The sequence below is a fragment of the Aotus nancymaae genome, unplaced genomic scaffold (genome assembly GCF_030222135.1).
Source record: "Aotus nancymaae isolate 86718 unplaced genomic scaffold, 86718_ANA_hifiasm-v0.15.2.pri h1tg000016l, whole genome shotgun sequence".
In the NCBI taxonomy this organism is placed as follows: domain Eukaryota; kingdom Metazoa; phylum Chordata; class Mammalia; order Primates; family Aotidae; genus Aotus; species Aotus nancymaae.
Window position 1 is genome coordinate 13,160,421 of NW_026988428.1, and position 129,254 is coordinate 13,289,674.

Below are 129,254 nucleotides of genomic sequence, written 5' to 3' on the forward strand. Positions count from 1 at the left end.
AGACAGAAGAAAGGAAGAGAAGAAGGGAAAAGAGGAGGAAGGGAAAAAAGGAAGAAGGAGAAAAGGAGAAAGGGAAAGAAGGAGGAGGAGAGAAGGGCAAGAAATAAGAGCAAGAAAGGAAGAGAGGGAGGGAAAGAGGGATGGAGAGAAGGAAAAAAGGAGAGAGGGAGGGAGGGGGAGGGAGGGACAGAAGGAAGGAAGGAAGGCAGGCAGGCTGGAGGGAAGGAAGGAAGGCTGGCTTTAATGATCCAAGTAAAAAAGACTAAGTGGAAAAAAATTCATCAGTACTTTAAAGTCCTGGTCAAAACTCTGTGTCTAGAGGAGACAGGGAAACGTGGTTGAAAGGAGGAACAATATGTAACTGATTACGCAGATGAATAAAGTAAGGGGAAAATGGGGACCTTTCAGTGAGTGTGGATAATGTGTTAGTAGTTATGGTACTTTGTAAGCACATGAGCATAATTTGCCTTAATGGTTTTTTAGTCTACTTAGTCTATTGTCCTTCAAGATTTCAGGTCAATAGATTATTGTGTCCTAATATCCCTCTAAAATGGTATAAGCAAATATTTATATCCTTCTCTATTCCAAAGAGGAAGTGAGACAGTAATTTTTTACACATAATGACTTTTTTCCCATCCTTCTGCAGACTCTAAAGTTTGATTAGTTTTGCTTCAACACTGCTCTTTCTTCCTTTGCGCCTTATTTCTTTTCTTGTTTTATTTCTTGCATCCTCTCTGTTCCCTGACAAAAGGAACATTATCGTTCCTGACTCAAGCACTCATGATCTGTTGGCCCCAACAGCTACACCTGATTTAAGTAGGGACTTGGACAGCAATGTCTGTCGGAGGCACAGATACCAAAGCTGCAGCCTAGCCCTTGAGAGGAAAACCAGATTTGAACTGGGGCAAACTGGGCTGCTCCCTTTTCTACCCTATGCAGTTCATCGCTGCCAGCATGATTTCAACAAGGGCATCAAGAGAACAATATGCCTTGGAGTGTCCCTGCTTCCTCTGGCTTTATGCTTTCATTTTCAAAAACTGTAGAAGCCCCCAGCTACATCAGAGCTTCTGTGGACCCTTGTAAACTGAAATAAATTGCTTTTGCTCTCTACAAAATGTCTCTGATGAAAGGTTATGCTTTGTTTATTTTCACTTCTGAAGACTCCTACTGCTAGCATCAGTGAGTTAGAAATAAATGTACCCGAACAAAATGTTTGTGAATGCTTTTTAGATTCGTGCTCTATTCCTGTGATAGTGCTGACCTCTAGTGTTCAGCACACGGATAGCTTCTCTTATTTATTTATTTATTTATTTCCAGTAAACAGAAATTAGCACAAAACCAGACACAGAAATTAATGGAACAGAATAGAGATCCCAGAAATAAATCCACACATTTATGGTCAACTAGTCTTTGACAAAGGTGCCAAGATCATACAATGGGGAAAGGACAGCTTCTTTAATAAATGGTGCTGGGAATACTGAATATCCATGCAGAAGAACAAAATTGCAATCATATTTCACCCCACATACAAAAATGAATTCAAAATCGATTAAGGACTTAAATGTAAGACTGAAACCATAAGCTTCTGGAAGAAAACATAGGGAACAAGCTTCTTGACATTGGTCTTGGCAAAGAGTTTTTAGATATAACCCAAGAGACACAAGCAACAAAAGCAAAAATACACATTATTTTGTCTATTTTTTTGTCTAGATGTTGCATTAAACCAAAAAGCTTCCACACAGCAAAATAAATAATAAACAGAGAGAAGAGACTGTGTGGAGGGAGAACATATTTGCACATCATATATTCAGTGAGGGGCTAATATCTGTCTAAAGTAGAGAAGGAACTCAACTCATTAGCAAGAAAACATATAATCTGATTAAAAAATTGGCAAAGGACCTAAATAGACATTTCTCAAAATAAGGCATGTGAAAGGCTAACAGGTATGCCAAAAGGGGCTCTACATTACTAATCGTGAAGAAATGCAAGTTGAAGCCACAATGAGACATCATTAGGCTCTGGTAAGAATGACTTTTATCAGAAAGGCGAACAATAACAAATTTTATAGTAAGGATGTGATAAAGAGGGAACTTCTGAACACTTTTATAGGGGTGCAAATTAGTATAGCCATTGTAGAAAACAGTATGGAGATAACTAAAAAACTTGAAACTAGATCTGCCATGTGATCCAGCAATTCTATTTCTGGGTATATATCCAAAAGAAATAAAATCAGTATGTCAAAAAGACAGCCTTTCTTACATATAGCAGCGTTATTCACAACAGCCAAGATATGGAATCAACCTAAGTGTTCACCAATGGATAAAAGGATAAAGAAAATGTGGCATGAATATACATGGAATATTATTTAGCCTTTAAAAAGCAGGAAATCCGGCTTTTATGACAACATAAATGAATCATTTGTGACAACACATATGAATCTAGAGGCTACTACCCTGTGTAGAATAATCCAGCCATAGAAAGATAAATACTGTATTGATCTCACTTCTATGTGGACTCTGAACAAATTCAACTCACATAAGCATTGAGCAGAATGGTGGTTACTAGGACGGGCGTTTTGGGGTGCAGGGAATGGGGGAGATATTGGCTAAAAGGTACAAGCACACAGTTAGATAGGAGGAATAAATTCTGGAGGTTTACTGTACAGCATGGTGACTACAGTTAATAATAATGTATACTTGAAAATTGCTAAGAGTGGATTTGAAACATCCTCATCTCATGAAAGTAATAAGGATGTGAGGTAATGGACATGTCAGTTGGCTTTATTTAATCACTCCACAGTGCAAACCAATGTGATCAAAACATTACATTGTATAGCATAAATGTATTCAGTTTTAATTTGGCAATAAAAAAGTAAACTTAGAAAATATCAGAGATGTAGCAGTGAACAAAACAGGAAAAAAATATCTTCCCTCATGGACCATTTATTGAACAGGGGAGGAGACAACCAGACATTTAATTATAATAAGTTTAGACAGTGATAAATTCAGAGGCACTATGAAAATTCAAGGGGAGGATGAAGCAGCTTAGCTAGATAGCAAGAGAGGGTGTATTAATCCATTCTCACACTGCTATAAAGAACTGTCTGAGACTGGGAAATTATAAAAGAAAGAGGTTTAATTGCCTCATAGTTCTGCATGACTGGCGGGGTGGCGAGGCTTCAGGAAAATTACAATCATGGCAGAAGGCACCTCTTCACAGGGTGGCAGGAGAGAATGAGTGCCAGTAGGGAAATTGCATGACACTCATAAAACCATCAGATCTCATGAGAACCCACCCACTATCATGAGAACAGCATGGGGGAAACTGCCCCATCATCCAATCACTTCCCACAGGGTTCCTCCTAGGACCTGTGGGATTATGAGAACTACAGTTCAAGATGAGATTTGGGTGGGGACACGGCCAAACCATATCAGAGGGGGCGGAGTAGAGTTTGCTGTTTTGTGATGGGTAAGGGAGCTCATTTACAACATTTTGGAAGAAGTCCTGTGAAGGAAGTGGGGAAGCAAGTTATATTACCTAGTAATATACCTAGGTATAGTATTCCTAGGGATACCTAGGGTTAACACATTCTGAGCAAGAGGGAACAGAAGGACGGGTATGGTGGCTCACCCCTGTAATCCCAGCACTTTGGGAGGCCGAGGTGGGTGGATCATGTGAGGTCAGGAGTTTGAGACCAGCCTGGCCAACATGGTGAAACCCCATCTCTACTAAAAATACAAAAATTAGCTGGGTGTGGTGGCATGCATCTGTAATCCCAGCTACTAGGGAGACTGAGAAGGGAGAATTGGTTGAAACCCGAATGTGGAGGTTACAGTGAGCTGAGAACACGCCACTGCACTCCAGCCTGGGTGACAGAGTGCGACTCCATCTCAAAAAAAATAAATAAATAAAAGAATAAGAATAAGAAAAAAGGAAACAGTAAATACCCAGGTGGAATTATTGGCATTGTCAAAGAAACACTGCATCAGGCAAATTTAAGTAGGCAAGAAAGACTGTATTTAAGACCATTGCAGTAGGAGAGAGAGATTGAACTCAGTTCTACAAAGGGTTAGAGATTTTTAAGAGCTGAGCTGGGGTAGTGGAGAATCACAGGCCACCTGTGTCTGTTAATTGGCCTTACCCAAAAGGAAAGTAAATTCTCTTGTATCTTCATGACAGGAGGCAATGTCATAGCTGAGAACAAGAAAGTTAGGCTCCCACCTCCCATAGAAACTGGGAGATAGGGGCTGTCATAGTCTTTGATGATTATATTTCAAAGGGATGGCTTTCAGGTCCTTGAGAAAGATAGTCTTGGATTATAAAACCTCAACAAGAAGCTTTTAAAAAGGTTTACATCTCAAAGGGACAGAGAAAACATTGACAATGGCATGTGTTCTAAAGTAAATGCCCTAAGGAAAGAGAGGTCAGGAGCCCAGAGGCAGGAAAACATCTGTTCAAAATTTAGTCAAACTGAGGGGAACTTTAAGAACTTCTTGGTCACTGTCTCCAAGAGGCCATTGTGTCTGGATGAGAAAGAGAGAGAGAGTGACTGGGCACAGTGGCTCACACCTGTAATCCTAGCAGTTTGGGAGGCCAAGGTGGGCAGATCACCTGAGGTCAGGAGTTTGAGACCAACCTGGCCAATATGCCAAAACCCCATTTCTACTAAAAATACAAAAATTAGCCAGGTGTGGTGGCCAGCACCTGTAGTCCCAGCTACTTTGGGAGGCTGAGGTGGGAGAATTGCTTGAACCCGGAAGGTGGAGACTGCAGTGAGCCAAGATTGTGCCACTGCACTCCAGTCTGGGCAATAGAGTGAGACTCTGGCTCAAAAATAAATAAATAAAATAATATAAAATAAGTACAAATTTAAAAAACCCAACAAACAAAATATCTAAACTAAGAGAGAGGGTGTATGCGTTGTAAAAGATGAGATCAGAGCAATGGCTTGTGGAGGCAGGTCAGATAGGGATTTGTAAGCCAGTAACAGACTTTCAGCCTTTTCTCTGAGGGCTGTGGGAAGCCATTTGACAGTTTTGAGCTGAGTCATGCCACAATCTACTTTCCATTTCTAACTACAGTAGCTGCTGACGCTTAGAGACTCCATGTGGGAGGGGAGCTGTGGCCTTAGGGAGACCAGTGAGAAGGTTGTCACCCTAACTCTAGTGAGAGAACGCATGTCTTGGTCAAGGTAGTGGTGGCAAGGCTGTATTCCAGTATATCCAGTAAGAGAACCCACAAGTTTTCTCATGGATTTGTAGGGTGAGAGAAAGAAAGAGGTCAAGATTAACTCAAGCCTTTTAGTTGGAACAGATGGAAGACTGGAGACTAGGAGTATGGAGTCTGGTTTTGACCTGTGTCCAGTTTGAGATGCTTCAAAAGTTATTCCTATGATGACAACTGAAAATGCTTATATCTATTTTAAGTATTCATATCTTTAAAAGTTTCTAATCCTTAATTATTATATTCAGTTCTTTAATTAAAATACAACTATTTATTATGCTGAGCATAGACGTCTTATCAAATTTCACTAATAGAAGAGGCAAATCTCTGAAAAAATTTTGATGATAAGATATAAATAAATAAATAAATAAATAAATAAATAAATAAATAAATAAATAAATAAATAAATGAGAGAAGCTATCCGTGTGCTGAACACTAGAGGTCAGCACTATCACAGGAATAGAGCACGGATCTAAAAAGCATTCACAAACATTTTGTTCGGGTACATTTATTTCTAAGTCACTGATGCTAGCAGTAGGAGTCTTCAGAAGTGAAAATAAACAAAGCATAACCTTTCATCAGAGACATTTTGTAGAGAGCAAAAGCAATTTATTTCAGTTTACAAGGGTCCACAGAAGCTCTGATGTAGCTGGGGGCTTCTACAGTTTTAGAAAATGAAAGCATAAAGCCAGAGGAAGCAGGGACACTCCAAGGCATATTGTTCTCTTGATGCCCTTGTTGAAATCATGCTGGCAGCGATGAGCTGCATAGGGTAGAAAAGGGAGCAGCCCAGTTTGCCCCAGTTCAAATCTGGTCTTCCTCTCAAGGGCTAGGCTGCAGCTTTGGTATCTGTGCCTCCGACATTGTTGTCCAAGTCCCTACTTAAATCAAGTGTAGCTGTTGGGGCCAACAGATCATGAGTGCTTGAGTCAGGAATGATAATGTTCCTTTTGTCAGGGAACAGAGAGGAAGCAAGAAATAAAACAAGAAAAGAAATAAGGCACAAAGGAAGAAAGAGCAGAGTTGAAGCAAAACTAATCAAACTTTAGAGTCTGCAGAAGGATGGGAAAAAAGTTTACATATCTGAATATGAGTGAAAGAGACACACAGAGTTGGGTAAAACTGGTGATATATTGATCTTTGTTAAAAAAAATAGGTAGCAGCTGACATGGATAAATAAACTATCAGGAGCTAACAAACTAGTTTTAAATTTGAGATGAGGAGGATTACGTACTGGAGAAATGTAGTTATTTTAGCAAATTGAAAAGGGGTGTGTGCGTGTGTGTCTGTGTGTGTGTAGGTGTGAAAGAGAGAGAGAGAGTGGCAGAGAGAGAAACTATTTCCCCAAGTACTGCTTCAGCTTCATCCTCTTTTAAACTGTTATATAGAGCTAGAAATATATTCAATCAAGGTATATTTCTTGACAATGGTACTTACAAATAGAGTGCTAATAGGATGATGTCATTATGTGTAAAAAATTACTGTCTCACTTCCTCTTTGGAATAGAGAACGATATAAATATTTGTTTATACCATTTTAGAGGGATATTAGGACACAATAATCTATTGACCTGAAATCTTGAAGGACAATAGACTAAGTAGACTAAAAAACCATTAAGGCAAATTATGCTCATGTGCTTACAAAGTACCATAAGTACTAACACATTATCCGCACTCACTGAAAGGTCCCCATTTTCCCCTTACTTTATTCATCTGTGTAATCAGTTACATGTTGTTCCTCCTTTCAACCACGTTTCCTTGTCTCCTCTAGACACAGAGTTTTGACCAGGACTTTAAAGTACTGATGAAGTTTTTTCCACTTATTCTTTTTTACTTGGATCATTAAAGCCAGCCTTCCTTCCTTCCCTCCAGTCTGCCTGCCTTCTGCCTTCCTTCCTTCCTTCCTTCTGTCCCTCCATCCCCCCTCCTTTTTTCCCTCTTTCCCTCCCTCCTTCCTTTCTTTCCTTGCTCCCTCTCTTCCTTTCTTGATTTTATTTCTTGCCCTTCTTCCTCCTTCTTTCCCTTTCTCCTTTTCTTCTTCTTCCTTTTTTCCCTTCCTCCCCTTTTCCCTTCTTCTCTTCCTTTCTTCTGTCTTCTTGTATTCAGTGAATACTTATTAAGCTCACTAAGCACAGTACAACGCAGACACTATGCAAGATGGAAGGATTCCAGAACTGAAGAAAACGCAAGAACTCTTCCTCCAAGAAACTCAAGGTAGTGTAGGTAGGCTGATATGAGAATAAATAATTACAATGCCATTAATAAGTGCCGTATTAAAGGACTTCGCATTTTCTCAAGTTTAACACTCATAAACCAAGAAGGTAGAACTTCTCACTATACATATATGATAAAAGTATTAGGGAAGTCAAATAATACACATAAAAACATTCATAACAAATTCATAATTTTCAAACAAATAGTGAATGGGCTTCACAAAGTTATTTCTCCTGCGGTTTTCAAAATTAACTTACTGCTACCTCAGCCTCACTTCTCATTATGACTTCTTTCATGTTTTCATAGGAAGCTTACCTCACTTCTTTTCCTTGTGACCCTTATTCAATTTCTTTTTCCTTTGCGTTGCCTTCATTGCTAGATTTCTTTCTTAACCGTTTTGTTTTTTACCTCTACAGCTAATGTACCATGTTTCTTTTTGTCGTAAAGTATTGAGTTACTGTCCTTCTCTGCCTATTTTCTAACTATTCAACCTGATATAGTTTGCTTTAAGTGGTACAAATTTGTTTATTAGATAAGTTTATGTCCCTTTGAAAATTAGCAAGATTTTAGTTCTTGAAAGATGAGATATGGTTTATATTATTTTGTAATTAATAAACTTTAATTTTTAGAGCAGTATTAGGTTTACAGCAAAATTTAGCAGAAAGCATATAAAGTCCTACACATCCCCTGTCTCTGCACGCACCTTCCCCCTCTATGGACATCCCACACCGGAATGGTACGCTTGTTACAATGATGAACCTACACTGACACATCATTAACACTCAGAATCCATAGTTTATATTAGGGCTTATCCTTGGTGTTACATATTCTATGAGGTTCCGGCAAATGTATAAAGATATGTATCTACTACTGTACTATATGGTTTCATTGTCCTAAAAATTGTCTATGCTCTGTCTGTTCAACTCTCCCTTCCTACTAGCTCATAGAAACCGTTTATACTTTAACTGCTTTTGTAGGTTTTCCTTTTCCAGAAGGTCATATGTTGGAATCACATAGCACATAGCATTTTCAGATTGGCTTTTGTTTTTACTTAGTAATATGCATTTAATGGTCCTTCATGTCTTTTCTTGGCTTGACAACTCATTTCTTTATAGCACTCAATAATATTCTATTATATGGCTGTACCACAGTTGGTTATCCATCCATATACTGAAGGGCATCTTGGTTGGTTACAAGTTTTGGCAATTATGAATAAAACTGCTCTAAATATCCAGGAACAGATTTTTGTGTGAACATAAGTTCTCAACCCCTTTATGTAAATACCAAGGAGTGGAATTGCTGGATGGTATGGCAAAGGTATGTTTAGTAAGAAACTACCAAACTGAATTCCAAAGTGGCTGTACTGTTTTGCATTCCCACCAGCAATGAATGAGAATCCATTTTGCTCCACATCCTTGTTAGCATTTGATGTTGTCTGTATTCTGGATTTTGGCCACTCTACTAAGTGTGAAGTTATATCTCACTGTTGTTTTAATTTGTAGTTCCCTAATGAAATACAATGTTGAACATTTTTTTTATGATTAAGTGCCATCTATATACTTTGTGAGGTATATATCTTTGGTAAAGTGTCTGTTCAGGTCCTTGGTCCATTTTTAATCATGTTTCATTTTCATATGTTGTTTTATGATTTTTAAAATATTGTGGATAGCAGTCCTTTATCAGATATGTTTTTTGCAAGTATTTTCTCTCAGTCTGTAACTTGTCTTCTCAATCTCCTTATGGTACCTTTTCACAGAACAGAAGCTTTAAATTTTAATGTGAGGCCCATTTTATCTATTATTTCTTTCATGTCTTTGGTGTTGTATCTACAAAGTAATTGTCATGACCAAGTTTATCTAAGTTTTTGTCTCTGTTATCTTCTAGGATTTTTATAGTTTTGCATATTACATTTGGGTTATGATCCATTTTGAGTTCATTTTTGTGAATAATGTAAGATCTGTATAGCCATGTATTCATCTTTTTGCATGTGGATGTCCTGCTGTTCTTGCACATTTGTTAAAAAGACTCTTCTCAAAAGAAGACATTTATGCAGCCAACAAACATATGAAAAAATGCTCATCATCACTGGCCATTAGAGAAATGCAGTTCAAAATCACATTGAGATACCATCTCACGCCAGTTAGAATGGTGATCATTAAAAAATCAGGAGACAACAAATGCTGGCAAGGAAGCGGAGAAATAGGAACATTTTTACACTGTTCGTGGGAGTGTAAGTTAGTTCAACCATTGTGGAAGACAGTGTGGCGATTTCTCAAGGATCTAGAAATAGAAATACCATTTGACCCAGCAATCACATTACTGGATATATACCCAAAGGATTATAAATCATTCTATTATAAAGACACATGCACATGTATGTTTATTGTGGCACTGTTCACAATAGCAAAGACTTGAAACCAACCCAAATGTCCATCAATAATAGACTGGATAAAGAAAATGTGACACATAAACCCCATGGAATATTATGCAGCCATAGAAAAGGATGAGTTCATGTCCTTTGCAGGGACATGGATAAAGCGGGAAACCATCATTCTCAGCCAACTGACCTAAGAACAGAAAACCAAACACCACATGTTCTCACTCATAATGGGTGTTGAACAATGAGAACACATGGACACAGGGAGAGGAACATCACACACCAGGGCTTGTTGGGGGTGGAGGGCTAGGGGTGGGATACCACAGGATGGGAGGTTAGGGGAGGGATAGCATTAGGAGAAATACCTAATGTAGGTGATAGGGTGATGGTTGCAGCAAACCACCATGGCATGCATCTATCTATGCAACAAACCTGCACGTTCTGCACAGGTATCCCAGAACTTAAACTATAATAAATAAAAAATTTAAAAAAAGACTTTTCTTCTCCATTGTATTGCCTTTACTTCTTTGTCAAAGTTCAGTTAACTATATTTATGTGGGTCTATTTCTGTATATTCTGTTCCATTGATCTATTGTCTATTTTTTTTCACCAAGGCTACACTGTCTTGGTTACTGTAGCTTTATCATAAGCCTTGAAGTGCAGTAGAGTCAGTCATCTAACTTTCTTCTCCTTCAATATTGAGTCAGCTATCTGGGTCTTCTGTCTCTGCATATAAATCTTAAAATCAGTTTGTTGGTATCAACAAAATAACTTGCTGAAATGATTATGAGATTGCATTGAACCTACAGATACATTTGAGAACGGACAACTTGATGACATTTAGCCTTCCTACCCAGGAACATGGAATATTTCTCCATTTATTTCATTATTCCTTGCTAACTTTTATTAAGGTTTTGTAGTTTCCTTATATAACCCTTACATATATTTTGTTAGGTTTACACTCATGTCTTTATATTTTGAGTGATAATGTAAATAAATGGCCATGTGTTTTAATTTCAAATCCCACTTGTTCATTGCTGGTTTATATAAAAAAACATGACTTTAGTATATTAACCTCGAATCCTGCAGCCTTGCTATAATCCCTTATTAGTTCTAAGAGGATTATTTTATGTTGTTGAATTTTTCAATTTTGTATATAGATAATTATGTCATCAGTGAATAAAATCAGTGATTTTATTTCTTCCTTCCCAATCTGTATACCTTTTATATCTTTTTCTTGTTTTATTGCATTAGCTAGAACTTCCAGTCTGATATTGAAAAGCAGTGGTGAGAGGGACCACCTATCTTTTCCTTGATTTTAGCAGGACATCTTCAAGTCATACCATTAAATATGATGTTAGCTGTGAGTATTTTTGTAGGTTTCCTTTATCAAGTTGAGGCAATTCCTCTCCCTTTCTAGTTTGTTGACAGTTTTTATCATGAATGGGTGCTGGATTTTGTCAAATGTTTTTTTCTATATCTATTGATAGAGTTAAGTGATTTTTCTTCTTTACCCTGTTGATGATATTAATTATGTTAGCTGATTTTCAACTGTTAAACTAGCCTTGAATACCTGAGATAAATCATATTTGGTTGCAGTTCCATGTGAGCTTGAGAAGAATATGTAATCTCCTATTATTGGGTGAAATAGTTTATAGATCTCAATAATATTCAATTGATTGATGGTGCTGTTGAGTTCAACTTTGACCTTACTGATTTTCTACCTGGTGGAACTGTTCATTTGTGATAGAAGGCTGTTAAAAATCTCCAATTATGAGAGTGTATTTTTCTATTTCTTCTTGCAATTATATCAGTTTTTGCCTCACTTAATCTGAAGCTCTAGTTAGGTACACACCCATTGAGGATTGTTATGTCTTCTTGGGATATCGACTTCTTTGTTATAACATAATATGCTTCTGAATTCCTGATAGTTTTCCTTGTTCTGATCTCTGCTGTGACTGAAATTAATACGGTTAGTCTCATTTTCCTTTGTTAAGTGTTAACATGATGTATCTTTCTACCCACACATTCATAAGGCTAAGGATACATAATGAAATACATTGTTGCTCTTATAATTTGAACAAGTGCTTTTCTATTAGATCAATTTAGAATTAGAAAAATAATAGGTTTTTTTATTTTTACTTATTCTTTTTCTGTTTTCTCCCTTTGTTTATGCAGATGTGAGTTGCTGATCTATATCATTTGTCTTCTCTCTACATAACTTGTTTTAGCATTTCTTGTGAGGCAGTTCTATGGGCAACAAATTCCCTTGGTTTTTGTTTGTCTAAGACAATCTCTATTTCTGCTTTACTTTCGAAGCATAATTTCACAGGGTACAAAATTTACTTCAGTTTTCTTCCTTGCATAGGTTGCAAGAAGAATTCCGATGCAATTCTTATTGCTACTTCTCTACAGGGAAGGCGTTTTTCCCTTTGGCTTCTTTCAATTTTTTTTTTTTTGACAATCTGAAGTTTGAATATAATACGCTGATATGGTTTGGCTCTGTCTCCCCGCCCAAATCTCATCTGGAATTGTAATCCCCATGTGCAGAGGGAGGGACCTGGCGGCAGGTGACTAGATCACGGAGGTGGTTTCCCCCACGCTGTTCTCATGATAATGCATGAGTTCTCATGAGATCTGATGGTTGAAAAGTGTGTGGGTCTTTCCCCCTTGTACTCTCTCTCCTGTTGCCATGTGAGGTATGTCTTGCTTACCCCTCACCTTCCGCCATGATCATAAGTTTTCTGAGGCCTCCCCAGCCATGTGGAACTGTGAGTTGATTAAACTTTTCTTTATAGATTACCCAGTCTCAAGTAGTTCTTCATAGCAGTGTGAAAACAAACTAATACATATGCCTACGTGTATGTGTTTTGGTATTTATCCTGCTTGCTATTCTCTAGATCCTTGTTTTGTTAAATTTATGCAGCTATTTACTTGTTGTCAGAATGGAGTGGTGACTTTTGAGTTCCTTACGTGCCAGACCAGAACCTGAAAGCTGATTTGTATTAATTTTAACAATGATGGAACAGAGAAGAAGAATGGTAATAATGGTAATAGGAAAAGGATAGTTAGGGATAGTTAAAAATAATGAAATTATTGTATACTAGAATCACATTCTTGGCTATGATGATCTTGGTTTCCCATCAGACAGTGAGCGTATTAGTACATTTTCATTAATTTGCTATTTTTTAATCTTTTGAAATATTTAATCTTTGTAAATTTCCATGTCAAGTGATTATCAAAATTGCTGCTTATATTTAAATCTTCAAATATATTCAAAAGTATGGAAAATGTGTTTCCAAGGTGAAAAAATGATCTTGAAAATTATAATATCAAAAAAGTTTGTTGTCAAATTATTTTAGATTTTCCACATATGAATGCCATCTCTTAGAGCTGCAAATTTCACTGTAATCCCTCTCAGACTCTGAGAAGCTGTAAAGTGAAGAAAATTGTTTAGCTTTGTTTTTCCCAAAATGAAATAAAACTTAGTTAACTACTGACCCTTCCATTTTCCTGAATAGCATGTGTTCATGTCTTGTGCAAATACAGTCCTCAGAACATCTTTTGAGAGCCTCTAGATAGTTCTTTCACAGGTCCAGTAATTCAATAATTATTTATTGAGCAAACCCAGCTTGTTAAAGAGTAAAAGAGACATGAATTCAGGCCAGAGCGCCTTTCAAGAATTTTCCTCTTGCACACATTTATGCTTCCATCTAGAAAGAAGGCTTTGTCACCACTTTCTCATAGAGAGAAGGTCTCACTCGTGAACATTTATAATAAATTGGAAAGAAGTAGGCAGTGCTGAACTTTAGAGCTATTGTCTGTTGTTGAGCATTCTTCAGCTAGACTTCACATCAGATGCCAGCAGGAGTGGTAACTGTCATAAACTTAAAGTTTGATGGTGTCTTTTTCTGATTTTGTGAAAGAAAATATTAATTATATAAATTGGTATACGCTGGGTGCGGTGGCTCACGTCTGTAATCTCAGCACTTTTGGAGGCTGAGGTGGGCAGATCATTTGAGGTCAGGACCAGCCTGATCAACATGATGAAACCTGTCTACTAAAATACAAAAATTAGCTGGGAGTAGGGGTGGACACCTGTAATCTCAGCTACTCAGGAAGCTGAGGCACAAGAATTGCTTGAACCTGGGAGTTGGAGGTTGCAGTGAGCTGAGATCGCGCCATTCCACTCCACTCCACCTTGGGTGACAGAGGGAGACTCCTTCTCAAAAAAAAAAAAAAAAAGTGGTATAAACTTCCCCAGATGTGTTTGTTCTTAACCAGAAACAATTTTGCTCCCCTAGGGAATATTTGACAATGTTTGGAAACATTTTCATTGCCTCAATTAGTGGAGTGTTACTGGCATCTGGTGGCTAAATGTTGCTGTTAAACATCTTACAATGCATAGGAGAGTCCCCCTCCTCCACAACAGAGTTATCCAGTCTCAAATGTCAATACTACTAAAGTTTGAAAAACCCTGTCACAAAATGTTATTAAAGCAATAAAATATCTATAATGTAAGTATAATTAGGCCTGGGACGACCACATTTTTACAAACACTGAGCCTGGTAAACAAACCACAGGAGAGAGGAGACCTTCCCAGTGTTCCCCTTTTGGAGTGGTTCTTGGTTTCAGAATTTTGTTTTCACTCTTTATACTTAGGCGTTAATACTTATGGACACAGTCATATGTCCTTTCTTTGTCGAAAGTTTCTTGTGCCAGTTTTCTACAATGCGTCTCTGGCCTTAGGTTTTTAGAGAGAATGTCAGGTAGGTTGATCCTCACTCCTCAGGATTGAAGTTAAGAAAGAACCTACACTACAGCTTGAAATCACTTTTCTCAATGTGAATACAATTTATGAAATGCGGCCATTAGTCTTTTATATAATGTGCTACATGGTAGAAGAGGGGCTACTCAACCAATAAGATGAGATTAAAAACAAGAAGAACAAAGAAGAGAGTGGATAGAGGATGTATCCAGAGTAATCAAGACTAACTTTCAAACCTCTCCAACTCTGTACCTTTCTATTTGAGTGACCTTGGGCAAGTGACCCAGGCTATCTCATCACCTAAATAAAGGGGATAATGAGGCATCTGTCTTATTGTTCAGCTATATGTGAACTGCTCATCACAGTGTCTGATACGTAGGAAAGTTTCAATAATGTTTTTATTCATGCTGTATTAACTTTAATTAAGTACTAGGATCTTTCTAACATGTCTGGAGACCATTTCACCCACAGCTTTGTTTGGCCATCTGTCTTGTCTCTCTTCAGCAATGGTGTGGTGGACAACCTTTCGCTGGGGAGGAGAAATCCATGGTTTGTTGCCTTTGTCAAAAAAGAAAATATTTGAGAGCTGGGTGGCAAAGCTGTTGCCACTGGCTTCTTTCACATTAACCACATCAAAAGATCCAGAATGTCTCTTTCTGTTCGTAATCACACCAATTCTTCCCAAGGTAGCGTCCACAGTCACAGGATACCAGTGTTGACAGGTTACCAGTGTTGAACTTGATGAAATCCGTAATCTTGCCAGTCTCCAAATCAATTTGAATGGTGTCATTTACCTTGATGAGTGGATCTGAGTAGCAGATGGTGTGAGCATCCTGAATCAACAGATGAAGGGTTCCTTTTGTGACCACAAATATTTTTCTCATTTTGCACAACTTGTGCTTGGTCTCCTCAGGTGTAATACAACGAACAGCAAAATGACCCTTGGTGTCATACAACAGACAAAAATTATCTTCAGTCTTGTCAATGCTGATGACATTCATCAGTCTAGCAGGATAGGTTATATGAGTTCAGACCTCGCCATTGATCTTAATGAACCACTGCATGTAAATCTTCTTTACTTTGTCTCCTGTCAGGACATACATAAGGCTCTTCCTTAGGAAAAATGATGATGGGGAGAGACTCTTTCAGCTTATAGGGACCAGTAGATGGACAGGGAACAAACATACCAGTCAGTTTATCCACAATCCAATGCTTAAGCTGCAACCCACGTGAGATGCTTCTTGGGACCATAACCCACGGTTGCCGTAGGCACAGAAAGAGTCAATAAATGTTAACTGTTACTGTCATTTTTTTTGCCATTTATTTATTTACCAACTATTATTGGGTTTCTATTACATGCCAAGTCCTGTGCTAGAAACTGAGGATTAAATGGTAAGCCGAAACAATGCTCTTATGAAGCTTATTTTTGAGAAGGAGTGAAAGACATGAATTAAATAACCAAAAAGAAAAAAAAATCATATGCTTCTGGTTGTAATAAAGAAAGCTACATGGAGCTATAACATATAACTGAGAGATGTGATCCCTTCTGGATCCCAAGGGGTCCTTGGAAGATCCTACTCATGCGCTGAGAAGCCTTTTGGATCTTTACCTTGTGATAGCTCTTCCTTCTCCTTCAACATTAAAAATAGCCACCATGGGCGACATGTCAATGTGGTGACAAGTCACTGTGGGTTCCAACCGTTACATCTTAAGAAATAACTTGTACATGTTACAACAAAAGGATAAAATAGGAATGAGTCACCTTCTGTTAAATTTCTGTGTCTCTCTCTGGTTAGAATTTATCTTTGCTACTTTCTAGTTATATATTTTTCCATTAGAGAATATAAACTATGCCACTGCCTTGAGTATAAAAAAGAGGTTGTTCTTGGATTTTATTGAGGTAGAGGATAGACAGGACTTATTTCTTGGTTCCAACAGGATGAAGTGAAGAAACTGGCAGGAACCAGCAGATGGCAATACAAAATATCCCTAGCTGCCCTTATTGTCCATTAGCATAAGACACTCTCACCCAGTGCTTTGTCAGTTTACAAATGCCATGGCAACAACAAGGAAGTTACCACCCTTTTCAATGGACCCCGAAGTTACTTCCCCTTCCCTAAAAATTTCTGAATAACCCACCCATCAATTTACATTATCTTGCCCCTTAATTTGCATGTAACTGAAAGTAGGTATAAGTGGGAATAAATATAGTTGCCGACAGCCCATATGTTGCCAACTCTGGGTGCACTGCCTATGAACTAGCCCCACCCTGCAAAGGACGGTAACATTCAAAATAGATTGCTGATTAACAGCACTGGCTTGCCCTTGAATTCTTTCCTGGTGAAAGCCAAGAATCCTCCTGAGTTAAGTCCCACTTTTGAGACTTGCTTCTCCTGTATCATTATCCCCACTCATCAACCTGTTTATAAGAGACAGAGTCAGGTATTAGAAGAACTGAGGATATATTTTTTATTTGACTGCAGCTGCCACGTAGTATCTGTAGAAAATGGCTATTTCTGTATCTCTCATTTTTCTAAGATGAATGGGGTTGGGGAGACGTTTGCACTCCTCCGCCATTTAAACAAATGAAAAAAAACTCATTAGCAGAGGGCTAAGAAAAGAATGAAGTAAATATATGACTGTTATTTAATATTACCTTTGATATAAAGTAGAGACTTGTCAAGAAATTCTTGGCCTGACCTCTCTTAAGGGTCTGATTATTTGTTTTATAACTTCAGAAAAGAATCAGTCCCTTCTTGGGCCTGTGGCAGGGACGGTTAGCTGTCCTCTGAAATCGATTTCCCCTTTCTTTCTTAGAATAAAGCTAGACTACATTTAATAGCCTCTTTTGCAGTTAGGTGAAGCCATGTGACTAAGCTTGAGGCCAAGCAAGTGACCAGAGTGATGGATGCACTTCTAGGCTTGGCACGTAAAATACCTCAAATTGCTCCTCCGTGCTCTCTCTCCTTTCTGGCTGAACAGGATCACAAGCCCCAGGGTGAATCTGGAAGCCACATATTTTGAAGATGGCAGAGCCTCTGTAAGTCTGAGTCTTGAAATAAGCATATGGAGTAGACCTCACCTCCCTATTCCAACAGGAAACACCTCTCTGAGACTCTTATGAGAAAAGGAAATGTATTTCCTGTTCCTGAAACTATTAAATTTGGGGACTTCTTTGTTAACTATAGCACAATTGCACTACTTAATATGGAGCATGATGAAAACAAAGGACACATTCATCATTATGAGTATTATGTCAAAATACTTGTGAAGTCAGTCTCCCCTCCAAGGAAATGATGATTGAGTTCTTTATGATCGCTATTATTGCTACTGATACGGTAGTTCTGAAATATTTATGCACTCATACAGAGTACTGCATTGCCAAATTGGATTCAATGGACTCAGAGATCTTACCTGGTATCAATATCTGCTACACAATTATGAGGATGAAGGACCTGAAAAGGCTCAGAGAAAGCGGAGGGAGGTTTGGAACATCAAGTATGTTTCTCAGAATCCTTCCTTTCAACATTGGACATGTCCCCTGGCCCAGAACAGATGAGGTCTTTAAGTGTGGTTACCTGTCTCCTCACACGAGAGTGCTGCAATTAAAAAACATCTTTACCCTCTACCCCAGGGAATTGCATAGCTTACATGACATGCCTCAGGCAGTTATGCCTCCTAGATCCTGGGTCCTATTTACTGTAGATAATCTTTATCCAGTGATATCAGGGATATTTGTGAAGTATAAGGGCATTTCAGAGATAAAATCTCTTCTTCCTAATATGTATTAATGGTCTATTTACCCAGAGGTTCACTTGACAAGAGGTTTAAACTGACTGTGTCCCCTGCTTCTTCGTTTTTCCTCAGGGGAATTTCCTCATGAAGAAGGTAAATGTATCCCATCCCAGCTTTTAAAATTTATTCTTTACTATTTTATAACTCTATTATGAGGAAAATGGATAGATTAAAGGTATTTTATATGCATCGCCAATGAGTGATCTGGATAAGGATAAAAGAAAATGCATTTCAGCAGCCTTGTATTTATTAAGCACTCCACTTTGCACTAAGGAAATTAGGGGGCCACTGGACTGGATCAGGACACAGTCTTGTGACTCTGCGTCCAAAATTATTTTGTTTAACTCTGTCTCCCTAATCCATGAGTACAGTCCTGTGGCTACACGTTGACTGTACTTGTCTGAGAGTCATCTACTTCTGTTGATCATATGTTTGTAACAGTAAGTGGTGTGGTGATAAGTAAAGCAAACAGAAAGTTATTTTAATTCCTTCTTGAGATTTCAGTCTTAAATTTTGGTGTGGTGGTCTCTAAATTTGGCTTTGGGGGAAAATAAAGGAAAGGCTAAAGAAAGAATTTTTGAAAGAGTTAAAAAATTAGGGTAGAGGTCAGGCACAGTGGCTCACACCTGAAATCCCAGCACTTTCAGAGGCCTAGGTGGGTGAATCATTTGAGGTCAGGAGTTTGAGACCAGCTTGACCAACATGGTGAAACCCTGTCTCTACTTAAAATACAAAAATGAGAACGGTGTGGTGGTGGGAGCCTGTAATCTCAGTTACTTGGGAGGCTGAGGCAGGAGAATCACTCGAACCCAGGAGGCAGATGTTGTTGTGATCCAAGGTCATGCCACTGCTCTCCAGCCTGGGTGACAGAGTGAGACTCCCTCTCAAAAATAAAAAAATAAAAATAAAAATAAAAACTAGAGTAGAAGGAATTGGGAAATTTACTCTATTCAACTCACTCCAACTTCAACTCAATACTTTCCGAACTCACTACCTTCTCGTTTAACGAATGATGTCCATAAGAGCCGAAACTGAACAGCAAATTAAAGCAACAGAGCCTACATTCATTGATCTGTCTTCCAATATTAACAATCAAAAACAATAGGAGTGTGTATGTGTGTGTGTGTGTTACAACATCCAAGTAAATTTTTAACATTTATGAAAAACAAGAGTAATTATAATAAGATAATATTACATGAAGATTAAAGGTATATACCATCTTAGATTAAGGTAGCACAAGTATGCATGACATTGTCTCCAAATTCTCTACACTGTGAAATTTTTTAGGTCAAGGGTCTGACTTACTTATTTTTATATCCCTAATGGGTAGCACAATCCCCAGCTTTTAATGATTTTTTTGTGCTAATGCAATCTTCTAGCACTTGGCGTATATTCATGTAGTTTGTCTCTTACAGGAGCAGATAAAAATTAGCCAACAGCCTACTGTGTTCATTCACAGTGGAAGTGAAGAGGCACTGACTCTGTAAGCTTTTAAATCACTTACTTAGCTGGAAGTTTTGTTCATTTTTCTTTAATGTTCTTCGTATAAATGAGCACTTTGAGTTTCTGAAAATATTACCTTATATGCCTTTTTAAATCTAATAATAAAATCAATGAAATTTCTTATATTTGTATAGTATATTACATTATAAAAAGGTTTTATCATGCAATTTCTCATTTAATTTTGACAACCAATTGAATTAGGGTTATCATTCTTATTTTAGATGCTAGCAAAACATGGTTTGGGTATGTCAGTTGAGTACTGACATCTAAATCCTGTGGTTATAAATCTACTGCATGAAGTTCTGGCACTGATGTACAAGCTTTATCCATTCTTTTAAATAAGATACACATAAAGGTGATTTGATTGTTAAAGTTAATGCTAAGAGTTACACTTGCTTATTGTAATAGAAATTATGAACATATATAAAGAAGATAATTAGCTATTCATAGTCAGATTAGAGATAATGATTGTTTACATGTTTATGTATTTCCTTCCAGTATGATTTCTATGCATGTGTATAAGTTTTTGCAGTAGAGATCCTACAATATATTCAATTTTGTCTTCAATCTTTTCATTTCTGTGTCAGCCTGGTTTGGCACATTTGACTAGAGCTTTCTAAGCAATTAGGTTTTATTCCTATGGGGACTAGAATATCTAAGTTGTTATAGGCAACTGATGGGCAGAAAGGTTTTGCATTTCAGAATTAATTGCTATAACTATATAGTGTAGTTTACTACATGTCAGTCATTATTCCAAGAGTTTTACAAAATTAATTCATTAATTCATCGATTCTATAAGGTAGTTACTAAAACAATTAACCATTTTCCACATGCAAAAACAGGCACAGAGATATTACAGCTTTCCAAAGTCACACAATTAGTAAGTAAAAGGGTTGGAAATTGAATTTGAGCTCTCTGAATCTTGAGTTCATGTTACTATGACACCCAACTACCTCTCAGATACCTAACTCTTCTCTAGGTGGGTGTTTTGAGGAAGCAAATGCTGTAATGATGTGGATGCTTAAACATCTTAGCACTACAAAGCTTTTGGTCCTTAAGAGAGGGCCACCTGTGGCTCAGCCCAAAATGTAGAGAGTGGAGTTACCTGCAGACAGGCTTTTCTTTAAAGGATTATGATTAGTGAGTTCAGCAAGAGAGACTTAGACGGACCTAGGAAGAGACTTCACTGTGGCATGTGTCAGCAGGGCTGGAGTAAAATATTCTGCAAAACTCACCTGTGTGGTGGGGAGAACAAATGGCAGGGATGACAGTTGCAGACTGGTATACACCTGATTTCTTTCTAGTCTGGGAAAGGATGTCTGAATTTCCTTTCTTTTGTACTTCATAAAGCACTATGGATCTTAGATGAAGGGTAAAGGGCCTGGATGATGGGAAGGGAGGAGCCCCAAAAATTCAATAATAAACATTTGCCAACATGTTATATGGGGGCTCAGGTCAATTTTAATATAATTTAAGTTATAAATAAGTACTGTGGACACAAAAATATCCACCTCACTTAAGAAAACATTGCCCCATCATTGAACATTTAGTATATTATCATAGCTAATGCTCTACTAAACATGTCTGAAATTGCACGTTTTAGAATATGAGTTCTATAAAATGATGTAATTCCTCTGTCATAGTGTTGAGCAACAGAAACATCATACAACATATTAGAAATTGCCCAACTCCATTTATGTGATGTTCAAAAAGAAACAATAATTATTCACATGGATAAAGTAAAACTAGGCATTATTTTTGTATGTAATTGATCCTTAAGGGGAACAAGAGGGTGTTTTGGCAGTATTGGAAGTGTTCTGTCTTGATCTGGTCGGTATTTACAGGGGCATATACATATGTACAAATGTATCATTTAAGATTTATGCCCTTAATGGTTGGACTATTATACCTGAAATATAAAAAGATGAATAATCAAATGGAGGTCAGATATCTTGGACCTCTTATTTATATATTTATTTATTTTCTAATTGACAAATAAACATTGTATATATTTATCTTGTACATGATATTTTGAAATATGTATACATTAAGAAATGGCCAAATTGAGCAAATTAACATATGCATTACCTCACATACTGTATTAGTCTGTTCTCATGCCACTGTGAAGAAATATCCAAGACTGAGCAATTTATGAAGAAAAGAAGTTTAATTGACTCACAGTTCTGCATGGCTGGGGAGACCTCAGGAAACTTACAACAATGGTGGAAGGCACCTCTTCACAGGCTGGCTGGAGAGAGAATGGGTGCCAGTAGGGGAAATGGCAGAGACTTATAAAACCATCAGATCTTGTCAGCATTCACTCACTATCATGAGAACAGCATAAGAAAACCACCCCCATGATTTAATTACCTTACATCTGGTCCCTCTTATGACACATGAGGATTATGGGGATTACAATTCAAGATGAAATTTGGTTGGGACATGGCCAAACCCTGTCATTCTGCCTGTTGTCCCACCCAAATCTCATGTCCTCACATTTAAAACACAATCATGCCCTTCCAACAGTCCCCCAAAGTCTTAACTCATTCTTGAATTGTAGCTCCCATAATTCCCATACATCATAGGAGGGACCTGATAGGACATAACTGAATCATGGTAGGGCTGGTCTTTCCTGTGCTGTTCTTGTGATAGTGAATAAGTCTCATCAGATCTGATGGTTTTATAAAAGGGAGTTTCCCTGCACATGCTCTCTCTTGCCTGTCATCATGTAAGACATGACTTTGCTCTTTCTTTGCCTTCCACCATGATTGTGAGGCCTCCTCAGCCACGTGGAACTGTGAGTCCATCAAACCTCTTTTTCTTTATAAATTACCCAGTCTCAGACATGTCTTTATTAGTAGTGTGAGAACAGACGAATACACCCATTTACTGTATTAGTCCATTCTCATACTGCAGTCAAGAATTACCTGAGACTGGGTAACTTATAAAGCAAAGATGTTCAATTGACTAGCAGTTCTGCATGGCTGGAAAGGCCTGAGGAAACTTACAATCACAGCAGAAGTTACCACTTCACAGCGTGGCAGGACAGAGACTGAGTTTCATTAACGGAAATGCTAGACTCTTATAAAACCATCAGATCTCATGAGACTCACTTGCTATCACGAGAACAGCATGGCAGAAACCATCATCATGATTCAATTACCTCCCACCAGGTACCTTGTATGACACATGGGGATTATGGGAATTACAATTCAAGGTGGGATTTGGGTGGAGATACAGCCAAACTATATCACATACTTAACACTTTTTTTGTAGTGAGAACCCTTAAAGTCTACTCTCTAAGTGGTTTTCAAAATGCATTGATATTAACTATGGTCACCATTTTGCATAATCAATCTCTTGAACTTATTCATCTTGCATAACTGAAATTTTATATCTTTTGACCAACATCTTTGTGACCCCCTACTTCCCAACCCAACCCCATTAGAGAGTAGATACTATTCTACTCTCTAAGTTCCACTTTTTTGGATTTCACATTTAAGTGAGATTATGTGCGATTGGTGTTTCTGTGTCTGGCTTATTTCACTTAACATAATGTTTACTGGTTCATTCATGTTGTCACAAATGATAGGATTTTTTTCTTTTAATGCTGAATAGTATTTTGTTGTGTGTATGTGTATATATACATGTGTGTGTGTATATATATATAGTATTTATTTTTTACTCATTTATCCATGATGGACACTCATGTTGATTCCATATCTTGGCTACTGTGAATAATTCTGCAATGAACACGGGAGTGCAGATATCTCTTTAACATACTGAACATACTGATTTCATTTCCTTTGGATATATACTCGGTAGTGGAATTGCTGAATCATATGTTAGTTCTGTTTTTAATTTTTTGAGGTGTCTCCATGCTGTTTCCATACTGGCAGACATCTTTTGAGTTTCATATTAAAGTTTTCTTTCTGTTTTTTTTTCTCCTTCTCACGGGTGGACAGTCTAGATCATTGGTGGCCAAATCAAAACCCATTGGCCAAATCTAGCTCACTGCCTGTATTTGTAAATCAAATTTTATTGGAACCTCACCATGCTCCATATATCGTATACACTCTTTCAAGCTACAATGGTAAAGTTGAATAGCATGACAGATACCGTGACACACAAAGCCTAAAATATTAACTGGCTCTTTACAGAAAAAGCTTGCTGTTTTCTTATATAGATGACCTTTTTATCCCCTTCCAATATTGAGATTTTATGATCTTATAAATCTGAAGTCCAGGACACTTTCCTCCGGAGACTTCTCCAGAACTAATGACAATCCTTCCTTAAGATTTATGATTGATAAAGAGAAATTAAAAATGCCATAACTTCTTTTGTCTTGATTTTGAGTCTCTGTTTTATACTTCTATTAATTAAAAAAAAAGGAACAGAAGTGTCTTGAATGTAAACACTTCCAAAATACTTACATTGATTTGGACTAAAACTTAGGCCATGACTCATATGCGAACTGTTCTCTTCTTCACAGGAAGGGTAACAATGACATCCACAGAGGAAAGATATGGTACCAAAATTTTATTCTTATCAAGTTTGAAGACGTGAAGGTAAAGAAAGGAAAAAAAATGGGAGAGAAACCACCCTGAGAAATCTCCAGCTCTGCCTCTGCAATGTCTCAAGTCCGAAAGTTGGTTAATACTTAACACTTTTTACTTTGAGGCTGTAGCTACCTGCTGTTTGATTTAAGGCACTAGAAAAGTGATCTTCTTGCTCTGTGATGAAATTGCTGCAGGATTAATAGCCTCATGAGGTTAGGACTTCTGTGATTTCATTGTATTATTCATCCCTTCAGTTTTCCTCCATTCTTTGGTGGCTTCATAGGGTTTCACAGCATCTATTCCAAGCCTATTATATTAATGACGCCAATAGGCAGGCCCTAGAGAGTGCTGTTTTAAGAAGGCTGTACTATAGCAATCTTAGTAGAACTCTCCTGAGTTTCTTGTTTTTTAAAAAATTTTGTTTGGTTCTTTTTTCCTTTTGCCTGATAGAGGTGCAATTTGCCATTTCTTGTTGCTATACATTTTTTTTCCACTGCTGGCACTGTAAATTAAGGTTGTTATTAAGTTACCATTCTATTCCTGTGGGACAATCCTATCTCTCTATACACTTTAGGTAGAGCCTTTCTGGCAACCTGCTGTTCATGACACACAAATCGGGAAATAGAGCAGAAGCCATACTATACCTTTGTTGTTGTCGTTTCAGACATATTAAGTGCTGTCAATGTACTGAGCATAGAAGACAGAAGTACCCTACGCTCTACAAGCTTACAGTATTGATCTTTGAAGATATAGAAGCTCTTAGGAAAAAAAGCAGTTAAAATTAGTGAAGGAAGCAATATAACAGGCTCTAAAATAGAGTCTAAAAATGCTCAACTAAGGGCATGTGAAACACTAATTATCCAGCTCTAAAGCTATGACCCGCATCTCCCATCTGCTCTATTAGAACACTCCACAAAAGCTTGAAGTTCCTTAGAGCTATGGAGAGAGTCTGATAACTTGTCATTCAATCATATTTCTCATGACCCTTGGCAAGATATGATCTGACATGCCACACCTCTCTGAAGAAAGGGTGCTACTCAGCTGGTGCTCCCATCTCTGAGCTCAGAAGAGGATCCAATGGGGCTGCAACCCAGACTTTTGGGGAGGGGCTGCCAGTCAGACGGTGCTGGTATTAATGAAGCTGGTTCTGTGCTGGTAAAACTGAGAACCGGATTCAGTTGCTAATATGGGAAGGAATTGCCTCTGTCAGGATTGAGGTGTTTTGCTGAACTGACGTTCCCCCAAAATTAAAGCAGACAGGAATCCCACAAGAAGCGCAAAGGGGACCCATGGAAGGGAGCATGTCTCCTTTTCTATCTCTAGCTTCTCAGTCTTCTATCTTTCTAAGAGAAAGATTTGCCTCTGCCAGGGTGAAGAATCCCTGTTTTTATTATGTTGCCAAGAACCATAGTACTCAGTAAGCCCATCAGGAGCCAAAAGAGAACCAAGAAAGAGCGTCTTTTTCTCCTCCTCTACATAGCAGTTTCCTTTTTAGCACTCTGCATTGTCAGACTAAGCATGGCAGTAGATTGTGTATAGAAAATGGTTTTCAGAGCCCCACCACAAAGCAAAGCTGGAGAGGCGGGTTTGGAGGTGAGAGACAATAACTTAATAAGTGGCATCATCATTTTATTTGTGAAGCTCTGTTCTTCTTTCACTAACTGTATTGAAATGATAATGGGGGCAGTATTTCCCAACTATATGGTAGACCATTAGATTATCTAAGAGTGAAGAAAAGAAAAGGAAAAGAAGGGGAGAGGTCTTTGGAGGGAGATGGAGCTATGTGGTAGGTATTGACTTCACTTTCAACTTGAGACAATATTGCAGGTTATTTAGCCATGTTCTCAGTCTGTAGGGAATGAGCACAAAATCATAAAAAGAGAGAAGAAAGAGAGGCAATCATTTCACAGAGCAAGTTGTCCTCACTTCCCCAACATCATACACGTTCTCTGTATTTACCCTGTGCCTCACACTCACTGTAATGCACTGGGTGGAACGTAATAAAATACCTAGAATAATCTGAGCACCTGTGATTAAGAAAGACATGGTGAGCATATGCTTGCAATTCTCCTGCATGCATGGAAGGCTCAATGTGCTTTCTGTTTTTTTACTCGCCTGAATGTTTTGCAGTTGACTGTCATCTGGTATGTCAGTGGGTGTAGCAAGCAAATGACTTCTCTTTCTCATATCCCATAGGCAGTATTTATAATGGCATGATTATGTGTCCAGAATTCAACCTAAGAAAAAAAGGAAAAAGAAAAACATCGGTGGAGTGCTGCAAGCTAAGACTTTATTGAGATTAGGAGGTATCAGTTCCAACAGTAAGTGCTCTTTTCCGCAGATATTAATAAAGAGACCATTGTGCACTGTGTACTAGGAGTGAAAACAAAGAATGGCACGGTGAAATCAACCCAATAGATGACACTTATTTTCAAACCCTGGGAAATATATCATCTCAGACATTTAAAGGAAATAATACACCATAGAAAAATAAAAAGAATGAATAACCAAACTAGTTCCAGGACACCAGATCCATTTGTTCATGATACAGAATGGGAAATGGCACTCTTTTTTAAATTGTGATTTCTAGTACATTAATGCCATATTTTTGTGACGACACAGAATTAGGAATAATAAGAACTGATTCTTAAATATTTTTTTCCGTCTAAATCATTCTTTTATTTTAACCGGCAGTTTATTCAGATTGTTATGGGTTTTTTTCCCCCACACCCTTAGAATAAAATTGTCCATATATGTATCTTTTAAAACTTCAAGGAACCTCAAAGATGATACAATTGAATGTGCATTCTGCCTCTGACAGGAATGAGATCCTTTGGATAAAATACTTGAAAAGGGTTAAGCTTCAGTTTCGTTTCTGAAATGTGGATAAGGAGAAGTTTAGAGTGGCTAACTACCTCAACACTCTGACTTGTCCATATGTACCATCAAAACATAAGCTATTATTATTTTTAGCTATATTATTATAACAATTATAATTATTATATTGATCATTATTTGTATTATGATTAATGACATTGTTATAATTATTTGGCTGGCTGTATTTATTGTTACTTTATAATCTGATTTACTTTTGGAGACTAAAAGCATGTCTTGCTTTCCTTGCCCATGTGTCTTGCCTGAAGGAGCAAAAAGCTGGAGAAAATAAAACTCTAATAAGAGACATGAGCACAAAGCTCTTTGGCAGCTGCTCCATACAGTACCAACATGCCAGTGGGCAGCATTCTGTCTTCAGTTTAAACTCACCTGCTGAGGTGGTGCTCCTGTGAGCCAATTCAGTTTACTTGTCTGATGAAACACATTGGTGATCAAGAATGCATTTAAAATTGAAATTTACATCATCCAGCAATGCCAATACCCTGAAATAACCATTTGTATTCTTATATAGTAACAATAATACGGGATTTTAGTTTAAAATAATACTTCACCTGTGTGACTGTCAAGGAATATTTTGCAATCTATTGTCAGATCAACACTTGAGAATTTGAACTTTTAGCACTGAATGTACATGAAAGAGTATTAATTTAGTCCTATTAACTACCCAGGATACTGCTGGAGCTTATGGGATTTCTCTGAATGATTTGAACAGGCTTTGGAGCTCTCTGAATAACACACCTGGGAAGTATAGAGGATAAGTAGAAATTGGAGACACGTGACAATGCTACAAGGTGGAAATAATTTGAAAAAAATTCCTAAGGTTTTGGCTAAATTACTTAATCTAATTGGTAATCTTTCTCCTGAAATGTCAAATAAGAGTGACATGTTGAAATGACGTGCTTGGTTTCAACTACTTGCAAGTGAAGTTTCAGGGCTTTAGCGTCTGCTCATGTGCCAAGACTCTGACTAATACCTGCTGTTACTGCTGCTAGGAAAGGATGTCATTCTTTGGGTATTTTTTCTTGGTAATTAAATAACATCTTCAGACTCACTGTCCATAGGGTGGAATTTTCCTCCCAAGACTATTTCTCTACTTAGAGCAAACACCTAATTTATAATCATTGCATGGTAGTGAAGACAATTATTCTATATAATACCAGAACTTGCAGAGCAAATTATTTCCCCAAAGGCAAAGTTTTGATGTTTTTATTTTTCAGTTTAGTAAATATGATGCAGATTCTTAAGTGACCCAATTGTAGTGGTAATTGATGCAAACAATGTAATATTATCCAAGACCATCTAGTATAGCTAAAAATCATCAACTTCTTTCCATCCCTACTGGCCTTTTCTTAACTCAGGTGTGGTGGGCACATCTGCAGGTGCTCCTGTCACCCTAGCTACGTTGGGGAACTCCACATAGCAAGGAAATGCTGGTAGCTTCTGGGAGGGTGGCCTCTGGCCAAAAGTCAGCAAAAATTGAAGCTCTTGGCTCTACAACCACAAGGAACTAAAGGCTACCAACAACCATGGCAGTGGGAAAGCAAATCCTTCCCTCTGTAGCCTCCAAGTGACAACACAGCCCAAATTAATATGTGATTGCAACGATATAAGACTAAGCCAGCTAAGCAATGTTCAGACTCCTAACCCACAGAAATAGGTATGTGTTATTTAAAGCCACTACATCTGTGGCAATATTAGGTAGCAAAAGAAAGTGAATGCAACAGTTATCTATCATCAAGGTCAACATTACTGCTCTGGCTTCCTAAATGACCTCTGACTACTCTCATCCTCCCCTTTATAGTCACTGTTCCTTCTAGAACGAAAATCTCATTATGTCACTGCCTTACTTAACTCTCTTTAGTGACTCTGCATACTCCTTGTGAAGAGCCTTTATCACCTGTTTTCCATGTACCTCTCCTGCCTACTGCTCACTACTTTGCCCACATCTCACATGATGCTTTACCCAACGGTACAACTTCTTCAGTTTTTGTACATGCTTCATATATTCCCAGCTGACTTTCAATTCTCAATTTAGGCCTGGCTTCGTAAATTTAGATTAAAAGCTTGTTCTATTTGTTACTGTAATAACGTTTACTTAACATTGTATTCATCAAAGGGTATTGTAATTGACTGTTGACTTCTGTATTTCTTCTATAGACTAAACACTTCTGGGGAGAGCAGCCACAATTTGTTCATTATTAAATATCCACACATAACACAATGGCTAGCATGTAGTTAATAGTCAATAAATATCTCATAAATGGAAGTTGTATATGTTTCTAAACTGAAAGGAGCAATGCACATTAAACTGATTTATGTTGTATCCTCCATTTTATAGTTATGACCACGATTTTTCTGTGATTTGATTTGTCTAAAATCAGTGATTCCTAAATTGCCAGTTTTCAAGATTCATTATTATGGAGGTTTGTTTAAAATTCAAATGTTTGTATCTATCTGATACTCACTGTGTCAAGCTCTACAAAGGGAGACCTAGGAATCTGTTATTTTAACCAATACTTCTTGCAAGATTCTTGATTCAATAAGTCTGGAAACAGTGGTTTAAAATGATTACACAGGATTGACTTCAGCAGCTGTGAATCCTACCGCCTGGCTTTAGTCTGCCTGTAAAGCCAATTAAATCAAACTACATTAATGACACTGTTGCTAGAATTGCCCACAAGTAGCTCTGATGCTTTATTTACAGCTTTGCAGTCTGTTTTCTGTTTTCTCACAGCCCGGTTTCCAGAACCCTTTCATGTATTCACATGGTGACTCCTTGGATTCACCACACCACCATTTTGGAGCTGACCACTGCTTTGTGTTGATTTGTTTTTTCTCCCGTGTTACTAACACTCCAAAATTAAACCTCAACTCAATGAAGCCCCTCACTTCCCAGGATGCAGCTTTTTAATTTGCTTAATGTCCAGGTGTTCCTGAGTCACAAAACAGCAATTCGTGTGGGAGCATAGATGCTGGAACTATATAAAAGCATCTATTGCATTTTAAGTAAATGTAAGATTTTTCTCACTTTCAATTATAGTCTCCTCTCAGGGAATTTAAATGCATAAGAGAAATAGAGAGCTAAATATTTCCCCATCGTTCTACATAACATCATGATAAGTTCCTTGAGAGACAGAAAATTTATATTCATATAATTACTGTCATTTTCTTCATATTGCAATACTATTTTATTCTTGGTATAGGGTCATGTTGAGTGGACAGTAGGAAGCTCCGTAACCAATATAGATACCATGTCTTCAGGCAATTTCGGATTCCAGTTCTATCCCTTCCTAACTGGCCACCTCAGTAGTCACTTAACTGCTCAACACCTTGTAAAAACTGGTTCTAATAATAGATTTCTTTTGTGGAAAAAAATAGGACTTGACATTAAAAAATTATTTGGGACAGTGATATGGTTTGGGTGTGTCTCCTTCCAAATCTCATCTTGAATTGTAGCTCCCACAATTCCCACGTGTCATGGGAGGGACCCGGTGGGAGGTAATTGAATCATGGGGGCAGGTCTCTCTCAGGCTGTTTTCAAGATAGTGAATAAGTCTCACGAGATCTGATGGTTTTATAAAGGGGAGTTTCCTGCACAAGTTTTCTTTTTTTGTCTGCTGCTATGTGAGATGTCTTTCACCTTTCACCATGATTATGAAGCCTCCGCAGCCACATGGAACTGTGAATGCATTAAACCTCTTTTCCTTACGAATTATCCGGTCTCAGGTATGTCCTCATCAGCAGCATGAAAACGAACTAATACAGGCAGTATCTGGTGCACAGTAACTGCTCAGTTAATACTGAATTTAAAATGGAAGTAAAATGATGCTAAACCAATTGTGCTGGCAATTTTAAATCAGCTCACAGTAGCGGAAAAAACAAAATAGAGTTTATTAACTTGTATCTCGGAATTTGAAAGTGGAGTCGAGTTGGTATCATTCAGTTTGTTCAGGGATCTGGCTCCTTTTCTCTCTTCTCTCGTGGTCTTACTGTTTTGTTTTGTATGTTGATTTGTCTTTAGGATGGTTCCCATCATGACTGAAAAACGACTACCAGCAAAAGCAAAAGAACATTTTCCCAAACTCATTTAAGAAGAGGGAGAATGGTAATCCCTCTCTTTGATTTCAGAAATAATATAGAATTTTTTTCCCGAAAACTGTAACATTCCTCTTTTGTGAAATGCATACTGGCCTACTCCAAAAGAATCTCTGATGGGAGGAGTGATTTTCCCTTAAGAAATCAGATTCTGCTTTTCACGTGAGGTCAATTACAAAAACTACACTCTGTTTCTCATCAGGGGAGAGGCTGTTAGGACGTTGACCACGTTGACCACAGTATTCACTACATAATTTACTTTCAATTATAAAATGAGGATGGATTAAATGATTGGTATCATTTTTTCTAGTTCTAACATCCTGCGGTTTTCTCTCAGAGAGCAGAGATTATTAACCATTTTCAGCAACTCTCTGGAAGTCTGGTAGCTTATGGACACCTCAAATAATTACAAAGTAAAAAGGGCTTCTCAGCATGTAGTTACTGAAACACCAAAATATTATGTATAGTAACTTTTTTGGTTTTTAGTAACACATCTTATAAAAATACTCTGTGAAGTAGTGATAAGAATAAACAACAGTTTGAGACCTCTATTTATTATTTCGGACATTGCTAATGATACTGTGGATTTTTGCCTGCATTAATAATTGCAGTAAATTACAAGTATCAGCTAGAAATTAATAAAAATAAGGATGTAATTATTTTCTCCATCTTAGTCCATGAATCTACTGATTTCCATCCACAGACCTCTTGGGATTCTCTGGACTCCAGATTAAAAAATCACTGTCATCGAATACTGTTTTAGGAAATCAATGAAAATGTATGACATGAAGGATTACAAGCTCAGAGATTCAGTTGCAATTCTCTTAAAGCACTTACTGAAGTTTTTCTATAATCTGAGTATGAAACTCTGTTATACACTTTGATAAACAGATTGTAAGCTTCTTAAAGGAGAGAACCATGTCATCTATATCTCTGGCTTACTCTGAGAGAAAAAAAAGAAGAAAAAAAAAAAGCAACCCTGGCTCTGCAAGAAGATCATTTTGGGACATTTTTTAAATGCCAATGCTCCCCACTTAGAGTAGAACTTCTGAATCAGAAGGTCCTCATGAAGACCTGGGAATCTGTATTTCTAAAGGCTTCCAAAATTATTTGGATGCAGTTAACTTTTACCAAGTTGATGATTCATATTGGGATGCTACTCTCATTTAGCACCTAGCATAAGGCCTTGCACAAATTACATCCTCAGTAAGTGGTTAAAGATTTAAATGAGAGAAACTAGTACATATAAAAGTAGTTTACATTTAGAAGTATCACCAAAAACATCTTAGTCATATATGACATACAAACGTCCACAGGAAAAAGGTTTCATTGCCTTTAGGATAAATTTTTAATAACAAAATTGTTGTTGAGGACACATTCTGTGGCTTTTACATAACAATTCTTGATAAAAATTGTTCCTAGAATTTAGTGCCAGGGAAATTCAACTGCTCAGATGAATAATTGTGATTCTTTTTATTATTATCTGAAACTCAGGCAGCTTTGACCTGATTGAATAGAATTCACTGCAAGTAGTGAGAGACATGAGGTGGCACTACTGTATAGTATCGCCTGCCAGGTTCATTACAAATGTCACTGTAACAGGAGAGCTGGAAGAGTCAATCAAACATAATTATTCTGATCTTGGCACCAAACCACGACTAGCTGGCCTTTTGGATACAAATCTTAGGTATATGCAATCTCGATACACTGTGGTTTTTAAACTTGAAGCTCTGGAACATAAGGGAATACATTTGTTAAGAAGAGTCTGAAACAAAACTATGGGCTATGTGCAGATTTATTTAAAAACCAGTCTATACCCATATGTTACACATTAACTGTAGCTAAATATGTCTTTGTATACATACTCTTTCTGCCATTTGAATAATAAAAATGCTCCTGATTCATCATGAATCCTCCTTCAAAAATGGATTAAAAAGCTCTTCTGATGATGGCTACAGTCAGTGACTTAGGTTTCATCTTTGCCTTTTTATTCTACACCATTTGTTTTGTCTGTTAGTTATGAGATATTCTGTTACTCTTTGAGTGCCACAGATCTCTGAATTCATTTGCATTTTCTCACAGTTTGTCATAGTTCCAAATTATTCCGTAACAATTTCACTATTCCTGATGCCTTTTCTTTTCTTGAACTCTGTATATATTGCATTTCTTTACTCTGTATAGGGCCTTGTTTCCCTTTGCTCCTTTCTGTTTGCTTAAATTCACGAAGTTACAAGCTCACACTCTTCTACCTATCTTCTACACTTCAAACCAATCTTAGGCATATCTGCCCTTTAATCAGCCCCATCTTGAAAGATAGATAAATATTTGATAAATACCTAATATTCAATAAAAAGGTATCAACCAAGTTGTCACCTTCATCAGAGAGCCTTCCTTTACATCCAAAGCATGAGTTAGGATTCCTTGGTCATGAAGAAGAACACCTACATTTGCCTAATTTAAGCACTACAGAGGTTATGGGATGACTATCAAGGTTCTCAGAATTTACCAATAGGAAAGAAGTGTTGGAGGCTAAGAAAGCAGGAAGCTCAGCAAATATAACAGGACCCATTTGTTTTGGCTGCTACATGGGGATGAATAATGAATTCCAACTGCTTCTTCTATATTTGTGATAGTCACTCAAGATGTATGCTCTGGGAGAGAGCAGCTGATTAGCTGAGCTAAGCTAAACTAATATATCCATACCATGAATTAATTGGGCTGTGGGAAAAAAGAACTCAAACTTTTTCATTTATGTAGTATGAGTCAGGTGTCTGAATTTACAATTCTACCAATATTCGGTGGAAAAATAATTCTCTAAAAAAATCCAGAAGCTTTAGGAAGGGGAAATAAAGTAAGAGTCTTCACAATTATAAATGTCCACAGTACTGTACCTTCTAATTGTTCCATGGTACTCTAAGCTTTCCCCATCTTGGCACTTAACATGTTACCTTGCCTAATCTGTAAATACTTCACTGGGTTCTGAATTCTGGAAGGGTAAAGACCACATTTGTCTTGTTTATCATATCATGCATCCTCTGGACATAGCACAGGTTTTTGGCACATGTAAATACATGCTGAGTAAAGAGATATTTTTTGAAAAATTTAATTGAAGTTATTGTGTTGCCAGTTTCTTACTACACTTCTGTGGCCATAGCAGAAAACCTACCTGAAACGCACTTAAAAATGGAAATTTGTCGATTCATATAACTAAAAAGTCCAGAGGTAGAGCAGGTTTTAGGTGTCACTGAGAATCAGTTTCTCTCCCTTTCTCTCAGTCCAGCCTTCTGGATAGTCAACACCTCCCTAGTGATGGTTCTCCCACAGTCTTGAAATGATTTTTGAATAGCTACCAGGACTATGGATAAACTTCTTTTATGTCCAGTGGACAAAAGGGGCGGGTTTGGATCTAGAAATTCTTGAAACAAGCTTGAGAAGAATCACTGTTTTATACACTGGCTTTGGTCACATGCTTGATTGTGAACTAAATCCTTTGCCCAGCAGGAGGCAACGAGCTTAAGTGAGGATTGAAGTCCATTTTCCTGCTTCTACTTTACTTTGTAGAATTATTTGGGAAGTGGTAGGACAGGAAGATTTCTAGGGAGGCCACCAACGAACGTCTAAATCATCAGTTTAGCTTTATGGCAAATAATAGTCATATATGGACTTTTTCTTTTTTTTTAAATAGGACCCAGTCCCATAGCTTGTGTTACCTGTTGTTCTATTTAGTTTGCTGTTCTTCTTTCTTAGAATCCTAGAAAAGCTTTTTAATTTTGTCTCTGTAGTTGACTCGGGAAAAATGAAACAAAACCAGAAACATTCTGTAAATAATAGTCATATATGTACTTTTTTTTTTAATAGGACCCAGTCCCATTGCTTGTGTTAGCTGTTGTTCTATTTAGTTTGCTATTCTTCTTTCTTAGAATCCTAGAAAAGCTTTTTAATTTTGTCTCTGTAGTTGAATTGGGAAAAATGAAACAAAACCAGAAATATTTCTGTATAAGGAAGATTTTTACCCTGGAACAACAGATCTTTTCTATAACAGTTTCCTATTTTCCCATTTCCTTCTTCTTTGCATGTCTAGCTGATGAAGATGGCAGGAAACCTCTGCTCCCAGCAAATGTTGTCCAGAGACACAGAAAAGTCTCAGTCTTAGTCTCTTAGTCCTTTGTGAAAATCTATACTCATCTTCCTTAATTTCTACAACTACAATTTGGTTTTGCTGACACAATTATGGGGAATGATGTACTGAGCCAGGAAAAGAGACAGCTGAAATAGCTTTTTGCTGAATCTTCAGAAGCTTTTATGTATTACTCTTCAAGTAAGAAAAAAAGAATCCAAGAGAAGCGTTCTAGAGGCTGTTCCAATAGCCACATTTATTAAAACACCATAAAATGTACCAGTCTTTGAAGGATTGTTAATGGAGTGTAGCATTTAACCAGTTCACCATTTTATTCTTCACTTTTTAGAATCTGTCTATTATCCATTATTATTAAGAACCTGTGTATTTTCAAAACACTAAGCTAGGCACTTTCCCACACTGCTATTATAAGAGACTATCTAGTATGTAGAGTAATTTTTTATCCAATAAGGGCTATGTGTGAAAGAATTTATCACACCATGTGTGAAAGACTTATGATAATAGTATAAATTACCCTAATTAAATATAATGTACTTGAGAACTCAAGTCATGGCTAAAGTAAGGGATTGTAAATACTTTAGTGCCTGAGTATGAGTGAAATGCCATCTCCAAAATGTCCTCTAGTTCTTAAAATTCTGCAGTGATGCAGAATGAAAATTTGGGGGAAGATAAATTATTTCTTTTACTTCCTTTCTCTCTGCCAGACACAGTATACATCCTGTCATAGCACTAAAGATGCTTTTAACTGGTGACCATTGTTAATGGACTTTTAAAGTTGTTTTACCCTTGAATTGATGTCTTACCAAATCTGAATTCAGTTCCAGAGGTTGAAGAGTGAATTTTACCCTGTTATTTGTTCAGACATTTTTTTTAATGTCTAAGTAAAGATCAAAATCATGTCAGAACTTTAAAATAGTCAATAAAATTCAGACTGTAACCCATGCCAAGCAGAATGCTGGGTTTCGTTCTGTGAGAAACTAAGAGTGCACCAAAAGCCAGTAACATTTTAGCCTCGAGAGGTTAATCATCTGAGTGAAAACATGTATTTTTTTTTACATGCAAACAATGTTTTACATGCAAAACAATGTTCCACATCTGTTTTCAGGCTTTAATTTTCCTTCCCCTTCTTGTTTTCTTTTTGGTTTTTCACCTAATAATCAATGATCTCTAAGGATTTTTCAATGGAATTCTCTCTTCCCTTCGGCAAGGAGCCCTTAATCATTTTCTCATGCTCACTCTATCTGCTCTAGAGATAGCAAGATTTCTGCAACAATTGTCAGTTGGCAAGTATAGATTGTGCTTATATGCAAAGTGTCTGTGAACACTCTCAGAAATGAGAAAGCTTCATGTTGAATAGCACCTGATGAATGATTACAAGCTGGAGATTAAAGGGAGATACTGCTTGAGGTAATAAAATGTCATTTCAATGTGTATATTTCATTACATATTGTTTCTTTCTAAATGTATTAGAACACTGATGGCATTTGAGTGAAAATATGCTGTGAATTCCTAAAGGATGCTTCCAGCTTGAGAAGGGCTCATGGGGAACCTTCCCAAGTGTTTACTTATTTATAGCTTAACACTAATAAGGGAGGTATAACTTCAGAAGATGTTCTCCAGAAATGGAAAGAGATGGGGACTTTGGGAACTGACCGTTATAGTTCACTTTCTGCCAAAGATTGTTTTATTTTCTCTCAGTTTCTTTTACCTGTTATTATTTAGATATTATATTTTATGGGACTTTTTGGTACACTCCATCATAACACTGCTCTTTTGTGGCTACCTGTGGAGGGTGGGGGATCAATCCTTCCCATTCAAAATTTCTTTCCAAGTGGAGACTGAGGATGCCACACATGTACCAAGACAATATGAAATGGATTATTTCTCACAAAATGAGACTTTCTGGGGAGAACAGGGTGGACAACCAAGCCAGTTTGGAACGGCTCGAGCCAAGGGATGATAATAGCTTTGTTTTTTAATGTGGTTAGAGAGTGGGGATGCTGTGAGCATTTCTGTGCAATCCCAGCCCAATTTGTTTTGAACTTCCCCACTGGCACCAGGAGATGGAGTTGCTGGGCCTTCTTATTGGCTTGCTCAGATGCGTGGTAAGAGGGGAAAGATCAAGGGTGGGATCTAAAAGCTTTCAGGGTTCAAACCCTGAAAAATGGAGTAAAATTCTTCATGACAATTGTTCTAAATGAAAGGCTGTTTTCATAAATTAAGGAAAAAAAATATTTAAGAAGTTAAAACAAACACCATGTGTGACTTTGCTTGGATATTTTGTTAGCAGTTTTATATAATTTCAGATCATTTATCGAACGGCTGATGAACTGGAAGTCCAGGCTTTGTTTCACATCTTTCTTCCCTCCAGGAGTGTTTAGTGGAAGTTGTACGTAAGAATCAGAGCTGGTATTTTCTTCTCTGACAGTTTTCTCTCTAGTGTTTGCCTCTTCAGCTCCTGTTGCACTGACAGATGCTCCTTCCCCTCGTAGGGTGGCTGCCTGCATCGTTATCCCAGTATGGCCAATTTCCTCCTGACCTCTATGGGTTTTGGCCCTCTGTTTCTTGAGACTTGCTCAGTTTAAGCAAAGGGTTTCCTCATGGGCAGACTTTTGAAACTCTAGGTACACTTTCCCTCACCCTTATTCCTGAGCTCTCTCTTCTTTCTTGCTGTGGTTGTAGGGTGTGTGCAGTGTTACAGGAGGGTGCTGCTGGGTTAGGTCACAGGTAGCACCCCATATTAAACCTGGGATCACTATTCTCTCTACATTTCATTCCTTGCCACATTTTGCCAGACTTCTTCATTTTTGGGATAATATATATATATAATATTCTGAGCTCCTTTTTCCCTTCTTCATCTAAATCAGCTTCCATTAGGGTTCCTAGTTCACTAGATAGGTCTCTGTGTACCGACATGTTATTTATGAGCTGTGTTCAAGTTTCTTGCCCACAGGACTTCTGGGCCCCAGGCAAGTCAAGGATGTGACCGAACATTTATTTTCACATCGCTGAACATTCTGGGACATGAAATGGGGAAACTGTCAAAATAGATTAAGAAATGGGAGGATAACCCAGACGGTGATATCGAAGTGAAGTGAAAATGAGTTCAAAAAGAGGTGTTGAACAAGTATTGATAATAGATTGGATAAAATGAAGCCATAGAATTGATAAAACTTGGAAAAGTAGAAGTCATTGCTGACCTTGCATATTAGCATTTTCAGTAAATTCTGGGAATAAAATCTTTACAGATGGAAGAACAGCACTTCTAAGGAATTTGGCGGAGAGAGAGAGCGAGGGGGAGAGAGAGAGAGAGAGAGAGAGAGAGAGAGAGAGAGAGAGAGGGAGAGAGGGAGAGAGGTATCATTGCATTGCTAAGGAAATGGCTTTGAGTGGTAAAAAAAGAATATGATTCATGACACAGGTGGAGGGGATGGCCTAGAGAGCAGCATGAATCATTCATCCATTGTAACAGGAGGGAAGGCAGAAGAAATAAGAAAACAGGGACAGATGGCAGTTTTGTGGTAAGCACTAGAGGAATTCTCTTCTGATTACTTCCATTGTCACAGTGAAATTAAAAGCAAGTCATTAGTGTATGCTTATGCCTATGTGGAAGTTATACAACTTATGCCATCATTAGGGTTAAAGTCTTCTCAGTTTTTCCCGTTTAAGGTCAGAATTCTTAGTTTAAGAAACTATTTCCCATAATATGAGGAAGATATATTTGAATCAGAGATTGCAAATTAGAGACTCAACATCTGAAATCATCCTATAGTTTAAACATTTTTATTACTTAAACATTAGAGAATTTTATGTTAAAATTTCATACTTTTCTTGAAACTTTTTACTTTTAAGTTTTTTTGAGACAGTGTCTCTCTCTAGAGTCACCCAGGTAGGAGTCAGTGGCTCGATAACAGCTCATTGCAGCCATGAATCAACCTCCTAAGTAGCTAGGACGACAGGCACACGTGACTACGCCCTTTTTTTTTTTAATTTTTAATTTTGTAGAGATGCAGTCTCACTACATTGCCTAGGCTGGACTCAAATTCCTGACCTCAATTCTCCTACCTCAGCCTCCCAAAGTGTTGGAGTTACAGGCATGAGCTACCACACCTAGTCCTATTCTTCTCTTTTTAAAAATGAGTTGCCTAGTAGCACTGAACCATATTTCTGCATGACCATAGTAGGAAGTAGTAGGAAGGAGTGAAATAACACTGTCTCTTTGGATAGGACATTCCAATTTTATCCAGGCTCCACTCCCATTATTACTCTATCATTAGCTTGATTAATTCCTTTAGATTATCTTATTAGCTCCAGTAAAGAATTGGAAATTGAAGCACACACTTTGAATGCTACCACTCCAGGAAGCATCATATCTACCATAGCCTCTGTGAATGGTGTCCCCTTACAGTTTTTCCCTGGGGAGATCTATGGCCCGACAAATATTTTCAGTTCTTTTCTTGATGATCACATTGAGTTAAATGGCCGAAGAAAAAGAATACTCACAGAATAGTTCTCATACTTAAGTTTATTTCTATTTGGCATGGCACAGCTTTCTTAAGAAAAAGCTTTGAGATGTTACTTTCCTTCAGAGCCTGTAATGGTTTGAATTGTATTCCCCCAAAAGATGTGTTCAAATTCTAACCCTGTAACTGTGACTGCAATTTCATTTGGAAATGGGGTCTTTGCAGATATAATTAAGATGTGAGTTCAGATGAAGTCATACTGGATTTGAGTGGACCCTAAATCCAATCGCTGGCATCCTTGTAAGAAAAGACATGGAAACACAGAGAAACAGAGACAGATACACTTATGGGACAAAAAGCCATGAGACTAATTGAGGCAGAGACTGGAGGGATGCAGCCACAGATTGATGGCAACCATTGGAAACTAGCAGGAGGAGAGGAAGGATTCTCGCCTATGGTTTTCAGAGGGACTGTGAACTGATGACGTGTTTATTGATTTCAGATTTCTAGCTTCCAGAACTGTGAACATAAATTTCTGTTTTTCAAGCCACTCAATCTGTGGTAATTTGTTATGGCAACCTTAGGAAAATAATACGACTCATATATCTAAATCTTTCTTCCTTAGTTTTTCCTTAAGATGCTTTGGAAGACTTTTGCCATTCAGTATTTATACTTTCCTTTATCTTCTCATTTGAAAGAGCTTTCATTTTCAGGCTTGATGAAGAATCCTGCATTTGAATTATGCTTATTGCCTTTTATCAATACTGAAGTAATTTAAGCTCCCTAGGCAATCCACAGTCACTTGCTTTTCTCCAGTGAAATTGGTACATGTCTTTAGGTCTCACATTATATGCTCATAGATTTCTAAAAATATAAGGTACCCTGCTGTGTTCTCTAACTTTGAACCATGAAGTATATAATTATGCCATCCAATGATTAAGAGTAGTGATTTATTGTTTTAGTATATTTAGAAAAGACTGGGAGCAATTGTATTTAAGTACTATTTTTAGTGGATAAAGGTCTGAACCATCAAAATTAGTTGTTTGGTAAAAACAAAAACAAACAAGAAAATATTGTCTAAAGGCACTTTATCAGATGTAGAATTTTGTTCTAACTTAGAAGAAGGAAATTAAAAGACATTCATAAAATATTTTTTAAAAACCTTTATGTGCCAATTTTTTTTCTCCAAATGTTGGAAGTACCAGGTAGTAGCAACACTTTCTTACAAGTATCACTTATAAAGTGGAGTATCACTTATAAAGACAGCAATAAGATAAAGAGTGGACATAAATATAGTATACCAGGTGATTTGCTTTAGATAAAGAAATGCAGAGCCATAGAGAGATCCTCACTCTCCATTGAACAGTGTACCCTTTTAATTTCACATATATAACCATATATTCTTGGTCCAATCAATAAGTAAACCATGCAAAAAAAGGCATCAGACATTGGGCTTTGTGAATTTCAATTACATGATTAATTACATGAAAAGATGTGAACATTTTATTAATTTAACATTTTGGTAACTGGAAAATTAATTGTAAGATGAAAGTCTTCTTCCAAATGAATGATTCCATTAAAACATTTAATAATCTCCATATCATTGAAATATATTGTACTGTTAAAAATTTTCTGAATAATTAAACTGCTATAATGGTTGCAAAGCCAGATATTTTCTATTATTTTCCTAAATGGATATATTAAATTAAAGGTTGTCATTTTAAGTGTATGAATGTCTAACCTTAATGGAGAAATGATTTTCCAGAATCTAAAGTCAGCTTTGTTAACAAAGGTAATCAAATCATAGATATATTATTTTTGGTAATAACATGTACAGTTACTTTTCAGAGATATGTTAAATATTCAGTCTAAGTTAATAAATTATCAGCATAGTACAAAGCTAAATCCTTTCATATTTAAAAACTATTAATATTTCTTTGCTATCATAGAAAAAGTTGATTTTTTTTTTTTTTTTTGGGATGGAGTCTTTCTCTGTAGCCTAGGCTGGAATGTAGTGGTGTGGTCTCTGCCTCCTGGGTTCAAGTGATTCTCCTGCCTCCCAAGTAGGCTGGGTTTACAGGAGTGTGCCACCATACCCAGCTAATAATCGTATTTTTAGTAGAGATGGGGTTTCGCCATGTTAGCCAAAATGGTCTCAGACTCCTGGCCTCAAGTGTTCTGCCAGTCTTGGGCTCCCAAAGGGCTGGAGATTACAGACATAAACCACCATGATGGCCAGGATAGATGCCTTTTGCTATTGGTTTCTCATAAAGGAAGTAGCAACTGAAAAAATATGGAGATATTTTCCTGCAGATTGGTTTACTGTTATCATTAACAACCCTGATAATACCACCCTATCTAGGTGGTAATTCACTAATAATTATAACACATTATAACTAACCCTGTTTATATGGTTTGATCATACAAATCAGAATCAATTCCATTCAGCCAGTTGATTCTGAGTAATTGGGATATGTTAGAAGCTTAATACACCATAAACATAAATGCAATATCAATGAGAAATTACTTTAATTTTTATTGATCAAATGACTGAATGCCTACTACATTTCCAATACCAATGATATGGCAGCAATACCAATGAATGATAGAGCAGCAATACCAATGATAGAGCAGGAGCTGAAGGTTCATGATGCTTATTATCCAGGGGAAAAGAAATGAATGTTTCTATACAAGTGATTTTGTTTTTTAAAGCTTTTATTGTATACATTAAGTGGGGCAGATGTCAATGTTGGGCCAAATCAAAAAGCTTTGTGTTTCTTCCTTCTGTTGGATCTGAAGGCCTAATTATTTTGCCCCTGTAGTAAATCTTTTCTTTACAAAGTTACACTAATACTTAATTCCTTCCCCCATTTCCCTGACTCCAGATATTAGCAAAGGTAGAGATGTTTCTTAACACTTTTCACCCAGTTTGTCCTGATGTTACTATTTTGTATAAACATGGTACATTTTTCAAAAGTAAGAAGTTGACCGGCAGATTATCGTTAATTAAAATTCTGACTTATTTGGATTTCACCTGCTCTTTCACCTATCCTATCCTAATCTTTTTCTCTGTGCCAGTATCCAACCTAGGTTGCCATAGAGCATTATTGGTGCATCAGTTTTGTGATTCTTTAATTTAAAATAGCTATTGCCTAATTAGAAATAATACAATCGTCCTAATTTTACCTATTCCTATTCATTTTCCATTTCCTAATAATTCCAATAAAATTACCATAATTAAAAAATTTCTTATGCCTGTCAAAACACTCAATAAATTTACCGTTCTGCTGAGTTTCAGGAGGTAGGTCCTTTCCATTTAAATGCAAAACCAGAAAGAAAAGTTTAGGGAGGGAGAACAACATTATCAACTACTCTAAAGTATGTAAGACAATTGAACATTATAAGACCTAATGTAAAAATTACTTTAAAAGTACAATTCCAGAGATACGTTTTGTACTTTAAGGTTGGAAATAAATTGAGCTGATTGCAGGCTGACCTAGAAATTCATGGTCTTCACAAAGATTGAATTCCTGTGTGTAGAAATTCAAAGTGAAATAAGAACTACAAAGTTAGAAGTAGAAAGAGATCATATTATAAAAAGGTCAGCAAGAGCACTGGGAACTGTTACATGGGGCTTCTTGCAAAGCTTCAGTCTTATGACCTGTGATCACCATTGTGTTAGTATGTTCTCATGCTGCTAATAAAGACATACCCAAGACCGGGTAATTTATAAAGAAAAGAGGTTTAATGGACTTACAGTTCCACATGGCTGCGGAAGCCTCACAATCATGGTGGAAGATGAAGGAAGAGCAAAGGGATATCTTACATGGCGGCAGGCAAAAGGGCATGTGCGGGGAAATTCCCTTTTATAAAACCATTAGATCTTTGAGACTTATTCACTGTCACGAGAACAGCAGGGGAAAAACCCGTCCCTATGATTCAGTTACCTCCCACGAGGTCCCTCCCACGACATGTGAGGATTGACACAATTCAAGGTGAGAGTTGGGTGGGGAAACACAGCCAAACCATATCAGCCATAAAGAATATCAAGATGTTGAATGGCACTGTCTCTCTTATTTTCTCAAACTTTTTGTGCATCACATAGTTTCAGTAATTCATAGATTGGTTTTGCTTTGATTTTTCTTTACCTATGGAGACTATGATTTACAAAGGATGTCCAAAAAAGTTAGGGGCTCAATGAATTTTCACCTTCTCCAGGATAAATATTTTATATCTTTTCTTTTGTATTTAATTTTCCATCATTTAATTCGTATTGGTTTTTTAAATAAGGAAATTATGCATACAGTAAAAAAATAATTATTACTGTAGAGCTAAGGAAAATAAAATGTTCCCTTCCCCTTTTCCAGGCCCATATCCCAAAAGCAAACTTTTTATTTTAAATTTCTACTTCTCTTTTAGATTCAGAGGGTACATGTGCAAGTTAGTTAACAGGCTATATTGCATGATGCTGAGGTTTGGGGTATGATTGATCCCATCACCCAGGTACTGAGCATAGTTCCCAATAGGTAGTTTTTCAACGCTGACTGCCTCCTTCCCTTACCTCTCTAGTGGTCCCCAGTGTCTACGGTTGCTATCTTTATGTCCATAAGTACTTTTATTTGTCTTAAAGAGAGGAGATCTCACTGTTGTCCATTCTGTTCTAGAACTCTTGGGCATCTCCTTGGCCTCTCAAAGTATTGGGACTACAGGCATGAGCCACCACGCCCAACCTCGTGAGTATCCAATGTTTAGCTCCCACTTATAAGTGAGAACATGCTATATTTGATTTTCTGTTCCTGTGTTAATTTGCTTAGAACAATGGGCTCCAGGTGTTTCTATGTTGTGGTAAAGGGCGTGGTTTTGTTCTTTTTTATGGCTGCATAGTATTTGATGATATATATGCACCACATTCTTTTCATCCAATATACTGTTGATGGTCACCTAGATTGATTTCATGCCTTTGCAATTGTGAATAGGGCCATTATTAATATAGGATATCCTGTGTCATTTTGGTAGAATGCCTATTTTCTTTGGAATATAAACCCAGTAATGGGACTGCTGGGTTGAACAATAGTTCTGTTTTAAATTCTTTGAGAAATCTCCAAACTGCTTCCCACATTGTTTGGACTAATTTACATTCCCATCAACAGTATATAAGCCTTTCTTTTTCTCTGAAGCCGTACTGGCATCTGTTATTTTTTGATTTTTTAATAATAGTCATTCTGACTGGTATGAGATCTCATTGTGGTTTTGATTTGCATTTCTATGATGGTTAGTGTTGTGGGACTGTGAAAAATCTGTTTGTTGTCCTTTTCATATCTTGCCCACTTTTAAATGGGGTTATTTTAGCTTGTTATTTTATTTAAGTTCCTTATAGATTATGGATATTAGAACTTCGCCAGATGCATAGTTTGTGAGTATTTTCTCCCGTTCTGCAGGTAATCTGTTTATTCTGTCAATTGTTTTGCTGCACAGAAGCTCTTTGGTTTAATTAGGTCCCACTTGTCAGTTTTAATTTTTGCTACAACGATTTTTGAGAACTTGATCATAAATTATCAAGGCCAATGTCCAGAATGGCGTGTCCTAGGTTTTCTTCCAGTATTCTTATGGTTTGAGGACTTACATTTAAATCTTTAATCCTCCATGGATTAATTTTTGTATATGGTGAAAAGTAGGGATCCAGTTTCATTCTTCTGAATATGGCTAGCCAGCTATTCCAGCACCATTTATTGAATAGGGGCGTCCTTTTCCCATTGCTTTGTTGTTGTAGACTTTGTTAAAGATCATATAGCTATAGGTGTATGACTTTATTTCTGGGTATTCTATGCTGCTCCACTAGTCTAATGTATCTGTTTTTGTGCCATTACTGTATTGGTTACTGCAGCCTTATAATATAGTTTGAAGTTGGGTAATGTGATACCTCAAGCTTTGTTCTTTTTGCTTAGGATTGCTTTGGCTATTCAGGCCCTTTTTTTGGGGGGGGGGGGGGTTCATATACATTTTAGAATAGCTGCCTGTAGTTCTGTGAAAAATGACATTTGTAGCTTAATAGTAATAGCATTCAGTGTGTAGATTGCTTTGGGCAGTATAGCCATTTTAATGATACTGATTCTTTCAATCCATGAGCATAGAATGCTTTTCCATTTGTTTGTGTCATCTGTGATTTCTTTCAGCAGTGTTTTGTAGTTCTTCTACAAAGCTGTTTCACATCCTTAGTTAGATGTATTCCTGGGTATTTTATTTTCCTTTGCGGCTATTGTGTATGAGATTGAATTCTTGATTTGAACCTTATTGGTGTATAGAAATGCTACTGATTTTTGTGCATTGATTTTGTATCCTGAAACATTACTGAATTCATTTATTAGCCCCAGGATTCTTTTAGCAAAGCCATTATGGTTTTCCAGGTATAGAATCATATCATCAGCAAATAGAGATAGTTTGACTTCTGTTCCTATTTCAATGCCTTTTACTTCTTTTTCTCGCCTCACTGCTCTAGCTAGGATTTCCCAGAGGAAAACTCTTTAAGCATTTCTGTTTTTTTTTTTTTTTTGGTGGCTACCTGTGAAAATCTAAACAATATATTTATACTACTTTACTAGCAACTCATCAAATTTTCTCTGGACAAGACAGAGGAGAACAACACACACTGGGGCCTATTGGATGGTGAAGGTTGGGAGGAGGGAGTGGATCAGAAAAAATAACAAATGAGTACTAGGCTTAATAACTGGCTTATGAAATAATATGTACAACAAACTTGCGTGGCATGTTTACCTATGTGACAAACCTGCACATGTACCCCTGAACTTAAAATAAAAGTTAAAAAAAGATGGGAATTTACTCTATTTCTCCATCTGAGTCTTTAACTTCAGCCTGGATTCTGACATATTCCCAAGGTTTGATAGTTATTATTATAACTTTTCTCACAAATCACCTTTGTGGTTTAATAACTTATTACGTACCCAATTCTTGTTTTACTAGTTTTAGGCAAAGCTTCTCTCCTATTACGTACAGTTAGTTTTTAAATTACAAATATGGAAAATATTATCATTCATTTAAATCTTACTAAACGCTCAGACAAGTAGTTTTTCCTCACATAAACCTTGTATATATCTTGTTACACTCATTCCTAGGTACTTTATCATTGTACTGATAATATGATTGCAACTTTTGCTTCCTTTGTAGGTTTGCTCCCTAAAGGCAATTCTTTACATATATTGGAGACAATTGCTTTCTGATGTTACTTGGAAACTCAGTTACCAAACCAAATTATCTTATTGTTGTAGCTCTTGTATAATTGATTTTCTTTTTTGGGGGTGGGGATTTATTTTTATTTTTATTTTTTATTGTACTTTAGGTTCTGGGGTACATGTGCAGATCATGCAGGATTGTTGCATAGGTACGTGCATGGCAATGTGCTTTGCTGCCTCCATCCCCATCACCTATATCTGGCATTTCTCCCCATGTTATGCCTCTCCAACCTCCCTACCCCCGCTGCCCCTCCCCTAGTCTCCCTCAACAGACCCCAGTGTGTGATGCTCCCCTTCCTGTGTCCATGTGTTCTCATTGTTCAACACCCACCTATGAGTAAGAACATGTGGTGTGTGATTTTCTGTTCTTGTGTCAGTTTGCTGAGAATGATGGTTTCCAGATTCATCCATGTCCCTATAAAGGACACGAACTCATCGTTTTTTATGACTGCATAGTATTTCATGGTGTATATGTGCCACATTTTCCTTGTCCAGTCTATCAATGATGGGCATTTGAATTGGTTCCAGGTCTTTGCTATTGTAAACAGTGCCGTAATGAACATACATGTGCACGTGTCTTTATAACAGAATGATTTATAATCCTTTGGATATATACCCAGTAATGGGATTGCTGGGTCAAATGGAATTTCTATTTCTAGGTCCTTGAGGAATCGCCACACTGTCTTCCACAATGGTTGAACTAATTTACACTCCCACCAACAGTGTAAAAGTGTTCCTATTTTTCCACATTCTCTCCAGCATCTGATTTTCTTTGGTTTCCAGGTGCACAAAAATTTCAGTCACATGTAAATATAGTTTAATATCTTCTATTTTAATGTTTCAATATATTTACTTTTCTTTTATATCAGTGCATTGTTTAATACCTCTAGTAAAATGTTGTATTACAGTGCTGTCAGAAAACCTATTTGCCCTATCAATATCTTTAGCTTAAATGCCTCCAGTGTTTTCCTATTCAGTATAACACTGGCATGTCGTTGTAAGAAAGAGGCCAGGTGTGTTGACTCATGCCTGTAATCTCAGCAGTTTGGGAGGCCGAGGCAGGTGGATCACAAGGTCAGGAGATCGAGACCATCCTGGCTAACATGCTGGAACCTCGTCTCTACTAAAAATACAAAAAAAAAAAAAAAAAAAAATTAGCCGGGTGTGGAGGTGGGTGCCTGTAGGGAGGCTGAGGCAGGAGAATCTCTTGAACCCAGGAGGTGGAGTTTGAGGTGAGCCGAGATTGTGCCACTACACTCTAGCCTGGGTGACAAGAGCAAGACTCTGTCTCAAAAAAAAAAAAAAAAGAAAGTATCTATCAGTTCTCATTTTATTGAGGATTTTTTAAAATTAAAAAAAGTGTTGCTGGGTGTGGTGGTTCATGCCTGTAATCCCAGCAATTTGGGAGGCTGAGGCAGGCAGATCACGTGAGTCAGGAGTTCGCGACCAGCCTAGGCAATATGGTGAAACCCCCTCTCTACTAAAATAACAAAAATTAAACAGACATGGTGGCACATGCCTGTAGTACCAGCTACCTGGGAGGCTGAGGTGTGTGTATCATGTAAGCCCATGAGGTCAAGGCTGCAGTCAGCCGTGATTGTGCCACTGCACTCCAGCCTGGGCAATGGAATGAGACTCTGTATCAGAAAAGAAAAGAAAAGTTTTAAGTTTTTGCCAAATGCTTTTTCAGTGTCTGTGGAGTATATCATACTTTTTTCCTAGATGCGTTAACAAAATGAATTTTATTAACAATTTTTCTGTTGTTAAACATTATCTTTGAATACCTAGAACAAAGCCCACTTGATTTAAGTAGTAGACTTTCAATCATCTCTCTATTTTGCATCAATGTTCATAAATGAGATCCAACTGTATCTTTCTTTTAAAATCAGGTTTATTTTCAGTTACAGTTGAGTTGTGGGTAGACTTTATGATTGTTGTGCCAATTATTCTTTACCTATCTATATGAAGGGTTATAATTCCTCATTCCATTTATGTCAGTTTTGGCCTTAGTACTTGCTTTGATCATATGGACGATTGGGACATATGCTACTCATTGACATGAACTTTAAGGATCACTAGCCTTTCCCTCTGTCATGAGATGAACATGTCCTTGGTAGGTGATGCTCTTTCAACTTGAGTTTCAAAATGAAAACAAAAATTAGAGGACTATGTAAGCAGGCAAGTCTCCAAGGACATGAAATATAAATGAGAAATAAATCTTTGTCCTTGTAATTCAATAAGATATGAGGGCATTTATTACTGTAGTATAACTTTCTTAAGATCTTATTCATTCCCAGGCATTTAATCATTTTTTCTATTATTTTAATTTCAGTAATTTCTCCCATTATTTATTCCTAATGGTTGTTCCTTGTATATATAAAGGAAATTGATTTCTGTTACGGCTCAGAACAAATATTAGAAGGCATTTCTCCTTTTCTTGTTATCTCAATTAGATTAAATTCCATGGTAACTTTGCTTGTGAAGTCATCTGGGACTTGTACTTTTTATGGAGGGTGGAGTATCTCTGATAGTTTTAAAAAATATTTTTTCGTGGGGAATTTTTCTTTTTAGACCTTTATTTTTTGTTGTCAGTTCTGGTAAGCTATATTTTCTCAAAAAATTATTCATTTATTTCAGATTTTCATATTTTCTAGTTGAAAGCCATTCAAATTTGTTGCTTGTCTTTTAACTAATTTCATCTTTATTTTGTTTTGAGCTTTAAAAAGTTTTTACTTCCATTGGCACAGCAAAATGTGTGAATAATTTCTAATTAGCATCGAAAGTTGTAACGTCAACATGCGAAAATAAAAATCAGTATTTATTTGGGCCAAAGCATAAATTATATTTTCAATAGTTATATATAAGAAATACATTTTCCAAGTATTAAAATAGATGACCATTTATGTTAAAACACATGCCTCAGTTTTGCTTGTTTTTTATCTTTTTTATCCACTAGAAAAACTCTACCTTGGAAAAAGTAGAGAAAACTTCATTAAAAAGTTTGAGCTGACGATATGTGAGGCATACAACAAAATCTCTTTTATGATCATCGTAGAAAAACAGATACAGCAGTCAGAGCAAAGATCAACTTCAAGGTGGACACTAGTTTCCTTATTGCAAGTATAGCAATAAAGAAATCTAAAGCAATTTAATATTTCTTTAATGATAAAGAAATACTGATTAACTATCCATATTTTAATCAATAATTTCAAGCATGACAGAAACTGCTGCTAAAGTTTGTGGTTGACAAAAAACTGGATGAGGTAATTAATATGATGGATGACAAAAATGATGATTTGAAATGATCTTGATAATTTCGAATACAAGGGTGAGATAAAAGAGATAAAATTTAATGAGATAAACATAAACATCAGAACTTTGGTATAAAAAGAAATCGTCACAGTACAGAATGAAGCTAAACAGCAGTAATGTGACTCTAAGTTTTTGTTCACCATTATCTCTGTTTGAACCAATGATATTTTGACGGTTTATGCCTAAGAGCCTACTCAGTTTGGACTAATAGGAATCCAAGGAACAGATCATACAAAGTACATATGTAGGTTTTGTGCTGTACAAACTTTTTTGGGATTATTGCATTCAGTTTTGAGTCTCATTTTAAGAGAAAGGCTTAAAACTGGAATTTGTCAAATAACCCTTTGGATTGTGGAGCTGGTAAGGTTTAGAAATCTTTTCGTGAAAGATAGTTTTGGAAGAATCTGAGATTTTGAGTGTGAAGCAAAAAGACTAGTAGGAATTTCTCTTCTAATAAGTTTTCCATGAATCCCTGGGTTTGCCCAAGGGCCCTCCCCTGTGTCAATCTGATGTACATTCATTCACTCATTTCACTAAAAGTTGTATAGAATGTCTGTGTGGCATTGATCACATCACGGTCACCACTTGAGACGTTGATCACCACCTGTGGAGACCTTGACTCAGCGGCGGATGAATAAATACACTCAGACACACAAAGCACAGTGAATTGAGTGGGCTCGGAAGGTCGTTACCTGCTCTCAGAGGGCAGTTGCAGATACCGGACCTTTACTTGCTGTTTCTCTTCACATTTATTCAGTATAGATTTAATAACAGAGGTTCTAAGTGAACATGCTTGTGGATAATTAACATGGTTAAAAGAGTGAGGGTTTTACGAATGATGAAAGCTTTGTTTCTGGGGCCCAGAGTAAACACTATTAATGGGTAATCTTCCTTCAACCTCCACCTGATAGGGCTATCCCTGCAGAGTTTACATGAGTAAACACGGAGTAAGTGTCCTCACAGAGGAATGTGGGGTAAACAGACTTAACTGGGGAAGCTTCTATTCTTTTTTTTTATTGCATTTTAGGTTTTGGGGTACATGTGAGGAACATGCAAGAGTGTTGCATAGGTACACACATGGCAGTGTGATTTGCTGCCTTCCTCCTCATCACCTATATCTGGCATTTCTCCCCATGCTATCTCTCCCCAACTATTATTCTTGATCTTCACCCTATGACCTAATGCTCTAAGGTAAGAACTGGCTGACTTCAGCCTGTCCCATTAAAACCTTTTGGCCTTCCAAAAGGTTTGAGACTATAAATTTTACAGCTTTCCCTAATACTTCCCCTAATATTTTGCCAACTACCCTAAGTGGATCCCAACATGTCTGCCATATGCCAGGAGCGATTCTACATTCTAGGCACATAGTGGTAAAGAAAACATGAAATTTCTGCTGTCATAGAACTGACTCTGTGGGAGTCACAGATAGTGAAGAAGTACACACATGCATGTTAAGTGCCATGCAAAAGTAAAATGGTGCATGGTAATAAAGAGTAACTAAAGAGGGAGTGCTTTTTAATGTCTTGGTTATGGATAGCCTCTTTGAGAAGTGCCGTTTGAAATGATATAAACTGCAGGAAGAAATCAGCCAAGATGTAGGCTTGCCACCTTCATGCAGAGGGATTTGTGAAGGCAAAGGCATTCTTTGGTGGGAATGTGCTTGGCTTATGGGAGGATCAAGGGATGGAACAGCAAGAGATGAAAGTGGAAACATAAGCAAGACTATCTCTTGTTAAAAGTATTAGCTGTGGTAATGAGTTGGATTTTATTCAAGGTACATGAGAAATTTATAAAAGATTTAAAGAGGAAAATTCCATAGCTATGAGGCTGCTCTGAGAAATATTGGTTGTAGAGAAAAGTATGGAAGAAAGGAAATATTTAGGGCACTTTATTTTAGTACTTTTCATGTTATGTGCACATTATTTCCTTATACTTATTTATTTCCCACTAAGCTGTAGTTTCCTCAGAGTAAGAATCATATCTTACCTAGTTTTTGTGTCTGCAGTGGCCAGAAAAGCACTTGGAACCTGAAAAATATTTAGTATATTTTTATTGAAGAGTCTAGTTTTATTTTGTCTGATCACCTAAATGGGAAAAATAGTTGAAAACTGAGGATGTCTATTTCTGCTGTAAGGAATGGAAGCAAAGAAATCTGGTTTGTAACAACCTTACCCTATTTATGGGAATCCTTTTTTCTCTTGGCTAATTGCTTCAGTTCTGTTTTCTAATCTAGAATGTTAGCAATCTGTTAATTCCACTGATAGTGATATAATTAAGCTATGTCCTGCCTCACACTGTTTATTTATTCATTTATTTATTGGAGGACACTAATCTGCCATTTTTTTTCTGTCTTTTTTTTTTTTTTTTTTGGTACTGCTTCTTATTCTGGTTTTACATTGATAGAACCAGTGTTAGAAGTTCACTTGCCTTTTGCTCTGTACACTTGGTAAGGATCTACATGTCCAATATATGGGACAGTTAGAATCAGAATTCTAAATTTGTATTATTGAGTCAGGCAGTAATGTGGGAAATATATCAACATTTCATATACACAGTATTCTTTATTAATTCAACTTCTTAGTTCAAAATCTTCCTCATTAGTATAGAGACCTAATTATTTGTTTTGGCTATACAATTGAAGAGATTGATGGTTCACATAATAGTTTGCCTTTTCTTTTCAGTGGCTAAAGCTATGTTAAATTGTTACATGTTTGCTTGTTATCTTTCAGAATCAAGTCAGTGATTTGAAGGAAATGTGTGAATTTCTTAAGAAAGAAAAAGCAGAAGTTGAGCGGAAACTTGGCTATGTTAGAGGGGTATGTGAGAATTTACCATACATTTGTTTTGGTTTCAGCAGTGATAAGCCAGAAATGAAAAGTTTATATATATCATAATAGTAGTGATATGCTTTTATTAGTGTCCTGTAGCTTCAGTTTTTATTCTGCATCTGTAATATCAAACACTAAGTATTCCTGTGTGTCTCAAGTCATGTATTTTTCATCTGTTATACCTTGTGTACTTTCATCTCTATTTTTATTGAATATGCCTCCACAGCTTGAAAACGTTTAACTTCCAGGAATCTTTTTGTTCATTGAGGTAACTGGTAACTGATCCTTGAGCCAGTGCTGACATTTTGTAACCATTTGTTATGATATCTTCAAGCCTTCTTAGTATAATGTTTTATAAATACATCGTTCCTCCCCGACTTTTGTATTCTTGTACTTTTCTCCCTATGTTATTTTTTATTCACCTTATATAATGAATAAATGTTGTTTATGAGCTCAAGGCCAAAGACTTAAACTCCTGTTGATTTCATGTTGCTGAGTGTCATAAATGGAAGCAATCATAATGCAGTCATTCTGATAGTAATATTAAGTATATGATGGATTCAGTGAAAATATTATGTGTTATTAGAAAAATATTCAGAACAAACCATGTTCCATGGCTGACGCTGTAATCCCAGCATTTTGGGAGGCTGAGGCGGGTAGATTCCTGGAAGTCAGGAATTTGAGACCAGCCCGGCCAACATGGTGAAACTCCGTCTCTACTAAAAATATGAAAATTAACTGGGCATGGTGGCTCATGCCTATACCAGCTACTCAGGAGGCTGAGACAGGAGAACTGCTTGAACCTGGCAGGTGGAAGTTACAGTGAGCCATGGTCGTGCAACTGTACTCCAACCTGGGTGACAGAGCGAGACCCCATTTAAAAAAAAAAAAAAAAGAAAAAATATTCAGAACAAATATCTTGCTGACAGCAACATTTGATTCATCAATGGAAATATGTGTTAATTTGACCTTTGCCATATAAGTTAATTATGAAAATATATACTAAAATGATGTAAACGTTTATGTTACAGGATTATTCTTATTTATGGATGATTACTAAACTGCAAAAAAATTAAGCAAACCATTTAACTGTTAAAAATTATTTTTAGTTTAAATAAGCAGTTAAACTTATTAAGTAGTGATTCATCTCTGTTGATACATTTATGCAAGGTTTTTTATTTCAGATATCTCTTCTATTTATATTGGACAGAAACTGAATTTCTAAGCAATAGCAATTCTTAGAGAAAATTGCCTCTATTATGTTGCAATTAAAATTTAATTATTCATGAGCTCTTTAAAGACACAATTTATCTTGTATGGTTTTATTTCGTGTAATGAAAACACCGATATACTGGAGAGAACATTAGCTAAATAGATTATTTAGATTTATTTATTTTGATCAGACATCAAAGCTAGAGACGATTTAAGCTGTTACTTATTAGATGCATGATTTTAGGAATGTCAAATTTCCTTAGTCTTGGTTTCCTTTATTTAAAATGGAAATTATAATTTATATCTTATAGAATTGTTTCAAGGACGAATTGAATTAACACGATTTGACTTCAAATATTAGGATGTATTAATACTGAGTATAATGTACCTGTCGTATTGTTGGTACTTTGTATTATACGCTCTAAAACATTTGATTAAAGATTTAACATATTCTTTTGTAGTCTGGTAGAAGTGGAAAGACAATCCCCGAACTGGAAAAAACCATTGGTTTAATGAAAAAAGTAGTTGAAAAAGTCCAGAGAGAAAATGAACAGTTGAAAAAAGCATCAGGAATATTAACTAGTGAAAAAATGGCTAATATTAAGCAGGAAAATGAAAAATTGAAGGTAATTATTTTTGTGTGATCATTTTTAGGGGAATATTTTACTGTTTTGTTACTATTTAGGAAAATTTCAAATATGCTTATTACTATATAAAATGGCATTAATGAATACAGTACATATTTTATACATATAAAAAAACTTTTGAGAGGCATGGCTAAGGTTTATAGAGTAGGTCAACCTGATCTTCCTTGTTACTTCAAGACCAATACTTTTCTCTCTGACAGCACAGATTAACTACCTGTGTCTATTTTTAGAAATACAGATGCCCAAGCTCCCATCCCTGAATTGATTTAATTATTTTAGGGTGAGTCCTAACACAGGTATGTTTATTGTTATTATTTTAAGTCATCAGTTTATATCTAATGTGCAGCCAATGTTGGGAACTTCTAATATTCAAGTGAAGACTTTAATTCTAATCTTATAAAATATAGTCTCCAAAACGACTTTGAATTAAGATTTACGAGTTTATAATATTATCTTTATAATATTATTATTTTGATAATGTATAGTTTTTGTGTTTTTGTTTTTTTACTAGACTGAATTAGAAAAACTTAAAGCTCATTTTGGGCATCAGTTGAGCATGCACTATGAATCCAAGACCAAAGGCACAGAAAAAGTTATTGCTGAAAATGAAAGGCTTCGTAAAGAACTTAAAAAAGTATGACTTTTATGAATGATTATCATTATCGATTTTTATTTCACTTAATATGTCTTGGAAAACTGAAAGTATATCCTTGATGAGAGTGTCTATTCAAGGTAGATATTAAGAGATTGAGGAATTGTGTTTTTATACATGCTGTCATCACATTCAACCATGAAAAACATTGATACTAAAAGTTAGTAAGTTTAGAGGCACTATAATGTAGACATTAGCCTAGATTTAATTTCTAGCTCTATTATTTGTTAGCCATGGGAGCTAGGGCCAACTGATTGGCCTCTCTGTTCTGATCCCCTCTCTGTTCCTCAGTTTCCTCTGTAAAATTTCCATCTGTAAAATTAGGAATAATAAGTATATCTATCTCACAGAGCTGTGTGGAATTTCAGTTAATGTTTGTGCATGTGACTTAGGCCAATAGATAGTAAGGAGTATATGAAACTGTCCTGTTAAACGGTAAGGTTTATTTTGCTTATTCAGCAAAATATATTCCTTAACTCCAAATATTGTTATTTATATGGAAGATCTAGTGAATAAGTAAAAATTAGTATTTTCCTTAACTCCAAAATATATTCCTTAACTCCAAATATCTGTTACTTATATGGAAGATCTAGTGAATAAGTTAAAATTAATATTTTAAAACTAGTTAGAATATTATCTGAATATATTATGAGGTCCAATGATACTGTGCTTGGAATGTGGTTTAATAATAGAAATAATCTACACTTTGGGAGGCTGAGGCAGGTGGATCACGAGGTCAGGAGTTCAACACCAGCCTAACCAACGTGGTGAAACCCTGTCTCTACTAAAAACACAAAAATTAGCCAGGCGTGGTGGCACATGCCTGTAATCCCAGCTACTCAGGAGGCTGAGGCAGAAGAATCGCTTTAACCCAGGAGGGAGAGGTTGCAGTGAGCCGAGATCACACGACTGCACTCCAGCCTGGGCGACAAAGTGAGACTCCATCTCAAATAATAATAATCTATGTTACTTAACACATACTTTATGCTTATAGCTAGGTCTCTTAAGCATTAGGAAGTCAAAACAAAGAATCATTTACATGTGTAAAGGTATAAACTATCCCATTTTTTCTAAAAATATTACAGAGGAACAAAATGTCAAATTTAAAGTAATCACTAGTAACTAAATATATTTCTCTGACCTCATTTTCATGATCTGTTGTTCTAGTTATTGGCCAGATTGCTTCTTTAGAGGAGGGGAAATGTTGAATTTATTGAAATTTTAATCAGCATTTAGATCCCCAGGTTATTTTTTATTTTTCAATTTGTGATGATAATTTTGAATACACTGAATCTGTGAGAACAATAGTATGTTTTCTCATAATATACTAATTAGCATGTAATGATAGGAAACTGATGCTGCAGAGAAATTACGGATAGCAAAGAATAATTTAGAGATATTAAATGAGAAGATGACAGTTCAATTAGAAGAGATTGGTAAGAGACTGCAGTTTGCAGAAAGCAGAGGTCCACAGCTTGAAGGTGCTGACAGTAAGAGCTGGAAATCCATTGTTGTTACAAGGTAGGAACAAAGTTTTAAACTCGTACAAAGTTTAATCATTTCGAATTTTGGCATTATTGTTTTGAAAGACAACACTATTCTGAATAACCTGGTTTCTTCCTGATGAATAGTTTGGTTGTTGTTTTAACATAATACTTTTTCTGTGGTAGTATTGGCAGAGTCTTTTTCTTCCTTAAAATGTTTAACTTATTTAACCTTGTTTGGGTGGCAGGGCATGGAACAGAGTAGAGCTGGGGCTGGGTGAAGGTGTTGGAGCTGTGTGTGCATCATGAAGCTGTTATCAGCCATGAGCCTGGGCTGAGGCTGCTTAGCTTCTCCTGGGTGCTATTTTTCTCCAAAACTGCAGCTGCAGCTTCTTGATTGTATAATTTGCTTTCCTAAGTATGAGCCAGGAATAATTGAGCTGTCTTGTCATAATGTGTGGCATACTGGATCTAGGCTGTGCTGCAGTGCTTTTGCAGTTGTATCCTGGGCAACCTTCTCTTCAGATAGCCCCAAAAGATGAATTCAGCAGCAGCTTTGATGCCTTTCTAGTTTCTGCTTTCTGGTACTTGATTTTCTCCCACCCTGAATACATGGGATTCCCACCTGTGAAACTAATTTTTGTGGCTGTGAAAGAGGTGGTGGGAGTTTGAGTAAACATTCATGTGTCTGTTGCCACTATCATCATGTGTGGTTCTTCATGACTGTGATGAGGAGGTAAAAGGTTCTTCTCATTTCCAATTTTAAGCAGCTGCTTCAAGGAGTCTGGAAGTCATTCACCAGTGGGATCCTGCCCGTGTTTTTTCCCATTCAAGTCATCCTGTATGAAGTAGTATCCTTTACCATCTAGCACATCTGCCACCCCCATTTCAAAAGGCATACTCATCTTTATCTCAACATTCTGATAGAGTTCCTTATGTCCATGCACCTCCAATATCCTCTTTGATGTCTTTGAGGCTTTATCTTCCCCATCTGCTATTTGGAATAGTCCTGATGGAAGGCAAGATAGCGACCAACCTCACTGCAACTAGGATGGGAGTCTTAGCACTGTGAGGCTATAGCAAGTCCCACCGAGGGCCTGCTCCACTGCACTTGCTCTGTCAACTAACCCTGAGGAGAAAAAAGAAAGATTAAGTAGGCACATTAAAGGACAGCCCAGATGGCCATGAAGTCCTGGAGGAGTCCTTGGTTCCTGTCCTAATACTAAAGCTAGAGTAGTCAGAATCCACGCTTCTCCACATCAGCTCTCACTTTTCCCATCTACACACTGGGAAAAATTATTTCGTCAGAAGGCCAGTGTCAGCGTTAGATGATATAACAAGTATGATAGTTTGGAGTGGGGGACGGGGTCTCTTCTACTGTCTTCTCGGACCCTAGCAGTGGCTCTCAGCCAGCAGCCCTAAATGCTGATTTCTTGGTCGTTCCTTAGTTTTCTTCTATAATCATGTATGGACTTAGAACAAATTTTGAGTTACTCTGAAATCTATTTATGCAAAAGGTATTTATTTAGTACCTCCTACTGCCAGACTCTTCTTTATGTTGGATATTATTTCTAAAAAGCCCACCTTGCCTAGGTTTTCTCAAAGAACCAGGTAGCTTCACTGGTTTAGAAAGATTTAATTCTTACTATGATCTTAAGTAAATTATATTCTTTCTGTGGGCTCAAGTTTTTTCTAAGAGGATTCTATGGGGCTACAGAAGAAATTGTTAGTGCAAAAAGAGTTTATAAGGTTTATAAATGGTTAGTAGAGGGTGATATTTCACCATAATTGAAGATGACTTTGCATTTTAGATCGTATATGTGCTTTTAGTCTGAGAACTGTACAGGTCACTGAGCATAAGCCTCAGTAAACCATTTCCAGAAGACATAAGTCTAAGGAGAACTCTCTTGACAGAGAGAAGGCTCGTTTTGATCCTTGACTTCCAGGTTCCCTAAATCCATTAAAAAAATAAATAAATAAATAAATTTACTAAAGTTTACATCTGGGAGGATTATACACCCTTCTCAAGAAAGCAGTTTAGAGAGATCTTTTTGGGACCCATGACACAGGTCTTGCTCATGCTGATATCCTTAGAGTTGCTTTATTATTTATTCCACAAACTTATTAATACATATTCTGTGTCAGGCCTTTTGATGACTGCTGGGACAAACCAGGGTGATGTGGGGGCTGTTTTAGATAGGGTGACCAGAGAAGGCCTCTCTACTTGGGTGACTTTTGAACAGATAATTAGATGAAGTGAAGGAGTAAGCTTCTGATATTTCACCATTTACTTGTGGTAGATCTGTGATAGTATCTGTCAGGTTAAAAACATTCCAAGTTTCTAAGATCTAACAAAAGCTGTTTGAATGTATTTAGACAATCATAATTTTCCTTTCTTGTATTATCCTAGCAGATTTTGTTGCCAAAGCTATACTGGCCATTTTAACTTAGAAGGCATTCTTTCTGTTCATTTTCTGGAAAAGTTTGAATATTGTAAACATTTTTCTTTAGGTATGATGAACCTGTAAAACTGTTTGGCTCAATTACAAAACTTTTTTCTGGAGTATTTTTTGAACTATTGTCTCTTTAATAATTGCAAATCTATTCAGATTTTTACAAGCTTTATCCCTCTCCCATCATACACTATTTCTCTCACCCATGCTTTTGCACAATTGTATCTAGAGTTTTTCTACCTAGATACCTGTGCGTGTCTGTGAGAAAAGCGTTTGATTTGCCATCTTTATATTTCTAAGAATATCTAGTAATATAGAATTTTATATTCTAATGAATTTTACTTTGCATTTTCTTATTTTGTGATTGAAAAACGGTATTAATTTTAAACTGGTCAAATCAGGCTCCATCCTTGTTTATAATCTTGGACAATACCTAAATCCTTTATTTTGATTAGGCCATCTGTTAATTAAGGATACCTTATCTCTTGCCACCACCTTTTCATACTAAATATATAACAAACTTTGACTAGAAAAAAAAGAGTAAGACATTCTTATTTTTAGTACAGTAATTTTAACTGACTTTTAAATCAGTGACACCGAGGTCATTCTTCTGTAACTGCTTCCTGCTGAAAAGGGGTGTCGAGGGTCTTCTGGGTCCCTCCTCCCTGCTTGCTGTCTAAAGGCCTTTCCAGAAGCTGTTTTATTCTCTCCTGATTAGGTTCAGTCTCATACTTTTAGAGTTAATGAAGTCTATCTGCAACTCTCCCACCACCACAAGATATGGGGGGTTTAACACAGCTCTGAATCTAAAGAGCTTTTATTTCTTATAAACTTCTAATGAGTAAGAATTAGGGCCTGATTCTCTATTATATTTTCCTTCCCAGACTTTTATTGGATTTAGGGCCATAGGTATTTTTCAGTTTCTTTTTATTCAGCTCTTAACATTGGCCATACTATTTTTGGTCGTGGTCCTACTAATCCCCCTTCTCCCCAGACAATAGAGTTGTTGATCTCAGTATGTATAAATTCTAAGTAATTGTAGTTCTTTATCTGCCATCTGAATTCCATGTTACTATAAGAGGACTGACCAGTGCAATCAATGCTAAGTATCCCCTTTGGGGACCAATAATCAGTAATTCCATAGGACTTGCTGTGCAGCACCTCAGCCTCTATCACAAGACAAACTTCCCAGATTAATGTTCTTAACTTAGGGGACCATTCTTTATTTGTATTCAGGTTTTGATGGCCAAAACATTGTTACTTTATTTCCTACATTATTACAGAAAATACTAAGGCCAGAGATCATTAAAGGAAGGAAAGAATATATGCCCAATGTGTGAAACTCTCTTTTACTTCTATCCCAACTCCAGAAATACACACTTTAATCGTGATAACAGTCATCATAATTACCATATCAGGCTGTCCTGCTTTCTTCAGGTTTTCCTCCACTATTTGTGAAAGCTTTTTAATTTGACCCCAAGTTGGTGGCGATGTTTGGTGTGTCCTCCTTGTGGGAACAGTAGTCCACCTCGATGTTAATCTTGCCATCTCTGTGACTGAGGGGTCCTCTGCAAGCCTCTTTTTTGGTATCTGGCTCATAGTACAGCTTTAAATATCTGGATGGGACCCACGCTGGTTGTTGATTTGTACCTGAAGAAATGCAAGCAAATCCTCTCCCACAGGTTATTACATTACCTCTTTCATCTCGCCACAAAGTATTTGATTCTAACCTCCGGGGGTTTACATCCCCTGAGTTGGGAGGATAATTGACCAGCTGAGAAGTCGGACAATTCTGAACAATCTTTTTAGCTTCTTTCCAAGTTAAGTCATTTTGTTTTCCGCAGCTCTACTGCATTTAAGTGTGTCAGTGTGTGGAAATGTTGAGCATCAGATAGAACTGTAGCAACTAACAGACTTGACTGCAGAAACTGAGAAGGCAACAAACAAGTTTGGGTTAACTTTAAAGTATCCCAGTCTATTGTAATCAGCTGGTAAGAAGTAGTCACGTTCTTCAATAATTCTAGCACAAACGGAGACTCAGGCCCATACTGGCTGATGGCCTGTTTAAACTCCTTCAGTAATTTGAAGGGAAGGGGTTCAAAAGGAACCCGTACTCGCCCCTGCTGATCTTGAGGATGTACAACAACTGGAAACTGCTGTGGCTCCAAATAGCCCTCTTTTCTCACTTGTTGAACTCCTTGAAGGAACCAGTTACCGTAATTCTAGGAGTACAAACGCCAACAGAAGCAGAGGTAGAAATATTAGGAGGATCTGGCCATCCCTTGACAGGATACCGGAGCGGGGGGTGTGGGTGCTGATGGGCACACCCTTTCCTCATATTGACTCTTCATCTTTTTGCTCTATAGATTCTTCACATACTTCATCACACTCCTTCCCCTCTCTTGAATCCTTTTTCTCATTGTCTGTCTGAAACAGCTCCAAGGCAAAACACACCAAAGCCCAAACAGACCACACCAGATAAGCCTCGCATTTGCTTGATCTTTGTCCCTTGTTACCCCAATATGACCGAGCTCCCCCAGCTCACCCTGAGAGACGTTTTTTCAAAAGTTCTCGGGCTAATTCTGAGCTCCCCAACTAACCCTGGGGAATCTTTTTCAAAAGTTTTTGGTCTACTTCCAGATTCTCCCTAACTCACCTGCGAGTCTCCCTAACTCACCCCAGGCTCCTTCTGAGCTCCCCAACTTACTCCGGGGATTTTTTTCCCAGTAGTATTCAGGCTACTTCCAGGCTCCCCCTAACTCCTGTGGGGGATTCTTTTCAAATATTCTCGGGATACCTTCAGCTTAGCCTCTTTCTCCGTTGTTCAAGCAACCCTTTGTCCCGGGTTCGAGTCCCCACACTTGGGCACCACTTACCGAATACCAGCTTGGTTGAGAGACCCCACACCCAGGCAGTGCTGAAGGTATTGAGAGGCAGACACCCAGACAGAACGGCAAAGTGGATCTATCTGGAGGACCAACAGCCTACAGAGCTGAGAGCCTCAGGGCCTGACAGCATTCCAGGCTGAAGGCCCTGAGCAGATTCTCATCTACTTATTTATTCTCTTTACAGGTGATTCTTAGTAATAAACAGGTGGGCTATATTAACTTATAATTCACAAATATACCAAGTAGGCAGCTATTACCTGCCTACCACTAATTATAAACTAAAAGGTATTCTCCACAAGGAGCCATAGGGGCAGGGTAAACTTAATGTTTCTCAACATATACTTTTTTTCTTCATACTTTTAGAATGTATGAAACCAAGTTGAAAGAATTGGAAACTGATATTGCCAAAAAAAATCAAAGCATTACTGACCTTAAACAGCTTGTAAGAGAAGCAACAGAGAGAGAACAAAAGGTTAAGAAATACACTGAAGACCTTGAACAACAGGTAAGTAATATAATTTTTCTTTACATGATAAAATAATGCATAATATCACAAGCTGTTCCTTGCATTGTCTTATAAAGATAAAAATGGACTCGATTAAGAAGACCCATCCAACTGTAGGGCACCCCATTCACCCATTTGCTTAAGCCAGAAATGTTGGATCGTCAATGACTTCTTTCTTTTTTTTCTCCACATCTTTTTTTCATTCATTAATTATGTCAGCTATATTTCCAAACTTTATCCCAAATCTAACTCCTTCTGGGCATCTTGAGACATCACTTACCAATCTTGTTCAAGTTACTGTTTTATACCTGAACAACTGCAGTAATTTCCAAGCTGGTGTCTCAGCTTCCACTTTCATTGTTTCACCCTCTTCCTATTTCTGGTCTGTCTCTACAAAGTTGCCAGATAACCCTTTTAAAACATAAAGCACATCACAGTAGTCCTGTTCTCAGAATCTTCTAGTGGTTCTCCATCACCCTAAAATAAAACTTAGAAGTTCTTTTCCTATCCTAAAACAACATATGAGGTCTGGCACCCAGTTTTCTTCCCAATCTTATCTTCTACCACTTCTCCCTTCATTTCATTCACATTGTTTTAATCACATTAACCTTCTTTCAGTACTTTAAACAATACAAACTCATTTAAGCTTCAAGTCCTTACACTTGCTTCCTTGTTTAGAATACTGTTCACCCAAATATTCTCATCGCTTACTCCCAGACTTCATGTGTCTGCTGAAATAGAGGCTCCTCAGAGAGACCTTCCCTAACCCTAACCCTAGCCCTATGCTACTTTCCATCACTCTTTATCCTCTTACCCTGGATTATATTTTCTTGATAGCTCTTCCTACCATCTGGCACTGTTATTACATCATATCACATTACATACACATTCTTTGTCTTTCCTCACTAAATGAAGACCATGCAAGATGGAACATTGCCTATTTTGTTCACTGCTGTAGCCTCTGTGCCTAGGATAATGCTGGTTACGCAGTAGTTACTCAATACTTGTTCAATGAATGGTGAATAGAATATAGAAAAGTGCCTATGTGTGCTTTTAAAAATCAGATTTTAATATGCTTTATTAAAAATGTGTATTTTTATAAAACCCCATATTTCCATGGCAAACTTTATCTTCTAACTTTTCATTGTCCCCATAGATTAAGATTCTTAAACATGTTCCTGAAGGTGCTGAGACAGAACAAGGCCTTAAACGGGAGCTGCAAGTTCTTAGGTACATCAGTGTTTATATGACTACTTTGTGTTTTTCTTTTTAAAAAATAAAAATTATTAGTTTTCATATACCCAGAATTACTACAACTAGAGAAAAGCATTTTTCAACTTGACTACCTAATAGGCTTATTATAAGGTACTTATTTCTTCCTTCTAATGCTAATCACTCTATCTTTTTTATAATACACACTAGAAAAAAGGATAAACCCAACCTTAATGTAAGTTTCCAGTTTGTAATTTAGTTTAAACTTTTCTAACAGCATAGAATGAATAAAACCTTAGCTTCCCAGAGGAAAATACTAATGAAAGAGAACAAGTAATTTTTTACTTCCAGGGGTCTCTGTAGCCTACTTTCATTAGCCTCCTCTTATAACAAAACTACTCTTGAAAATGACATCAGGTCAGATGTTAAGAAAAATGTGGAGGCTTTTGTATTCCAGGTTTTTTGTTTGAGAGTGGTGGCATTGTAGCATGGAGAGTAAATGTTTACTTTGATAAAGACTAGTATGTTCTGATTACTGTACATCACTAGTTCATAAGAAATGCCCATGTATTTTATGAAGCAATATCTGTTTTTTGTTTTTAACACATTATTATTGTGTTCTAGATTAGCTAATAGTCAGCTGGAGAAAGAGAAAGCAGAATTAATCCATCAAATAGAAGTTAACAAGGATCAAAGTGAACCTGAAAGCACCATCCCTGGTAATGTATTTTAAAAAACATGTTAACTACCCCCAAGTTTTTGAATTCAGGTTTGCCTTTTTTTTTTTTTTCCGCTCCAGTTTCTGTTCATTGTCTCCCTGTAAAATGAAATTACTGAAAAGAAGTTTTAGATCTTTTGTATCTCCATGCTATTAATATAAAAATATTCCCATTTATCTCTTTGTGTTGTTTATACTACAGAGTAGCAAGTGCCCAAGTGTTTTTCTCTTTGTTCTCCATCTGGGTGTTACAGATTTAATCACAATACAGTGCTAAGCATTGAATACCAAATATGTTGTTTCCAGTTCCTAAGTATAGGCTCTTTCAAGTCCTCTGAACATTTTTAAAAACTGCAAATAAGTAAACACTGCCTATATTTTTTTCCTTTTACAAAGTAAAAAATAAGTATCATTCTACCCCTTCCATTCCCATTCAAAAGTGATTACTAATCATTCCCCATGCCTACATATCACACACATTTTATATACATATATATATCACACATATGCATGCATGTATATATATGTTCATATGTGCCCACAATGTACAATAGATCCTCATTATTTGTGGATTATGTGTTTTCTAAATCACCAACTCACTAAAGTGTGTATGTAATCCCCAAATCAACACTCACAGCACTTTTGCAGTACCTAGAGAGCCTTGGAAAATTTGAATAATCCAACCTACATGTTCCCAGCAGAGGTCCAACAAGGCAATGTTTAGTATTCTCACTTCAGTTTTCATACAGAAATGAGCAGAGGATGGAGACAGTAGAGGGCAGCACAATATCATGCAAGAAGCCGTGGCTCTGGGGCCTGTTGGAAGGGATTTGAATCCCAATTCTGAGGCTTGTTAGTGTTTTAGCCTTAGAAGAGTCATGTAACACATCTGAACCTTGTTTTCTTATGTAAAATAAATAGAATTTACCAGGATGAGTTGTCTTTAGGATTTAAGATGATCATCTACGGGAGATATGTATGTATATTTATATATATTCATCTCTGTACATATTTCCCCTAGCAACAGTGGTTTGATATTCACTAATTGGGCTAACTTTATAGACCAAAACTGTGGATAAAGAATAGACTTTGTTTCTATATATGTATATATATTTTCTTGGCGAGTCACATAAAATTGAACTCATACTATACATATTTAAGTTTATCATGGACATCTTTTGATATCTGCTCATAAGTCTGTCTTACCCATTTAATCATTCTGTAGTGGATTACTACTGCATGTATAACACATTAAACCATTTATGTTTTGATGGATATTTAGTTTGCCTCCAAGTTTTTGCTTTTATAAAATATGATTAATCTCTTGACCTAATCATGCCATTGTTTGATAGTATGATAGAAATTCCAGGTTCTCTCCAAAGGAGTATACCAATTTATATCTGAACAATCTTTTGACTATTTCTTGTAGTTTTTTCAATGTGCTATGTAGTCCTATTAGTAATTTGTAATAAAGCCATCATGTGTGAGTTGTACTAGATACTATGTTAGGTGCGTTACAAGCATTCTATATTTACAGACGTATATGATAGGTATTACTGTCTCCATTTTATGTGATAAATAGATTTGAAGTGGTTAAGTAACCTCTCCCCAAGGTCAGCTAGGAAGTAGCAGAGGCATGATTAAAATCTAAATCTACAAAACTCCATAGCTCCTTGGTTTCCTAGCCCTTAAGCACTATGCTGTACTGCATCTTGGTAGCTAAAAGTACATACTAAATACTCTCAACATATGTCTCATAGCAGCCAGCTTGGTATATATAGACTAAACATAATATTAAAGCTGTCGACGTTAGGAAAATTTTATGATTTTCCTCCAATCCAAGTACTAACCAGACCCAACAGTGCTTAGCTTCTGAGATCAGAGATCAGGTGCATGTGCATTAAGGATCATATGGCCATAGATAGTTCTGTACTCTTTCTAAACCTCAGTTTCTTAAGGGAATTTCTGAGCCTTCAAATTCCTTTTCTCTGATGTGAAGTAGACAGATTACCTATCATTTTTCAAACATTAAGGCTTACAAATCAAACCAGAACTGTTTTTGGAAATTCTAAATCACTGTCTATGTAAGTAGTAAAACATTTAAGATACTTGTCCCAGGTCCAGCACAGTGGTACACACTCTAAACCCAGTAGTTTGGGAGGCTGAAGCAGGCAGATCACCTGAGGTCAGGAGTTCAAGAGCACCCTGGCCAACATGGTGAAACCACATCTCTACTAAAAATATAAAAATTAGCCAGGTATGGTGGTACTTGCCTATAATCCCAGGTACTCTGGAGGCCGAGGCAGGAGACTCACTTTAACCAGGGAGGCAGTGGTTGCAGTGAGTCAAGATGACACCACTGCACTCTAGCCTAGGTGACACAGCAAGACTCCATCTCAAAAAAAAAAAAAAAAAAGTTAGAGATATGTTAACTTGCAGGGTGAATCCAATAAATTAGAACTTTTGTGCTATATTTGTGGACTTTTGTTTTCCTACCAAAGTATTAGGGCTGTGTCCTACTCATCTTTGTATTATACAGCCTGCATGACATGTTTGCACATAGTAATTGTGCAATAAATGTGTAATAACCTACATGGACTAGCCAATGCTGTGTGGGATAGTGGGAGCATTTGGCCATGGTTATAGCCCCTTACCCAACTGTCTGCTTCTTCTGTTGTACTTTTAGTACCTAACAAATTTTCCTGGTTTTAGGATTTTTTTCATGTAAAATTTCTACCATGTAAAAAAAATAACCTGACCTTACACTTCTAATACCTAGCAGATACCTTTTTGTCTGCTATGAAATTGCAATACTTGATGGAGGGAGGTAGCAACAAGTATTTACATCCTTAAGTATTTCAGCCATAAAATCCAGTAGTTCCCAGTTTCTAGGTTTCATAAATCTCTGTTCTCTAGAACAAATCCATTACCTTGAACTCGTTCATAGTGAGAAAAAGCGGAGTCTAATTTGTATAACTTTTTTGACAGATGCTGATCAACTAAAGGAAAAAGTAAAAGATCTAGAGACACAACTCAAAATGTCAGATCTAGAAAAGCAGCATTTGAAGGTAATGTTTATTAGTATTGTTTTGTGAAAACAGCTGTTCAAAACTATTTTCATTACCATCTTTGAAGTACATATCCTAAAAATTTCATATAACATCTTATATTTGATTTTTATATTACAAAGTTCATTATGTTTATCTGACTATTCTTAACATATTTATTAAATAAGAGGTAACAAAAAATTCAGACTCAACAAGTAGGATTAAATAGTAAATTTATTTTTTAATTGTAACAAATATATGCCATTAGTATGTTCTTAAGTTTTGGGTCACATTGGCAACAGTGTCTATAGTTTCTTTTGAAATTCTTTTCAGGAATCTTAAGGATATAGTTCCCTTAAAAAATATTGGCTATGTTTTACCTCTTTTAAGACTGTAAACAGGACAAAAAGGCATGGATATGAGAATTAGCTAGTGATCACTGGCTATTCTAAATAGTCACTAAGGCTTGAATTCTTTCTTCACCAGAAGTCCCAAAGGTTTCCCTGATCATATTAATAACTTTATAAAAAGTTGATCATTATTTATTAAAAATTAGATATTTGTAAAGAAAATATAAATGAAGTCTAAACCAAAACTCTTAACCAGACTAACTTCAATATTATGAATCACAAAATCTTTTTGATTGATTGCTATATTCAGAGGATCTTATGTGCTTTTAGAGAAATATTACATCCCACTATAAAAGATGATAAATTTTAGTCAAAGACTAGAACACAACTTGCAGAATAGATAACTGGACTTGACAGTTAACAGCTTAGTTATTTACACTGTACAATGGAACAAACAGAAATCTTAATTATTCTGCCTTTATAGCTGTAGCTGACTACTCAAGAATACTTTGGCTTTCATATTGAAAGTTAATCTTAGTTCAAATATAAAATATGTATATTTCCTATATGCAACTTTTAAAGATAATGTTTCTGTTAGGAGGAAATAAGAAAGCTGAAAAAAGAACTGGAAAATTTTGATCCTTCATTTTTCGAAGAAATTGAAGATCTTAAGTATAATTACAAGGAAGAAGTAAAGAAGAATATTCTCCTAGAAGAGAAGGTAAAAAAACTTTCAGAACAATTGGGAGTTGAATTAACTAGCCCTGTTGCTGCTTCTGAAGAGTTTGAAGATGAAGAAAGTCCTGTTAATTTCCCCATTTACTAAAGGTCACCTATTTGTTTCATTTAACTATTTATTAACTTCATAAGTTAAAATCTACCTGGAAATAAGCAATTCTCTGAACTGTAGTATTTCCTTCTCACTACCTTGTACCTTTATACTTAGATTGGAATTCTTAATAAACAAAATTATATGAAATTTTCAACTTATTATAAAAGTATATATTTGAAGACTTAGAATAAATTAGCGCCATCAAATAGGCAATGAGCTCCGGTGAATTTCTCTACATTCATGTTTTGATTAAGTTTTTTTAAAGAGTATGAGGGTAAATTCAGCCATTTTAATATTTAAAATTGGAGTTTATATATACTTATTTATACATGTGTTAAGATTCTCAAATCGTAACTGTAATATATATAAATACAGGTGTAGACATACAGACATACAGGTTATGAGGCTGAGCCATATGTTTTGTTAAATATCTAGCAAAATCAAATTGAGCTTAAACTATTTAATTTTGAAAATTAGTGACATTAAATTGTTGGTTTAATTGTTGCCTTTAAATTACCACTCAGTTAATAGTGGAGAGAATCCAGCTCCAGCCTTTGTACAAGCTTAGGCGCTCACTGTTACTTACATTTTTATGGCAAGAGATTAAAATTAATTTGCTGGTTTTGAATAAAATTCTGAACAGGTATTTGAAACTGGAAAATTCATTTCTTCACAAATGGTAGAAGACATATTGATGTTTCATAATGAATAGGAACCTTGAAATCTTTTTAAACATGGTAGAATATCCAAGATTAGAATATAACTATAATAAACTAATTTTATCTGCATTTTATACATCAAATATTATATCTTTGAGTCTAGCAAATTTCTGATTATCGATTTTTGAAAAATGATTAAACAAACAATATCAAAGGCAGAGTCACATTTGTTCAGGTTCATGTTGATAATAACTGGTCTTGAATTCATGTAAGTATCTGGAATTGGCCCGCATAAGCCAAGATGATGGCGATGAACCTGGAAAGAGAAAAAAGGTATTAGCTTTAGCATACAGATACTATTTTCATTCACTTAGAAATATTTAAGTGCTTACTATCTGCCAGGCACTGTGTAAGGCTCTACTTTATCTTACCCTGTTTTTTTTTTCATATCTGTTCTTCTCTTGACATATTACATATTTGTTTATTGTCTATCTATCTTACCCATTAGAATGTGAGTTCATGAAGGCAGACACCTTGTTGACTGTGTATGTCCAGCACCTGGAAACATGCCAGGAACATAATCAGGGGCTTCATAAAAATTTTAAGAACCATAGAGTCTGTTGCTGACTACAGACTAGCTACCTGAAAAATGTGGGAAAGGAGGCAATCTAATTGAAGGGAATGTTACGTGATGGAGTTTTTTTGCTACTGCAAACATGGTTAGAGCAAACACAATGTCAGTGTGTTTGTGGGGGCAGAGATGAAGAGCAGTTCTGGGAAGTTAAGCAGGGGTCAGATCATGAATACTTAATGTAACTGAACAGATTTATGCAGGAAAGTAATATGCTCATTCATTTGTGAAGAATGGAGAAGACAGGACTAAAACTGAAAGATTCTGTTTTCGGAGGGTGACACTGATTTGACAGCTAAAGCATGAATCTTGGCTTGAATTAAAATTAACAGTTAACTGGTTGAGAGGAAGTACACAGATTAGAACTGTTAGGAACTGATAACTGGATGTATGAAGTAATGAAAAGAGGGGTTAAAATTAATATCCAAGTTTTTATTTACTTCAGTGAATTATGTGGAGTCAGAGAGTTACAACTAGGTCCAGTTTTGAATATTATGAATTTCTGGTACCTGTAAGAAGTCGAATAGACAAGTCCAGGAGACAGAAAGGGAACAAAGTAGAAGATAATTCATTCTGTATATATCAACTGTTACCTTGGCACTCTTTACTCAACACATTCTATATTCAAGTCTGGGAGATGCCGAGTTAAATCAGGTTAGTACAAGATGTCACAGAGAGCACTACTGTGCAACACGAATTTCCTCGCAAGGGATACATAGTATCACTTTAATTCTGAAGCACACCTGTTAGGATCAATGCCTCACACAATACACACTGGGAAACACTGTTTTACCACTTAAAAAATGGTGGTATGTGGGATGAGAAAATTAAATTTCTTTACTGCAAATAAGAATTGCTGCCATTTGTAGAGATAATTTTAGTATCACTTCTACTTTGTTGTAGGAATATGAGATGACATAACCCCACCCGAGCTATTTTTGTCATTACCTTTATTAAACAGCCATCACTGCAATGCCATACTATTCCTTCAATTTTACCATCTTTGCAACCTTCAAACCAGGACAAGAGATGATTGTGCTTCAATGAAGGTAGATTTCTTATTTGAAATGCTCCATGTGGTATAGGAAGATGTAATGGATGTTTCTTGCTCCCTAACCCTAAGTGGAAAAATTTGCCATTAGCCATATTCGTTTAAAGGAACTTTCAGAAAGAATGAGAAAATGTACCTCTCCAAATAAAAAGTCTTTTGAGACACTTAGGAATAAAGGTAGAAAGGCTGGTTGTTTCCTTAGAAAGAATACAACCGAAGTGCACTGGCACCTTATTCCAGTAAGTCTAAATTCCACCTTGTTGTACTCTCCACTAAGGTTCAGCAAACTATGACCTGCAGGCCAAGTCTAGACCTTTTTTTTTTTGTAAATAGTTTCCATGGAACACGGCCACACCCACTCATGTAAGTACAGTCTGTACCTCCTTTCAGAAGAGTGGCCCATAAAACTTAAAATACCTAATCTGGCATTTTGCAGAAAAAGTCTACCAACCTTTGGTACCAGTGTGGCACTGGCCACATTAAACTATTCTTCAATGTTTGCTAAAGAGCTGTACTGCATCTCTGATAACTTGTCTAACTACGATCTTAGCTTCTTTACACCTGGAAGTCTACTTTTGATCTCTACATAGGATTTTCCTATTACAGCTTTAGTGTCTTTAGGTCTGTCTTCCCATCCCCTTGTCAGCAAGGTAACCCATAGTGCTCTCAGGACTTGCACTCAATTCATCATGATATATATTTTGATACTTGACGTGGTATTCATTGCCATTCTTTACTTACTTTACACCCCTGGCTATGCAAATTGATGCTATCATAACAAAGAAAAGTGCATTTTCATCAACTGACTCAACTCACCTGAATTTTAAAAAGCAAGGGTGTTACACCTGACTCATTACTTTTCATACACAGTTGTGTAATATTATTATAGGAAAGAATAAGGATAAAAATCAACCTTTTGGACTAATAAAATGGTTTTTTCTATGAATGTAAAGTTAACAGAAATAGGTATAATCCTAGGAAACTAACTCAAATTTGTTAGTCGTTTCTTTAGCATGGGTTTGTTTTTTAAGTTGACCCTAGAAAGTTCTCTATAAATGACAGTTACTGTAACTGAACAAGAAAAAGCCTTCACTCACCACATGGGTTTCCATTGATATTTGTTCCTATGAGCTCCAGTGTTTGTTCTAAGAGATCCGATAGTGGCACTGCACTAATTTCCAAAAGTCCAGAATCATCAGGATGATGTTTTAGTACCAGGGCAATTTCAAATTCATAATTAACTACGGAGGAGTGCCAGCAATACTGTTTGTTGTTTTTTTTCTACTGGTACCCAACCTATCATATAAAGAAGAAAGTTATTTTTTATTACATCATTTTTCTTTGGATTGAAACTACAGGTAATTTCTATTTTTGTTGTAAATTTCCCATGTTTTCTGGGTGTCTATCACAAAGATATATTCCTTTAAAAATCAATGGGAAAGTTAACAGTTTATTACGTTTTTAAAAATCATAAGGGTTCATTTTTTGTTCTATAGAATTAACCTGTTATTCACTACAGAGCACCACCTAGCATTCTCTTACTAGAAAATTCACCTTAGTAAGAATTGAGCACTGTTCTAAGACATAGCACTCAAAATTTTTTATAAAATAAGTTTTCTCTCTACCTTCTCTCAAGCTTCAGGGACAATGGATATAGTGCAGTAAGTGTTCCAAGTTCATTAAACTGTTCCAATATATACTGAACAATTTACTGATGCCATGTTTATTGAATGTTATTGCTATTACCCTTCTCATTCTTGTTGCCAGAACTGGCTCCCTTCATTATTCACCCTAGATTACTGTAATAACTTCTTTGCTGGTCTGCTAGCCTCCAGTGAAATCCAACCCACTTTTGTCATAGTTCTGTTTGTAAAACTTAAATTTAGTTTTGCTGTACCACTGATTAAAAATTATTATGTTCAGGATAAACTTGAAACTCCTTTAGATAGAATAAAAGGGCCTTTAAGATCTGAGCCCACCCCACTTCCAGCCTCAACTTTTTATTTTTTTTTTGAGATGGAGTTTCGCTCCTGTTGCCCAGGCTGGAGTGCAATGGCGTGATCTTGGCTCACCGCAACCTTTCCCTCCTGGATTCAAGCGATTCTCCTGCCTCAGCCTCCCGAGTAGCTGGGATTACAGGCATATACCACCACGCCTGGCAATTTTTTTTGTATTTTTAGTAGAGATGGGGGTCTCTCCATGTTGGTCAGGCTGGTCTCGAACCCCTGACCTCAGGTGATCCACCCACCTCAGCCTCCCAAAGTGCCAGGATTACAGGTGTGAGCCACTGCGCCTGGCCCAGCCTCAACTTTTATAGCCGCTTCATGATGTCATATACCCTGAACATTCCAGCTGCAATGAAGTGTTATATAAAACATCCAAAATACCCCATGCCCTCTCCTCTTCCTGGGAGTTTGCCTAAGCTGATCTTCCCTCTTAAACACAAGCTGAATGAGCAATTCCTCCTCTTTTCTCCAGTGGTACCTGATGCATTCATTCCTGTTAGTTCTTAAATCATACTACTATTGGTTGATTTCTCCCGATGTCTAATTAAAGATCATTGAGGACAAGGGTTCTGACCTGCATTTTTGTATTACCAGAAACTAAGAGGACTTTGCACATAATGGGCACTCAAGACATACCACTTGAGGACCTATAACCTTAATTTGGGATACCTTTCTATTCAGCATACCTTTGCAAAATTTTCCCATCCCAAGAAAAACAACTTGTGAGACAACTATTTTTAACTCCCTCTGAGATACTCTGGGATCTACACACACGCACGCACACACGCACGCACACACGCATGCACACACGCACATAGACTATTTGTTATCCCTAATGGTATAGACACTTCTTGAGATCTCATTTCAGACTAGATCATCTCATCCAACCTGACAAGAACCTGGAAGCTATTCCCTCTTCTTGTTTTTTTGAGACAAGGTCACAGTCCAATGCTCAGGCTAGAGTGCTGGGGCATGATCATGGTTCACTGCAGCCTCAACTTCCAGGGCTCAGCTGATTCCCATATTAGTCACCCGAGTAGCTGAGACTACAGGCGCACACTGCCATGCCCAGCTAATTTTTTGTATTTTTTTGTAGAGACAGGGTTTCACTATGTTGCACAGGTTTGTCTTAAACTCCTAGGTTCAAGCAATCCATCCACCTCAGCCTCCCAAAGTGCTAGGATTACAGATATGAGACACTGCACCTGGCCTCAAGGCTATTCTCATTAGACGCTTTATTGTCACAGACTACAGCTAGTAAAAAATGGCCATCTTAGAAAAGATTCTAAAGCTAAGAGGACGTTCTTGATATGAAGCATCTTTGATATATAGGACTTTACATAAATTTGATTCAGAAATTCTGTGCTATACATACTAATGAAGAACCAGGTTAAAATTAAATTCTGTAATTTCTGATTGAATGGATATTTTGATCATTTTACTAGTAAACGCAAAACTGCATTAGAAGAGACATCATGGTACCAGGAATGTGTCCGTTTTCATCAGGCACTGGGTTTCCATTTATTTGTTCTATTTCCTTTGCTGGTATCCAGCACTCTGGAGCTGGTTTGAAGTCCTCCTCAACGTTCCAAAAAAATTCTAAAAAGAGATAATGTTATATGTGGTGATGCTTTAAAAAACATAAAATACTAAACAGAATCAAAATGGGAACAGCTACTAAAACCTCCTATCAGGGATGATACAATTATTCTCCATTCATTATCACCACAATGTGACCGTACTTACGGTTAGAATACTAACACTTTAAATATTCAATTTCATATACCCCATTTGTATACAGTATTTAACAGTTTAACTAAAGTAACCAACATTCCATTAAGTATTAGATTCATGAATTTTTAATATACTATGAATACAAATATAAACACATTAATGTGTATACAGTGAGTGTATATATCTACTACAGATATTTAAAAGCATTTTAATAATTAAAGATATTAATTTCCTGAGATTTTAATTACACTTGATTTATAAAATTACATATTTGTCTCTTACACAAAATGTGTCATTCACTTCAATATATATGTAGTGATTTGTATGTTTTAATAGACTCAGTGACAAATATTAGGAAAATATTTTACAATATTTTTCAATAATATCCTTTTTATATATAAAAGCATTCTAAATTGCTTAAATTATACAGAAAGATATAATGTACAGAAATACCATATCAATAAATACGCCACGGATTTCAGCTATTTAAACATGAAAAGTTAAAAACTAACCTTTTGGGTTTCCTTTTGAATGTAGAAAATTTTTGAATCTTTTTTCAGCTTGTTTGTTTGGTTTTCTATCTAGTCGAGCCCAAAGGTATGGCTGATCTAAAAAAGTAATAACAAAAGCAAAAGAATGAAGTAAACAAAACTTATCTTGAAAGACATTTCAGAATAGAATTTTTCAATAAACAGGAGGCTAATTTCTCAAAGAAGCTAAAGGGAAATATGCAATATAAGAATATATACCACCTAGCGGTACTTGATGCTATGAGAAGAATTACTTCTCTGGTTAAAGAATGAGGACAGGAGACAAAAAGTAAATATATGATATTTTTTATAAGGGCATTGCATACTCATATTTTATGAGTAAGCAGCATTTATGGACCACGGAAGCTACCTCTACAAAATGGAAACATAACCAGATAACTGTATTCACCACCACTCCCCAAACATTACACTGTGCTTTAAAGGTTAATTCTGACACAGCTGGAATCAGGCTGAGCTGTTTTGCATTGCACTGACCCCTCTTCAAGGTATGAAAATACTAATAATGTTGATTTGTACTCATGGATCTGAGGAGTTGCAGGGCACTGTGCTAGTGTTCTTTATTGTTAAGAGTGAGACTCATAGCTTGCACCTGGTCTGAGACCCCTGATAGGCTCTGCTGCTGAAGCTGGTTACTTAGCAGCAAGATGCCTACCTACATGACCAGCAAATATATAAAAATCCCCAGCTGTAACTCCATTTTGCATTCCCTGGTTCCAAGGTGTTTGTCTGAACACATAAGTGGTTCCTGATCTGAGAAAATGTGTCCTGCCAAGGCTTCAAAGCAACTTTGAAGTATAGTAGCTTTTACCTGGCCTCGCCATACTCCTTGCTGTGAGACAGTCCTTGGCTATAATACACATCTTTACTTTTAATACCACTGGTATATTGTGTATCCTTTAGCAGTAATAAATGTGGATTTGTAAGCATTGTCACTTTGCATTCTGTGACTTACTTTAGCAGTTAAATTCTAACCCAGTAATTGCCATCATCATGCATAGTGATACACACTATAGTTTCTTAATAGACATCAATTTCTGAAAAATCTTTTACAGTTTTCTCAAATATACAAATCCAGGGTTTATAAAGAAACTGCTATACGTTGGTCCTGATATTCTGTACTACTTATTAGCTATCCAGATAAATAATATGAAGAACCAGATTAAAACTGTATTATATTATCATTTCTGGTTCAGTGGACCTTTTGTTTCTTTTTTACCAGTAAACATAAAAAATGCAATTCATTTACATTCATTAGTATGGTTACTACCCAAAAACAAAAACAACCCAAACAGAGAAAGGCAGAAAATAAGTGCTGGTGAGGAAACTGAAAAACTGGAACCTTTGTGCACCGTTGGTAGAAATGTAAATAGTTGCGACCACTATGCAAAACAGTATGGTTGCTCCTCAAAAAATTAATTTAGAATTTCCATATGATCCAGTAATTCCACTTCTGGATATATATACCCACAAGAACTGGGAGCAGAGCCTCAGATATCTGTTCACATCTGTTTACAGTGGCATTATTCGCAATAGTCAAAAGATGAAAGCAACCCAACTGTCCACCAATGGTTGACTGGATAAACAAAATGTGCTAGATACACGCAATGGAATATTAATTCCATTCCTTTAAAAAGGAGTGAAATTCTGATACATGCTACCAACATGAATGAACCTTAAGGACATTATGCTAAGTGAAATAAGCCAGTCACAAAAAATAAACACTGTATGATTCTACCTATATGAAGTACCTAGAGTAGTCAAATTCATAGAGACAGAAAGTAGAATGCCGGTTACAAGGGGCGTGGTAGGAGAATAAGGAGTTGTTGTTTCATGGGTAGCATTTCAGTTTTATAAGACGAAAACAGTTCTTGAGATGGAGGGTGGTGATAGTAGCACAATGATGTAAACATACTTAATGCCACTGAACTGCATACTTAAAAATGGTTAAGATGGCAAATATTATGCACATTTTAGCACAGTTAGATTTATTTTACTGCATTTCATGAATTTCCTGATACAAGGAATGTGTCCAGACGCCTATTTAATGCCCAAGGACTGCGTCCAGATGCTGTTTTTTTTCTGGAAGTGAAAGGTAATCTCACCATCCAAAAATAATCACAAAAAAATCTCTTTTCCATACATTTCTTCTTAAAATGACTGAAAATTTCTATTTGCATTTCTGTTAAAATACATTAAAATGAAACTAATTAGAGACGCTGACAAAAGTAATAAAGCCACTGGAATCAATGCAGGAAGAACAAGCTTAAGGGTCCCACAAACATAGGTTCCACTGACAGTTCAGTCATTCAGTCACTATACGGTCTTGGATAAATTATTTAAGTTCACTGAGCCTCATTTTTCTTTTCTTTTTTTGAAATAGAGTCTCCCTCTTGTCCTCTAGGCTAGAGTGCAATGGCGCGATCTTGGGTCACTATAGCCTCTGCCTCCTGGGTTCAAGCAATTCTCCTGCCTCAGCCTCCCTTGTAGCTGGGATTACAGGCATGCACCACCATGCCCAGCTTATTTTTGTATTTTCAGTAGAGGCCGGGTTTCGCCATATTGGCTAGGCTGGTCTGAAACTCCTGACCTCAGATGACCCACCCACCTTGGCCTCCCAAAGGGCTGGGATTACAGGCCTGAGTCACCATGCCTGTAACCTGGCCTCATTTTTCTTATCTGTGAAATGGAGAGGCTACTTGTACAAACTGGAGATATATCAAGTACCATACTGCCTGTGCCCTTAATGGGTATTAGGTAAATGTTTTAGTTTACCGTTTTTTCCCCAAGAAGAAAGTACAATAATAATTTAGGTAAACTGTAACAATTGTGACCTTTTTGTTTGGCTACTATACTTGGGTTTCCAAGGGTTTATGAAGAGCAAATGCCTCATATCATATAGTCTATAAAGTGATTAAGAAAAATAAGTAACATTTACAGTAAATATTATAGTTTTATTTTACCTTGATAGGTAGTAACATAACAACATGTTCCATCCACTTTTTCTGTTGGAATTGCACTGTATATATCTGCATCTAATGCCTTGTGACTTATAGTTTCAGTTGCCAAAACTTTAAATGGCTTAAAAAAAGAAAGAGAGAAAACCGGTTTAGGATAGACAGCCTCTATGTTTTTGCACACATGCTCACCTGAAATATTCTTAATTTCATTAGTTTTAAGTGATGGTCTGCTGTTCATCCTTCAGAATGATTTAAAAATATTTCTTCTGTGAAGTTCTGAATTGTTCCCTCCCTTCTATGCTACCACAGCAACATCTGATTTTCTACATAATTCTGTAATTATTTCCGTTTCTTTATGCACCTTTGTTCTTTGCAGCACTGCAACCCTAGCACAGGCATTCAGTATATTTAATCATATACCTGACAATTATTTACTAAATGCCTACTATGGATTAAGCATTGTCTTCAACACTGGAAATACAGAGGTGAACAAAAAAGTACCTGTCTTTGGTGAAACTTGTATTTTAATGAGGGAGACAAAAGCAGCACAGTGCATGGTATGTTAGCTATGACAAACAAGTGCTAAAGAGAAAAACAAATGGGTAAAGGAAAGGGGGATGAGGTGCTATTTTGGATATGGTGGAAAGGGAAGCTTTCTTTGAGGAGGCAACCTTGGGCAAACTTGAAGCAAGGGAATACTATGTAAATATCTGAGGAAAACAAAAGGTCCCAACTCAGGAGGTTTTTTGATGTGTCTGAAGAATTTAAGGCAGCCACTGTGTCTAGATCTGAGTGAAGGTAAAACTAGATTAAACGTTGTTTAATCAACGTTAACTCCATAGGTGCTCCTGGTATACAATACCAGTGTCTTTCAATCATAATTTTCAGTTTTCCCAAGAATCAATCTACTCTTCAATACATGAGACTTCCCCCTTTTTTATAAGCACAAACATTTTTGTGATCTACAAAACTTGTTTTTCAATTAAGACTTGATTCATAAGGAGTCTCAGCAAGGATGTGGTAATATACTCCTGTCTCAGGGCAAATTCTCAGGGAGCAGGCAAAATAGATGGAAGATAGTTCATACTTTGTTTTTGCCTTTTTTTTTTTAACCATTTTTTCTTGCAAAGCTAATACATGCTCATTATAGAAAATCTGAAAATGAAATGTAGAAAGGCATAGATGAATCACCCACTTCATCACCATTCAGACGTATCACAAGAACCTTTTGGCATACTTCTTTTCTCTTTTTCAGTGCATTTTTCTCAATATTAACTGACATCAGTTTCTATTTGCTACCCAGAAGTTTCTTTAAGAGCCAAAGTAAAATGAATTTCTGGATTTCCTTTTTTCCTCTTCAACTTCAGATGTTTTTCCTCCTCAACTTCGTGATAAACAACTGCTATTATAAGCATAAGTTGTCTAAACTATGATTTTCATCCTTTTCATAAAGCAATTATCATTAGTATACCTCGATTGTTACAGAACTTGCATCGCTGTCTAAACATTACAGATCACACAGTTTAAAAGCTTCTTAATTTTCAGAACAATTTGATCCTTGATTCAGTTTTATATCCTAAAAATCTTCAAATGTATCATCATAACATTCAACAAATGGTCTTAGAAAATATATTATCTGCTTGAAAGGAAAGTTAACCCCGATGGTTTCCTACCATTAATAGTGATTTATATGAGACATGACAGTTCTACAAACTTAAATTTCTGAGCTGTATCAGCTATGGTTTATTTACTTACTTAAAAAATGTTCAAGATGGCAAAAGAAAAATCTCCTCTATAAAACAAATCTCTTGACTCTTGAGTTAGGCTTCACTTTGACAGTAGTTTTCTTACAGTTACCTGACTTCCTCATGTAGTCTGATGAATTGTTTACTTTGAAAGTTGTATTCAGAAGTCTACATTGATCTAAAAATCTTTGTGGTAACTCATTCAACAAAGTTTGAGCATCTAGTTTGTGAACAGCCTTGTCCTAGACTATGCAGTTAGAATATAAAAAAGAAGTAAGACCTGCTGGCATCACCTCTTAGGCAAGACCTCACATCGGTACTCCAGTAAATACAGCCCCACAGATAGCGCAAGCTGGCCCACTAGACCATATTAGCGATGTTACACCATATACTTCAGTACCATTTTAGTTCTAAGTCTTTGCACAATGAGTACTCAAGATCTGAAGCTGATTTTCTTTTTTTCATGTTTTCCCCCTAACAATTTTCACTTTTAAAACTACCAAGAATCACCTGTCTTTTGTTTTTCCTTTGAATGTGTTTGCTTTGAGGGTACCCTCTTCTTGTCCCTTTCAGCTTTACCAGTAGTGAGCTGTTGACATATTTATGATTTTTCTACTGTCAGGAAGAAAAAAAGGCACCAAGGATGAGAAAAAGACAGTTTCTTGGGTTCCTACCAACTTTTTATCTATAATTCATTTTCATTGTGAAGAAGACTTATGCCATTTCTACAGTTATATCTGAAGTAACAACATCTTACAAAGTGAAACAACACTGTACTATATAAACATACTGCTGTGTGTGTGCTTCAGACTAAGGTACTATTTCAACCAGGTAAACTAAGAAATTAGTCCCTTCTAGTACTGAAAGTACTATTGAAAGTACTCAAAGTACTGAAAGTCTATTGAAAGTATATTTCAGTACTCTAGTACTGAAAGTATATTGAAAGTATTCAATACTTTTAAAATATAACCATCTAGTAGGGATTCAGTACTTTAAAAATATAACCGGTTTTCACTAACTTATGACTCTGGTATCAAAGGATATCAATTTAACCCAGGGAAGTAGAGCCACAGGGTCTGGTCCAATAGCAGTGTGTGTGTATCTAAATTTATCAAAGATCCTGGGGGAAAGATTGCCCCATGGAGCTCCTGATGAGTATAAACATTCCTTCCATAAAAATCAATTATCTGGTCTTTGCTATCCACATGTGCAAAGGACAACATGAGACCCTGAGGGGTACATAAAATTCTCCTTCTCTACCTGTCATCAAGACTTTAGACTATTACTGGGGGGAAAAAGTACACGTATTAAAATAGTGAATATCAATTGAGTGTCCCTCTACAATTTCTGGGTAGGAGAAATTACTGAGATGACTAAGTTGATTTAAGATTTTATGGAGAAGAACTGACTTGAAAAATTAAAAACATTCTAGAGGTGACCCAGAGTGAACAGTCTGAGCAAAAATCTGAGACAGGATTGTGGTTGATATGTTCACTGGATGAAACAGATGGCTAAAACAGAGAATTCACTTTAAGAAGGATGGAGGATAGACTGAGCCTCATTAGTGGGAGGCCCTGAATGATAATTAAGAATGTGGATGCTATGCTATAAACAATACTGTAAGCTGTTTTAATTGCAGAAAGGTAAGAGAAGGGGCTGCTTCTTTTCCCTGGTGGAGAATATTTTTACAAACTACTCCCCTCTAACATACAAAGTTGGAAATCACAGTAGAGTGAAATACTAACACAGATGATAATGTTTTATATGGATTACATTATTTATTACAGCTAAAAAAAAAAAAGGCTGATTGCTGCTACAAACATTGAGTAATAACTGTGGTATTTAGACAAGGAAAGAACATGGTGATGATCAGACTGGCAAGTAAGACCAATTAGGTAGTGCAATGGGCAGGATATGAAATATTAACTATAACAGCAGTGACAGCAGTAGAAAGAATGAAAAGATCAGATGCTATAAGGTAAAAAGCATCAAGGTGAAGGGAAAATTGGCCTGAAATGATTCCAGGGTTCATTATTTAATTCAACAAATATTTATCCAGTGCCTACCACGTGTCAGGTCCTACAGGCTGGGACTAAAGATAACAGGACAATCTGCCTTAAACACATTTTAGTCTAGAAGATGAGAAGGCCAGTGCCAGTGATGAAACTCAAGTGAGGTGGATTTCCAATGGACACGTGGATTTTGTATGTAATCAACAAAGTTGGGAAGCACCCAACTAATGACTGGGGATTCTACTGATCAAAGACTACAACGTTTTATAGTACAATATGAAAGAATTGCCTTAATATAGGTTACTTGTTATTCACTCACTAGCATTTACCGAGGGCACATTATATAGAAAACACGTTGCTACAATAGAAAACCTTGAGAGAATAAATTAAGTAATTACTGGTAACATGAGGTCTGATCTTCAGTGACCTAATTAGGCTACTGTCAACACCGCCAATGGTTCCGACGTAACAGGTAAAGCAAGTCTTATAATATCCCCCCTTTCTCACTGCACTTTTGAAAAGTAGTAAAGCTTGGACTGTGGCAATTATCTGATTAGGTTTCCCCAAAAGGTGCTGACCTGAAACCCACAGGTGCTGACCTGTGGTTTTTCCATTTCCCTGCGAGGGCAAGTTTGAATCTCCTGATCAGGAAAATTCTCTCGCAAATGCCCTGCCTTACAACTAACAAAAGTACAAGAACCTGGACTTGTACTCAGGGCGTATAAGACTTCCAACCCAGACCTCCCCAACGAAACCTACAGAGGCTCCTGGCCTGCAGGGCAGTTCTAACGCGTCCAGCCGCCGTCGCCGGGTTCGCACTGAGCCAGCGCCGCTGGGAGAAGCCCACGCGGGCCGCCCAGCCTACCCGGCGCTGCCGCTTACCTGATGCTCCCTTTTGGCGGAAGGCTCCTCTTTCACCTCCGTCGCAAACACACACGGCATTTTCCGCTGCACGGAGCCCAGGCGCTTCATGATGAGCCCAACAAGCAGTGCGAGTGGAGGGCGCGCTTTGGAACGGCGTCCGGTCCAGGCGGGGAGAAGCCCTGTAGGTGTCACCCGCGGAGCTCAGGCCACTCACACTCGGCGCCCGGCCACCGCCGCGGCGCCCCCACTATGCCAAGCCCCAGCTAGGGGCGGGAAGGCCCATCCAGAAGCGGCTTCCTGGCCGCGGCGCCTTCTGGGAGTTGTAGTGCAGAAGCTGATGCGTTCCTGGTGCGTTCCCACGTGCGTCCCCCACCTCGGTTTCAACCGATGATTTATTTGGAAGTTAAATGTAGGGACATGGATGAACCTGGAAACCATCATTCTCAGCAAACTGACACAAGAACAGAAAATCAAACACCACATGTTCTCACTCATAGGTGGGTGTTGAACAATGAGAACACATGGACACAGGGAGGGGAGCACTATACACTGGGGTCTGTTGGGGGAGAGGGGGGATAGAGGGGGGTGGGGAGTTGGGGAGGGATAGCATGGGGAGAAATGCCAGATATAGGTGAAGGGGAGGAAGGCAGCAAATCACACTGTCACATATGTACCTATGCAACAACCTTGCATGTTTTTCACATGTACCCCAAAACCTAAAATGCAATAAAAAAAAAAGAAAAAAAGAAAAAAAAAAGATCAAATAATAAGCAGTGAACATTTCAGATGTCGATTTAATGCAGTTACAATGAAACCTGCTTACCTGTTATCTTTAGTTCATGCGGGAAGCACTCTAGAAGTTTAGAAATATTTAGACATCCCCAGATCCCCAAGCAGGATGAAAACTGCTTTTCCAGTAGACTGTCAGAAAACGCTATAATAAAAATACCTGGGATCAAAAAAAGTTACCGTTTGAACTACGCCTTATTGTGCAGCATAACATGGTCGAAATGGTTCTGATGTTCTTTCCAGAGTGAATGCAAAGTTTCAGTCTTAGACTAATGCAGAAGTACAGGAATAACTACAACCAGGATTTCATTCTCAAGTTTTTCATAGGAATCTTTTTTATTTTAATTAAAGGTGAGGTCCAACAGCTGAAATGGCTTGAGTACTGGTAGTCAATCAACTGCGAGCTAAAAACAGCTTTAACTTACTGCTCAAAAGAATATTTTGAGGGTAACTGATAAGATGGACAATGACTAAATCAAATAAATACTAAATATTTAGGAATAGTAGCCTTTCCATCTCACTGCATTTAGTGGTTCCTAGTCTGAAGTTGTAGGGGAATTCTGATTTTACTTCCATCCTTTTTGGGCTTGGACTAGGCCCAGGTCTCATTTCTTTGTCTTACCTGCATGTATTCAACTGTCCAGCATATTACTGACTTAGCCCTTGGAAAAATTAAGCAATGATATCTCACTTAGCAGTATCTAAACAGTAAGGGGGTTCCCAACAAATAAAACAGCTCCTTTAAAAAGTTCACAGTTATGCTGAATACTGACAATGAAAAAATTAAAATGTAAAAATTCACAATTTTTTGATTGCTGGATTCAGAGGGGAGGGAGGATGGAATAGATTTGCCATTTCAAAATGTTTACTTTCTTTTCTGCTTTCTTTTTTCTCATAGGAAAACACAAAAACCTCTCCCACATCACATCCCAGATTTACGAAAAAAGAAAACACCTGATGCTGGCTGTATAATGTTGGAACCAGAAACTTTTTAGCATTTTGCAGTCAAGTGCCAGTGACTTCTTTGTTCCTTCAGAGGCATTCAGAAAAGCGGCTCGTTTCATGAGTTTCGAAGAGACAACAACTTTCACAGCTATTAACTGTCACCTCCCAAACTGCCACAGAACCTTTTAGGTCCAACATTCTGTCATTTCTGGGAAATACTCATCTCCTAAAACCACACTACACTTACTATTTGTATAGTAGGAGCAAATCTAGTCATCTCTTAGCAAGCACTTTCTATTTCCAAAACTTTGGCTTCCTCAGTAGCTGGAGCAAAGCTTCTGGCAGAAACACAAGTCCACATCAGGGGAGAGTCACAAGATCAATTCACGGTCATAAACTGGACTCATGCTCTGATGGGTAGCAGCCATCAACTTTGCCCAATTCTCATAATTCTGAAGAGTTACCAAGGAGTTGCTACCAGCCACTGTACTAAAAGTGGTGTCACAGGATTACAAAATCGAAGAAAGTCTTTCTTCTCTGACTGATATGTTAGTGCTCTAGCATGCACCAAAGATGAAAGACACTCAGAGTGAGCCTGCTTTGGCCAACACAAAATACTTACAGAATTTTCAGGCCTACTCCCAGCCATGGAGACAAATTTCCCATCACTCTTCATTACAAGGAGGAAAGGAGGAATCATCCTCACAGGGTAGTAATAGCTTTTTTTTTTTTTTTTTTTTTTGAGACAGTCTTTCTCTGTCTCCAGGCTGGAGTGCAGTGGTGTGATCTCTGCTCACTGCAACCTCTGCCTCCCAGGTTCAAGCGATTTTCCTGCCTCAGCCTCCTGAGTAGCTGAGATTACAGGTGCATGCCACCAAGCCCAATTATTTTTTGTATTTTTTTTAGTAGAGACAGGGTTTCACTATGTTGGTCAGGCTGTTCTTGAACTCCTGACCTTGTGAGCCACCTGCCTCGGCCTCCCAAAGTGCTGAGATTACAGGTATAAGCCACCAAGCCTGGCTGTAATAGTTTTTTTTTTTTTTTTTTTAAGACTAGAAAGACATTTACAACAGGAAAGAGTAGAATTGAAGTAGAAGAAAAAATTTGAGGAGAAGGAAAAAAAAAAGAAAAGTTTTTTGAGGAGAAATTTAAGCCAGCTACAGAAATTTGCATAAGTAGCCAGGAGCCTAATGTTAATCCCCAACACCATGGGGAAAATGTCTCCAGGGTATGTCAGAGACCTTCAAGGCAGACCATCCCATCACAGGCCCAGAGGCCCAGGAGGAAAGAGTGGTTTCGTGGGCTGGACCCAGGGTCCCCATGCTGTGTGTAGCCTAGGGACTTGGTGCCCTGTGACCCAGCAGCTCTAGCCATGGCTGAAAGGGACCAACGTAGAGCTCGCGCTGTGACTTCAGAGGGTGGAACCCCAAGCCTTGCCAGCTTCCAAGTGGTATTGAGCCTGTAGGACCACAGAAGGCAAGAATTGAGTCTGGGAACCTCCAGCTAGATTTCAGATGTATGGAAACACCTGGATGCCCAGGCAAAAGTTTGCTGCAGGGACGAGGCCCTCATGGAGAACCTCCACTAGGGCAGTGCAGAAGGGAAATGTGGAGTTAAAGCCCCCACACAGAGTCCCTCCTGGGGCACTGCCTAGTGGAGCTGTGAGAAGAGGGCCACCATCCTCCAATCTCCAGAATGGTAGATCCACTGACAGCTTGCAACATACACCTGGAAAAGCTGCAGACTTTCAATGCCAGCCTGTGAAAGCCAGGAGGAAGGCTGTACCCTGTAAAGCCACAGAGGCGGAGCTGCCCAAGACCATGGGAACCCATCTTTTCCATCCACATGGCCTGGATATGAAACCTGAAGTCAAAGGAGATCATTTCTGAGCTTTAAAATTTGACCGCCCTGCTGGATTTCGGACATGCATGGGGCCTGTAACCCCTATGTTTTGGCCAATTTCTCCCACTTGGAGTGGCTGCATTTACCCAATACCTGTACCCGTATTGTTTCTAGCTTGCTTTGGATTTTATAGGCTCAGGTGGAAGGGATTTGCCTTGTCTCAGATGAGACTTTGGACTGTGGACTTCTGGATTAATGCTGAAATGAGTTTAAGACTTTTGGAACTACTGGGAAGGCATGATTGGTTTTGAAATGTGAAGACATGAGATGTGGAGGGGCCAGTGGCAGAATGATATAGTTGGCTGTGCCACTACCCAAATCTCAACTTGAATTGTATCTCCTAAAATTCCCATGTGTTGTGGGACGGAGCCAGGGGGAGGTAATTGAATCATGGGGACAGGTCTTTCCCATGCCATTTTTGTGATCGTGAATAAGTCTCATGAGATCTGATGAGTTTATTGGGGGTTTCCACTTTTGCTTTTTCCTCGTCTTCTGTTGCCACCACTGTGTAAGAAGTGCCTTTCACCTCCTGCCATGATTCTGAGGCCTCTCCAGCCATGTGGAACTGTAAGTTCATTTAAACCTCTTTTTTCTCTCAGTCTTGGGTATGTTTTTATCAGCAGCATTAAAATGGACTAATACATTGATGATTTTTAAATTAATTTCTGCTAGGTTTTAATTTGTTGATGAAAGACACTAAGAGGAAGATATCAATAACTGCTGATTGAAATGTTTCCCTCTGGGAATCGTACTTCACTTATTTTCAACAGATTCTCAAAACCTTCAAGCACTCTGAAACCTTTCTGCTATAGGAAGAAGAGATTACTCTTTTTATGATGGATGAACAAATAAATGGAATATAGCTACAAGATGACTATGTAGCCTAATTTATTTTCAAGTACCTATTAATATATCATAATCTGAATATGATTTTTCCCAAATCAATGGATAGCAGAGATACATATTTAAATAATTGTTTTTATTGTCTTAGAATATGGATAGCTCATTTACCTATTTAGTGTTATTTTCAAACCTTCTATAAGTTGTTTACTTGTGAAATACTTACTACTTTCTATTATAAAAGTATAAACTAGTTTAGAGTCCATATTAAATCAGAACATTTAAAGATTAAAATATGCTATTTTATTTTTGCTAGTCCTCTTTAGTTAATGAGTAAGGGAAATACAGTGTTCTCTCAGGTAAACTAGCCTACAGTTACATGTGAGGTCATTTATGATGAGCAAACATTGGATGAGGTAACAGTGAGGAAAATTCTGAAAGTTTCAGTTTGTGTGCTTCCTAGCAACCACTTTCAACAAAAAGTGGTCTGCAAAGCTAGAGAGGGTATCCTCTAACTGAAATTTCTTTAAGAGTTATCTGTTGTGTAATATACTGTCAACAGGAGGTCAGTTTTAAAGGAATACTACTGATAGCCTGAAAGACTGTGAAAAAGATATTCTTTTTCTCTCTTACACACTGATAGTTCTTATATTTGCATTTCTGCAATTCTTATACATATATATTTTTCAAAATACATTGGATTAGCAGCAAGAGAGTTGAAAATGGCAGTATTTGGAAATGACTGCTATTTCTTTTATAATTCCACGTGCCTCAAGGTAAATATTGGACTATTTACAGTACTTCACATGCTTAATCTTTTTAGTAGAATGAAGGAAGATATGGCAGTAACTTGCATTGCTGAACCAAAATTTACTATTTTCTTGGAAGATATCTTATATACTTAAAATATGGAGTAAAAAAGCCTATCATGTATTTTTGACATCCTGAATTTATCTGAAGAAATCTGAAATAATTTAAAACTATTATTTGCTTGAAACTACTCTTATATATGTCAGTTACATGCCTATAGCTTTTGAATATTCATGTGGCACTTTTGCCTATATGATGGCACCTCGAGACATTAAATTCCTAATATTGAAATATTATATGATATAAGATTTTGTTTTAGTTAATATGATTCCAGTCATTATAAATTCAAATAGTTGAATTCAGGTAGCTGTCAAAGTTAGTGTAATAAATCTGTTTCCTTATTTGAATTTTTTTTAACCCAATTACTAAGTTTTCATTTGTCAAAAGTCTAAGTAACAACAAGTGTTTAAATATCATAAAAATAGAAAAGAAAATTAATGTAAGCCAATTGGCCACATACAAATTAAAGTTTATAAAGTTAAATGGGAAAAACTGGTAATTCCCCCAAAGAATGAGGATGAATGGATCTTAATAAAACCAGATAAAGGTAAAAACTCAGTATTTGAAGCTTTGTGCTCATGCCAGAAAGAATCCAGTGAAAAAAGATGACATGTCTGGTTTTAAGTGTTTCCTCTCTGTTAGGAAACCTGAATAGAGTCAGCCTCTCTGACTACAGGAATTAGATTCACTTCTATTACCTGTTAGATTAAATGCTAGGGTGATAAAGAGTAACAACAGAATCCATGTCCAGGTGGGCAGAGTGTCTTGTCTGTTTTATTGCTGTATCCCCAAGTATTTAGCACAGTGACTAATGAGTGATAAGTTATCAGTAAATAATTAAATGAATAAATAAAAATAATAATAGCTCACAACACCTTATCTCATGTCATTTTCATAGCTAACTTGTGAGGAAAGTATTTTTTATGTCCTGTTTACATATGAGGAAACTAAAGCACAGAGAGTATGAGTTAAGTATTAAGTTTGTGACGATGGGCAAGTAGTGGAGCCAGAGGTTCACATACTAGTTTATTGACTTGATAGCCCCTGCCCACTAACCCATGCTATGAGAGTACATGGATCTACTTTAACAAGGGGAAGAGAATGAAGATAGAAGTAGGAGAGAGATAAAAGATAACTAACAACCATGGAACATGTGTCAAAAGAGGGAAGAATGTTATCCTCTCTGCCCACACAACAGGGGCTTATAGTTTTACCAAGTGTGTGTTTATGTGTAAAAGAACGCAGAAGTTTTAAGAATACCAGCCTATTGAAACAAACCACATCTACTTTTGTTGGCATATAAAGAAGTCAGTGAGTATAGGCAATTGTTTATCTTTCTAAGCCAAAGGCACAAAGCACATGTATTTAATATAGTATATCAAAACATCATAATTAAAATTCCACAATAACATACCTTTTAAGCTCCATAAAAACCTAACAGTATCTCCATAGACTGAGAAAACAGGTTATCTAATAAAAGGATTGATTCATAGAAATCGTTTTCACAATTAGAATATAGCTAGAAATTCTTAAAAATTTCATCTGGCTTTCTTCAGAAAGAGAAATTAAGTCGTTCTGTCATTGGATTGTGGTCAAAGTGCCACTGGAGTCTTGCACCTCTATTCCTAGTGGACCATATGGATTAACGGATAACAAAACGTAGCATTTTATCAGTCATTTGCGGCATGTTATACTGTTTAATCGTTGGCTTATCTTGCTGCTTTCTCACTAAAGTTAGACTAATTTGCTGAAATTTAGACTTACGGTCTAATATTGATAGAGTATATCTTCGTGATTCTAATTTAATCTACTCATATTTTCTTTTACTGATTAGCAGCCTATTGTTGTTGAACTCTAATGTCAACAAATTGAGTTTTCTACACTGTTTACTTTTTCTTTTAGGGTTCCCAGTGCCGATTTCGACACTGTGAAGAGGCCCTTGGCAGTGACACCGTGTGCTCATTATGGAGACAGAGGAAATGTTTTGTTCCACTCTGCAGGTTTAGACACATGGAAATGCAGGTATAATTACTTAGCATCATCGTTTTTGTTAAAGCATTTCCCTTCAATAACGCTGGATTATACTTTTACAAAACAATAGGGAAGAAATCTTTCTTCCTTCTACTATTTGATTTTAGGCATTTTGCGATTTTTTTCAACTTAATGGAGGAAAATGTTTTAGAAATACCCGTTGCATCTTTTGAATAGCAGGGCTTAGAAACGCTGGAAAACACACATGATCCTAAATCAGTGAACTGTAATTGTTTTTGTCTCATTGTGCTGTATTGTAGCACATTGTATTTGTTGTGAATATGGCATCTAATCACTCCATTTCCCCCCATCTCCTTTTATTTAGCCAAACTGCATTCCATGCTTCTGGGAAACCCAACCTTTCGGTTGTCTGAGGATCAGTTGTATGTTTTATCACAGCAAACCTCGAAATATCAATGGATTATTTTTGTCACCAAGTAGCAGTGAGTACATTTTTTGAAAACATGGACATACCATAGTCTAATCTGGTTTTGGAGTGGCAGCGTAGAATGACACATTAAATACAGTATGACAAGATGAGCAATGCAATTTGATGGTCAATGGATAATTTGGAATGATTTTATCAGGACTCATGAGATGAGAGAAAGCTTAGAATGAACCATTAAGTAACTAACAAGATGATGTGAACAAAGAGCAAGTTAAACTTTCTCTATGTGTATCTAAAATAGATATTATTCATATGGAAAGTAAGACAGCTACTGACCTTACTAAACAGAAGGAGGCTGTGTCTCAGCAAAGTATCACACAACTGAAGCCAAGCTTAGAGATCATGCCTTCACTGGTGGTCTCGGTGAATGTGCAGAAAGCTGTCTCATAGGTGGAGAGAGCAAGGACATGACCTGGGTTACACACTTCTGCTTCTAGCAGAACAGGCATGTGTGATGGTTCTTTCTAACTCCTCAATTGTGGAGAAAATGCAATGCCATTGCTACGAAAGCCGTGGCTCAATTCAGTCTAACTAAATTGTACTGAGACTCTACTATGCGATGAACCTTAAAGTAGGTTCTGGAAAATGGATTCAGAAGACACCACAGTGTAAAGCAGTGAATGGTAAGAACCTTGCTGAAGAAGTGGGGACTATCATGTTTCCCTGATGCTTGTAACTACTCTACTTTCCTTCTATGGCCACCAAGTTTTTCTGATGGAATGGTTTTTGTTTGTTGTTTGTTTGAGACAGAGTCTCTCTCTGTCACCCCAGGCTGGAGTGCAGTGGCATGATCTTGGCTCATTGCAGCCTCTGTCTCCCAGGTTCAATATTTTCTCTCGTTCTGTAGGTTGTCTGTTTACTCTGTTGGTAGTTTCTTTGGCTGTGCAAAAGCTCTTTAGTTGAATTCAATCCTTTTTGTCAGTTTTTTTGTTGTTGTTGCAGTTGGCTTTTGGCATCTTCGTCATGTCCTATGTCCAGAATGGTATTTCCTAGGTTATCTTCCGGGGTTTTTATAGTTTTAGGTTTTACAATGAAGGCTTTAATTCATTTTGAGTTGATTTTTGTATGTGGTATAAGGTAGGGGTTCAGTTTCCATTTTCTACATATGGCAAGCCAGTTATCTCAGCATCATTTATTGAATGGAGAGTCCTTTCCCCGTTTCTTATTTTTGTCACCTTTGTCAAAGATCAGATGGTTTTAGGTGTGAGACATTATTTCTAGACTCTCTATTCTGTTCCATTGGCCTATGTGTCTTTTTTTTTGTGCCAGTACCACGCTTTTTTGGTTACTGTAGTCCTATAGTATAGTTTGAAGTTGGGTAACATGATGCCTCCTTCTTTGTTCTTTTTGCTTAACATTGCCTTGGCAATTTGGGCTCCTTTTAGGTTCCACGTCAATTTTAAAATAGCTTTTTTCTAATTCTGTGAAGAATGTCATTGGTAGTTTGATAGAAATAGAATTGAATCTGTGAATTTCTTTGAGTAGCATTGCCATTTTAATGATGTTCATTCTTCCTATCTATGAGCAAGGAATGTTTTTCCATTTGTTTGCATCATTTCTGATTTCTTTAGGCAGTGTTTTGTAATTCTCATTGTAGACATCATTTGCCTCTCTGGTTAGCTGTATTCCTAGGTATATAATTCTTTTTGTGGTAATTATTAATGGGATTGCATTCTTGATTTGACTCTTGGCTTGGATATTGTTGGTGTATAGGAAAGCTACTGATATTTATATGTTAATTTTGTATCCCGAAACTTTGCTGAAGTTGTTTATCAGATCAAAGAACTTTTGAGCAGAGACTATGAGGTTTTCTAGATGAAGAATTATGTCATCTGCAAGCAAGGGTAATTTGACTTCCTGGATTCCTATTTAGATGCCTTTTATTTTTTTCTCTTGCCTGGTTCCTCTGGCCAGGACTTTCAATAGTATGTTGAGTAGGAGCAGTAAGAGAGGGTACACTTGTCTTCCATTTTTCAAGGGGATTGTTTCCAGCTTTTGCTTATTCAGTCTGATGTAGGCTGTGGGATTTTTATAGATGGCTCTTATTACTTTGAAGTATATTTCTTCAATTCCTAGTTTATTGAGTATTTTTAACATGAAGGGATGTTGAATTTTATTAAAAACCTTTTCTGCATCTATTGAGATAATAATGTGTTTTTTTTTTTTATTTTTAGTTCTGTTTATGTAATCAGTCACATTTATTGATTTGTGTACCTTGAACCAAACTTGCATCCCAGGGATAAAACATACTTTATCATGATGGATTAGCTTTTTGTTGTGGTGCTGATCTGTGTTCATGGTGGATATTGGCCTGAAATTTTCTTTTTTGGTTGTGTTTCTGTCACATTTTGGTTTCAGGATGATGCTGGTCTCCTAGAATGAGTTAGGGATGAGTCTGTCCTCCTCAATTTTTTGAAATAGTCTCAGTAGGAATGGCACCAGCTCTTCTTTCTACATCTGGCATAACTCAGCTGTGAGTCTGTCTTGCCCTGGGCTTTTTTTGGTTGGTAGGTTTTTTTCTTACTTATACAGTTACAGAACACAGTATTGGTCTCTTCAGGGATTCAGTTTCTTCCTTGTTTAGTCTTGGGAGGTTGTATGTGTTTAGGAATATATTCATTTCTTCTAAATTTTCTAGTTTGTATGCATAGAGGTGTTTATAGTAATGTCTGATAGTTTTTGTGTTTCTGTAGGGTCAGTGGTAATGTCTCCTTTGTCATTTTTTAAAAAATTTATTTTGAGACAGATCTGTCCCCCAGGCTGGAGTGCAGTGGCACAATCTTGGCTCACTGCAAGCTCCACCTCTAGGGTTCAAGTGATTCTCCTGCTTCAGCATCCTAAGTAGTTGGGATTACAGGCATGTACTACCATGCACAGTGAAATTTTGCATTTTTAGTAGAGATAGGGTTTTGCCATGTTGGCCAGGCTTGTCTCAAACTCCTGACCTCAAGTGATCCACCTGCCTGGGCCTCCCAAAGTGCTGGGATTACAGGTGTGAGCCATTGCATCCGGCCTCCCTTTGTCATTTCTAATTGTGTTTACTTGGATCTTCTCTTTTCTTTTGTCTTTGTTAGTCTAGGTAGCAGTCTCTTTTTCTTATTAATTTGTTTCAAAAAATCAACTCCTGGATTTGCCAGTCTTCTGTATGGCTTTTTGTGTCTCAATTTCCTTCAGTTCAGCTCTGATTTTGGTAATTTCTTGTCTTCTGCTAGCTTTAGAGTTGGTTTTCTCTTGCTTCTCTAGTTCTTGTAGTTGTGATGTTAAGTTGTTAATTTGAGATTTTTGTTTTGATGCAGGCATTTAGTGCTATAAACGTTCCTCTTAACATTGAATTAGCTGTGTCTCAGAGAGTCTGGTATGTTGTATCTTTTCTCATAAGTTTCAAAGGATTTCTTGATTTCTGCCTTAATTTCAGTGTTTACCCAAAAGCCATTCAGGAGCAGGTTGTTTAATTTCCATGTAATTGTATGGTAGTGTGTGATTTTCTTAGTATTAATTTCTATTTTCATTGTGCTGTGGTCTGAGGACATGGTTGTTTATGATTTCATTTTTTTGAAATTTGCCGAGTATTGTTTTATGTCCAATTGTATGGTCAGTTTGAAGTATGTGTCATATGATAATGAGAAGAATGGATATTATGTTGTTTTGGGGTGGAGAGTTCTATAGACGTTTATTAAGTCCATTTGGTCAAGTTTTGAGTTTAGGTCCTGAATATCTTGCTTTTCTGCATTGACAAACTGTCTAATACTGTCAGTGGGGTGTTGAAGTCTCCCACTATTATAGTATGGGAATGTAAGTCTCTTTGTAGGTCTCTAAGAACTTATTTTATGTATCTGAGTGCACCTGTGTTGGATGTGTATACATTTAGGATAGTTAGGTCCTCTTGTTGAATTGAACCATTTACCATTGTATAATGTGTTTATTTTTTTAAATCTTGTTGGTTTGAAAGCTGCTTGGTATGAAATTAGGATTGCAACCCCTGATATTTTCTGTTTTCCATGTGCTTGGTAAACTTTTTTCAATTTTTTTATTTTGAGCCTATGGGTATCATTGTATAACATGTGCAATGGGTGTCTTGAAGACAGCATACTAGTGGATCTTGCTTCTTTATCCAGCTTGCTACTCTGTGGCTTTTAATTGGGGCATTTAGCAACTTTACATTCAAGATTAGATTGATATGTATGGATTTGATCCTGTCATCCTGTTCTTAGCTGGTTATTATGCAGACTTCTTTGTGTGGTTGCTTTATAGTGTCACTGGTCTGCATTTGTAAGTGTGTTTTTGTAGTGACTGGTAACTGTCTTTCCTTTCCATATTTAGTGTATCTTTCAGGACCTCTTGTAAGGCATGTCTGGTGGTAAAAGAAAAAAAAAATCCCTCAGCATTTGCTTATCTGTAAAGGATCTTATTTATCCTTCACTTATGCAACTTAGTTTACCTGGATGTGAAATTTTTGGTTGGAAATATTCTTTCTTTCTTTTTTTTTTTTTTAAATTGCATTTTAGGTTTTGGGGTACATGTGAAGAACATGTAAGATTGTTGCATAGGTACACACATAGCAGTGTGGTTTGCTACCTTCCTCCCCATCACCTATATCTGGCATTTCTCCCCATGTTATCCCTCCCCAACTCCCCAGGAAATATTTTTTCTTTAAGAATGCTGAAGCTAGGCTTCCAATCTCTTCTGGCTTGTGGAATTTCTTCTGAAAGGTTCACTGTTAGCCTGATGGACTGCCCTTTGTAGGTGACCTACCCTTCTCTCTAGCTGCCTTTAACATTTTTTTTCGTTTCAGCCTTGTTCTCTTTCTCTTCTACCTTCCTAATGCTGTGTTATCAATCTCCCTGAATTGTTTGTCTTCTTTTCCCCAACCTCTTACATGTGCAATGTTTTAGGAGTTAGTTCTTGTTTTTTTTTTTCCTCTGTTTACTTTCTTGGTGGTCTCATCTAGCCTTATGATTTTGAATATGTTCCACATGTCAGTGATTCCCAAATATAATGAGAGACTCTATTTGATCTGGTGCCCTGTAAGCTTTCTGCATTTTTCTACCACACTGTACTGGTCCACTTTTACACTGCTGATAAAGACATGCCCGAGACTGGGCAATTTACAAAAGAAAGAAGATTAATAGACTTATAGTTCCACATGGAACTATATTAATAGATTTATAGTTCCATGTGGAACTATACCCATGATCAAATTACCTCCCATTGAGTTCCTCCCACAACATGTGGGCATTGTGGGAGTTGCAATTCAAGATGAGATGTGGGTGGAGACACAGCCAAACCATATCATTGAACCCCTGGCCCCTCCTGAATCTCATGTCCTCACATTTAAAACCAATAATGCCTTCCCAACAGTCCCCTAAAGGGGACTCATTTTATCATTAACTCAAAAGTCCACAGTCCAAAGTCTCATCTGAGACAAGGCAAGTTCCTTCCATCTATGATCTTGTAAAATCAAAAGCATGTTAGTTACTTCCTAGATACAATGGGGTACAGGCATTGGGTAAATGCAGCCATTCCAAGTGGGATGGCTTTGGGGTCTTTTGGGAAGGCGTCATTGGTTTTAAATGTGAGGACATGAGATTCAGGAGGGGCTGGGGTGGAATGATATGGTTTGGCTGTGTCTCCACCCATATCTCATCTTGAATTGTGGGAGAAGTTGGCCAAAACAAAGAGGCTACGGGCCCCATGCAAATCCAAATCCAGCAGGGTGGACAAATCTTAAAGCTCCAAAACGGTCACCTCTGACTCCATGTCTCACATCCAGGTCACGTGGATGTAAAAGATGGGGTCCCATGGTCTTGGGCTGCTCCCCTCATGTGGCTGTGCAAGGTATAGAGCCCACTCCTGGCTGCTTTCTTGGGCTGGTGTTCAGTGTCTGTGGCTTTTCCAGGCACATGGTGCAAGCTGACAGTGAATCTACCATTCTGGGGTCTAGAGGACAGTGGCCCTGTTCTCACAGCTCCACTAAGTGGTGCTCCTGAAGGGACTTTGTGTGGTGGCTCTACCCTCATATTTCCCTTTCACTTTGCCCTAGCAGAGATTTTTCATGAAATGCCCCTTCAACAAACTTTTGCCTGGGCATCCAGGCATTTTCATACATCCTTCCAAAGTGCTAGGATTACAGGCATGAATTCTAAGTCTGCAATCTAGGTGGAGGTTCCCAAATCCCAACTCTTGACTTCTGTGCTTTTGCAATCTCAATACCATGTGGAATCTGCCAAGGCTTGGGGCTTGCACCCTCTGAAGCCACAGCCTGAGCTGTACCTTGGCCCCTTTCAGCCATGGCTGGAGTGGCTGGGACACAGGACACCAAGTCCAAAGGCTGCACACAGTATGGGGACCCTGGGCCCAGCCCATGAAACCATTTTTTCCTGCTAGGTCTCTGGGCCTGTGTTAGGAGATGCTGCTGTGAATGTATCTGACATAAACTGGAGACATTTTCCCCATTATCTTGGGGATTAATATTTGGCTCCTTGTTAATTATGCAAATTTCTGTAGCCAGCTTTAATTTTTTCCTCAGAAAATAGGATTTTCTGTTGTATTGCATTGTCAGGCTGCACATTTTCCAAACTTTTATGCTCTGTTTCCCTTTTAGAACTGAATGCCTTTAACAGCACCCAAGTTATATCTTGAATGTTTTGCTGCTTAGAAATTTCTTCTGCCAGATACCTTAAATCATCTCTCTCAAAGTTCCACAAATCTCTAGGGAAGGGGCAAAGTGCTGCCAGTCTCTTTGCTAAAATGTAGTAAGAGTCACCTTTGCTCCAGTTCCCAAGAAGTTATTCATCTCCATCTGAGACCACCTCAGCCTGGATTTCCTTGTCCGTATCATTATCAGCATTTTGGTCAAAGCCATTCAACAAGTATCTAGGAGGTTCCAACTTTCCCACTTTTTTTGTCTTCTAAGCCCTGCAAACTGTCCCAACCTCTGCCTATTACCCAGTTCCAAAGTTGCTTCCAAATTTTCAGGTATCTTTCCAGCAGTGCTCCACTCTACTGGTACCAATTTACTGTATTAGTCCATTTTTATGCCGCTGATAAAGACATATTTGAGACGGGGCAATTTACAAAAGAAAGAGGTTTAGTGGACTTACAGTTCCATATGGCTGGGGAAGCCTCACAATCATGATGGAAGGCAAGGAGGAGCAAGTCACATCTTACATGTATAGCAGCAGGCAAAGAGAGAGAGAGCTTGTGCAGGGAAACTCCCATTTTTAAAACCATGAGATCTCATGAGATTCATTCACTATCATGAGAACAGCATGGGAAAGACTCGTCCCCATGATTCAATTAAGTAGCACAACTGCATCACATTATAAAAATTAACTCAAAATGGATCAAAGAACAATATTCCATTTTGGAACATTGGATCACTCCAAAAAAGAAATCCACACCCGTTAAGAGTTACTCCTCATTTCTTCCCAACTCCTGAAACCTACACGGTCACTAATTTCCTTCTTGTTTCTACAAATAGATTTTTGTTATTTTATATAAATGGAATCATACATTATTGTTTTGTGAATTACTTCTTTCACTTAGTGTGTTTTCAAAATTCATCCATGCTCTCACATGCAGCAGTACTTTATTACTTTTTATAGCCTAATAGCACTCCATTGTATGAATATGCCACATTTTATCTATCCATTTATCAGAGAATGGAAATTTAGGTTGTTTCCACTTTTTGACTGTTATAAATAACGTTGATATAAACATTTGTGTACAAATGAACATTTGTACAATATGGACATATATTTTTACACCCCTTTGTATGTAGCTGAAAATGGAATAGATGGGACTTATGATGACTCCATGTTCAGCCTTTTGAGGAACTGTCAAATTGTTTTCTAAAGTAGTTGCAACATTTTACATTCCCAACTGCAATGTATGAAGATTCCAGTTTCTTCACATCCTTGTCAACACTTGTTATTGTCTTTTTAATAAAAAAAAGTAATAATTGCAATCACTGTAGTATGAAGTGATATCTCATTTGGTTTTGGTTTTGTTTTGAAACAGAGTCTTGCTCTGTTGCTCAGGCTAGAGTGCAGTGGGATGATCTTGGCTAAGTGCAGCTTCAACCTCTGGGGTTCAAGTGATGCTTCCACCTCAGCCTTCTGAGTGGTTGGGACTACAGGTGTGCACCATCACACCTGCCTAATTTTTGTATTTTTTGTAGAGATAGGGTTTTGCCATGTTGCCCAGGCTGGATCTTACTCATTCTTTCTGCATCACCTTGGGGTTCTGAGTGTCTCTTCACTCTCTGGCCGAGAGGGCTGGGAACTGCTTTTCTGCTTTTCAGCAAAATCTAGGCCTTGTTGACAGGTGCTCTCGTGGCTCACCTCCATGTGCCAGGGGGCTGGCTATTTTTCAATGATTGCTTATCCTTTTGATGTCATATCTAAGAAAGCTTTGTATAACCTAAGGATTCTTCCAAGAGTTTTATAGCTTCAGCTCCTGGATTTTGTTCTTAGATCCACTTTGCATTAATTTTTGTTTATAATGTGATGAAGTTGTGCACCTTAATTACTTTGCATGTGGCTATGTAGTTGTCCCAGCACCATTTGTTGAAAATACTATTCTTTCTCCATTGAATGGTCTATGTACCCTTGATGAAAACCAATTGAGCATAAATTGATTCATATAAAGGTTTATTTCTGGTCTTGCAATTCTATTCCAATGATACGTAGACCTATTTTTGTTTTTATGCTAGTTCGGATAGTCTTGATTACTTTAGTTTTGTAGTAATGTCCATATAAATTTTAGAATCAGCTTCTCAATTTTTGCAAAGAAGTCTGTTGGGATTTTGATAAGGGTTGTATTGAACCCATAGATTAATTTGGAAAATATTGCCATACCAACAACAAATCAATCCATACACAAGGATATTTTTCCATTTCAACACCTCTGTAACTTCCTTCAACAACATTTTTTTCTTCTTTCAACAATCTTTTCAGAATATAAATTTTGCACATCTTAAAATTAATTCCTAAATATTTTTTCTCTTTGATGCTATTGTAAGTGGGATTATTTTTCATTTCATTTTCAGTATGTTCATTGCTAATGTGTAGAAACACAATCTATTATTGCATTATTATTATACATGTTGTAAAATAATATATAGTTAATTAGGAGGGCAATGATTGATTATCGAATATACTTATCACATTTATCTTTAATGGACTAAAATGTTGCATTTTCTCTGCAGATATAACACTACAGAAAGAAAGTCTGGAAGGAATTCCACTCCAGACCCAGAATCAGAAACCTTTGACACCTCAGGAAAATATATCACGACCCATCCACGGTCCTTTAGTTATAAAAATCAATTTTGAGGAAGAAGAGGAAATAGAAGAACAAAATGGTTAGTAGACCTTTTCTCAGGTTTATAATGCGCATTCACAAACCTCACAACATTTTCTACATGTATTTTTAACTATAGAGGTTTATGATGAAATATATAAGGCAGATTTTGCTGAGAACATTACTTGAATTGTATTAAACAAATTTAATTTGTTATGTTCTAATTTGTTCTATGTCTAACATATTTATGATCATTTGGATTGGAAATTTTTTGTTGTGTGATGGTTGGGAGACATATCTGATGCTTAAATATATACAGGTGTATATATTAATATATATAGAGAGATACCAATAAGTTCCATTTTTTATATATATTGTTTCTAAAACACATTGATGCACATGTTTCTATTTATATTCATATGTATTAATAATATATTAGCTTCACATTTAATCCTTGAGTTACAGAGATCTATGTAATAGTTAATAATCTATAAAGCACTGTCATCTGCATTATTCTAGGTCATCCTCACAAGAGTATGAACAGGTTTAGAACCCAGGTTTTTGCAGTTTAGTCCATCCTTTGCCTCCCTTATCAACCCAAAACAGTGGTGCCAGAAAGTGTGCATATACAAGATAAACATGAAGAAAAATAAACTCTCACTCTGTCTTTGTGCTGGAATGTGTCCTTCTGTGGGTCACAGGCCACCATAGTTTCTGTGCTTAGGAATACACAGAGCTACTTGTTACTGTTTCTGTGTGCTGCAGCTCCATGTCTCTCATGCCTACATCAACCTCCAAATAAACATACATCATCTCAACATTGAGTCTATACATTCAGTATCTCATTTCAAAGTACATATTACATAGTCCTTTCTTTTCTCTTGACTAATTCTCTTTAATACTTAAAATGTAGCAACTTGAAACTATTACTAGTATGTAAAATTATTGACTTTAAACATATAAAAACATAATCTATCCATGAAAACAGTATTTGGGGTTTTTCTTTCTAGTTTATAAATTTTCACATTATTTGGCTTTGGGAAAATTTAAGTAGAAAAATGTATCCTATAGATGCTTCTAGATTATGGACAAGGACTCCTGAAGAAATTGAAGAAATAAGAGCAATTGAGGAGATTTATCATAAATCTGGTAAGAAATCAAACATTTTTTGTATTTTATAATACTTGATGTGATCAATATACTAACTATTACTTTTCTTATGGTCGATTAGGAGAATACTATGGATTTCATACTCCTCCAGGTATTTCATCCTCGAAAAGTATGGCCCGTATATCAGAGAAAGAGTCAGAAAAGACGTTGGAAAGTGGCAGTGAATTGCAAAAAGGTAAGAAATGAAAAGGTAGCATTCATAGTGATATATAAGAGATACTTGGTGTGATAGACTGAATTATTTAGTATGATGTACAGAAGAATAAAGTGATAAATAATACATTGTAATTGAGAGCTAGAAAAAAGTGTTTGTATTGGATGACCCAAAGCTGCTATTAATGGGATTATGTTATCCTAGAGAAATGACAGAATGAATAGACTTCATAACACACAATGACACTACACACTCCATGGGGTAATCCTGTAAATAATTTGCTTTTACCATTTTATTTGTCTTTGAGATAAATCACCCCTGTGAAAGAGGTCTAGATTTTTCTTTCTGAATAGAAAAGTAAGCCTAGCCCAAGAAGAAGAGATCACAGAATGACGCTAGCGGCAGGACAAAGATGATTTGGTCATTGAATGAGAGTCTTCTGTGGACAAGGCTATTTCAGGGTCCGTGCTGGAGGACAAATCAAAGGCTCTGTGTTTTATGGCGCTTACTTTTGGAGAATCTGATTTATTGTGGATGAACATCCACAAGATGCTGTGCAAGTCTGTTTGTAGCGAACTATTCAAACGTGTGGCGGTAGGTGGCAGCAACACACCATCAGATGGAGAAGAGTCTGCAAGTCTTGGGAGCCATATAGGGAAGGACAGATTGCAAGGCTGCACTACTCAGAGGAGAAAAAACAAAAGGAAATAAAAACAAAAGAAAAAAATAAGTTAACAATGAACATTAAAGATGGCATATTGGCCGGGCGCAGTGGCTCAAGCCTGTAATCCCAGCACTTTGGGAGGCCAGGCGGGTGGGCCACGAGGTCAAGAGATCAAGACCATCCTGGTCAACATGGTGAAACCCCGTCTCTACTAAAAATACAAAAAATTAGCTGGGCATAGTGGCGCGTGCCTGTAATCCCAGCTACTCAGGAGGCTGAGGCAGGAGAATTGCCTGAACCCAGGAGGCGGAGGTTGCGGCGAACCGAAATCGCGCCATTGCACTCCAGCCTGGGTAACAAGAGCGAAACTCTGTCTCAAAAAAAAAAAAAAAAAAAAAAAGATGACATATTATGAAGACTATTGTATGTACTTTTGCTTTGTATTATGCTTTCAAGGCTTTTATTTTTAAATAGCTTCAGTTAATTCCTATATACCCTTCACCTAGATTTCCTTCAAATGTTAGCATTTTACCATATTTGAATTTTCACTCTCTCTAAATATACAATTATAATTTTCTGAGCTGTTTAAGAGAATAAGTTATAGAAATGATATCGCTTTGCTTTTACATAACTGTAGTATGAATATAAAATCACAAAATTACCACTGATAACAATATCATTTACTACCTTCTTTTCCCATACATTTTACCAATTATACCATTAATGTTCTTTATAGTAAAATTATTTATTTCCCCTGGTCTAGGATTCAATCTATAATCACACATTGCATTACGTTGTCATCTCTCTTTTATTCTGCTTCTGTTTATTTTAGAAGAAAATTATCTAGATGTGCATGAGGAAAGCCGAGAGTGTTATTTAATTATCAGTGTAATTAGCATTTTGTAGTGTTAATACATTTTATCTGATTGTTCCTGGTGAACAGATAAAATCAAAAGCAATATTACAAAATTCAGTATATGAGAAACATATCCATATGTTTAGTGTTGACTAAATACATACAATAGTGTTAGATAGCTTAAATTTTTTAATTGCCATTGAATAAATAATCCAAATAGGAGAATATACTCACTTCCTTCTTTGTTGACAATTACAGAATTTAAAACTCATATATTTATTAATTTATTGTTTATTAGATCACTGATCAAACAACACTCGCATTAACTTGAAAACTTTTTTACTTTCATCATGAATTCTACCATAAATTTCTTATTTAAGCATCTAATAATTTCTGGAGTGACTTTTTCTTCTTCTTATTTCTAGGAGATAGTCTTACAGTTCCAACAAAATTTAACCAATATGAAAGACAAGGTGAAATAAAAATATCATTGCATAGGAAACCAGGGACTGACATTGCTGCTTCTGAAAATGGAGGTGAGTTAATTTATTACTGATTGACTGAATCTATCACCATATAATGAATGTCTGAATTTTATCTTTTACAACTAATTTTTCTTTTTTTGACCATGTCATGTTTAACAGAGGGAGTTGGAGGTACGTTACAAAATCAGATGCTTTCAGAGACTAAAATCTCTACGAAATACCTTGTGTGAATTTGTGTTCAGTGTGTAAGACATTCCATTTTCCATATTTCAATGAGAAACCTGATGTGTGTGTGCCTGTGTGTGTGTGTGTTTGTGTGTGTGTGTGTGTGTGGGCTCGACTCCAGACTGTAATGAATTTAGGTGTCATGTATGTGCTGTAATATACTATAACAGAGCTGTAAATGAAAGAGGCACTTAATAAGTCATTTGAGTAAGTCTGCTTTAAAGCAGCTGTATTCAAATATATATCATGTGTGCCAACACATCACATTCTTTTTTTTTTTTTTTTTTTAAAGAGAAAGAGAGAGAGAGAATAGGAAGGAGGAAAAAGGAAGAGAAAGAGAGAGAGAGAATGGGGAGGAGGGAGAAGGAAAAGAAAGAGGGAGAGAGAATGGGAGTATTGCTTTCTTGCCCAGGCTAGAATACAATTTAGTAATGGGTATTGAAAACCTCTTTTACACTGATAATTATGCTTAATGATGTAGTCAGGAAGGAATAAGGGAAGAAAATAACAAACAAACAGCCAACCAATATTTAATTTAAACCTATGAAATGCTATGCGATTACTGAGGAGTGATTTACTTCCAATTATATAGTCACCTTTGGAATAGGCGTGAGGTGGTAATGTATGTTTTGTGTATTTGAAGTGGAGAGTTCTATAAATGTTTATTAAGTTTACTTGTTCCGGGTCTGAGTTCAAGTTCTGAATATCCTTGTTAATTTTCCATCTCGTTGATCTATAGAATCGTTAGCTCTTCTTGTTGCATTGATCCTTTTGCCATTATGTAATGTCATTCCTCGCCTCTTTTGATCTTTGTTGCTTTAAAGTCTACTTTATCAGAGGCGAGAATTGCATCTCCTGCTTTTTGTTTATTAGTTTATTTTTACTCTCTGTTTGATTGGTAAATCTTCCTCCTTCTCTCTGAGTCTTTGTGTATTGTTGCATGTAAGATGGGCCCGGATGCAGCATACCAATGGGTTTTGGCTTTTTATCCAATTAAAATATATATAAGTTTAATACCGGCGTTTGATGCTAGCTGGCTGTTTTGCCCATTAGTTGATGTAAATTTTTTATTGTGTTAAAGTTCTTTGCTTTTTGATATATTTTTGGAAAGGCTGATATTGGTTGTTCCTTTATATGTATAGTGCTTCTTTCAGAAGCTCTTGTAAAGCAGGCCTGGTGGTGGTGAACTCTCTAAGTACTTGTTTGTTCGCAAAAGATTTAATTTTTCCTTCGCTCATAAAGCTTAGTTTGGCTGGATAGGAAATTCTGGGTTGAAAGTTCTTTTCTTTAAGGATGTTAAATATTGGTCCCCACTCTTTTCTGGTTTGTAGGGTTTCTGCTGAGAGATCTGCTGTAAGTCTGATAGGCTTCCCTTTATGGGTAACCTGACCTTTCTCTCTGGCTGCCCTTAGTATTTTCTCCTTCATTTCAACCCTAATAAATCTGGCGATTATGTGCCTTGGGGTTGGTCTTCTTGAAGAATATCTTTGTGGTGTTCTCTGTATTACCTGGAGTTGAATATTACCCTGCCTTGCCAGGTTGGGAAAATTTTCCTGAATGATATCCTGAAGAGTATTTTCCAACTTGGATTCATTCTCTTCATCACATTCAGGTACACCTATCAAACGTAAATTAGGTCTTTTCACATAGTCCCATATTTCCTGGAGACTTTGCTCATTCCTTTTCATCCTTTTTTCTGCATTCTTGTCTTCTCGTTTCATTTCACTGAGCTGGTCCTCGACTTCTGATATCCTTCCTTCTGCTTGATCAATTCGACTGTTTAAACTTGTGCATGCTTCGCGAAGTTCTCGTGTTGTGTTTTTCAGCTCCATCAATTCACTTATATTCTTCTCTAAATTGTCCATTCTCGTTAACATTTCGTCAAACCTTTTTTCAAGGTTCTTAGTTTCTTTGCATTGGGTTAGAACAAGTTCTTTTAATTCACAGAAGTTTCTTATCACCCACGTTTTGAAACCTGCTTCTGTTATTGGAACACACGTGTAATCTATTAAGCCTTGTTCCGTTACTGATGAGGAATTGCAATCCCCTGTAGAGGGAGAGGCATTCTGATTTTGAGTATTCTCTACCTTTTTACGCTGGTTTCTTCCCTTCATTATATATTTGTCCGTCTGTCGTCTTTATAATTACCGACTTTCTAACTGGGTCTCTGATGTCCAACTTGTTGATTCCCTGCGCCGAAATCTGAGCAATCCACGGAGCCGGCCAAAACAGCGGTGTTAAGATTGATGGTGCTTTTCTGCCCGGGAATCTCCGGACTCTGCACCAAGAACTGGCGTGCTAAGGCACCAGCAAAACCGCCACGCCGGCCACAAGAGTCGCCCTGGCGACCCGTGGAGCTCCTCCACTGGGAATCTCCTGGTCCGTGAGCAACAAATATTCGTCTGAAAGTGTGGCGTCCTCTCGTTCTTTGCACTTTCACTGGGAGGTACGTGCCCGAGCTGCTAATCATCAGCCATCTTGGATCTCTCCAACACATCACATTCTAACTGTGTATTATAGCTTAAATATTTTGGAACTGCTTTTTAGCATAAACATGTTGGAAAATCAATCCTTTGACTGAAAATTCCAGGCATTTGTTTTAAAAATATAGAGAGAGTTTGTGGGGAGATTGAAAGGTGTGGCTGGTGGGAACAATGTGCATGAAGATCAGGAAGGGAGTTGAGAGCAGGTGTCAGTAAGGACCAGTATATCTTAGGCATATTGGTGATACTTTCTGCTGTCCTGGTGTCAGCCATTTTCTTCTGTGTATGCTTTTTTCTTTTTTATTCTGGTGCTAAAGTAATTTGATTCTTTCTTCTTATATCTGCAGCATTTTAGTCTAGCTGGCATCATTTAGTTGCCTTGAAGTAATCAGTTTAGCTGCAAATTAGAAACACTGGTAGTTTCTCCCATCGGAGTTCCCACTGTCTGTATAACCTGTATAAGTGGGGTCCACTTAACCTGAGCAATTCTAATTGAACATTTTGTTGAAATATTATCAAATCCAATTGCCTTTTGGTTAATCAAAAGTTATTTTCCACCATTGATAAACTAATGATTTCATATAAAAGTAAACTTTCCTTCACATTGTGACATTAGTTATATATTCCCTACTTTGTTGGGTGTTAGAAAATGTGAGAATGTCATTATACAGTCATTAGTCTATCTACCATCCTTTTGGTGTGGTTGTTCAACCAGTTTATTACTGTAATATTGTTATAAATTACTATCATAAACTGGTTGAACAACCATACCAAAAGGATGTTACAAGAATTCCATCATCTGGCATTCTAGATTCTGGCATAGTTAGGCTTATTGATTTTCCAGGCATCATACTGTTCTCTGTGTCACTAGATAAAAGAATCTTCTGGGTATATGTATATGATAGATATATCTAAACATATTCAGACCCCTGTATTCATAAGACATCTTTGAAATGAAGGTGATCAAAAATTGAAATTATAATTAATGAGTTAGTGTTCAATTTCAAGAGAAATACTTGAGGTATTGTCTTATCTTAATATTATTTTAATGTGTTATACACTTTAATAAAGTTCACAGATCTGGAGTGAATAGCTTGTTAAAATTTTACGTGTGTATGTATCAATATAACCACATTTATGGTACTCCAGATGGCTCCTTCCCTCCAAGTCAGTAGTCTTCTCCCAATGGTAACCACTACCCTGCTCACTCTTATTATAGGCTAATTTTGCACTTTTTGGCATTTATATAACTGGAAATATACAGTTTGAACTCTTTTAGTTTGGATTCTTTTACTTAATGCTCTTTTTATGAGACTGATCCATGCTGTTGATTGTAGCAGTAGCCTTTTTATATTGCTGTAAATATCTACAGATAGATAGATATATGCCACATATATACACACATTTCTATATATAAGATGTATACTATATATATGTATGTATATATGAAAACATGGGCATTTCTTCTCTGTATATAGTCTATACATATACACACAGTTGATACACACAAAAACCCACACACGATTGATTCTTGTTATTCCTGGTAGCTACGTTCCATAAAGCTGACATGAACCCTGAATTAGCAAACACTGAATCATTGCTCCTTGGGCAAATACGTACACACACACATATACATACATCTCACAGAGATTATAATCTTAAATCGTAGAAATTACTCATCCTGCTATATTCTGTTTTCTTTATTTTACAAAAGAGAAAACAAAGTTTAGAAGTGTTAAGTGACTCTCCTGAGGTTCCCCCACCGACAAGCCTCAGAAGTTGGATTCAGATCCCTTTCACCTCTCCCCAGAGTCAGAGCTTCTTGCACGGTGCTGTGCTGCCCACTCCTGTCTCCAGCCATTCTCTGGTCATCTCTGTATGAACTGAAATGAGAATGCTGAGCATTGCCATTGTTAGACCTCAGCTAGAAATGTGTGGGTCTAACAACTCAAACTTTTCACCGCTCTTTATACGTTTGTAAACAAATAAACAAACAAAAAACAATACACGAAAGCACCATGAGTATCGATACTGGGATTATGATGAACAATATTTCCAGTGTGGGACTATTGTTAACATTCCTTCTTGCACATGTCTTCTAAAGGCCATAAGCACTCCTTTTCTTTGAGATAAGCTTGCTCTGTCTCCTAACCCACAATGAGAATTTTCAGTCCTTTAACTTTAGCCTTTCTGGTGGGGGGCTAGTGGCACATCTTTGTAGTTTTAATTTGTATTTCCCTGATGACTCATAATGTTGAGCAGCTTTTCATAAACTCATTGGCCATTTTGACTTTCTCTTTTGTCTGGTGCGTTTTTAAGTCTCTAGTCCATCTTAAATGTGTTTTTTTTTTTCTTATTGATTTCTCTAGGCAAATCTGGATACTTTCTGCCAACCTCTGTCCTGTTCACTAATTCTCTTCCTCTCTGCTCTTCAATCCATATTTTAAATTCTAAATTTGTTTGACCATTTTATTGATTTTCTACTTAAATTCTCTATCAGTTCTCTGTTTTGATAATGTGCCTGTTATTTTTTCCAACTTCTTGTTTGATAACACTTGGATATCTCTCATTTTCCTCAGGTTTTTGCTCATTTGTTCTGTCTTACTATGCCCTTCTGATATTTTTTTTGCTACTGAACATTATAGATAAAAATTACATGGTGTATGAATGATGTTGTTTTTTAAGAAAGAAACTTTTCTTCTGGCAGGCAGCTAGACTATCAGCTGGCCACCTTAATTCTGTGAAGGACTGGTTTTGGGCTTTATTAGGGGTGATACATTAATTTTCATTTCTTTGAAGGTATAGTCCTCATTCCTAGGATATGACCCTCACCCCTACAGCATTGCTTTACTGGGTTATCAACTGAGACATGGGGTGTTCACCAAGATATCTCTACTCTGGTGAGGCTTCTGTGCCAAATTTTACCTCCCGAGCAGTATGTAGATGCTGAAATCTCTGACCAGTTTTTAACCTCCCAGATGCTGTTTTGCTGAAATCCTAGGGTTCCATTGTGTGCATGAAAAATGTGGGAGTCGGGTAATGACCTAAAGGGAGTTTTAGTTTTATGCCTATTTCAGGGGAACTTCTTTGTTGTTCTTCCTTTTTCATTTCCCCCCTCAAGTTCAAGCCAATTAGTCAGTCCCAGACTTTTGGCTCTTTTTTACCTCCTTGGTGTCACTTTCTGCTTGTTATTTCCTTACATGATGAACTAGACATGCTTTCAGTGAGAAATCTGTAGTGAGTGTGGAGTGTAACGCCGTCAGGGAAGAAAACCAGGGTGAATGTGAACGTACAATTGACTTTGTGTCCCTCCATTGCTCTCAGGGATGACACGAGCATGCGTTCGGTTGTTTTCCAATCGGTGTGTTTTGGCATTTCATAATTGATTTTGGGATGAAAGTTATTCTGATAAAAGCCATTTTTGTCATGGCAGAAACCAAATTTTTTTTTAACATTTTCATCACTGGTTTTGTGTAAGCTCCTTGAGGCCAGGAACTGTATATAATCAATCGCTATAGATAAATATCTGTAGTAGAATGCCTGGCACATTGTGTGTACTCAGTAAATACTTGTAGAATAAATGATGATATGTTTAAATGCATTGAATGACTGGGTGAATGTAGACATATTTATAAAATTTACAGTTAATTGGAAGTTAAGTTGTTGGAACAATTAACCATATCTTACAGGGTAACCTCAAACAATAAGAAGCATACCTTCTTACATTGAGTTACACAACATTAAATGGTGGCTTTTCTTTGAGTTGGGGAAACCCAACATGATGGAGTTTGTGAGGGGAAGATATAGTGGGTTTTTTGGCCAAATGTTTCACAACAATTTAGGAGTTTTCGCTAGACGGTAAACTCACATTGGATTATTAGAAGTAGTATGGAAAGATAATTAAATGAGATTTAAAGTTCTCAGTAGCGGGTCTGATACCTAGAAAATTACTCCATGAATGGCAAATATTATTACACTAGTTTCGCTCATTTCTCCACAACTTAGTTCACATTTGGGTGTCATTTTTAAATAAGGTTATTTGACATAAATATATATATATATACACTTTTTTTTTTTCTTTTGAGACGGAGTTTCGCTCTTGTTACCCAGGCTGGAGTGCAATGGCGCGATCTCGGCTCACCGCAACTTCCGCCTCCTGGGTTCAGGCAATTCTCCTGCCTCAGCCTCCTGAGTAGCTGGGATTACAGGCACGCGCCACCATGCCCAGCTAATTTTTTGTATTTTTAGTAGAGACGGGGTTTCACCATGTTGACCAGGATGGTCTCGATTTCTTGAACTCATGATCCACCCGCCTTGGCCTCCCAAAGTGCTGGGATTATTGGCGTGAGCCACCGCGTCCGGCTGACATAAATATTTTATGCTAAGAAAAGGTAACTTGTACGGTAAAGGAATTTGGAATTTTGTATGTAATATTTAAAGCAACTATGAATATTTATCCTGGAAGATAGAAGACCTTGGGGAAACATGAAAACTGCTTTAAGATATCTGAAGATTTTATATGGAACATAAATTACATTTACTTTGAGTATCTCTAAAGGGTGGGACTAAAGATTATTATAAATTAAGGAAAATTTTGTTGACACTATGAATTTTCTTGCAATTATTTATATGTAAGTTTACATACTGTGTATTCATATACATATATATTGATACACATATATTAATCTAAACATATAAATGTATGGAGACAGGTATGGTATCACTGAGAAGTGTCCAAACAAAGGTGGACAAAAGGGTTGTTGTAGAAAATATTCCTGTATTGAAAGGTAGTTTGTATCACTTTCTGCCATCATTGCCACTGACAGTAAGGTTTTGTCATAGGAGGTGACTGTTACATTCCACAGAGGATCATGTTTCTTGGAAGGAAGAAAAAGGAAGCTTTAATGAAAGAGAAAGAAATCACCATATCAAAATGTTCAAATACTAAAGATAATGAATTATTATATAATTTTGATTCATTTGTAATTTGGCTAGACGAGTTAAAGATAAGGTTGCTCGTTATAAAAACCAGTATAAGAGGAATGGTAATAAATCCACATATGCACTGAATAGGAATCAAGAGCTCTAAGGTTCCAGTCCTGGCTCTGTCCATAATTGTATGACCATGACAATTTTTCCTTATCTGAAAAATAGCCTGTTGAACTGTATAATTTCTAGGAGTATTGCTAGTTCTAAAGTTACTGGCTCTCTTAAATGGTAATACCAATTCCTTTAATGTATAATATCAGTGTAAATGAATTTTCTTAGAAAATATTGTGAAAATTTTAAAGAGTTTAATCTTGAAAAGACTTGTATATTTTATACTTGTTGCTAACACTAGTCTGTGAATAATCAAGACATGTGATAAAATATATCCACTATAGTTTTACACTACCTTTAACTGTGCTTAGAATCCACCATGTGGTGTCTCTCTGCTGAGTGCCCCTCAGTCACAGACTAAAAATACAGCTGTCCTGTAATTAGGGAGCTTCACATACTCTCAATCAAAATGCAAACCCATTTTATCTACTATCTCTACCATTAAATATTCTCAAGCATAAGAAAGGGAACTAGTGATCCAATTATTTCTGCGGAAAATTGTAAATCTTTCTCTCATTTTATCACTCAAAGATGGAAAGGTTTTGCCCAATCCATCAAAGAAACTCTTAAAGCTATACTAATATAGTAGCTGCCAGCTATGTATGACTGTTTAAGTTAAAGTTGAATGAAATAAAAAATCAGTTTTTCATTGTCACTAGCCACATTCCATGTACTCAGTAGTCACAGGAGGCTAATGGCTGCCATATTGAACAGCACAGATTTAGAACATTTTCATCATTGTGGAAAGCCCTACCAAGGAGTTCTGCTCCAAAGCATGTAACAAGAAGTTAGTTCTGCTTCAAAGCATATGACAAGTTAAAGTTGTTACATTTAAAATATGTTCAGAACCCCAACTTAAATGGGACCATTCATCATAAAAATTTAAAACCTTTTAAAACTTTTGTATGGAGTTATTAAATATATTGCCACATTTATTTATTTACATATTGAAAATAATGGCTATAGTTTCAGAGTTTTATTTTGTTACTGATGACATTTGGAAATCCATGTGGCAACTAGGGAATGTTAATGATGCTTTCCTCACAATTAATAAACATATATATCATTTTAAAGAACTGTTCCCATCATGTAATGTTTGAATAGTGAAATACCAACTGAAATTTTTTTAAAACAAATATTGACGTTTGATGTTCTTAATTTCCTTTAAAAGATAACAAGCACAGTGCTCATCCAAAGCATTCCCTAACTACCCGACCAGTACCTACAACGCATGTATTAAATGCTACTGAGAATATCAGTATGAAGTGCAGAGAGGATCCCTCTTCAAGTAAGACAATAGCTCTACCACTTTTTGGCCTTAGATATATTTGTCTTGCCATGGATTTGTATTGGTTATTTAAAACAGAATTTTTAAAAAGAAAGGAAAAAAAAGTTTCAAAATTATTCAGAACTAAGAATTAAAGACACAATATCCTCTACTAACTGACAATGAACTGTGATGTAGGTCCTAGTGGATTATATGCTTTCCCACTAGTTTAAATTTGGGTCTTAAAATTAATAATATACTACCTTTTTGGAAGATTCACTAGCATAACATTTTAAATTTCACCCATAGTGGAATGATGCATTGACAGCTTTTTATTACATTTTGGATTATTTTATATTAGTTTGGCTTCTCCTTGACATTCATTTCAATGAACTACTTCTCTTGATACAGTGAAGACTTGTGAATCTTCCGATCCCTTCCCTTCTTTCTTTTGTTCCTTATTTTATGTATTGAACCCCTAAAATATTCTTGGATCGCAGCCTGACACTGATAGGAATAATTGTGATTTGCCTCCAAGAAGCCCAGTTCACTAGCACTTGTTAAAAATATGGATTCCAAATCACTGGACTGGCAGCTTGGGAGTAGAGCAGGGCTATGATGTTTGAGGAAGGGACAGTGAATCAGATCTTTATTGAGGGCTTAAAGCTTAAACTGAGAGAGCACAGAAAGATGTATTAGTCTACTGTAGAAAACTAGTATAATCTACACTGCACATTTGGTGATCAGTTTCTCTGTGCAGTGGTCACTTGTGATTTTTCAGAAGCCCCGCACAGTGAAGTGACAGAATGCCCCCTCTACAAAATTGTTTAAAAATTCTCTGGAGATATGTACCATAGAAATTCCTGAAAAATTGAGAATATATATAAAATTTTGGATGTGAAAATATGCAAATAAAAAGTGAAAATTTAATATTCTTAGAACTTACAAATTCTGATTACTTAGTCTTGACCAAACTCTCTGTACACCCAACTTAAGACCTTAAAAGAATAAGGTAAAATTCACTGAAAGTATTTCATGTTAATCCAACTTCTTAAGAAGTAGTAGTTTTGGCTAAAAAGTACAAAAAGATTCATGTTGAAAATAATGATTCTAAAACTACTTAATAATAGCATTATCATGATATTTATAATTATATTTTGAATGCAATTTTATGTTCCTTTAAAAGAATCCACACATTCGTTTGGAGAAAAGTATTTTTCTTTGAGGAAAGCTACTTATTGAAGGTTATCTCATCAATCTACTTCCAAGATAGATGTTTTTGGCACTTAAAAATAAATCACCTTTTTTTCTAAAAAGTAAAGTATTAGGGTAGTACATTTATTTTTTACTCTTGCTTGACATGTGAATGCACAGATATGTAATTATCACCCACAGTAATTTCAAAGATAAAAGCATCTCTTAAAAAAACTGTAAAATTTGTATCTTTTCTAAGTGAACGATGTCCAGCCGAGGAACCCTCATTTTAAAGGTGTGAAAAAAACAAAATGGATTTATGACGAACCAAAGAACTTTCCTGGCTCTGGAATGCAGAGAGGTAAAGTGTCCATACATTTGATATTTCTAAATTGTAATTTTAAAAGGGAGTAAATATCAAATATCTTCTACCTGAAAAACAAATTAGTGTCATGTGACATAGATGTTACTTTAGGGGTCAACTCAACTCTAAACTTCATTATTTTGGCTTCCATTATGCCATCAAGCACTTACAGTGCAATATGTTATTTATGGGTGTGAAACCAGCCTGTGTTTTATTCCTCACTCCCTCCTGCCTTTCGTTACAGCAGCACAGACCCCAGGTCCCCAAAATAAAATGAGTTACCATCGCAATAATAAAAATCGAAATACTGAGAACGCATCTTATGTTCACGTTGAAAGAGATGCCGTCAGGAGTGTCTCGTTGAATGCACCTCCCCGCAGCAGGCCCACACAGGGGTCCTACAATGAAGTCCATGTTAACAAGGCACCCAAACCCAACGTCAGTCCAGGTGAGAGGTCCTTTCTTGATGTGGTTTACTTTTGTCTGTGGTTGGCATTCCCATGGAATTTTCTGATGGCTTGGCTAATCTTCACTGCTACCTACTCCCCTCTTCTTTTTCCTGGCCATCACCACCATAGAAACTAGTGAGAAGATTTCTTCCATGTGCACTCCTGCACGTGATTTAAGGGATGTGGAAGAAAACTCACGTTGTGAGTGCAATGACTTCACATTGCACCTCCCTAGAGTGTTTTTCTTCTTCTTTTATCAGAGCACTGTACTTTGTTCCCCCTGGACAGCTTCATGCCACTCTGGAGGATTGTTTTTAAATGGCTGACATTTTCTTGTTCCATTAACTACATTGTTCAGTTATCACTGTCAGACTAGTGCCTTGCCATTTCTGTAGGCCTTCATGATTATTTTCTGAAAGGGTTAGTTTGGGGATTAACTGCCATATTTTTGACAACCTCTTATCCCTCTCACCATGTATAGATTGCTTCTAAGTCATTTCATCATGTAATAGGCAGAGTCATAGTATATGTCTGGAAGTACAAGGCTACCAGGGAGAAGAGAACCAAATCTCTTTTTCTTCCTGTTTCTCAGATGGATTTTGCTCTTTTGAAGTTGAGTTTCATTTCTTTCAACTTAACAAACTGCTGCTCAATTCTGTATGATTTCATGTTTGTATTTTTCCTTGTTCATGGTCTGATTAGTGGAGTTCTGAATATTTTGTACTTTCGGAAGCATAAGACTATATCTTTCTTAGTTTCTTTTATAATTTAAGAAATATATACACCTACCATGTACCCACAAACAAAATGTTTATATACACCTACTATGTACCCACACAAAATGTTTATATACACTTACTATGTACCCATAAACATTTTGTGTTTGTGGGTACGTAGTAGGTGTATATAAACATGTTGTTTATGGGTACATAGTAGGTGTTTCTTATACAATTTAAATAGACATTTGCATTATTTGAGTTATTTTTCTCTTTTCTTTAGAACGATATAGGAATGTGTATATGTAAATCAGGATATTCTTAGGTGAAACTGGCTTTTAATTTTATTTATTATTATTATTTTATTTATTGTTATTATTGTTTAACTGCAAGTGGATGGCTGTGAAGAATACAATGAGTACTAGAACAGTTGTCGATGTCTAGATTTGTATGAAGGTGCCAGAGTTTATACTCTGTATTTCTTTTGCACCATTAGCGCAAATGTCAACACAAGAGAAAAGCAAATTATTGGTATTGTGGATCATGTTTGAGAATACAGCTGCATAGTAATATTTGAAAACACAAATATAACATTGTTAGATAGTATTAGAAATGTAGCTATGTCAGAGAAAAATAAGTATTGAAGGACCATGTCAGGATATAAATGCTTTGGCTGTCTGGGATAGTGAGTTCACTACTTCATCATGCTACTTAGTGCAACCATGGAAGTCACTTCATGGAAGGACACAGGACTTGGCCTGTACCTCAGAGTTTCACAGTTTTTAAATAAAAGCTCTAACAGACACTAGAAGAACTTATGTAAAACTATGATTAAGCCATGCAGTGAAAATTTTTATTACATTTAGATATCATCCTCTCCTGTATCTTATCTTTATTTGAAGCACGGAACAGCCAATTAATAATCTGTAACCATGTTCACTTATAACTTAAATTGTCTTAATAAACTCACTTGTATCCCTGATGCCTTAGCTTTGAAATGGTAAAATAAATTCCTTAGAGAATAGCTTCACCCCGAGATGTTTATAACTTTGAAACACCCTTGGAATATGATTTTAAAGTTCTAAAATATTTAATCCTGGATTTTTTTCCCTCAGACAAACATATATCAACATCATATAATGGTTCAGCCTGGCCAAAACGAATTCCTTCTTCAAAAACATATTCAAAAAGTGAAAAGATATATCCAGGTAACTATTTATAAGTGGTTTTAATGTATTATGCAATTCTGAAAATGAATAAGTTTTTAAGTGCAAGGAATATTTTAGAAAACATGAAGATAAATAAAAATGTCAAGATATATATGCACATTTAATTACTTGGAGTTTAGTAGTTATCATGTCTACTAGTAATTTAATTCGACTGTTTTGCTGTGTTCCTCTTTGCCTATTTTTACGTTGTTACCAGAACAGGTTTCTATACAGTTCTCTCCTGGGCAACAAACAGTAATTGCAGCAAGTATGTAATATGTTAGATGAATTTTTGGCTGTGCTACAAAGCAAATACATTAAACTGTGTCTTAACACAAGACATTAAGGCTCTGCTATATCTACCATAGACAAATTGGCTGGTACAGGCTGACAGGACATCCAAGATATTTTATTTACATGTTTCTAAACCATGGAATTTTAAAAGACAACATAATCCCTCTGGTTATTATCTCTAAGTTTAAAAGCCAACAGCTGCTAAACCAATTGAGAATGCTAAGAAAACATAATTTTGTTTATATTTACCATAAGAATTCCCTAGACATTTTCTGAGTACAATTGATGTTTTCTTTGCAAGCCTGGTAGGCACTTCTTCTTTCTCCTATGGTATACATTAGAGGTTAGTGTACTCTCTTAGACAAACTGTTTTTTATTTGTTCTTAAATTTGCTGAAGAAAATTTTGTTCCAAACACAGTAGCTAGCTTGAACATGGAAATTGCTCATCTTTTCTTGGCTAGTTGCCATTTTATTCTGTAGTGAACAATTGAATGGAATCATTTGATAATTATTTATTCTCAGTCAGTGTCCAGTGATGCCTTTGACAACTGATTTGGCCACTTTAAACGAAACTTTGGTCAGCTTTCTTTAGAATGTCTAGCCTATGTATTTATGACCTGCCTTTTATGTGAAGTCTTGAAAAGCCACTTGCTAATAAATTGTTTTTAAATAGTTTAATAAATATTTTACTTGAATATTTGAGTCAGTACACACAGGCTAATTTGCGTGTGTGTATATTTCAGAAAAGAAGAAGACAATTTATAATGGTTATAAGGGTAAAAGTTCTTCAACTTAGTTCTTTCCTCTCTGGGGAAGAAAGAGAGGGCTTAAGGAAATGCCACAGCACACCGAATGGTAGCCCCTGGGATAATTTGTGTTGGTTGGGAGATTCTTTATCCTGACTACATACTGCATCCATTCTCATCCAAGGACCAAAGAGTATCCAAACCTACAAAAAAACAAAAGCAGGAACTCAAATATTCGTTCTTCAGGCTTAACATTTGTTAGTCATGTTTAAGACCTCCACAACTTGCTTTATAGGACCGTGTAAACTTGCAGTTTCATTACGGCTTTTAAAAAACGAAGTGGAGTTATAAGAAATCAGAAAATCACATACCCAGTGTTAGGGCTAGAATAATCTGTTAAGCGTGCTCCATATGGCAGTGCTATACTGAGCACTTTTCATGCCTAATTTTATTTAATCATCATAAAAACTGGCCAAATAGGTATAGTCTCCTGGCTTAACAGATAAAGAAAATGAGGTGTAGAGGCCAAATATCTTAGGCAATATAAAACTTCTCATAAGTGGCAGTTTCTGACTTTAAACATAGTTCTGTCTGACTCTAAAAGCGTCTCACAAAAAAATTAGACATGACATTTAAAGTGTACTCCAGTGCTTTTTGTCATTTGAATGACCATGCATCAGACCTCCTGATCTGGCTTCTGCCCTCTGAGGGGCTAATTCTATCCCATCCTACCCCATAGACTTCTTTTCAAAGCTATTAAAGTTCTTCATATTTAGTAGAAGACTCCCTTTCCCTTTTAATTTACAGTATAGAGTGAGATATTATAGCACTTCTGAGTTATGTGTACTTCCATTAAATAAGGTTTCTTTTCTCTTTCTCAATATATATTTCTCTCTTTTCTGAAACATGTTCCCTTATATTACATGAAGCTCAGAAGCCCAGGTACCCCATCTGATGTTTGTCTCAGCCCCATGCTCTCGATTCTGGCTCCACATTAGAATTAACTGGTGAGCTTAAAACAACCACCACCAAAAACCAAAACAGTTCTCACTCACCACTTAGACCACCAGTGAAACTGATGCTTCATTATACTTTTGTTTCCTCCCCAACTTTCTGAGACATTTTTTAACTTACAAGATAGTTTACTATTCTTTAATTTACAAGAATAGTTCAGTGAACAGCCATGCGTTCTTCACCTATATTCACCAATTAACATTTTGTCACGTTTACTTTCTCTTTTTCCTTGATTGTATTTATATATCTGCATATAATGTACAAACACGTATTTCTTTATTTTTGTTTTTTGGAACCATTTGGGAGTTAGTTGCCAATATTCTCACACTTCATTGCTAAATACTTCAGCATGTACCTTCTAAGTTCAAGGGCATTCTCCGATATAATCACACATGACTATCATATATAGAGAATTCTATCAATGTTGATAGAATTGATAGAATCAACCATGTCTAATATTCAATCTGTATCAAACTTTTCTACTTGTCTGATAATGCTTGTAATAGCAATGCTTCCACAAAATGTAGTATGCACCGAAATCACCTGACAATCTTGTTTAAATTGTAGTCTAATTCGGTATATCTGGGTTGGAGGCTGAGGTTCTGAATTTATAATAAGCTCGTAGGTTCTTGGGACCAAACGTTGGGTACGACAGCCGTAAAATTGTTGGTTTTTTTTTCTCATCCAATTTCCAATTAAGCATCATTCATTGCAATTGGTTGTCATGTCTCTATTTAATCTCTTTTTAAAAATCTTATATCTCTTTAAAAATTTCCCAGGATTTTTTTTCCATCCTTGTCATATACATGTGTCTTTTTAGAGACAGAATCTTGCTCTGTTGCCCAGGCTGGAGTGCAGTGGTGTGAACACAGCTTACTGCATCCTTGACATCCTGGGCCCAGGTGACCCTCTCACCTCAGCCTCCTGAGTAACTGGGACCACAGGCTCATGCCACAATGACCAACTAATTTTGTAATTTTTGGTAGAGATGGGATCTCACCATGTTATCTAGGCTGGTCTCAAACTCCTGGGATCAAGCAATTCTCTCACCTTGGCCTCCTAAAGTGCTAGGATTACAGGCATGAACCACTGCACATGCCCCATGTCATATCAACTTTAAGAGTTCAAGCCAGTTGTTTTGTAGGATATCTTCTAAGGTGATTTGTTCATTTGTTTCCTCCTAATTACGTTTAGACTAAAATATTTTTTTTTTGCAAAAATACTACAAAGATCAATTAGTTATTGTAAAATCTACGCAAGCATTGTATAGATTTGCCCAAATGCCCTAAGCAAACAATTCCATGCGGGTGCCCTTAAAGAACTAGTGAAAGGGGAAGAAAAATGCTTTGTGAAGAACCTCCGCTCTGTGAATTTTACAAAAGTTAGCATTTCTTGTACTCTTTGAAGGACAAGAGAAGGACAGTGCCCAATTCCTAGTGAATCTAAATAAAAACAACTTGTTTGGTTATAAATAATTTGTTTATACAAAAGTTTCTTTTAACCTACTTGTTTTGTATTGCATGTGTGTTCTAGCTATGGAAGTATTTATAGGAGTAGGAAATACTGCATTATGATGATAATGTTGATGACATCTGTTTTCAAAAAACAGAATTTGTTTTGAAAATTGAGAAAGCGTGTAAAGTAGATGTTCATGAATGAAATGCCCTGGCATGATCTGATGTGATATGATAGTCTATTGTAAGTTCTTGTAGAGACTGTCTTGGTCATAAACGATGGAGTAGTGCTAAATGTTTTAACAACTGGCTCTTTTCCCCCACCTCGCTCCCCTCCCCCAGAAAAACCAACTGGAAAAAATCCAAAACAAAATCGCTCTGGTTTTTCACATTTGACAATTAGCGTAAAGCAAATAGTTTCTCTATAGCCAATTTCAAGCTATAAATGTGACATCAGTACACTTGCAAAATTCCTGAAAATTTCTCAGTTCTCACATGCTTATCTGAGCCCACTCCAGTACATTACTGGTTTTAAGGAGAGAAACCCAACTCAATTTTATTCATGGGAAAACTGGAATTCTTGGCTAATATAATTGAAGAGATTAGGGACAGAGCTGACCCCAGACCTGGCTGGATCCATATTTCCTTCACCAACTCTTGGCTCTTAGCCAGTTGTCCTTCTCTATATACTGCAGTTACTCCAGAAGCTCCAGACCTAGATTTTGGAGCAGAATAGGCTTAGATTAAGAATAGTAGCTCTAGCTCAGATTAGCTTGAAACATCAACCTACCACATGTTTGCCACTATAAACATGGACAACTTAATATCTCTGTGGGCCAATTTCTTCATCTGTATGGTAGAGATAGTAATAGTATCTGTCACTGGGTTTTAGACGTTTAACAGATAAATACTCAATAGTTTAGAATTCTTGGCAAAGAGTGAGTAATCAGTCTTTTCATTAGCATCATCATTCTCAATTAACATCAGAAGAAATAAGTCTTTCTCATTCAGCTAAAGCCTGAGTATTGAATCTCATCTAACGATGTAGAAAACATGCTCATCCTTAATAGTTGTTCAAGCTAGGGGATTAGCTAATCTTTGGGTCCCGGGGGTCATCGTTACTCACATTAAGTAGATTGAAAATGGGAAAAAGGTGATTCCCTAAAAAATGCCCTGATATACTTGACCTAAAATGAGAGCAAAAAATATATGTTAAAGAACAAGCCAAAATCATAATTACTATACAATATTTGTTAAAAATATAGTTTTCAAAAGAGTTATGTGAAATACATGTGATCACATCAAAGTTGATCTTAGTGACATGAAGCTATGCTTTGGGTAGAAAAATCAAGGTGACAAAAATTATCTATGTATAAATTCATGGAAAGTGCATTATAGTAGTTTCTTAAAATGCAAAGACCATTGGTATTTGTGATCTCATAGGAAAGTTACTCTAATTAACAAAGATATAATAATATCTGTCAAATTCAGCACATTTTTGTTTCAATCATTGCAGAGAGGTAAACTTACCAGTGTCTGAAGTTTTACTGCATTACTTGGTTACTTGAATTATTTGTTCCATATTTCTAATTGGTTTTTAGTTTCTGTTAACTAAATGTGCTCTTTCCCATCGTATCTCTTTCTCCCTCTGATGTGTATTTAAACACATGTAATAGAAAGGTGTGATGAACAATGGTCTTTATTTGTGATGAAATATCCACTAAGACGTTTTTCATTAAACTTTCAAATGATAAGTTTAAATAGTTGCAAAGGGTGTAATTTTCAACATTGTTTCAATACTGACGTTAAAGGTAAAAGTTTTCTCATTCTTATTATGAATTTATCTAATGACATCTTATAATTATTTGATACTTATCATCTACTGTAAAAATACAAGAACGATAATCTTAATTAAAGCCAGTAGAAATGGTAAGTCTGTTGTATTGGAACCACGACCCACTCCTTTCACCACCTCTCAGTTTAGTGTGACAGAAGCTCTACTCTGAATGGATGGAGCCAAGAACATAGAGCTCTTTCTATGTCTAGATTCTAGTCAAGAACTATAGTATGTGTCTGGGGGGGAAGAAAGCTGCTAACGTTTCTTATCCTCCCCAGTTCCCAACTCCATGTTGCTAGAGCTCTATTTTTCAGGCCTGAATCTTGTTTTCATTAAGCCCCTTGATAAAGCAAAAGTTCCAAGAGATTTGAATCTTGTTTTCACCAGCCCCATGCATAAAGCAAAAGTTCTATCTCACATGCAGCAGACTAGGAATCATTGGACCCCAATTACCTTTGCCTCAGATGGAGCATGGGTGGAGGTCCCATGCCAGGAGGCACAAGTCATAAAGACCAGAAATTAGCACCTCTGCTTCATGCCGCAATTGTAAAACAGGGGTGTCACTCCAAAAGAATTTAGTGACTATCCCTGCTCTTAGCATTAGCACTGAGATTTTGTGCAGGTAGAGAGTAGAAAACTCTGAAGCGCTCCAAAAAAAAACCAAATTTATTTGAAATAGAACATAGTGTGGGGAAGTTTAAAATTATGGATGCTCTGAAAACAGTGGTGATTCGAGATAAGTAATTAAGAGGAGGCTAGTCTCTCTGAGAGAGGAGCAAACTAAACTGCAAACCAGCTAGAAGTTTACCAAAGACAACCTGGTAAAGAGACAATTAAAAATAGTTCTTTTGGGATCGGAACAAACTTGGAAGATTGGCCTCCAAGCTTAGCTCTCCGAAGGAGTCAGAATTTGCTCAGGTTAAACTGTGGAGCAATTTATGCCCTATACATTGATGACACAACAGAGCATTAAGCCAGCAATATATGGAAGCTAATATCTCAGTGTGATACCAGTAGAGGTGGACAACTTAGTGGAGAAAATAGGGAAAGGGGCAAAATGAATCCTGCTAAAGCCCTTGTTATCCCTGTTTACTGTGGACATGCCAAGGCTACATCCTCTGAGGAATGACAACAGAGGCTGCATATTGTGGGAGAAAATAGATTTTACTCAAGTATTTCAACAAAGTCACTCAAAAATTAAAAAGCAAACAGCAACAAGCTTCAGGTTAAGGCGGGAGATCAATATTCAGAGTTACTACAATATATTGTCACAAATGTTGAGTTTTCAGTAAAAGATTATGATACATGCAAAAAAACAGAAATGTATAATTCACTTATAGAAACACAGAAGGCCATAGAATGCCTCCTGTGAGAGGAATGTGATGTTCAACTGTGCATCGATTTTTTTTCAACTTTTATTTTGGCTTCAGGGGTACAGGTTTGTTTATACAGGTTTGTTCTAAAGATAAACTGCATGTCCTGGGGTTTGATGTATGTATTATTTTGTCACCTAGGTCATAAGCATAGTACTTGATAGGTAGTTTTCAATCTTTACCCTCCTCTCATCTTCCGCACTTGAGTAGGCTCCAGTGGCCGTTCTTCCCTTCTTTGTGTCCATGTGTACTCAATGTTTAGCTCCTACTTGTAAGTGAGAAGGTGCAATGTTGGTTTTCGATTCCTGTGTCAGTTCCCTTAGGAAAATGGCCTCCAGCTCCATTCGTGTTGCTGCCAAGGACATGATCTCATTCTTTTTTATGGTTGTGTAGTATTTCATAGTGGATATATGCCTCATTTTCTTTATCCGGCCTACCATCGATGGACCTTTAGGTTGACTCTGTGTCTTTGCTATTGTGAATAGCGCTTTAATGAACATACGCATGCATGTGTCTTCACAGTAGACTGTATATACCCAATAATGGAATTGCTGGGTCAAATTGTATTTCTGTTTTAAGTTCTTCGAGAAATTGCCAAACTGCTCTCCACAATGGCTGAACTGATTTACATTCTGACCAGTAGTGTATAAACATTGCCTTTTTTCTGCAGCCTTGCCAGCATCTGTTATTTTTTGGTTTTTAATAATAGCCATTCTGATTACTGTGAGATAGTATCTCATTGTGGCTTTGTGTTGCATTTCTCTAATGATTAGTGATGTTGAGCATGTTTTCATATGCTTGTTGCCTGTGTATATGTCTTCTTTGAAAAGCGTTCATGAGCAGACAATGCTCATTGAACATTTTAAAAAGTAGAGACTATCAATGGGTAAAAACTATGAAAAAACCCTAACGAACTGAAATTTTGGAGTTGAGCACACAATAACTGAAATGGAAAAATATAGTATAAGGGCTCAAGGGTAGATTTGAGAACTGCAAGAGAAAGAACCAGTAAATTTGAATATAAATCAACAGAAATTATGCAATCCGAAAAACCAAGAGAAAATGAAAGAAAGATGAACAGAGCCTAAGAGAAATATGAGGCATTTTACCAAAATGTAAGGAAGGAAAAACTAATGGCTGAAATTCCTCAAATTTGGTTAAAAGTTAATCTGCATATACAAGAAGCTCAACAAACTCTAAGTTGGATATACACAAATATATCTGCATCCAGACACATCATGTTAAAAATGATAAATACCGGTGATAAAGGCAAATTCTGGAAAACAACAAGATAAAAATGTTTTGTTACATATAATAGAACCACAGTATGATTAACAGCTACCTTATCATCAGAAACAATATAGGCAGTTTTCACTGTAGGCTGAAAGAAAAAACAGGGTCAACCAAGAATCTTTGTCCAGAAAACCAGTTTTAAATGCTGTATTTCAAAATTAAAGGCAAAATGAAAACATTTCCAGAAAACAAAAACAGAGAATTTGTTGTTGCCAGTATGCATACCTTAAATACTAAAGGAAAATTTTCAGGTGGAAAGCAAGTGACCTGAGTCAGTATTTCAAATCCACATGAAGAAACAAAGTATGCTGATCAAGGTAGTTGTGTAACTATAAAACCATCATAAGGGCATATTTCTCTTCCGTCTATAATCTGTTTTAAAAGTTTGTAAAACAATATATAAAATTATATTTTTTAAGCCAGTAATATTTAGAAATGTACTATATTCGACAATAGCCACACAAAGGAGGCAGATGGAAGCAAAACTGTATGATGGCAAAGAAATGGCACCAGATAGTAACACAAATCCATAGGAACAGATGAAGAGAATTAGAAATTATAAATAAAAATATGATTAGTCTCTGTTTATAGAACAAACTATAAAAACATACTTGATCTTTTTTCCCTCTCTTATCTCCTTAAAGACATACAATTATCTTAAGTAATAAATATAACAATGTGTTATTGGGTTTGTCATGCATAGAAATGTGACGTATGTAACAATAATAGCACAGAAAGGAGGAAGAGGGAATAGACCTATATAGGAGAAACCTCTTATATATCACTGGAATTAAATTAGTATAAATGTGAAATAGATTTTGATGTTCAGAAATATTTAGTAAGCCATAGAGCAAATGAAAAAATACTATGAAAAATGAGGAATGATTAAAGGAATTAAATATTATACTAGAAAATATTCATCAGTGTAAAAGAAAGAGAAACAGCAGAACAACAAAGACATTAGACATATAGAAAACAAAGTAAAATCGTGTACCTGAATCCAAGTATATCAATAACATTAATTGTGAATGGATTAAAAAATGTAATCAAAAGGCAGAGATTGTGAGAATAAAAATAAAGATAAAACCACATGCTGTCTACAGAAAACACTCTTTTAAATTCAACAGAAACTATTAGCTGAAACTAAAAGAATAGAAAATATATACCATGCAAACAATTGTAAACAAGAAAATAAAAGATTTGGACAACTGTAAAGGAACTAGACCTAAGATACTTCAGCAAAACATTCCATTTAACAGTTGTGAAATAGACGTTTTTCTCTAGTGCACAAGAAATATTTTCCAGTATAGATCACAGTCTAGGTGATAAGACAAACCCAGATAAATTTAAAATGATGGAAATTGTGCAGTGTATGTTTTCTGAATATAATGGTTTCAAATGTAGAGAGAAAAAAATTGCGAAAATCATCAATATGTGGAAATTAAATAATACACATGTAAATAACCAGGAGATCACAAGAAAATTACAAGGGCAATTAGTCAATTCTTTGTGTTTAATAAAAGTAAAACAAAGCATACCAAAACTCATGGCAGGTAAGTAAAGCAGTGCTTAGGAGAATATTTATAAGTTGTAAATTCCTATATATTTAAAAAAAATCTCAAATCGATAACCTAGCCTTATACCTTAAGACACTGGAAAAGAAGAGCAAATTAAACCCAAAGCAAATAGAATGAAGCATATAATAAAAACTAAAGCAGAAATTAATGAACTAGAGAATATAAATAAAGAAAACCAATAGAGAAAGTCAGGGAAAGCAAAAGTTGGTTCTTTGATAAAATCAGGAAAATTAAAAATCTTTAACTTGACTGACCAAGAAAAGAAGAGATAGGCTGAAATGACTAAAATCAGGAATGAAAGATGAGACATCACTCCTAATACTATGAAAATAAAAAGAATTAAAAGGCAATACTGTGGACAACTATATTTCAACAAATTAGATAACTTAGATAAAATAGAAACCTTTCTAGAAGACACAAAGGGTACCAACACTGACTCTAGAAAAAAAGAAAACATTTGAATACCTCTATAGGAATAAAGAGATTGATTAAGTATTTAAAAACATTGCCACAATTAAAATCGGGCTCAGATGGCTTCAATATTGAATTATAACAAAAATTTAAAGAAGAATTAGTACCAATTTGTCACAAATTCTTTCAAAAATGCAAAAGATGAAGGAATGCTTTCCAACTCATGTCTATGAGATGTTCGTACAAATTACAAGAAAACTACAGACCCAGCTTTTTCTATGAATACAGTCACTGAAAAATACTCAACAAAATTCAATTACACTAAATCTGACAGCTTTAAAATGGGATTATATTCCATAACCAAGTGAGATTAATCCAGAAACAAGGTTGATTTAACTTCCCGAAATAAATTTCCATAATAAAAATAATAATAATAATAAACCATGATAATATAATAAAGAGTAAAAGACACACGATCATCTTAACAGATGAATAAACAGCAGTTGATAAAAGTTGACACACATACATTACACAAAATATTCCACAAACTAGAAACAGAAAAAAACTTAAAATCCACAGCTGACATCATACTCGCTGAAATACTGAAAGCTTACCCCTAAGATCGGGGAAAAGACAAGGATGCTCATCATTATCATTTATAGTCAAGACAGGGAATTGTTGCAATGTAATCAGTAAAAAGGCTTCCGGATTGGAAAGAAGGATGCAACATTGTCTCTATTTGGATACAGCATGATCTTTTACTTAAAACTTCTGCAAATCTAAAAATTATTAAAAATAAGTTTAGCAACTTTGCAGGGTGCAATAATAATATACAATAATGGATTGTGTCTCTTTACAGTAGCAATGGACAAACTGAAAATAAAATGAAAAAATCCCACTTATAATAGCTTCGAAAAGAAAAAAATACTTATAAATTAATTTAACATAAGATGTGCAAAGTTCATATTCTGAAAACTACAAAAGATTGTTGAAAGAAATTAAAGAAAACCTTGAAAAATGGAGCTATGCTTGTTCATAGATTGACTTTGTAGTCGATATGCCAGTGTTCTCCAAATTGATCCATAGGTTCAATGCAGACCTTATCAAAATCCCAATGGACTTATTTTCAGAAATTGAGAAGCTGATTCTAAAATTTATATGGAAATTTAAGGGGTCCAGAATAGTGAAAAAAATGATGAAAATGGAAACCAAATTTGGAGCACTTACACTTCCTGATTTCAAAATCTACAAGTTACTACAAAACTGAAGTAATCAAGACTATTTTCACTGGCATAAAAATGGATCTATATGCCATTGGGACAGGATTATAAGACAAGAAATAAACTTTTATATGAATCAATTTATGTTCAATTGATTTCCAACAGGAGCACATAGGCCATTCAATGGGGAAAATAATAGTATTTTCAACAAATGGTGCGAAGACAACTAGATAGCTACATGCAAAGTAATTAAGTAGCACAACTGCATCACATTACAAAAATTAACTCAAAATGGATCAAAGAACAATATTCCATTTTGGAACATTGGATCACGCCAAAAAAGAAATCCACACCCGTTAAGAGTTACTCCTCATTTCTTCCCAACTCCTGAAACCTACACGGTCACTAATTTCCTTCTTGTTTCTACAAATAGATTTTTGTTATTTTATATAAATGGAATCATACATTATTGTTTTGTGAATTACTTCTTTCACTTAGTGTGTTTTCAAAATTCATCCATGCTCTCACATGCAGCAGTACTTTATTCCTTTTTATAGCCTAATAGCACTCCATTGTCTGAATATGCCACATTTTATCTATCCATTTATCAGAGAATGGAAATTTAGGTTGTTTCCACTTTTTGACTGTTATAAATAACGTTGATATAAACATTTGTGTACAAATGAACATTTGTACAATATGGACATATATTTTTACACCCCTTTGTATGTAGCTGAAAATGGAATAGATGGGACTTATGATGACTCCATGTTCAGCCTTTTGAGGAACTGTCAAATTGTTTTCTAAAGTAGTTGCAACATTTTACATTCCCAACTGCAATGTATGAAGATTCCAGTTTCTTCACATCCTTGTCAACACTTGTTATTGTCTTTTTAATTAAAAAAAAAGTAATAATTGCAATCACTGTAGTATGAAGTGATATCT

The 129,254-nt window shown here is 36.5% G+C and overlaps 2 protein-coding genes, 1 long non-coding RNA gene and 2 pseudogenes across 4 annotated transcripts; 2 read left to right on the forward strand and 3 right to left on the reverse strand.

Moving 5' to 3' along the window:
• Window positions 1-14,999: 14,999 nt before the first annotated feature.
• On the reverse strand, window positions 15,000-15,857 carry LOC135275241 (small ribosomal subunit protein eS4-like; annotated as a pseudogene).
• Window positions 15,858-53,321: 37,464 nt separating this feature from the next.
• Window positions 53,322-69,635, forward strand: LOC135275366 (centrosomal protein of 290 kDa-like). 2 transcript variants are annotated; one of them, XM_064376916.1, is made up of 9 exons: window positions 53,322-53,404; window positions 55,090-55,254; window positions 55,787-55,909; window positions 57,276-57,448; window positions 63,116-63,257; window positions 64,414-64,487; window positions 65,094-65,188; window positions 68,176-68,255; window positions 69,183-69,635. In XM_064376916.1, exons 1-9 carry the CDS (start codon window positions 53,342-53,344, stop codon window positions 69,408-69,410), a joined length of 1,143 nt encoding a protein of 380 aa, XP_064232986.1. In that variant the 5' UTR covers window positions 53,322-53,341; the 3' UTR covers window positions 69,411-69,635. The 2 variants fall into 2 exon arrangements, with proteins under 2 accessions (XP_064232986.1, XP_064232987.1); XM_064376917.1 differs by lacking the exon at window positions 55,090-55,254.
• LOC135275368 (uncharacterized) lies at window positions 63,130-64,715 on the reverse strand. The gene is made up of 2 exons (XR_010342960.1): window positions 63,918-64,715; window positions 63,130-63,668 (listed from the first exon to the last, which is right to left on the reverse strand). It is a non-coding gene; the product is annotated as an uncharacterized LOC135275368 (long non-coding RNA).
• Window positions 68,451-83,818, reverse strand: LOC135275367 (RNA ligase 1-like; annotated as a pseudogene).
• Window positions 83,819-88,824: 5,006 nt separating this feature from the next.
• Window positions 88,825-118,481, forward strand: LOC135275242 (uncharacterized protein C12orf50 homolog). Its single transcript, XM_064376678.1, has 13 exons — window positions 88,825-88,878; window positions 90,875-90,994; window positions 91,329-91,446; window positions 100,660-100,815; window positions 101,826-101,903; window positions 101,986-102,099; window positions 104,024-104,134; window positions 111,634-111,741; window positions 113,060-113,179; window positions 114,612-114,713; window positions 114,961-115,164; window positions 116,997-117,089; window positions 118,426-118,481. The coding sequence occupies exons 1-13, from the start codon at window positions 88,825-88,827 to the stop codon at window positions 118,479-118,481; spliced, it is 1,434 nt and encodes a 477-aa protein (XP_064232748.1).
• The last annotated feature ends 10,773 nt before the right edge of the window (window positions 118,482-129,254 follow it).

Excerpts from the sequence above, each read along its gene's own strand:
- LOC135275366 (XM_064376916.1), top strand. The coding sequence starts at position 53,342 with ATGTGTGAATTTCTTAAGAAAGAAAAAGCAGAAGTTGAGCGGAAACTT. Across the intron at positions 55,255-55,786 it reads AGGAAAATGAAAAATTGAAG|ACTGAATTAGAAAAACTTAA; the intron begins GTAATTATTTTT and ends TTTTTTTACTAG. Across the intron at positions 65,189-68,175 it reads ACCTGAAAGCACCATCCCTG|ATGCTGATCAACTAAAGGAA; the intron begins GTAATGTATTTT and ends CTTTTTTGACAG.
- LOC135275242 (XM_064376678.1), top strand. The coding sequence starts at position 88,825 with ATGGCAGTATTTGGAAATGACTGCTATTTCTTTTATAATTCCACGTGC. Across the intron at positions 104,135-111,633 it reads TGCTGCTTCTGAAAATGGAG|GAGGTGACTGTTACATTCCA; the intron begins GTGAGTTAATTT and ends GTTTTGTCATAG. Across the intron at positions 111,742-113,059 it reads AAAATGTTCAAATACTAAAG|AAGATAACAAGCACAGTGCT; the intron begins ATAATGAATTAT and ends AATTTCCTTTAA.